Source organism: Oncorhynchus keta, chromosome 4 (assembly GCF_023373465.1).
Source record: "Oncorhynchus keta strain PuntledgeMale-10-30-2019 chromosome 4, Oket_V2, whole genome shotgun sequence".
NCBI lineage: Eukaryota > Metazoa > Chordata > Actinopteri > Salmoniformes > Salmonidae > Oncorhynchus > Oncorhynchus keta.
In genome coordinates this window covers 87487413-87631591 of record NC_068424.1, presented here as the reverse complement: position 1 = coordinate 87631591, position 144179 = coordinate 87487413, and the positions used below count along the sequence as shown (strand labels likewise).

The window sequence follows — 144179 nt, the reverse complement described above, 5'->3', positions numbered from 1 at the left end:
GGAGCGGAGCCGGAAGCAGGCCTCCTTGCCCATGTCAAGCATGGCGACGAATGTGAGGCCCCGCCAGAGCAGGGAGTGTCGGAGCTGTGTGAGTGTGAAGAGATGGGACAGGACCACTACCTCCACGCTTATCTTCCCCGTGCTTGGTGGAGGGGTCCAGCCCCTCGTCTGCCCCCTCGTGTAGGTCCGGTGGTGTGATGGTAATGATGGCCTCCCTGTTGTTGAGGCCGAAGGAGAGGATGACCTTGGCCACCTTGGGACAGCCCTCGGGTCGGTGGTAGTCGAGGATATGGATGGCGTGGCAAACGCGGTTACCAGGGTAGGGTTCCACTTGTACCCACTCAGAAGGGATCCGTGGGAGCCTGGCGATGTTGGAGTCGACCACTGTCATGATTGGTTGGTGGGGTTGTACCCGCCACTGGGGCTTGTAGTGAGCCCCAGGGTGACAACTGAAGCTGCTTGTGTCAGGTGACGACGATTTTGTTTGCTACTGCTGTTGGTGGTGTTGAAGTGGTGGCTGCGGCAGAGGAGGAGGCGGAGGAGTGGTGGAAGGGGGAGGTAACGGCGGCAGTGGTGTTGTCGACTGGCTGATGAGGCAGGTGGTTCTGTCCTTGAGTGACAGAGGTGAGACAATGGTGGCCCTGAGATTGCTGGGGGGAGGACGGCACCTGTGTCGGGGTATGAAGGGTTCATCTGGTCTGCATTTTGGCGAGGGTGTGGGCCTCCGTCTCCTCCCGTCCCTCGCTAATGTCCATGTAGTATTCCACCGCCTCATCCTGGACCACACTGGTCGGGGTATGGGCGAGGTCCGTCCCATTTTCTCCTTTGGACTCTCTGCCGGTGCTACAATGGTTTAGGTTTGAATGGGTCCGGGGTGCTCGGGAGACATCGTCACTTCCGTGGGCCTCTCGTGTTCAGTTTCCTTGGTCGGGGCATGATCTGAGCCGAGGTTGGACCAGTTCGTGTTCCGTATCCGAAGCACTCCATGTGCAACCCGGGTTTGGATTTGTCTGGTGTCTGGTATTCCAGGAATGGTGGTGTCTGCCTGTTGGTCTTCCCGGTTCCCTTTCCTCCTCCTCGTCGTGTTGTCTGAGGGCCTTCGTGCCACATCTCTGGGTCTGTTCCAGTGGTGTTGTAGTCTCTCCCGCCTCCTCCTTGTGAACCCTGTCTTTCTCCACTCGGTCCAGCCGAGTGTCGTTCCGATCCGACGTCGGTTGTGTCTAGAGCACGGTGACGCATCCTTGTCTTCATCCTTCACTCTGGTGATGCCGTAGCCCTGTGTATATCCTCCACTCTGTCCGGTTCTCCTCCCTCCACCTTGTTGCCTGTCATCGCCCGAGTGAGGAGCGGGATGAAGCTGCTCATGTCCCTCTTGGGCCATCCTCCACAGAGGCTTGGGAACGTGCTGCGGAAGCTGTCGAGGGAGGGGCTCTCGTAGTGGTCCGCTGAGCAGCTTCTGTGCCCATTGGCTGCACAGGTACCAAGTCTCCCTCCAGTCGGTGCACTCTGTGTAACCGTGTTCAGCCGTTGCTCCTCCAACCTGTAGTACCTCTCGACTGCTTCATGGCTGTGCCACAGCCAATCCGACAAAGCAACCGACAGCTTGTCGATTGTCTCCTCTGTTGGCCCCGATGGGGTGAAGAGGGCGATCAGCTCCCTTGCCTTTCGTTGATAGCCGGGCGGCAAGGGCCTGCCGGAGAGGTGTTTATTGATCTCCTCCAGGTGGTGTCGGGCTCTGATGAGCTTGGCCAGCATCTTTGACATGAACTTGATGGCCAAGACGCTGCCCTAGAGTACTTCGGGTCATTGGTCGGCCCTCAGTCGTCTCCTGCTGGTACCATGTTGCGTCTGATGTTGCGTGCGGTGCCATGTGCCATCCGCTCCGTACCTGTCAACCGTAAGGTGCCTGTTGGGAGGGGAGGGAGGAGGAAGAGGGTGGGTAACCCCGTAGAGTTGGTAGAGCGCTTTCAAGGGCATTGGGTATGTGTAGGAGGCTGTCGCCTCTCCACTGTCCCTGGTCGCCCCAGCGTGGCAACGGGGGAAAGGTAGGGGAAGGGGAAGGCGCTGGCAGCTGCACCTTGTAGGGCAACAGGTGTTTTCCTGGGTTTGTAGCAGTGGTGCTGTCCCTCTTTGGCCTGGTGCTAGGAAAAGGAGGGGTGGGGTAGGAGGAAGAGACGGGGAAGCGAGAGGAGTAGTCAGAGGAGACCCCCCCCGCTGTGTAGTAATGCTGCTCCAAAGGTTGCTTTGTGCCGTGCTGTGTGACGAAGAGCCCCTAGAGGCATCGTTGTAGCTGTACTGGATCGGTGAACAATCCACCCGTCGCTGTGTCTGAGGCTCCTTCGACCCAGCTACCCAAAAGCCCTGTCGCCGTCGATGGTTAGGGTTAGGGTTAGGGTTGTGTCTGAGGCTCCCTCGACGGAGTCCACCCAGCTACCCAAAAGCCCTGTCGCCGTCGATGGCGTACTGGTGTCCCATGTACAGCGGGGAGAAGTATTTGATAACCTGCAAAATCGGCAGTGTTTCCTACTTACAAAGCATGTAGAGGTCTGTCATTTTTTTAATCATAGGTACACTTCAACTGTGAGAGACGGAATCTAAAACAAAAATCCAGAAAATGACATTGTATGATTTTTAAGTAATTCATTTGCATTTTATTGCATGACATAATAATTTGAAACATCAGAAAAGAAGACCTTAATATTTGGTACAGAAACCTTTGTTTGCAATTACAGAGATCATACGTTTCCTGTAGTTCTTGACCAGGTTTGCACACACTGCAGCAGGGTCAGCAGGGTTGGAGAAGGTCTGTATGGCCCACTCCTCCATACAGACCTTCTCCAGATCCTTCAGGTTTTGGGGCTGTCGCTGGGCAATACGGACTTTCAGCTCCCTCCAAAGATTTTCTATTTGGTTCAGGTCTGGAGACTGGATAGGCCACTCCAGGACCTTGAGATGCTTCTTGCGGAGCCACTCCTTAGTTGCCCTGGCTGTGTGTTTTGGGTCGCTGTCATGCTGGAAGACCCAGCCACGACCCATCTTCAATGCTCGTAGGAGGTTGTTGGTCAAGATCTCGCAATACATGGCCCCATCCATCCTCCCCTCAGTACGGTGCAGTCATCCTGTCCTCTTTGCAGAAAAGCATCCCCAAAGAATGATGTTTCCACCTCCATGCTTCACGGTTGGGATGGTGTTCTTGAGGTTGTACTCATCCTTCTTCTTCCTCCAAACACGGCGAGTGGAGTTTAGACCAAAAAGCTCTATATATGTCTCATCAGACCACATGACCTTCTCCCATTCCTCCTCTGGATCATCCTGCGCTGCAGGATTTTAATCCATGATGGCGTAGTATGTTACCTATGGTTTTCTTTGAGACTGTGGTCCCAGTTCTCTTCAGGTCATTGAGCAGGTCCTGCCGTGTAGTTCCTGGCTGATCCCTCACCTTCCTCATGATCATTGATGCCCCACGAGGTGAGATCTTGCATGGAGCCCCAGACCGAGGGTGATTGACCGTCATCTTGAACTTCTTCCATTTTCTAATAATTGTGCCAACAGTTGTTGCCTTCTCACCAAGCTGCTTGCCTATTGTCCTGTAGCCCATTCCAGCCTTGTCTCAGCAAATACTGCCTCATTACCTGCATCCGTAATGCGTCCGTGGTCAAACGACCACCCTTCATCACTGTCAAACGCTTCATAAAACATTTCAGCGAGCAGGCCTTTCTAATCGACCTGGACCTAATCGACCTGGTTGTTCTTTAAAAGTGCTTTCCTCACCATCTTAAATAAGATTGCCCCATTCAAAAATGTAGAACTAAGAAGAGATATAGCCCTTGGTTCACTCCAGACTTGACTACCCTTGACCAGCGCAAAAATATCCTGTGGCGTATTGCATTAGCATCGAATAAACCCCGCAATATGCAATTTTTCAGGGAAGTCAGGAACCAATATACACAGTCTGTTAGGAAAGCAAAGGCTAGCCTTTTCAAACAGAAATTTGCATCCTGTAGCATTAATTCCAAAAAGTTTTGGGACACTGTAAAGTCCATGGAGAATAAGAGCACCTCCTCCCAACTGCCCACTGCACTGAGGCTAGGAAACACCGTCACCACCGATAAATCTATGATAATTGAGAATTTCAACAAGCATTTTTCTACAGCTGGCCATGCTTTCCACCTGGCTACCCATACCCCGACCAACAGCTCTGCACCCCCCGCAGCAACTTGCCCAAGCCCCCCCTGCTTCTTTTTTTTTTTTTTTTTTTACCCAAATCCAGATAGCTGATGTTCTGAAAGAGCTGCAGAATCTGGACCCCACAAATGTTTTTATTTTTATTTATTTTTATTTCACCTTTATTTAACCACTTGTTCTCAAATCAGCTGGGCTAGACAATCTGGACCCTCTCTTTCTAAAATTATCAGCCTAAATTGTTGCAACACCTTTAACTAGCCTCCTTAACCTTTATTTCGTATCGTCTGAGATCCCTAAAGATTGGAAAGCTGCTGCAGTCATCCCCCTCTTCAAAGGGGAGACACTCAAGACCCAAACTGTTACAGATCTATATCCATCCTGCCCTGCCTTTCTAAAGTCTTCGAAAGCCAAGTTAACAAATAGATTTTGAATCCCACCGTACCTTCTCCACTCAGCCATGCTCAAGGTCCTAAACGATATCATAACTGCCATCGATAAGTGTCACGGCTTTGGCATCATTAAAAGTGAAGACTTATTTTATCAAATCAATTCAAATCAAATCAAATGTATTTATATAGCCCTTCGTACATCAGCTGATATCTCAAAGTGCTGTACAGAAACCCAGCCTAAAATAATAATTCTCTGTAATTATTATTGTACGTGATTAAACTAATCATGTAAATGTAATTAACTAGGAAGTCGGGGCACCAAGGAAAATCTTTAGATTACAAAGTTATAATTTTCATAATATAACTCTTCAGATATTTTAATATCTGATCAATTAGTCTTCTAATTAAATTAATTATTCTTTACCTCACGTTAGTCTCATTCGTTGTAAATGGTTAGTTATCTGCACGAACCCAGCCTTTAATAATATCAATCATCCATACACCAATCGACTTAAACCTGATATGGCTGCAATCCCGATATCGGGATCGATATGACAACTACCAGTGAAAATAGAGGGCGACAAATTCAAACCACAGAAATCTCATAATTACAATTCCTAAAACATACATGTGTCTGATATCATTTTAAAGCTATTCTCGTTGTTAATCCCACCAAAGTGTCTGATTTCAAATAGGCTTTTCAGCGAAAGCACTACAAACGATTATGTTAGATCTCCACCAAACCACAATAAGCACAGCATTTTCCAGCAAAATGTAGCATTCACAAAAAACAGAAATAAAGATAAATTAATCACTAACCTTGAATTATCTTCATTAGATGACACTCATAGGACTTCATGTTACACAATGTTTTGTTTGATAAAGTTCATATTTATATAAAACAATCTGAGTTTACAATGGCGCGTTAGATTCACTAGTTCCAAAAACATCAAGTGATTTTGCATAGGCACATAATTCAACAGAAATATTCATCATAAATGTAGATGATAATACAAGTTATACACATGGATTTATAGATATACCTCTCCTTAATGCAACCGCTGTGTCAGATTTTAAAAAAACTTTACGGAAAAAGAAACGCATGCAATAATCTGAGACGGCGCTCAAAATTAAAAACACCACAGCCGCAAAGATGGCGTCAACATAAACAAGAAATTACATGATAGATATTCCCTTACCTTTGATGATCTACATCAGAAAGCACTCCAGGAATCCCAGGTCCACAATAAATGTTTGTTTTGTTCGAAAATGTCCGTTATTTATGTCCAAATACCTTCTTTTGTTAGCGCGTTTGGTATACATATCTAAACGCTAATTCTGGTCAGCGTTATATCGGACAAAAACATCAAAAAGTGATATTACCAGTCGAAGAAACATTTCAAACTAAGTAAAGAATCAATGATTAGGATGTTTTTAACATATAGCTTCAATAAAGTTCCAACCGGAGTATTCCTTCTTGTCTTCGTGAGCAATGGAACGCAAGTGACTACCATGAGGAAAAAGCGCGATCACAAAATGGCTGCTTGATGGACATCTGATGTATTCTGCTCTCATTCACTCCCACAACAACATAGAAGCCTCATTATAATTTATATTGATGGTTGACATCTAGTGGAACCCCGAGGCAGTGCAACATCATTCATATCTCAAGGGGATTTCATTGGGGACTCATTGGTGAATACATACAAGCTCAGATTTCTGACTTCCTGTTTTGATTTCAACTCAGGATTTTGCCTGCCAATATGAGTTCTGTTATACTCACAGACATCATTCAAACAGTTTTAGAAACTTCAGAGTGTTTTCTATCCAATACTAATAATAAAATGCATATATTAGAAACTGAGACTGAGGAGCAGGCCGTTTACTTTAGGCACCTTATCCATCCAAGCTACTCAATACTGCCCCCCAGCCATAAAAAGTTAGTAATTTATTTAATAACTAACTAAATAATTACAGAAATGCATAAACAACACAGTAGATATGGTTACAAGGAAATGATAGGGGAGGTTCCCTAGTGGACTAAGCCGATATGACAGCTTGGTGGACAAAGGGAAGTGGGTGTGGACAAAGGGAAGTGGGTGTGGACAAAGGGAAGTGGGTATGGACTGAGAACATGCGGGAAAGACAAAAGGAATCACTACACAGTTGATAATTATATTAATTGAAATACTAATCCTTTGCACATGAAGGCTCACTCATTCGAGAATATTTGCAATTAATATATATTTACGCCCAGTGTGTCGTCGTGATCTCTGTTGGAATCCGGACCATCTGCGGAGAGTCAGTTCATCAGCGTCTCTCTCTCGTCTTCCCTGAAGATCAAAGTCCTTTGTGGTTAGAATGGATACTTTAGAGTACCATTCAAAAATCTTCTCATAGAGTAGATGTTTATTTTTTTATTTTTTACTTGCTATATTGTATTTACTTTGCCACCATGGCCTTTTTTTGCCTTTACCACCTTATCTCACCTCACTTGCTCACATTGTATATAGACTTGTTTTCCTGTATTATTGACTGTATGTTTGTTTTACTCCATGTGTAACTCTGTGTCGCTGTATCTGTCGAACTGCTTTGCTTTATCTTGGCCAGGTCGCAATTGTAAATGAGAACTTGTTCTCAACTTGCCTATCCTGGTTAAATAAAGGTGAAATAAAGGTGAAATAAAAAGTTAAAATGTTTCGGCGGTTGTCGGTATTTACAATCCCAGGTTTACATCATTTCTAGATGACTTGTAACTAGTATCTAAGATTTGCTCTTATTCTGTCGGGATTGATAGTCTCAGAGTTGAACCATTTCCACCCGTATAGTAAATGCTCCACGTGGTATGGTTAGGAATTCAACAACCATTGCAACCTTAGCACTTACACTGAGGTTTTTGTGGTCTGAATACCTCAGGAGTTTTTTCTCATTCGTAAACAAAAGAAGAGGCGGTTCTATGATGCCGGATCATGTCTGTGCTCACAGGGGCCAATGACTTAGTTAAACTTTAAAGGGAATACAATTCTCTCACATTAACGGTTTAACATCACATTACATAATTTCACAAATAGTTTCATCTTTATTTATTAATTTTTTCCAAGAATTAGATGCAAACCCCATAATTGAGAAATGTACACATTCAGAGATATAGTTATTTGTGTTTCCTTTCCTCTCTGAGGTCTAATGAAGCACACTCGTCATACCCTTAAGTGTTCATGGACCATTCCCACATTTTGTTTCATATTCTCATTTTGGGGATTTAGGAGTTTGCCATGTGAAATCCTTTGTTCTCTCTGTGTCTCTCTTCTGCATGGCCAGGGGGAGAGTCGCCGCCAGGAATTTACGACCTGAGATAACAGAAACTGGGTGTAGGAGAAAGAGAGAGAGAGGGGGAAGCCACCATCTATGCCCAGAAAGGGCCACGTCATGACAAAAGACAGTACTATGCAGCCATCTTCATAAACCTGGCCAAGGCTTTCGACTCTGTCAATCACTGCATTCTTATCGGGAGACTCATTAGCCTTGGTTTCTCAAATGACTTCCTTGCCTGGTTCACCAACTACTTCTCAGATAAATTTCAGTGTGTCCGGACCTCTGGCAGTCTCTATGGGGGTGCCACAGGGTTCAATTCTCGGGCCGACTCTTTTCTCTGTATATATCAATGATGTCGCTCTTGCTGCTGGTGGTTCTCTGATCCACCTCTACGCAGACGACACCATTCTGTATACATCTTGCCCTTCTTTGGACACTGTGTTAATGATAATGCAGAAGATTTTGTTGGTTGCTGTTGACGCATATCTCACTGCAGTTATTGGGGTCAAATTTGTCTCCACTTTTTTGGATTGTCGTGATCAGTCCTTGGTTCCAAATATTGGGGAAGATGCCAGAGCTAAGGATGATGTTAGAGTTTCTCTGTTCTCTCTCTCTCTTTTTATTGTGAAGACACCTGCTGGTCATCAACAGGTATCTGAAAATAGTGAAGGCCAGGTGATCAACAGGTGTACAGGCATCAACAGGTGTACAGGCTCAGAGCAGAGGAACCTGGAATCCTCCTGTGCAGAGGAACCATCACTGTACCACAACAGTCTAGACTCAACTCACATGAGCATACTAGACATAACTGGGGCAGGGGGGGAGAGAGAGATTCAGATACAATACCCAGAGCATGAGGAAGACATGCTGCAGGACAACAACAGCAGCCATTGTTAATGTGGATGTTCGTTGATATGACAGAGCATAGCAGCTTATTAAATAATTATGGAGGGTAGGAGGGGGGGGCAACAGGAAGGGTGAAGGGGGACATAAGGTTGTTGGGAGGGAGAGATAGAAGAGGAAATGATCTAATGGACACAGAAAGACGTCGTTGTTCTGCTTGTTAGCTGTGGAATCTTTCAGCCAATCAACCAGCAACAACATCACAGACTGTCTACTGCAAATACAGCACTCTATATACTAACCCTAACCCCAACAAGCAGCACTCTACATACTAACCCTAACCCTAACAAGCAGCACTCTACATACTAATCCTAACCCCAAAAAGCAGCACTCTACATACTAACCCTAACCCTAACCTTATCAAGCAGCACTCTACATACTAACCCTAACCCTAACCTTATCAAGCAGCACTCTACATACTAACCCTAACCCTATCAAGCAGCACTCTACATACTAACCCTAACCATATCAAGCAGCACTCTACATACTAACCCTAACCCTATCAAGCAGCACTCTACATACTAACCCTAACCCTATCAAGCAGCACTCTACATACTAACCCTAACCATATCAAGCAGCACTCTACATACTAACCCTAACCCTATCAAGCAGCACTCTACATACTAACCCTAACCTTATCAAGCAGCACTCTATATACTAACCCTAACCTTATCAAGCAGCACTCTACATACTAACCCTAACCCCAAAAAGCAGCACTCTACATACTAACCCTAACCCTAACCCCATCAAGCAGCACTCTACATACTAACGCTAACCCTATCAAGCAGCACTCTACATACTAACGCTAACCCTATCAAGCAGCACTCTACAGGGGCGGCAGGGTAGCCTAGTGGTTAGAGCGTTGCACTAGTAACCGGAAGGTTGGAAGTTCAAACCCCCGAGCTGACAAGGTACAAATCTGTCGTTCTGCCCCTGAACAGGCAGTTAACCCACTGTTCCTAGGCCGTCATGTAAATAAGAATTTGTTCTTAACTGACTTGCCTAGTTAAATAAAGGTAAAATAAATAAATTAAAAATTAAATTAAAAAATAAACATACTAACCCTAACCCCAACAAGCAGCACTCTATATGCTAACCCTAACCCCATCAAGCAGCACTCTACATACTAACCCTAACCCCAACAAGCAGCACTCTATATACTAACCCTAACAAGCAGCACTCTACATACTAACCCTAACCCCATCAAGCAGCACTCTACATACTAACCCTAACCCCAACAAGCAGCACTCTACATACTAACCCTAACCATATCAAGCAGCACTCTACATACTAACCCCAACAAGCAGCACTCTATATACTAACCCTAACCCTATCAAGCAGCACTCTACATACTAACCCTAACCCTATCAAGCAGCACTCTACATACTAACCCCAACAAGCAGCACTCTATATACTAACCCTAACCCTATCAAGCAGCACTCTACATACTAACCCTAACCCTATCAAGCAGCACTCTACATACTAACCCTAACCCTATCAAGCAGCACTCTACATACTAACCCTAACCCCAACAAGCAGCACTCTACATACTAACCCTAACCCCAACAAGCAGCACTCTACATACTAACCCTAACCATATCAAGCAGCACTCTATATACTAACCCTAACCCTATCAAGCAGCACTCTACATACTAACCCTAACCCTATCAAGCAGCACTCTACATACTAACCCTAACCCCATCAAGCAGCACTCTACATACTAACTCTATTTTATTTGTTTATTTTATTTCACCTTTATTTAACCAGGTACGCTAGTTGAGAACAAATTCTCATTTACAACTGGCCAAGATAAAGCAAAGCAGTGCAACAAACAACACAGAGTTACACATGGAGTAAACAAACATACAGTCAATAACACAATAGAAAAATCTATGTTGAAACTGCTGCTCCAGTTTCAACTGTTCTGCCTTACTATTATTCAACCATGCTGGTCATTTATGAACATTTGAACATCTTGGCCATGTTCTGTTATAATCTCCACCCGGCACAGCCAGAAGAGGACTGGCCACCCATAATGATGTTCCAAAAAAGGTTCAGTCGCCAGTAATACAAATTCCATCTAGACACTGCTGCCCTGGAGCACACACAAAACTGTACATACTTTGGCCTAAACATAAGCAAGAAGTACCTTTATGTCATCAAAAGGAACAGAAAATTTGACATACCAATTAGGATTTGGCTAAAAATACTTGAATCAGTTATAGAACCCATTGACCTTTATGGTTGTGAGGTCAGGGGTCCGCTCACCATCAATAACTCACTAAATGGGACAAACACCAAATTATGCATGCAGAGCAGAATTGGGCTGATACCCGCTAATGATCAAAATCCAGAAAAGAGACGTTAAATTCTACAACATCTAAAAGAACGCGATTTCCAAACCTTCCATAACAAAAGCCATCACCTACAGAGAGATGAACCTGGAGAAGAGTCCCCTAAGCAAGCTGGTTCTGAGGCTCTGTTCACAAACACACCCCACAGAGCCCCAAGACAGCAACACAATTTGACCCAAACAAATCATGAGAAAACAAAAAGATGATTACTTGACACCTTGGAAAGAATTAACAAAAAAACTGAGCAAACTGGAATGCTATTTGGCCCTAAACAGAGAGCACACAGTGGCTGAATACCTGACCACTGTGACTGACCCAAACTTAAGGAAAGCTTTGACTATGTACAGACTCAGTGAGCATAGCCATTGAGAAAGGCCGCCGTAGGCAGACCTGGCTCTCAAGAGAAGACAGGCTATGTGCACACTGCCCACAAAATGAGGTGGAAACTGAGCTGCACTTCCTAACCTCCTGCCCAATGTATGACCATATTAAAGACACATACTGTATTTTCTGGAGATGTCGCAGACCCACAACTAATTCAAAAACAAATTACATTTTGATAAACTCCCATATCTATTTGGTGAAATACCACAGTGTGCCATAACAGCAGCACAATTTGTGACCTGTTGCCACAAGAAAAGGGCAACCAGTGAAGAACAAACACCATTGTAAATACAACCCATATTTATGTTTATTTATTTTCCCTTTTGTACTTTAACTATTTGTACATGACATTTGAAATGCCTTTATTCTTTTGGAACTGAGTGTAATGTTTACTGTTATAAATATGTTGTCCTTCTTTTTTGTTTATGATCTATTTGCTTTGTTAACGTGCCAATAAACCCCTTACATTTAAAGGGGAGAAAGGCAGAGAGGCAGAGAGCTATGACAACAGTGCCCAAATACTGCAACACAAAATATTTGAGCCGATTTAATAGTGTTTTTACAAAGAATGGGTTCAATGCCAAACCAAAGAGAAAATCTTATGTTTGTGATATACTTTTTTTTGTTTTCTAGAAGAACTAGAAGACTATAGACAGATTAGTGCTTTGATGGTGACTACTGGTTAGTGAGGACAGCTATAAAGCATATATTGCAGTGTGTGTGTGTGTGTGTGTGTGTGTGTGTGTGTGTGTGTGTGTGTGTGTGTGTGTGTGTGTGTGTGTGTGTGTGTGTGTGTGTGTGTGTGTGTGTGTGTGTGTGTGTGTGTGTGATGGGGTTGCAGCCTGAGGTTAACTTATTTTGGATTTGTGTTTCCCATCACATGATGAGGAACATGGTGGTCACAGTCCTCTCATCAGGGCTACCCTCATCACATGATACCTGTTCAGTCTTCTCATCAGGGCTACCCTCATCACATGATACCTGTTCAGTCTTCTCATCAGGGCTACCCTCATCACATGATACCTGTTCAGTCTTCTCATCACGGCTACCCTCATCACATGATACCTGTTCAGTCTTCTCATCAGGGCTACCCTCATCACATGATACCTGTTCAGTCTTCTCATCAGGGCTAACCTCAACATGAAAGCAGGCACACACACAACAATGAGCCTCTCATCTCATACTATAAGAAGAAACCTTCCAACTGATGACAGGTTTTCAGGGAAATATTCTAAAATCTGCATAAAAACAATATGTACTTTTTCCCAAAAGAGGAGTGTTTCTATTAAATCATATCAAAATTGTTTTGTTACATGTGCCGGTGTAGACCATATAGTGAAATGCTTACTAACAAGCACTTAACCCCTTAACAAGCCCCTAAATGAAGTAAAAAATTAAATAAAAAGTAACATAATAAAATAACAATAAGGAGTCAGGGGTCAATGTGCGGGAGGTCAGTCCAGGTCATCTGTAGGTAGGGGAATACATAGACGAGACATAGATAATAAACAGAGAGTAGCAGCAGTGTAAAAACAAAGGGGGTCAATGTAATTGGTCCAGTGGCCATTTTACATTACATTTAAGTCATTTAGCAGACGCTCTTATCCAGAGCGACTTACAAATTGGTGCATTCACCTATGACATCCAGTGGAACAGCCACTTTACAATAGTGCATCTAAATCTTTTAGGGGGGGGGGGGTGAGAAGGACTACTTATCCTATCCTAGGTATTCCTTAAAGAGGTGGGGTTTCAGGTGTCTCCGGAAGGTGGTGATTGACTCCGCTGTCCTGGCGTCGTGAGGGAGTTTGTTCCACCATTGGGGGGGCCAGAGCAGCGAACAGTTTTGACTGGGCTGAGCGGGAACTGTACTTCCTCAGTGGTAGGGAGGCCAGCAGGCCAGAGGTGGATGAACGCAGTGCCCTTGTTTGGGTGTAGGGCCTGATCAGAGCCTGGAGGTACTGAGGTGCCGTTCCCCTCACAGCTCCGTAGGCAAGCACCATGGTCTTGTAGCGGATGCGAGCTTCAACTGGAAGCCAGTGGAGAGAGCGGAGGAGCGGGGTGACGTGAGAGAACTTGGGAAGGTTGAACACCAGACGGGCTGCGGCGTTCTGGATGAGTTGTAGGGGTTTAATGGCACAGGCAGGGAGCCCAGCCAACAGCGAGTTGCAGTAATCCAGACGGGAGATGACAAGTGCCTGGATTAGGACCTGCGCCGCTTCCTGTGTGAGGCAGGGTCGTACTCTGCGGATGTTGTAGAGCATGAACCTACAGGAACGGGCCACCGCCTTGATGTTAGTTGAGAACGACAGGGTGTTGTCCAGGATCACGCCAAGGTTCTTAGCGCTCTGGGAGGAGGACACAATGGAGTTGTCAACCGTGATGGCGAGATCATGGAACGGGCAGTCCTTCCCCGGGAGGAAGAGCAGCTCTGTCTTGCCGAGGTTCAGCTTGAGGTGGTGATCCGTCATCCACACTGATATGTCTGCCAGACATGCAGAGATGCGATTCGCCACCTGGTCATCAGAAGGGGGAAAGGAGAAGATTAATTGTGTGTCGTCTGCATAGCAATGATAGGAGAGACCATGTGAGGTTATGACAGAGCCAAGTGACTTGGTGTATAGCGAGAATAGGAGAGGGCCTAGAACAGAGCCCTGGGGACACCAGTGGTGAGAGCGCGTGGTGAGGAGACAGATTCTCGCCACGCCACCTGGTAGGAGCGACCTGTCAGGTAGGACGCAATCAAGCGTGGGCCGCGCCGAGAGATGCCCAACTCGGAGAGGGTGGAGAGGAGGATCTGATGGTTCACAGTATCGAAGGCAGCCGATAGGTCTAGAAGGATGAGAGCAGAGGAGAGAGAGTTAGCTTTAGCAGTGCGGAGCGCCTCCGTGATGCAGAGAAGAGCAGTCTCAGTTGAATGACTAGTCTTGAAACCTGACTGATTTGGATCAAGAAGGTCATTCTGAGAGAGATAGCGGTAGAGCTGGCCAAGGACGGCACGTTCAAGAGTTTTGGAGACAGTGGCCATTTGATTAATTGTTCAGCAGTCTTATGGCTTGGGGGTAGAAGCTGTTAAGAAGCCTTTTGGACCTAGACTTGGTGCTCCGGTACAGATTGCCATGCGGTAGCAGAGAAAACAGTCCATGACAAGCGTGGCTGGAGTCTTTGACCATTTTTAGGGCCTTCCTTCTAGTGGTGTGGAGGCTGTGCTTTGGCAAAGTGGGTGGGGTTATATCCTGCCTGTTTGGCCCTGTCCGGGGGTGTCCTCAGATGGGGCCACAGTGTCTCCTGACCCCTCCTGTCTCAGCCTCCAGTATTTATGCTGCAGTAGTTTGTGTCGGGGGGCTAGGGTCAGTCTGTTATATCTGGAGTACTTCTCCTGTCTTATCCAGTGTCCTGTGTGAATTTAAGTATGCTTTCTCTAATTCTCTCTTTCTCTCTCGGAGGAGGACCTGAGCCCTAGGACCATGCCTCAGGACTACCTGGCATGATGACTCCTTGCTGTCCCCAGTCCACCTGGCTGTGCTGCTGCTCCAGTTTCAACTGTTCTGCCTGCGGCTATGGAATCCCGACCTGTTCACCGGACGTGCTACCTGTCCCAGACCTGCTGTTTTCAACTCTATAGAGACAGCAGGAGTGGTAGAGATACTCTGAATGATCGGCTATGAAAAGCCAACTGACATTTACTCCTGAGGTGCTGACTTGCTGCACCCTCGACAACTACTGTGATTATTATTATTTGACCATGCTGGTCATTTATGAACATTTGAACATCTTCGCCATGTTCTGTTATAATCTCCACCCGCCACAGCCAGAAGAGGACTGGCCACCCCTCATACCCTGGTTCCTCTCTAGGTTTCTTCCTAGGTTCTGGCCTTTCTAGGGAATTTTCCTAGCCACCGTGCTTCTACACCTGCATTGCTTGCTGTTTGGGTTTTTAGGCTGGGTTTCTGTACAGCACTTTGAGATATCAGCTGATGTATGAAGAGCTATATAAATACATTTGATTTGATCACTTGGTATACAGGTCCTGAGTGGCAGGAAGCTTGGCCCCAGGCTGTACACACTATCCTCTGTAGTGCCTTGCGGTCGGAGGCCGAGCAGTTGCAATACCAAATCAAATCAAATTTTATTTGTCACGTACACATGGTTAGCAGATGTTAATGCGAGTGTAGCGAAATGCTTGTGCTTCTAGTTCCGACAATGCATTAATAACCAACAAGTAATCTAGCTAACAATTCCAAAACTACTACCTTACAGACACAAGCGTAAGGGGATAAGAATATGTACATAAAGATATATGAGTGAGTGATGGTACAGAGCGGCATAGGCAAGATACAGTAGATGGTATCGAGTACAGTATATACATATGAGATGAGTATGTAAACAAAGTGTCATAGATAAAGTGGCTAGTGATACATGTATTACATAACGATGCAGTAGATGATATAGAGTATAGTATATACATATACATATGAGATGAATAATGTAGGGTATGTAAACATTATATTAGGTAGCATTGTTTAAAGTGGCTAGTGATATATTTTACATAATTTCCTATCAATTCCCATTATTAAAGTGGCTGGAGTTGAGTCAGTGTGTTGGCAGCAGCCACTCAATGTTAGTGGTGGCTGTTTAACAGTCTGATGGCCTTGAGATAGAAGCTGTTTTTCAGTCTCTCGGTCCCAGCTTTGATGCACCTGTACTGACCTCGCCTTCTGGATGATAGCGGGGTGAACAGGCAGTGGCTCGGGTGGTTGATGTCCTTGATGATCTTTATGGCCTTCCTGTGACATCGGGTGATGTAGGTGTCCAGGAGGGCAGGTAGTTTGCCCCCCCGGTGATGCGTTGTACAGACCTCACTAGCCTCTGGAGAGCCTTACGGTTGTGGGCAGAGCAGTTGCCGTACCAGGCGGTGATACAGCCCGACAGGATGCTCTCGATTGTGCATCTGTAGAAGTTTGTGAGTGCTTTTGGTGACAAGCCAAATTTCTTCAGCCTCCTGAGGTTGAAGAGGCGCTGCTGCGCCTTCTTCACGATGCTGTCTGTGTGGGTGGACCAATTCAGTTTGTCTGTGATGTGTACGCCGAGGAACTTAAAACGTACTACCCTCTCCACTACTGTCCCATCAATGTGGATAGGGGGTGTTCCCTCTACTGTTTCCTGAAGTCCACAATCATCACCTTAGTTTTGTTGACGTTGAGTGTGAGGTTATTTTCCTGACACCACACTCCGAGGGCCCTCACCTCCTCCCTGTAGGCCGTCTCGTCGTTGTTGGTAATCAAGCCTACCACTGTTGTGTCGTCCGTAAACTTGATGATTGAGTTGGAGGCGTGCGTGGCCACGCAGTCGTGGGTGAACAGGGAGTACAGGAGAGGGCTCAGAACGCACCCTTGTGGGGCCCCAGTGTTGAGGATCAGCGGGGTGGAAATGTTGTTGCCTATCCTCACCACCTGGGGGCGGCCCGTCAGGAAGTCCAGTACCCAGTTGCACAGGGCGGGGTCGAGACCCAGGGTCTCGAGTTTGATGACGAGCTTGGAGGGCACTATGGTGTTACATGCCGAGCTGTAGTCGATGAACAGCATTCTCACATAGGTATTCCTCTTGTCCAGATGGGTTAGGGCAGTGTGCAGTGTGGTTGAGATTGCATCGTCTGTGGACCTATTGGGGCGGTAAGCAAATTGGAGTGGGTCTAGGGTGTCAGGTAGGGTGGAGGTGATATGGTCCTTGACTAGTCTCTCAAAGCACTTCATGATGACGGAAGTGAGTGCTACGGGGCGGTAGTCGTTTAGCTCAGTTACCTTAGCTTTCTTGTGAACAGGAACAATGGTGGCCCTCTTGAAGCATGTGGGAACAACAGACTGGGATAGGGATTGATTGAATATGTCCGTAAAACACACCAGCCAGCTGGTCTGCGCATGCTCTGAGGCGCGGCTGGGGATGCCGTCTGGGCCTGCAGCCTTGCGAGGGTTGACACGTTTAAATGTTTTCCTCACGTCGGCTGCAGTGAAGGAGAGTCCACATGTTTTAGTTGCGGGCCGTGTCAGTGGCACTGTATTGTCCTCAAAGCGGGCAAAAAAGTTATTTAGTCTGCCTGGGAGCAAGACATCCTGGTCCGTGACTGGGCTGGTTTTCTTTTTGTAATCCGTGATTGACTGTAGACCCTGCCACATACCTCTTGTGTCTGAGCCGTTAAATTGAGATTCTACTTTGTCTCTATACTGACGCTTAGCTTGTTTGATTGCCTTGCGGAGGGAATAGTTACACTGTTTGTATTCGGTCATGTTTCCGGTCACCTTGCCCTGATTAAAAGCAGTGGTTCGGGCTTTCAGTTTCACGCGAATGCTGCCATCAATCCACGGTTTCTGGTTTGGGAATGTTTTAACCTCTTGATCCTACCTGGCATGCAGGCGTCCCATCTAGAGCTCTGGAAATGCAAATGCGCTATGCTAAATGCTAATAGTATTAGTTAAAACTCAAACGTTCATTAAAATACACATGCAGGGTATTGAATTAAAGCTACACTCGTTGTGAATCCAGGCAACAAGTCAGATTTTTAAAATGCTTTTCGGCGAAAGCATGAGAAGCTATTATCTGATAGCATGTAACACCCCAGATATTCCTGCACTTTTCGATGAAACGCACGTTGTGTTATAGTCACAGCCGTGATTTATCCAGTTTTATAAACGTCTGAGTGTTTTCTATCCACACATACTAATCATATGCATATACTATATTCCTGGCCTGAGTAGCAGGGCGCTGAAATGTTGCGCGATTTTTAACAGAATGTTTGAAAAAGTAGAGGGTCGACTTAACAGGTTAATCGTTGCTATGGGAACGACATCTTCAACGCACGTTCTAATGAACTCGCTCACCGAATCAGCGTATTCGTCAATGTTGTTGTCTGACGCAATACAAAACATATCCCAGTCCACGTGATGGAAGCAGTCTTGGAGTGTGGAATCAGATTGGTCGGACCAGTGTTGAACAGACCTCAGCGCGGGGGCAACCAGTCAGAATAGCATTCTCACATAGGTGTTCCTTTTGTCCAGGTGTGAAAGGGCAGTGTGCAGTGCAATAGAGATAGCATCATCTGTGGATCTGTTTGGGCGGTATGCAATTTGGAGTGGGTCTAGGATTTCTGGGATAATGGTGTTGATGTGAGCCATTACCAACCTTTCAAAGCTTTTCATGGCTACAGATGTAAGTGCTACAGGTCTGTAGTCATTTAGGCAGGTTACCTTAGTGTTCTTGGGCACAGGGACACACACACTATCCTCTGTAGTGCCTTGCGGTCGGAGGCCGTAGCTAGCTACGATCAAGCTATGGTGGTCTGCTTGAAACGTGTTGGTATTATAGACTCTGTCAGGGACAGGTTGAAAATGTCAGATTTAAGACATTTGTCAGTTGGTCAGCGCATGCTCGGAGTACACGTCCTGGTAATTTGTCTGGCCCTGCGGCCTTGTGAATGTTGACCTGTTTGAAGGTCTTACTCACATGAGCTACGGAGTGCGTGATCACACATTCTTCTGCTCTCATGCATGCCTCAGTGTTGCTTGCCTTGAAGCGAGCATAGAAGTAATTTAGCTTGTCTGGTAGGCTCGTGTCACTGGCCAGCTCGCGGCTGTGCTTCCCTTTGTAGTCTGTAATAGTTTACAAGCCCTGCCACATCCGACTAGTGTAGGAGCCGGTGTAGTAGGATTCGATCTTAGTCCTGTATTGACACTTTGCCTGTTTGATGGTTCATCGGAGGGTGTCGCGGGATTTCTTATAAGCCTCCGCTTCTTGAAAGCGGCAGCTCTACCCTTTAGCTCAAAGCGGATGTTGCCTGTAGTCCATTGGCTTCTCCTTGAGGTAAGTACGCACAGTCACTGTGGGGACAATGTCATCAATGCACTTACTGCTGAAGCCAGTGACTGATGTGGTGTACTCCTCAGTACAATCTGTATCCCGGAACATTTTCCAGTCTGTGCAAAACAGTCCTGTAGTTTAGCATCTGCTTCATCTGACCACTTTCTTATTGATCTAGTCACTGGTGCCTCTTGCTGTAGTTTTTGCTTGTAAGCATGAATCAGGAGGATATAATTATGGTCAGATTTGCCAAATGGAGGGCGAGGGAGAGCTTTGTACACGTCTCCGTATGTGGAGTAAAGCTGGTCTAGAGTTGTTTTCCCTCTGGTTGCATATGTGACATGCTGGTAGAAATGAGGTCAAACGGATGAGTTTCCCTGCATTAAAGTCCCCGTTCACTAGGAGAGCCACCTCTGGATGAGCATTTTCCTGTTTTCTTATGGCCTATACAGCCAATTGAGTGCGGCATCGGATGTGGTGGTATAAGATATGGATAACAGTGGGCAGGGTTATATGATGAGATATGGATAACAGTGGGCAGGGTTATATGATGAGATATGGATAACAGTGGACAGGGTTATATGATGAGATATGGATAGCAGTGGACAGGGTTATGTGATGAGATATGGATAACAGTGGACAGGGTTATATGATGAGATATGGATAACAGTGGACAGGGTTATATGATGAGATATGGATAACAGTGGACAGGGTTATATGATGAGATATGGATAACAGTGGACAGGGTTATATGATGAGATATGGATAGCAGTGGACAGGGTTATATGATGAGATATGGATAACAGTGGACAGGCAGGGTTATATGATGAGATATGGATAACAGTGGACAGGGTTATATGATGAGATATGGATAACAGTGGACAGGCAGGGTTATATGATGAGATATGGATAGCAGTGGACAGGCAGGGTTATATGATGAGATATGGATAACAGTGGACAGGCAGGGTTATATGATGAGATATGGATAACAGTGGACAGGGTTATATGATGAGATATGGATAGCAGTGGACAGGGTTATATGATGAGATATGGATAACAGTGGACAGGGTTATATGATGAGATATGAATAACAGTGGACAGGGTTATATGATGAGATATGGATAGCAGTGGGCAGGGTTATATGATGAGATATGGATAGCAGTGGACAGGGTTATATGATGAGATATGGATAACAGTGGGCAGGGTTATATGATGAGATATGGATAACAGTGGACAGGGTTATATGATGAGATATGGATAACAGTGGACAGGGTTATATGATGAGATATGGATAACAGTGGACAGGGTTATATGATGAGATATGGATAACAGTGGACAGGGTTATATGATGAGATATGGATAACAGTGGACAGGGTTATATGATGAGATATGGATAACAGTGGACAGGGTTATATGATGAGATATGAATAGCAGTGGACAGGGTTATATGATGAGATATGGATAACAGTGGACAGGGTTATATGATGAGATATGGATAACAGTGGACAGGCAGGGTTATATGATGAGATATGGATAACAGTGGACAGGCAGGGTTATATGATGAGATATGGATAACAGTGGACAGGGTTATATGATGAGATATGAATAGCAGTTGACAGGGTTATATGATGAGATATGGATAACAGTGGACAGGGTTATATGATGAGATATGGATAACAGTGGACAGGGTTATATGATGAGATATGGATAACAGTGGACAGGGTTATATGATGAGATATGGATAGCAGTGGACAGGGTTATATGATGAGATATGGATAACAGTGGACAGGCAGGGTTATATGATGAGATATGGATAACAGTGGACAGGGTTATATGATGAGATATGGATAACAGTGGACAGGCAGGGTTATATGATGAGATATGGATAGCAGTGGACAGTGGCAGGGTTATATGATGAGATATGGATAACAGTGGACAGGCAGGGTTATATGATGAGATATGGATAACAGTGGACAGGGTTATATGATGAGATATGGATAGCAGTGGACAGGGTTATATGATGAGATATGGATAACAGTGGACAGGGTTATATGATGAGATATGAATAACAGTGGACAGGGTTATATGATGAGATATGGATAGCAGTGGGCAGGGTTATATGATGAGATATGGATAGCAGTGGACAGGGTTATATGATGAGATATGGATAACAGTGGACAGGGTTATATGATGAGATATGGATAACAGTGGGCAGGGTTATATGATGAGATATGGATAACAGTGGACAGGGTTATATGATGAGATATGGATAACAGTGGACAGGGTTATATGATGAGATATGGATAACAGTGGGCAGGGTTATATGATGAGATATGGATAACAGTGGACAGGGTTATATGATGAGTTATATATGAATAGCAGTGGACAGGGTTATATGATGAGATATGGATAACAGTGAACAGGGTTATATGATGAGATATGGATAACAGTGGACAGGCAGGGTTATATGATGAGATATGGATAACAGTGGACAGATATGGCAGGGTTATATGATGAGATATGGATAACAGTGGACAGGGTTATATGATGAGATATGGATAACAGTGGACAGGCAGGGTTATATGATGAGATATGGATAGCAGTGGACAGGGTTATATGATGAGATATGGATAACAGGGTTATATGATGAGTGGACAGGCAGGGTTATATGATGAGATATAGATAACAGTGGACAGGGTTATATGATGAGATATGGATAACAGTGGACAGGGTTATATGATGAGATATGGATAGCAGTGGACAGGGTTATATGATGAGATATGGATAACAGTGGACAGGGTTATATGATGAGATCAGGATGGAAGGCAGGGTTATATGATGAGATATGGATAACAGTGGACAGGGTTATATGATGAGATATGGATAACAGTGGACAGGGTTATATGATGAGATATGGATAACAGTGGACAGGGTTATATGATGAGATATGGATAGCAGTGGACAGGGTTATATGATGAGATATGGATAACAGTGGACAGGCAGGGTTATATGATGAGATATGGATAACAGTGGACAGGGTTATATGATGAGATATGGATAACAGTGGACAGGCAGGGTTATATGATGAGATATGGATAGCAGTGGACAGGCAGGGTTATATGATGAGATATGGATAACAGTGGACAGGGTTATATGATGAGATATGGATAACAGTGGACAGGGTTATATGATGAGATATGGATAGCAGTGGACAGGGTTATATGATGAGATATGGATAACAGTGGACAGGGTTATATGATGAGATATGGATAACAGTGGACAGGGTTATATGATGAGATATGGATAACAGTGGACAGGGTTATATGATGAGATATGGATAACAGTGGACAGGGTTATATGATGAGATATGGATAACAGTGGACAGGGTTATATGATGAGATATGGATAACAGTGACAGGGTTATATGATGAGAGATATGGATAACAGTGGACAGGGTTATAGATGGACAGGGTTATATGATGAGATATGGATAACAGTGGACAGGGTTATATGATGAGATATGGATAACAGTGGACAGGGTTATATGATGAGATATGGATAACAGTGGACAGGGTTATATGATGAGATATGGATAACAGTGGACAGGGTTATATGATGAGATATGGATAACAGTGGACAGGGTTATATGATGAGATATGGATAACAGTGGACAGGGTTATATGATGAGATATGGATAACAGTGGACAGGGTTATATGATGAGATATGGATAACAACATGGTTATATGATGAGATATGGACAGTGGACAGGGTTATATGATGAGATATGGATAGTGGACAGGGTTATATGATGAGATATGGATAACAGTGGACAGGGTTATATGAGATATGGATAACAGTGGACAGGGTTATATGATGAGATATGGATAACAGTGGACAGGGTTATATGATGAGATATGGATAACAGTGGACAGGGGGTTATATGATGAGATATGGATATGGCAGTGGACAGGGTTATATGATGAGATATGGATAACAGTGGACAGGGTTATATGATGAGATATGGATAACAGTGGACAGGGTTATATGATGAGATATGGATAACAGTGGACAGGGTTATATGATGAGATATGGATAACAGTGGACAGGGTTATATGATGAGATATGGATAACAGTGGACAGGGTTATATGATGAGATATGGATAACAGTGGACAGGGTTATATGATGAGATATGGATAACAGTGGACAGGGGGTTATATGATGAGATATGGATAACAGTGGACAGGGTTATATGATGAGATATGGATAACAGTGGACAGGGTTATATGATGAGATATGGATAACAGTGGACAGGGTTATATGATGAGATATGGATAACAGTGGACAGGGTTATATGGGTTATATGATGAGATATGGATAACAGTGGACAGGGTTATATGATGAGATATGGATAACAGTGGACAGGGTTATATGATGAGATATGGATAACAGTGGACAGGGTTATATGATGAGATATGGATAACAGTGGACAGGGTTATATGATGGACAGGGAGATATGGATAACAGTGGACAGGGTTATATGATGAGATATGGATAACAGTGGACAGGGTTATATGATGAGATATGGATAACAGTGGACAGGGTTATATGATGAGATATGGATAACAGTGGACAGGGTTATATGATGAGATATGGATAACAGTGGACAGGGTTATATGATGAGATATGGATAACAGTGGACAGGGTTATATGATGAGATATGGATAACAGTGGACAGGGTTATATGATGAGATATGGATAACAGTGGACAGGGTTATATGATGAGATATGGATAACAGTGAGGGTTATATGATGAGATATGGATAACAGTGGACAGGGTTATATGATGAGATATGGATAACAGTGGACAGGGTTATATGATGAGATATGGATAACAGTGGACAGGGTTATATGATGAGATATGGATAACAGTGGACAGGGTTATATGATGAGATATGGATAACAGTGGACAGGGTTATATGATGAGATATGGATAACAGTGGACAGGGTTATATGATGATATGGATAACAGTGGACAGGGTTATATGATGAGATAAGTGGACAGGGTTATATGATGAGATATGGATAACAGTGGACAGGGTTATATGAGTGGACAGATATGAGATATGGATAAAGTGGACAATATGCATTTGATAATTGGCAACCAAGCTTCAGTCATCACATCACAAGCATCATTCAAATGATAGCCTCCCTTCCTGGATATTTAGTGAACATTTGCATGAATCTCAACCCCATGCTTTTAGCCACCTCTGCATGCTTTCCCACATCGTGTTGGTTGTACAACGGGGAAAAATCATGTGACTCCAAGTTTACGGCCATGTGATGCTTTTCATAGCAGTTTTCGTGCTTAAATCACCGCAATTGTGGAATTGTCTATTTCACAGACAACAAAAAAAAGATCCCACATTGTATTTTGTTTAGTCAACATTGTGAAATTTTACAGTCAAATTGTGTTGTTTCCATATGTGTTATTACCATAAGGCCTGTTGAGAGTTTTCAATGTGGCAGACAATATGGTTGGCTGGAAGGAGACGTTATAGAACATACTATCATAGAAGTAGACGTTATAGAACATACTATCATAGAAGTAGACGTTATAGAACATACTATCATAGAAGGAGACGTTATAGAGCATACTATCATAGAAGGAGACGTTATAGAACATAATATCATAGAAGGAGACGTTATAGAACATACTATCATAGAAGTAGACGTTATAGAACATACTATCATAGAAGGAGACGTTATAGAACATACTATCATAGAAGGAGACGTTATAGAGCATACTATCATAGAAGGAGACGTTATAGAGCATACTATCATAGAAGGAGACGTTATAGAACATACTATCATAGAAGGAGACGTTATAGAGCATACTATCATAGAAGGAGACGTTATAGAGCATACTATCATAGAAGGAGACGTTATAGAACATACTATCATAGAAGTAGACGTTATAGAACATACTATCATAGAAGGAGACGTTATAGAACATACTATCATAGAAGGAGACGTTATAGAACATACTATCATAGAAGTAGACGTTATAGAACATACTATCATAGAAGGAGACGTTATAGAACATACTATCATAGAAGTAGACGTTATAGAGCATACTATCATAGAAGGAGACGTTATAGAGCATACTATCATAGAAGGAGACGTTATAGAACATACTATCATAGAAGTAGACGTTATAGAACATACTATCATAGAAGGAGACGTTATAGAACATACTATCATAGAAGGAGACGTTATAGAGCATACTATCATAGAAGTAGACGTTATAGAGCATACTATCATAGAAGTAGACGTTATAGAGCATACTATCATAGAAGTCGACGTTATAGAACATACTATCATAGAAGTAGACGTTATAGAACATACTATCATAGAAGGAGACGTTATAGAACATACTATCATAGAAGGAGACGTTATAGAACATACTATCATAGAAGTAGACGTTATAGAACATACTATCATAGAAGTAGACGTTATAGAACATACTATCATAGAAGTAGACGTTATAGAACATACTATCATAGAAGTAGACGTTATAGAACATACTATCATAGAAGGAGACGTTATAGAACATACTATCATAGAAGGAGACGTTATAGAACATACTATCATAGAAGGAGACGTTATAGAGCATACTATCATAGAAGGAGACGTTATAGAACATACTATCATAGAAGTAGACGTTATAGAGCATACTATCATAGAAGGAGACGTTATAGAACATACTATCATAGAAGGAGACGTTATAGAACATACTATCATAGAAGTAGACGTTATAGAACATACTATCATAGAAGGAGACGTTATAGAACATACTATCATAGAAGGAGACGTTATAGAACATACTATCATAGAAGTAGACGTTATAGAACATACTATAGTAGAAGTAGACGTTATAGAACATACTATCATAGAAGTAGACGTTATAGAACATACTATCATAGAAGTAGACGTTATAGAACATACTATCATAGAAGGAGACGTTATAGAACATACTATCATAGAAGGAGATGTTATAGAACATACTATCATAGAAGGAGACGTTATAGAGCATACTATCATAGAAGTAGACGTTATAGAGCATACTATCATAGAAGGAGACGTTATAGAACATACTATCATAGAAGGAGACGTTATAGAGCATACTATCATAGAAGGAGACGTTATAGAGCATACTATCATAGAAGTAGACGTTATAGAGCATACTATCATAGAAGGAGACGTTATAGAGCATACTATCATAGAAGGAGACGTTATAGAACATACTATCATAGAAGTAGACGTTATAGAACATACTATCATAGAAGTAGACGTTATAGAACATACTATCATAGAAGTAGACGTTATAGAACATACTATCATAGAAGGAGACGTTATAGAACATACTATCATAGAAGGAGACGTTATAGAACATACTATCATAGAAGGAGACGTTATAGAACATACTATCATAGAAGGAGACGTTATAGAACATACTATCATAGAAGGAGACGTTATAGAACATACTATCATAGAAGGAGACGTTATAGAACATACTATCATAGAAGGAGACGTTATAGAACATACTATCATAGAAGGAGACGTTATAGAACATACTATCATAGAAGGAGACGTTATAGAACATACTATCATAGAAGGAGACGTTATAGAACATACTATCATAGAAGGAGACGTTATAGAACATACTATCATAGAAGTAGACGTTATAGAACATACTATCATAGAAGACGTTATAGACGTTATAGAACATACTATCATAGAAGTAGACGTTATAGAACATACTATCATAGAAGGAGACGTTATAGAACATACTATCATAGAAGGAGACGTTATAGAACATACTATCATAGAAGGAGACGTTATAGAGCATACTATCATAGAAGGAGACGTTATAGAACATACTATCATAGAAGTAGACGTTATAGAGCATACTATCATAGAAGGAGACGTTATAGAACATACTATAATAGAAGGAGACGTTATAGAACATACTATCATAGAAGGAGACGTTATAGAACATACTATCATAGAAGGAGACGTTATAGAACATACTATCATAGAAGTAGACGTTATAGAGCATACTATCATAGAAGGAGACGTTATAGAGCATACTATCATAGAAGGAGACGTTATAGAGCATACTATCATAGAAGTAGACGTTATAGAGCATACTATCATAGAAGTAGACGTTATAGAGCATACTATCATAGAAGGAGACGTTATAGAGCATACTATCATAGAAGGAGACGTTATAGAACATACTATCATAGAAGGAGACGTTATAGAACATACTATCATAGAAGGAGACGTTATAGAACATACTATCATAGAAGGAGACGTTATAGAACATACTATCATAGAAGGAGACGTTATAGAACATACTATCATAGAAGTAGACGTTATAGAACATAATATCATAGAAGTAGACGTTATAGAACATACTATCATAGAAGTAGACGTTATAGAACATACTATCATAGAAGGAGACGTTATAGAACATACTATCATAGAAGGAGACGTTATAGAACATACTATCATAGAAGGAGACGTTATAGAACATACTACTATAGAAGGAGACGTTATAGAACATACTATCATAGAAGGAGACGTTATAGAACATACTATCATAGAAGGAGACGTTATAGAACATACTATCATAGAAGGAGACGTTATAGAACATACTATCATAGAAGGAGACGTTATAGAACATACTATCATAGAAGGAGACGTTATAGAACATACTATCATAGAAGAACGTTATAGAACATACTATCATAGAAGGAGACGTTATAGAACATACTATCATAGAAGGAGACGTTATAGAACATACTATCATAGAAGGAGACGTTATAGAACATACTATCATAGAAGGAGACGTTATAGAACATACTATCATAGAAGTAGACGTTATAGAACATACTATCATAGAAGGAGACGTTATAGAACATACTATCATAGAAGGAGACGTTATAGAACATACTATCATAGAAGGAGACGTTATAGAACATACTATCATAGAAGGAGACGTTATAGAACATACTATCATAGAAGGAGACGTTATAGAACATACTATCATAGAAGGAGACGTTATAGAACATACTATCATAGAAGGAGACGTTATAGAACATACTATCATAGAAGGAGACGTTATAGAACATACTATCATAGAAGGAGACGTTATAGAGCATACTATCATAGAAGGAGACGTTATAGAACATACTATCATAGAAGTAGACGTTATAGAACATAATATCATAGAAGTAGACGTTATAGAACATACTATCATAGAAGTAGACGTTATAGAACATACTATCATAGAAGTAGACGTTATAGAACATACTATCATAGAAGGAGACGTTATAGAACATACTATCATAGAAGGAGACGTTATAGAACATACTATCATAGAAGGAGACGTTATAGAACATACTATCATAGAAGGAGACGTTATAGAACATACTATCATAGAAGGAGACGTTATAGAACATACTATCATAGAAGGAGACGTTATAGAACATACTATCATAGAAGGAGACGTTATAGAACATACTATCATAGAAGGAGACGTTATAGAACATACTATCATAGAAGGAGACGTTATAGAACATACTATCATAGAAGGAGACGTTATAGAACATACTATCATAGAAGGAGACGTTATAGAACATACTATCATAGAAGGAGACGTTATAGAACATACTATCATAGAAGGAGACGTTATAGAACATACTATCATAGAAGGAGACGTTATAGAGCATACTATCATAGAAGGAGACGTTATAGAACATACTATCATAGAAGGAGACGTTATAGAACATACTATCATAGAAGGAGACGTTATAGAACATACTATCATAGAAGTAGACGTTATAGAACATACTATCATAGAAGGAGACGTTATAGAACATACTATCATAGAAGGAGACGTTATAGAACATACTATCATAGAAGGAGACGTTATAGAACATACTATCATAGAAGGAGACGTTATAGAGCATACTATCATAGAAGGAGACGTTATAGAGCATACTATCATAGAAGGAGACGTTATAGAACATACTATCATAGAAGGAGACGTTATAGAACATACTATCATAGAAGTAGACGTTATAGAGCATACTATCATAGAAGGAGACGTTATAGAACATACTATCATAGAAGTAGACGTTATAGAACATACTATCATAGAAGTAGACGTTATAGAACATACTATCATAGAAGTAGACGTTATAGAGCATACTATCATAGAAGGAGACGTTATAGAGCATACTATCATAGAAGGAGACATTATAGAACATACTATCATAGAAGTAGACGTTATAGAGCATACTATCATAGAAGGAGACGTTATAGAACATACTATCATAGAAGGAGACGTTATAGAGCATACTATCATAGAAGTAGACGTTATAGAGCATACCATCATAGAAGGAGACGTTATAGAGCATACTATCATAGAAGTAGACATTATAGAGCATACTATATTAGAAGGAGACGTTATAGAGCATACTTTCATAGAAGAAGACGTTACAGAGCATACTATCATAGAAGTAGACGTTTTAGAGCATACTTTCATAGAAGGAGACGTTATAGAGCATACGATCATAGGAGACATTATAGAACATACTATCATAGAAGTAGACATTATAGAGCATACTATCATAGAAGGAGACGTTATAGAACATACTATCATAGAAGTAGACGTTATACAACATACTATCATAGAAGGAGACGTTATAGAACATACTATCATAGAAGGAGACGTTATAGAGCATACTATCATAGAAGGAGACGTTATAGAACATACTATCATAGAAGGAGACGTTATAGAGCATACTATCATAGAAGGAGACGTTATAGAGCATACTATCATAGAAGGAGACGTTATAGAACATACTATCATAGAAGGAGACGTTATAGAACATACTATCATAGAAGGAGACGTTATAGAACATACTATCATAGAAGGAGACGTTATAGAACATAATATCATAGAATTTTAAGAATTTTAATTTTTCACATTCAATTAACCTTCCCTGGTGTTTGTACTGGCAACAATATTTGGTGTGTTATTTGGTTGGGATTGGGGATGATTAGCTTCAACACGTATGGCTTTCCAGTGACTGAGCTTGTCCGATATAGTTAGAACCCTGCTTAACTCATGCTTCATCGTCATGGTGCCATTGTTGCAAAGTCCTGTTAAATGCTGGACAAGCACAGGAATCTTTCTGACATAAAATTCAAATTCCATTCTAAACCCATGACTGCAATACTCCCCCCCCCTCCATCTGACCAGAACTCTGCATATGAAATCCATTATGGTTGTGAAAGAGAGTTATTGGAGATGTATTATACTTCCTGTGTTAGTAAATCTCACAGACAAACAGGAGACAGACAGTCTGTAACATCACCAGCACTGACTACTACTCTGCTATGACTTCTCCACATTGTCCTGCTGGGAGCGTGCGTGTGTGTGTGTGTGTGTGTGTGTGTGTGTGTGTGTGTGTGTGTGTGTGTGTGTGTGTGTGTGTGTGTGTGTGTGTGTGTGTGTGTGTGTGTGTGTGTGTGTGTGTGTGTGTGTGTGTGTGTGTGTGTGTGTGTGTGTGTGTGTGTGCGTGCGTGCGTGCGTGCGTGCGTGCGTGCGTGCGTGCGTGCGTGCGTGCGTGCGTGCGTGCGTGCGTGCGTGTGTGTGTTTTAGTCATGCAATTCTGGCCTGCTCCTTCCAGCTCAGCACCTGTACTCTCTCTGCTCTTCCCGTTGCCAGAACTGTTGTCCACACGCTGTGAGGAGGGTTATTGATTTCATTGGAAACACAGAAACACACACAGTATAGTGTGTGTACTGAGTATCCTCCAGTCTGACTCGCAGAAAAAGGGAAATCTGAAGCAGATGTCCAGCTGTGTGTTGTAGTAGTAGTGGTGGTGGTAGTGATAGTTGTGGTGGTAGTAGTGGTTGTAGTGGTAGTAGTGGTGGTAGTGGTAGTAGTGGTAGTGGTTGTAGTGGTACTGGTAGTATTGGTAGTAGTAGTGGTGGTAGTGGTAGTAGTGGTATTAGTAGTGGTGGTAGTGGTAGTGGTTTTAGTGGTAGTAGAAGTTGTAGTAGTAGTGAGTCTGGTCTGAGTCGCAAATGTGTCCTATTCACTATTGGTCCTGGTCAAAAGTACAGGAGTTCACTATGGGTCCTGGTCAAAAGTACAGGAGATCATTATGGGTCCTGGTCAAAAGTACAGGAGATCACTATGGGTCCTGGTCAAAAGTACAGGAGATTACTATGGGTCCTGGTCAAAAGTACAGGAGATCACTATGGGTCCTGGTCAAAAGTACAGGAGATCACTATGGGTCCTGGTCAAAAGTACAGGAGATCACTATGGGTCCTGGTCAAAGTACAGGAGATCACTATGGGTCCTGGTCAAAAGTACAGGAGATCACTATGGGTCCTGGTCAAAAGTACAGGAGATCACTATGGGTCCTGGTCAAAAGTACAGGAGATCACTATGGGTCCTGGTCAAAAGTACAGGAGATCACTATGGGTCCTGGTCAAAAGTACAGGAGATCACTATGGGTCCTGGTCAAAAGTACAGGAGATCACTATGGGTCCTGGTCAAAAATAGGAAAGAAGGTACCATTTGGGATCCAGTCATAGGCAGAACATAGCTGTTATGGTTAGTTAAGAGCTGTTATCTTGGCAACACCACCAGGGCGCAGTCTGTCCATTCCCCAGTTTAATGATCTAACACTAATCTATACTGACATTTACAATTTTTTCAATCTCCTTTACAATTCCCTCACTCTCTCTTTTGTCTCTCTCCCCTGTCTCTCTCTTTGTAGCATGGAACCATGCACACACACACACACACACACACACACACACACACACACACACACACACACACACACACACACACACACACACACACACACACACACACACACACACACACACACACACACACACACACACACACACAGGAGATTAAGTTGAGAGATTGACCCCAGGAAACTATACTGACGACCCTTGACTTTTCACAGGGTTAGGGTCAGGGGTAGGACGATGGGGTTGTTGTTATCTTTGGTTTCCATTGTGTTGTGACCACCAACCCCATACAATATAATACTACACACAATAACATACAGGCATTGCTGGAAACATGATTCTTAGAATATACAACTAAACTAGATGGTAGGTAGCCTCTGGAACTGCCGATCTGCGGCCAACAAGGCAGAGTTCATCTCAGCCTATGCCTCCCTCCAGTCCCTCGACTTCTTGGCACTGACGGAAACATGGATCACCACAGACAACACTGCTACTCCTACTGCTCTCTCTTCGTCCGCCCACGTGTTCTCGCACACACCGAGAGCTTCTGGTCAGCGGGGTGGTGGCACCGGGATCCTCATCTCTCCCAAGTGGTCATTCTCTCTTTCTCCCCTTACCCATCTGTCTATCGCCTCCTTTGAATTCCATGCTGTCACAGTTACCAGCCCTTTCAAGCTTAACATCCTTATCATCTATCGCCCTCCAGGTTCCCTCGGAGAGTTCATCAATGAGCTTGACACCTTGATAAGCTCCTTTCCTGAGGACGGCTCACCTCTCACAGTGCTGGGCGACTTTAACCTCCCCACGTCTACCTTTGACTCATTCCTCTCTGCCTCCTTCTTTCCCTCCTCTCCTCTTTTGACCTCACCCTCTCACCTTCCCCCTACTCACAAGGCAGGCAATACGCTCGACCTCATCTTTACTAGATGCTGTTCTTCCACTAACCTCACTGCAACTCCCCTCCAAGTCTCCGACCACTACCTTGTATCCTTTTCCCTCTCGCTCTCATCTAACACCTCCCACACTGCCCCTACTCGGATGGTATCGCGCCGTCCCAACCTTCGCTCTCTCTCCCCGCTACTCTCTCCTCTTCCATCCTATCATCTCTTCCCTCTGCTCAAACCTTCTCCAACCTATCTCCTGATTCTGCCTCCTCAACCCTCCTCTCCTCCCTTTCTGCATCCTTTGACTCTCTATGTCCCCTATCCTCCAGGCCGGCTCGGTCCTCCCCTCCCGCCCCGTGGCTCGACGACTCATTGCGAGCTCACAGAACAGGGCTCCGGGCAGCCGAGCGGAAATGGAGGAAAACTCGCCTTCCTGCGGACCTGGCATCCTTTCACTCCCTCCTCTCTACATTTTCCTCCTCTGTCTCTGCTGCTAAAGCCATTTTCTACCACTCTAAATTCCAAGCATCTGCCTCTAACCCTAGGAAGCTCTTTGCCACCTTCTCCTCCCTCCTGAATCCTCCTCCCCCTCCCCCTCCTCCCTCTCTGCAGATTACTTCATCAACCATTTTGAAAAGAAGGTCGACGACATCCGATCCTCGTTTGCTAAGTCAAACGGCACCGCTGGTTCTGCTCACACTGCCCTACCCTATGCTACCCCTGTCTATCTGACCTCTTTCTCCCCTCTCTCCAGATGAAATCTCGCGTCTTGTGACGGCCGGCCGCCCAACAACCTGCCCGCTTGACCCTATCCCCTCCTCTCTTCTCCAGACCATTTCCGGAGACCTTCTCCCTTACCTCACCTCGCTCATCAACTCATCCCTGACCGCTGGCTACGTCCCTTCCGTCTTCAAGAGAGCGAGAGTTGCACCCCTTCTGAAAAAACCTACCCTCGATCCCTCCGATGTTAACAACTACAGACCAGTATCCCTTCTTTTTTTTCTCTCCAAAACTCTTGAACGTGCCGTCCTTGGCCAGCTCTCCCGCTATCTCTCTCTGAATGACCTTCTTGATCCTAATCAGTCAGGTTTCAAGACTAGTCATTCAACTGAGACTGCTCTTCTCTGTATCACGGAGGCGCTCCGCACCGCTAAAGCTAACTCTCCTCTGCTCTCATCCTTCTAGACCTATCGGCTGCCTTCGATGCTGTGAACCATCAGATCCTCCTCTCCACCCTCTCCGAGTTGGGCATCTCACGCGGCCCACGCTTGGATTGCGTCCTACCTGACAGGTCGCTCCTACCAGGTGGCGTGGCGAGAATCTGTCTCCTCACCACACGCTCTCACCACTGGTGTCCCCCAGGGCTCTGTTCTAGGCCCTCTCCTATTCTCGCTATACACCAAGTCACTTGGCTCTGTCATAACCTCACATGGTCTCTCCTATCATTGCTATGCAGACGACACACAATTAATCTTCTCCTTTCCCCCTTCTGATGACCAGGTGGCGAATCGCATCTCTGCATGTCTGGCAGACATATCAGTGTGGATGACGGATCACCACCTCAAGCTGAACCTCGGCAAGACGGAGCTGCTCTTCCTCCCGGGAAGGACTGCCCGTTCCATGATCTCGCCATCACGGTTGACAACTCCATTGTGTCCTCCTCCCAGAGCGCTAAGAACCTTGGCGTGATCCTGGACAACACCCTGTCGTTCTCAACTAACATCAAGGCGGTGGCCCGTTCCTGTAGGTTCATGCTCTACAACATCCGCAGAGTACGACCCTGCCTCACACAGGAAGCGGCGCAGGTCCTAATCCAGGCACTTGTCATCTCCCGTCTGAATTACTGCAACTCACTGTTGGCTGGACTCCCTGCCTGTGCCATTAAACCCCTACAACTCATCCAGAACGCCGCAGCCCGTCTGGTGTTCAACCTTCCCAAGTTCTCTCACGTCACCCCGCTCCTCTGCTCTCTCCACTGGCTTCCAGTTGAAGCTCGCATCCGCTACAAGACCATGGTGCTTGCCTACGGAGCTGTGAGGGGAACGGCACCTCAGTACCTCCAGGCTCTGATCAGGCCCTACACCCAAACAAGGGCACTGCGTTCATCCACCTCTGGCCTGCTCGCCTCCCTACCACTGAGGAAGTACAGTTCCCGCTCAGCCCAGTCAAAACTGTTCGCTGCTCTGGCCCCCAATGGTGGAACAAACTCCCTCACGACGCCAGGACAGCGGAGTCAATCACCACCTTCCGGAGACACCTGAAACCCCACCTCTTTAAGGAATACCTAGGATAGGGTAAGTAATCCTTCTCACCCCCCTTTAAGATTTAGATGCACTATTGTAAAGTGACTGTTCTACTGGATGTCATAAGGTGAACGCACCAATTTGTAAGTCGCTCTGGATAAGAGCGTCTGCTAAATGACTTAAATGTAAATGTAAATGTAGGTATTTACAGAGAACAGTTGTTCCTGAGAGGAGAGAGGGGGATGGAGAGAGAAAGAGAACAAGAGAGAGAAAGAGAGCGAGAAAGAGAGAGAGCGAGAAAGAGAGAAGGAGAGAGGGTTGGAGAGAGAGGGAAAGAGGGATGGAGAGAGAGCTAGAGAGAGAGAGAGAAAGGGATAGAGGGGTGGAGAGAGAGAGAGAGAGAAAGAGAGAGAGAGAGAGATGCTAAATGAAATTATAAAATATACAGCCCACAAATTCCAATTGGCAATACTTAAACTCTTCAACATCACCCTCAGCTCTGGCATCTTCCCAAATATTTGGAAACAATGACTCATCACCCTAATCCACATAAGTGGAGACAAATTTGACCCCAATAACTACCGGGGGATATGTGTAAAAAACACATCCTCTGCATTATCATTACAGAAGACTGGTCCTGGCCTTCCTCTATTTCTGATGTCCATCCAGGTTGACTTCTATTTGCCATATATTTGTAACTGTGTTATTTCACAAAAGTTCTGCACCTATATACATTTTACAGACCCCGTATGTTTTACATTTGTTATGTTGTTGTTTTTAGTCCCACCCTTCAGCTCCATTTAACCCCTCCCATACATTCTCTTAACTCATAGCAGAGCTTTAAGATGGCGCCAGAGAACAAGGCTGACGTTTTACGTGTTCCTATACAATTGTGTATTTTTGTTTGTTTCTATGCATTGTTTGTAACTTATTTTTTTACTTATTTTGTACATAATGTTGCTGCTACCTTCTCTTATGACCGAAAATAACCTCTGGACATCAGAACGGCGATTACTCACCACAGACTGGCAGAATCCTTTTTTTACTCTAACAAGTGTCACGACTTCGGTTCCTCTCCTTGTTTGGGCGGTGTTCAATGGTCGACGTCACCGGTCTTCTAGCCATCGCCGATCCATTTTTCATTTTCCATTTGTTTTGTCTTGTTTTCCCACACACCTGGTTTTCATTCCTTCATTACGTGTTGTGTATTTAACCCTCTGTTCCCCCCATGTCTTTGTGTGGTATTGTTTGCTGTAAAGTGCTTGTGCACATTTTTGTCTAGTGCGCGATTTTGTACCCATCCTTTATTATTCTGGATGCCGGTGGTTTTATATATATATATATATTAAACTGCTCTGGTTATTACCCAGTTCTGCTCTCCTGACTTCGCTTACACCAGTTACGCACCCCTTACAGAATACCCAAATATGGAGTCAGCAGGAGCAGGTGCCCCTGGTATGGGGGTAGAGGAGCGCGTTCAGGAACACACAGCGATGCTCCACCATCCCGCCATGGACCGCTATGGAACGCGGGGAGATGGAGAGTTCCTCCAGCACCTCCACCAGCACAACAGGGGGCTCCACTACTCGCTCCCCCTGAACCATGTCACACTGCCGGTCGGTGTCGGGTTGATTCCTCTGGGGGTCGAGGCAGCAGGCAGGGCACTCTGGTGTCACCCCAGGTGAGAAGGCACCATTCTTCAGCCCTCTGTTGCACACATGTTTTTGTTTGTTACTTCCTGAGTTTCCCCCACATTCCCAGCAAAAGGTGATTCAGGCGCGGCTAGAAATTTTATTGACAGATCATTTGCCTATAGTTTAGGGATCCCCATCTTTCTTGTGGCTATGCCCTTCCCAGTTCACGCCTTAGATAGTCGACCATTAGGGTCAGAGTTGATTAGGGAGGCCTCCGCTCCTCTGGGCATGGTGACGCAGGGGGGTGACAAGGAGAGAATCAGTCTCTTCCTCATTGACTCTCCTGCATTTTTCATGGTGCTAGGCCTAGCCTTGTAAGCTTGTCATGACCCCACTATTTCATGGCAACTGAGAGCTCTCACGGGGTAGTCGCGAGAGTGCTCGGGAGGTGTTTAGGGGTTTCTGTAGGTGCTCTATGGTGGAAAGTCCAGACCAGGTCTCCACCGTGTTCATTCCCCCCGAATATGCCGATTTGGCTCTCGCCTTCTCCAAAAAGAAGGCGACTCAATTACCACACCATTGACGGGGGGATTGTGCGATAAATCTCCTGGTAGACGCCGCACTTCCCAGGAGTCACGTGTATCCCCTGTCACAGGCAGAGACGGTGGCTATGGAAACATATATCTCTGAATCGGTCCTCCACTTCCACCGCCTCCTCGAGTTTCTTTTTTGTGAAGAAGAAGGAGGGAGGTCTGCGCCCGTGTATTGACTATCGAGGCCTAAATCAGATAACTGTGAGGTACAGTTACCCGCTACCTCATGTTAAATGTGCAACCAGAGGGAGAAAAACTCTGGACCACCTTTACTCTACACACAGAGACGCATACAAAGCTCTCCCTTGCCCTCCATCTGGAAATTCTGACCATAATTATATCCTCCTGATTCAAGCTAATATTAAAGCAGGAAGCTCAGTGACCCGATCAATAAAAAAGTGATCAGATGAAGCAGATGCTAAGCTAAAGGACTGTTTTGCTAGCACAGACTGGAATATGTTTTGGGATTCTTCCGATGGCATTGAGGAGTACACCACATCATTCATTGGCTTCATCAATAAGTGTATCGATGACGTCGTCCCCACAGTGACCGTACATACCCCAACCAGAAGCCATGGATTACAGGCAACATCCTCACTGAGCAAAAGGCTAGAGCTGCCGCTTTCAAGGAGCGGGACTCTAACCTGGAAGCTTACTCCTCCTCAGACGAAGAGGAGGAAATCCGTTACAGAAACACCCACCACAGAAGGACCAAGCAGCGTGGTAAAGGGCAGCAGCAGTGATCGCAGGACTCATGGACTCGGGAGGAGATTCTGGACGGCAAGGGACCATGGGCACAGGCTGGAAAATATCGCCACCCCAAGGCTGAGCTGGAGGCAGCGAAAGCCGAGAGGCGGTGGTATGAGGAGGCAGCACGGCAGCGCGGCTGGAAGCCCGAGAGGCAACCCCAAACATTTCTTGGGGAGGGCACACGGTGAGTGAGGCTAAGTCAGATAGGAGACCTGAGCCAACTCCCCGTGCTTACCGGAGAGCGAGAGGGACTGGGCAGGCACCATGTTATGCTGAGGAGCGCACAGTGTCCCAGGTGCGTGTGCATAGCCCGGTGCGGTACATTCCAGCTCCTCTTATCGGCCGGGATAGAGTGGGCATCGAGCCAGGTGCCATGAAGCCGGCTCTACGCATTTGGTCCCCAGTGCGTCTCCTCGGGCCGGCGTACATGGCACCAGCCTTACGCATCGTGTCCCTGGATCGTCAGCCCAGTCCGGGCTATTCCACCTTGCCGTACTGGCCTGGCAATGGGGAGCATTCAACCAGGTAAGGTTGGGCAGGCTCGTGCTCAAGAGCTCCAATGCACCTGCACGGTCCGGTCTATCCGGTGCCACCTCCGTGCACCAGCCCTCCGGTGTCAGCCCCCCGCACCAGGCTGTCTCTCTGTCTTCTCCCTACGGGTGCTCCCGCCTGTCCAGCACTGCCAGAACCTTCCTCCTGCCCAGCACTGCCAGAGTCTCCCGTCTGTCCTGAGCCACCAGAGTCTCCCGTCTGTCCTGAGCCGCCAGAGTCTCCCGTCTGTCCTGAGCCGCCAGAGTCTCCCGTCTGTCCTGAGTCGCCAGAGTCTCCCGTCTGTCCTGAGCCGCCAGAGCCGCGAGTCAGCCAGGAGCCGCCAGTCAGCCAGTAGCCGCCAGAGCCGCCAGCCAGCCAGGAGCCTCCAGAGCCGCCAGCCAGCCAGGAGCCGCCAGAGCCGCCAGCCAGCCAGGAGCCTCCAGAGCCGCCAGCCAGGAGCCGCCAGAGCCGCCACCGAGCCAGGAGCCGCCAGAGCCGCCAGCCAGCCAGGAGCCGCCAGAGCCGCCAGCCAGCCAGGAGTTGCCCGAGCCGTCAGCCAGCCAGGAGTCGCCAGACCCATTAGTCAGCCAGGAGCCGCCAGAGCCGTCAATCAGCCAGGAGCCGCCGGAGTCTCCCTACTGTCCGGCGCTGCCGGAGTCTCCCGCCTGTCCGGCGCTGCCGGAGTCTCCCGCCTGTCCGGGAGACTCTCGTGGCGAGAGTCCCCAGTCCGAGGTCGGTGGCGAGGGTCGCCGCTCATAAGAGGCCACGGGGGCGGTTGATGAGGCAGACAAAAACTATGGTTAAGTGGGGTCCACGTCCCGCGCCAGAGCTGCCACCGTGGACAGATGCCCACCCAGACCCTCCCCTCACCAGACGAAGAGGAGGAAATCCCTTACAAATAAGTGGATCTGCTGTACCTATTTTATGTCGGAAAAAGTTGGTTATAAATTCTTCCGTACCTATTTGTAAACAAGTTATCATCCAGTAGGCTTTGATTAAATTTCCAAAATCCTCGCCCACGTGGAATTTCTGTAAAAGTAATATATATGCCAATTATGTGATGATCTGACTACATTCTGTCCCCTATCAACACTTTTTAAACTTCTGGTGCCAGAGAGAATGACATAAGAAAGTAGTCAGACAACTAGCTTGATTAAGCCGCCGCCATGTATGTCTCACTAGGTCAGGGTATTTAAGCCTCCATATATCGACTAATTCCAATACATCCAAGACATTCATGATTTCCTTAAAACCTCTTAGAGCTACCCCCCTACTTTTTTCAATTTCCGCCTGAAGACATACCCAAATCTAACTGACTGTAGCTCAGGCACAGAACCAAGGATATGCATATTCTTAGTACCGTTTGAAAGAATACACTCTGAAGTTTGTGTAAATGTGAATTGAATGTAGGAGAATATAACACAATAGAACTGGTTTAGATAATACAATGAAAAAAAACATATGTTTTTTATTTTATTGTTGTGTCATCATCTTTAAAATGAACAAGATAAAACAAACATTCAGATAGGATGATGGGGACAAATTCAGTGAAGAACATAAGAGGGCAACAGTACTTGTGTAAAGTTTCAGAATGATGACTTCCAAAATGAGTGTGCTACATGACATTTATCATGAAGTCACCCAGGTGTCCCACACAAGTAGTTTTCTAACACACCCCCACAAAAAATGGACAAAAAAATATGAAGAAAAAAATATAGACATTTACAAAATAACATGGGTAACTATTTACACACTTTCAATATTTGGATGACCCTCAGTCCTCTATCAAATCAAATTTATTTATATAGCCCTTCCATCAGCATAATCCAAGATGGCGTAGCAGTAAGTCGTCCTGTCGTATCGTGTCTCTGTAAATATCGTCTCTTTTTCGTTTTAGATATTTTTTCTTCACATATCATTAAAAACATTTTGCTAAACCTAAGCTTCCAAATACTCTTCTGCAACCCACCAATGTAGCTACTTTTCCTAAAGTATTTATATTTACTTCGGAACCGGAACCCCTCAACTGAAGCTAGCCAGCTAACCACCAGCTATGCTAGCGGTCTTAAGCTAACCGGTCATCAGCTAACCTTTAGCTCGGAAAGCTCTCGCCAGTTCGAACAACGCGACGCTAACCAGAGCATAACGGACCTATTTAATTTTTTACCCCCGGATTCCCACCACAAACGGAACATTCTTCAGCTGGATCTTCACAACTAGCTATCGAGCTAAACAGCAACCCTGGTTGATTACTCCTGGCTAGCGTTTCCACCCACGTAGCTTGAAGCTAGCCCGGCCAGAGCTCCGAGCATACTCCTGGGCTACAATACCTGGACCTACGACCGGTCTATCGATATCACTGCATGAAGAGGAATAAACAGACTCACCCCATCGCGACGTCCTCCAAAGGCTAACTCTCTAGCCCTCGCTATCTCCTTGCTTGCTAATTCGGCATGCTAACTGCTAGCTTGTTTAGCCCAGGTCCGCTAACTACTACCTTGTTTACCCCGGCCTGCTAATCTGTTAGCTTGTTAGCACAGGCCTGCTAACCATCTGCATCGCCGCGTCCCAAAAACGCAGTGGCCCATATATACTTTCTATCTCTTCACGATTTTTAAAAAATGTGTTTATACCTTCCGGAAACCTGCCTCACCCAATGTGATACGGAATCGCTATTATCTTTATTTTTAGAACACACTCAAGAACTTCCAGAAGCTAACCAGCTAGCTAGCTACAAGCTATTTAGTCATTGCTAGTTTTTTAACCTGGATAACACTCGCCAGCCCAGCCCCCCTGCCCCATCCACCGCTGCCCCCTGGACTATGATCACTTGGCTACATAGCTGATGCACGATGGACTGTCCATTAATCACGGTACTCCATTCTGCTTGTTTGTTTTATCTGTCGGCCCGTTGCCTAGTCAATGCCATTTTACCTGCTGTTGTTATGCTAGCTGATTAGCTGTTGTCTCACCCACTGTTTTAGCTAGCTTTCCCAATTCAACACCTGTGATTACTGTATGCCTCGCTGTATGTCTCTCTCAAATGTCAATATGCCTTGTATACTGTTGCTCAGGTTAGTTATCATTGTTTTAGTTCACTATGGAGCCCACAATGGAGCCCCTAGTCCCACTCCTCATACCTCCTTTGTCCCACCTCCCACATATGCGGTGACCTCACCCATTACAACCAGCATGTCCAGAGATAAAACCTCTCTCATCATCACCCAGTGCCTGGGCTTACCTCCGCCGTACCCGCACCCCACCATACCCCTGTCTGCGCATTATGCCCTGAATATATTCTACCATGCCCAGAAACCTGCTCCTCTTATTCTCTGTCCCCATTGCTCTAGGCGACCAGTTTTGATAGCCCTTAGCCGCACCCTCATACTACTCCTTCTCTGTTCCGCTGGTGATGTGGAGGTAAACCCAGGCCCTGCATGTCCCCAGGCACCCTCATTTGTTGACTTCTGTGATCGATAAAGCCTTGGTTTCATGCATGTCAACATCAGAAGCCTCCTCCCTAAGTTTGTTTTACTCACTGCTTTAGCACACTCTGCTAACCCTGATGTCCTTGCCGTGTCTGAATCCTGGCTCAGGAAGGCCACCAAAAATTCAGAGATTTCCATACCCAACTATAACATCTTCCGTCAAGATAGAACTGCCAAAGGGGAGGAGTCGCAGTCTACTGCAGAGATAGCCTGCAAAGTAATGTCATACTTTCCAGGTCCATACCCAAACAGTTCGAACTACTAATTCTGAAAATTACTCTCTCCAGAAATAAGTCTCTCACTGTTGCCGCCTGCTACCGACCCCCTCAGCTCCCAGCTGTGCCCTGGACACCATTTGTGAATTGATTGCCCCCATCTAGCTTCAGAGTTTGTTCTGTTAGGTGACCTAAACTGGGATATGCTTAACACCCCGGCAGTCCTACAATCTAAGCTAGATGCCCTCAATCTCACACAAATCATCAAGGAACCCACCAGGTACAACCCTAACTCTGTAAGCAAGGGCACCCTCATAGACGTCATCCTGACCAACTGGCCCTCCAAATACACCTCCGCTGTCTTCAACCAGGATCTCAGCGACCACTGCCTCATTGCCTGTATCCGCTACGGTGCCGCAGTCAAACGCCCACCCTCATCACTGTCAAACGCTCCCTAAAACACTTCTGTGAGCAGGCCTTTCTAATCGACCTGGCCCGGGTATCCTGGAAGGACATTGACCTCATCCCGTCAGTTGAGGATGCCTGGTCATTCTTTAAGAGTAACTTCCTCACCATTTTAGATAAGCATGCTCCGTTCAAAAAATGCAGAACTAAGAACAGATACAGCCCTTGGTTCACTCCAGACCTGACTCCCTCGACCAGCACAAAAACATCCTGTGGCGGACTGCAATAGCATCGAACACTCCCCGATATCCAACTGTTCAGAGAAGTCAGGAACCAATACACGCAGTCAGTCAGGAAAGCTAAGGCCAGCTTCTTCAGGCAGAAGTTTGCATCCTGTAGCTCCAACTCCAAAAAGTTCTGGGACACTGTGAATTCCATGGAGAACAAGAGCACCTCCTCCCAGCTGCCCACTGCACTGAGGCTAGGGAACACGGTCACCACCGACAAATCCATGATTATCGAAAACTTCAACAAGCATTTCTCAACGGCTGGCCATGCCTTCCGCCTGGCTACTCCTACCTCGGCCAACAGCTCCAAACTGTTACAGACCTATATCCATTCTGCCCTGCCTATCTAAGGTCTTCGAAAGCCAAGTCAACAAACAGGTCACTGACCATCTCGAATCCCACCGTACCTTCTCCGCTATGCAATCTGGTTTCCGAGCTGGTCACGGGTGTTCATCGACCTTGCCAAGGCCTTCGACTCTGTCAATCACCATATTCTTATCGGCAGACTCAGTAGCCTCGGTTTTTCTGATGACTGCCTTGCCTGGTTCACCAATTACTTTGCAGGCAGAGTTCAGTGTGTCAAATCGGAGGGCATGTTGTCCGGTCCTCTGGCAGTCTCTATGGGGATGCCACAGGGTTCAATTCTCGGGCCGACTCTTTTCTCTGTGTATATCAATGATGTTGCTCTTGCTGCGGGCGATTCCCTGATCCACCTCTACGCAGACGACACCATTCTATACACTTTCGGCCCGTCATTGGACACTGTGATATCTAACCTCCAATCGAGCTTCAATGCCATACAACACTCCTTCCGTGGCCTCCAACTGCTCTTAAATGCTAGTAAAACCAAATGCATGCTTTTCAACCGATCGCTGCCTGCACCCGCATGCCCGACTAGCATCACCACACTGGATGGTTCCGACCTTGAATATGTGGACACCTATAAGTACCTAGATGTCTGGCTAGACTGCAAACTCTCCTTCCAGACCCATATCAAACATCTCCAATCGTAAATCAAATCAAGAGTCGGCTTTCTATTCCGCAACAAAGCCTCCTTCACTCACGCTGCCAAGCTTACCCTAGTAAAACTGACTATCCTACCGATCCTCGACTTCGGCATCTACAAAATTGCTTCCAACACTCTTCTCAGCAAACTGGATGCAGTTTATCACAGTGCCATCCGTTTTGTCACTAAAGCACCTTATACCACCCACCACTGCGACTTGTATGCTCTAGTCGGCTGGCCCTCGCTACATATTCGTCGCCAGACCCACTGGCTCCAGGTCATCTACAAGGCCATGTTAGGCAAAGCTCCGCCTTATCTCAGCTCACTGGTCACGATGGCAACACCCATCCGTAGCACGCGCTCCAGCAGGTGTATCTCATTGATCATCCCTAAAGCCAACACCTCATTCCGCCGCCTTTCGTTCCAGTACTCTGCTGCCTGTGACTGGAACGAATTGCAAAAATCGCTGAAGTTGGAGACTTTTATCTCCCTCACCAACTTCAAACATCAGCTATCTGAGCAGCTAACCGATCGCTGCAGCTGTACATAATCTATTGGTAAATAGCCCACCCATTTTCACCTACCTCATCCCCACAGTTTTTATTTATTTACTTTTCTGCTCTTTTGCACACCAATATCTCTACCTGTACATGATCATCTGATCATTTATCACTCCAGTGTTAATCTGCAATATTGTAATTATTCGCCTACCTCCTCATGCCTTTTGCACACATTGTATATAGACTCCCCTTTTTTTCTCTACTGTGTTATTGACTTGTTAATTGTTTACTCCATGTGTAACTCCGTGTTGTCTGTTCACACTGCTATGCTTTATCTTGGCCAGGTCGCAGTTGCAAATGAGAACCTGTTCTCAACTAGCCTACCTGGTTAAATAAAGGTGAAATAAAAAAAAATTAAAAAAAAATATCTCAAAGTGCTGTACAGCAACCCAGCCTAAAACCCCAAAGAAGCAAGCAATGCAGGTGTAGAAGCACGATGGCTAGGAAAAACTCCCTAGAAAGGCCAAAACCCATCAAGAAACCTAAAGAGGAACCAGGCTATGAGGGGTGGCCAGTCCTCTTCTGGCTGTGCCGGGTGGAGATTATAACAGAACATGGCCGAGATTTTCAAACGTTCATAGATGACCATCAGGGTCAAATAATAATAATCACAGTAGTTGTGGAGGGTGCAACAGGACAGCACCTCAAGAGTAAATATGAACAGTTTAGGGTTCCATAGCCGCAGGCAGAACAGTTGAAACTGGAACAGCAGCAAGGCCAGGTGGACTGGGGACAGCAACAAATCATCATGCCAGGTAGTCCTGACACATGTTCCTAGGGCTCAGGTCCTCCTAGAGAGAGAAAGAGAGAATTAGAGAGAGCATACTTAAATTCATACAGGACACCGGATAAGACAGAAGAAGTACTCCAGATATAACAAACTGACCCTAGCCCCCCGACACATTAACTACTGCAGCATAAATACTGGAGGCTGAGACAGGAGGGATCAGGAGACACTGTGGCCCCATCTGATGAGACCCCCGGATAGCATGGACCCCCGGACAGCATGGAGAACCTAGCTCTTACAAGTGCTCCCTTTGCTTTAACCTGGAAAAAACTGCACAGGGCCCTACGTAATTCAGCTAAATTAGCCTGGAGGCCTACATTGCCTTGCCCCACCATCTCTACCTCCATCTCACTAATACTACACTCGAGTTCCCCCAATACTCTCAAAGCCTCTGAGGATGTTAGAGCTGTATACTGTTGACAGAAAAGCCGAATTTGGACTTTTTCCACATCCCACTGCTGACTCAGACTCACTCCTCTCTTCACTGCCCCCACCTTTCCCAAAAGGACTGGAAACCTGAGCAAAAAGTGGCATCTTATAAGAGCTTTACAATAAACTTCCACTTGGATGCCTGCCAGGGCCCTGGTTAAATAGACAGCCGAGCGATGATCCAAAAATCCCACTGGGAGAATGGTAGCGCCCAACAGCTAATTGCTCTGATTCCTGGACATGTAAAATCAAGTCGGGCTGCAGTCGGGCTGCACTCACCCTAGACCCAAAGACCTTCACCTAGACGAAGCGATCTTCTGGTCAGGCTCTGTAGACAGGCACATCGCCCACCGCTTCCGAGTATACTATTCTCCAATGTCCAGTCTCTTGACAACAAGGTAGATGAAACAGGAAACACCCATGCTCAGATCTGTTCAACGCTGGTCCGACCAATGTGATTCCATACTTCAAGATTGCTTCAATCACGTGGACTGGGATAGTGTTGAACAACAACATTGATGTATACGCTGATTTGGTGAGCGAGTTTATTAGTAGGTGCATCAGTGATGTTGTACCCATGGCAACTATTTAAACCTTCCCCAACCAGAAACCGTGGATTAATGGCAGCATTCACGTAAAATTGAAAACATGAAACACTGCTTTTAATCAGGGCAAGGCGACCGGAAACATGAACAAATACAAACCGTGTAGCTATTCCCTCCGCAAGGCAATCAAACAAGCTAAGCGTCAGTGTAGAGACAAAGTAGAGTCGCAATTCAACGGCTCAGACACGAGACGTATGTGGCAGGATCTACAGTCAATCACGGACTACAAAAAGAAAATCAGCCCCGTTGCTGACCCCGATGTCTTGCTCCCAGACAAACAAAACAACTTCTTAGCTCGCTTTGAGGACTATACAGTGCCACCGACACTACCAAAACCTGCTCGCTACCAAAACCTGTCGGCTCTCCTTCACCAAAGCGTGAGTAAAACATTCATCAAGATCGCAAGGCTGCCGGCCCAGACCCTCCCTAGCCGCAAACTCAGAGCATGTGCAGACCAGCTGGCTGGTGTGTTTACGGACATATTCAATCAATCCCTATCACAGTCTGCTATTCCCAAATGCTTCAAGAGGGCCACCATTGTTCCTGTTCCCAAGAAAGCTAAAGTAACTAAGCTAAACGACTATTGCCCCATAGCACTCACCTCCGTCATCAAGTGCTTTGAGAGACTAGTCAAGGATCATATCACCTCCTCCCTACCTGACACCCTAGACCCCCTCCAATTTCCTTACTGCCCCAATAGGTCCACAGACGACGCAATTGTAATCACACTGCACACTGCCGTAACCCATCTGAACAAGAGAAATACCTATGTAAGAATTCTGTTCATCGACTACAGCTCAGAATTTAACACCATAGTACCCTCCAAACTCATCATTAAGCTCGAGACCCTGGGTCTCGACCCCGCCCTGTGCAACTGGGTCCTGGACTTCCTGACGGGCTGCCCCCAGGTGGTGAGGGTAGGAAACACATTCCCGCTCAGCCCAGTCAAAACTGTTCGCTGCTCTGGCCCCCCAATGGTGGAACAAACTCCCTCACGACGCCAGGACAGCGGAGTCAATCACCACCTTCCGGAGACACCTGAAACCCCACCTCTTTAAGGAATACCTAGGATAGGATAAGTAATCCTTCTCACCCCCCCCCCCCTTTTAAGATTTAGATGCACTATTGTAAAGTGACTGTTCCACTGGATGTCATAAGGTGTATGCACCAATTTGTAAGTCGCTCTGGATAAGAGCGTCTGCTAAATGACTTAAATGTAAATGTAAACAACATATCCACCCCGCTGATCCTCAACACTGGGGCCCCACAAGGGTGCGTTCTCAGCCCTCACCTGTACTCCCTGTTCTCCAATGACTGTATGGCCATGCACGCCCCCAACTCAATCATCAAGATTGCAGACAAAACTCAAACTTTTTCAGATGCACAATCGAGAGCATCCTGTCGGGCTGTTTCGTCGCCTGGCATAGCAACTGCTCCCCACACAACTGTAAAGCTCACCAAAGGGTAGGTGTGCACACCGCATCTAGATGTTGAGAGCCTGCAGAACCAGGAGACCGAACAGAGTAGGGAGATGTCCATTTTCTGTGTTCACGGTGACACAAAGCGGTATCCAACCGTATGGACCAACATCATGACGCCACGAGGGAGCTGCCAGATGATGGTGGATGCAGTACCAGAGTTGCAGGTACCTCTCCTAGTGGGACGGGATTGTCTGCTGTTTGCGGCCCTATGTTGGCATGAGCTGTAGAAAAAGGTACGAGCCGGCTGAAGAAGAGAGCGGCCCGGGAGCAAATCGGTTGACCAACCTGTATCTACGGGTACGGTGTCGGAGGGGGCGCCGGAACCCGACCCCCCTGGGGAAGCACTGGAGAATTACCTAAACTACCCTGTACTGGCTCGTTACCGGTACCCCCTGTATATAGCCTCCACATTGACTCAGTACCAATACCCCCCGTATATAGCCTCCACATTGACTAAGTACCAGTACCCCCTGTATATAGCCTCCACATTGACTCAGTACCGGTACCCCCTGTATACAGCCTCCACATTGACTCAGTACAGCTACCCCCTGTATACAGCCTCCACATTGACTCAGTACCGGTACACCCTGTGTATAACCTCCACATTGACTCAGTACCCCCTGTATATAACCTCCATATTGACTCAGTACCGGAACCCCCTGTATATAACCTCCACATTGACTAAGTACCAGTACCCCCTGTATATAACCTCCACATTGACTCAGTACCGGTACCCCCTGTATACAGCCTTCACATTGACTCAGTACCGGTACACCCTGTATATAACCTCCATATTGACTCAGTACCGGTACCCCCTATATATAACCTCCACATTGACTCAGTACCAGTACCCCCTGTATAAAGCATCCACATTGACTCAGTACCCCCTGTATATAGCCTCCACATTGACTCTGTACCGGTACCCCCTCTATATAACCTCCACATTGACTCTGTACTGGTACCCCCTGTATATAACCTCCACATTGACTCTGTACCGTTACCCCATGTATATAGCCTCCACATTGACTCTGTACCGTAGCACCCTGTATATAGCCTCCACATTGACTAAGTACCAGTACCCCCTGTATAAAGCCTTCACATTGACTCAGTACAGCTACCCCGTGTATATAACATCCACATTGACTCAGTACCGGTACTCCCTGTATACAGCCTCCACATTGACTCTGTACCAGTACCCCCTGTATATAGCCTCCACATAGACTCTGTACCGTAGCACCCTGTATATAGCCTCCACATTGACTCTGTACCGTAATACCCTGTATATAGCCTACACATTGACTCTGTACCGGTACCCCCTGTATATAGCCTCCACATTGACTCAGTACCGGTACCCCCTGTATATAACCTCCACATTGACTCTGTACCGGTACCCCCTGTATATAGCCTCCACATTGACTCTGTACCAGTACCCCCTGTATATAGCCTCCACATTGACTCTGTACCGGTACCACCTGTATATAGCCTCCACATTGACTCTGTACCAGTACCCCCTGTATATAGCCTCCACATTGACTCTGTACCGGTTCCCCCTGTATATAGCCTCCACATTGACTCTGTACCAGTACCCCTGTATATAGCCTCCACATTGACTCTGTACCGGTACCCCCTGTATATAGCCTCCACATTGACTCTGTACCGGTACCCCCTGTATATAACCTCCACATTGACTCTGTACCGGTACCTCCTGTATATAGCCTCCACATTGACTCTGTACCAGTACCCCCTGTATATAGCCTCCACATTGACTCTGTACCGGTACCACCTGTATATAGCCTCCACATTGACTCTGTACCGGTACCTCCTGTATATAGCCTCCACATTGACTCTGTACCGGTACCCCCTGTATATACCCTCCACATTGACTCTGTACCAGTACCCCCTGTATATAGCCTCCACATTGACTCTGTACCGGTACCTCCTGTATATAGCCTCCACATTGACTCTGTACCGGTACCCCCTGTATATACCCTACACATTGACTCTGTACCGGTACCCCCTGTATATAACCTCCACATTGACTCTGTACCGGTACCTCCTGTATATAGCCTCCACATTGACTCTGTACCGGTACCCCCTGTATATAGCCTCCACATTGACTCTGTACCGGTACCCCCTGTATATAGCCTCCACATTGACTCAGTACCGGTACCCCCTGTATATAGCCTCCACATTGACTCTGTACCGGTACCCCCTGTATATAGCCTCCACATTGACTCAGTACCGGTACCCCCTGTATATACCCTACACATTGACTCTGTACCGGTACCCCCTGTATATAGCCTCCACATTGACTCTGTACCGGTACCCCCTGTATATAGCCTCCACATTGACTCTGTACCGGTACCCCCTGTATATAGCCTCCACATTGACTCTGTACTGGTACCCCCTGTATATAGTCTCCACATTGACTCTGTACCGGTACCCCCTGTATATAGCCTCCACATTGACTCTGTACCGGTACCACCTGTATATAGCCTCTTATTGTTATTTTATTGTGTTACTTTTTATTATTTTTTACTTTAGTTTATTTGGTAAATATTTCCTTAACTCTTCTTGAACTGCACTGTTGGTTAAGGGCGTGTAGGTAAGCATTTCACGGTAAGGTCTACACATGTTGTATTTGGTGCATTTGACAAATAAAGTCTGATTTGTTTTGAGATCTAGACACAGAGAGAGAGAGAGGGAAAGGGAGAGAGAGAGAGTTACAGTTAGAGGAGAGGAAAGTAGAGGGGAGGGAACGGGAGAGGGGAGAGGAGAGGGGAGAGGAGGGGAGGGGAGGGGAGGGGAGGGGAGTGAGGGAAGGAAGGAGAGAGAGAGGAGAGGGGAGGAGAGGGGAGGGGAGGGGAGTGAGGGAAGGAAGGAAGGAGAGAGAGAGGAGAGGGGAGAGGAGAGGGAAGTAGAGGGGAGGGAACGGGAGAGGGAAGAGGAGAGGAGAGGAGAGGAGAGGAGAGGAGAGGAGAGGAGAGGGAAGGAAGGAAGGAAGGAAGGAAGGAAGGAAGGAAGGAAGGAAGGAAGGAAGGAAGGAAGGAAGGAAGGAAGGAAGGAAGGAAGGAAGGAGAGAGGAGAGGGGAGGGAAGTAGAGGGGAGGGAACGGGAGAGGGAAGGAGAGGGGAGGGAAGGGAAGGGGAGAGGAGGAAAGGGGATAGCAGGGGATAGGAGAGGGAAGGAGTGGAAAGGGGAGGAGAGGTTATTAGGGGAGAGGAGAGGACAGGGACGGAGGGGAGGGGGGAGGAGAGTGTGTGCCTGTGTGTGTGTGTGATATAACTATGTGTAGCTCACAGTGAGAGTTCTGGTAGCGTGAGAAGAGTCTCTGAATGATCCCATGTTACGGTGTTAGAATTGTTAGAGGTTACAGTCTGATTCAGATTACTGAATAATAATAAAGACTAAATGTCTCTCTGTCTCTCTGTCTCTCTGTCTCTCTGTGTCTCTGTCTCTCCGTCTCTCTGTGTCTCTGTGTCTCTGTGTCTCTGTGTCTCTGTGTCTCTGTCTCTCTCCATCTCTCTCTCTCTCTCTCTCTCTCTCTCTCTCTCTCTCTCCTCTCTCTCTCTCTCTCTCTCTCTCTCTCTCTCTCTCTCTCTCTCTCTCTCTCTCTCTCTCTCTCTCTCTCTCTCTATTCAATTCAATGGCTTTATTGGCATGGGAAACATGTGTTAACATTGCCAAAGCAAGTGAATATATAAAGTGAAATAAACAATAAAATTAACAATAAACATTACACATACAGAAGTTTCAAAACAATAAAGACATTACAAATGTCATATTATATATACAGTGTTTTAACAATGTACAAATGGTAAAGGACACAAGATAAAATAAACAAGCATAAATATGGGTTGTATTTACAGTGGTGTGTGTTCTTCACTGGTTGCCCTTTTCTCGTGGCAACAGGTCACAAATCTTGCTGCTGTGATGGCACACTATGGTATTTCACCCAGTGGAATTTCACCCAGTATTCTTTGTGGATCTGTGTAATCTGAGGGAAATATGTCTCTCTAATATGGTCATACATTGGGCAGGAGGTTAGGAAGTGCAGCTCAGTTTCCACCTCATTTTGTGGGCAGTGAGCACATAGCCTGTCTTCTCTTGAGAGCCATGTCTGCCTACGGCAGCCTTTCTCAATAGCAAGGCTATGCTCACTGAGTCTGTACATAGTCAAAGCTTTCCTTAATTTTGGGTCAGTCACAGTGGTCAGGTATTCTGCCGCTGTGTACTCTCTGTGTAGGGCCAAATAGCATTCTAGTTTGCTCTGTTTTTTTGTTAATTCTTTCCAATGTGTCAAGTAATTATCTTTTTGTTTTCTCATGATTTGGTTGGGTCTAATTGTGCTGCTGTCCTGGGGATCTGTGGGATGTGTTTGTGTTTGTGAACAGAGCCCCAGGACCAGCTTGCTTAGGGGACTCTTCTCCAGGTTCATCTCTCTGTAGGTGATGGTTTTGTTGTGGAAGGTTTGGGAATCGCTTCCTTTTAGGTGGTTGTAGAATTTAACGGCTCTTTTCTGGATTTTGATAATTACTGGGTATCGGCCTAATTCTGCTCTGCATGCATTATTTGGTGTTCTACGTTGTACACGGAGGATATTTTTGCAGAATTCTGCATGCAGAATCTCAATTTGGTGTTTGTCCCATTTTGTGAAGTCTTGGTTGGTGAGCGGACCCCAGACCTCACAACCATAAAGGGCAATGGGCTCTGTGACTGATTCAAGTATTTTTAGCCAAATCCTAATTGGTATGTTGAAATGTATGTTCCTTTTGATGGCATAGAATGCCCTTCTTGCCTAGAATGCCCTTCGTTCACAGCTTTGTGGAAGTTACCTCTCTCTCTCTCTCTCTCTCTCTCTCTCTCTCTCTCTCTCTCTCTCTCTCTCTCTCTCTCTCTCTCTCTCTCTCTCTCTCTCTCTCTCTCTCTCTCTCTCTCTCTCTCTCTCTCTCTCTCTCTCTCTCTCTCTCTCTCTCTCTCTCTCTCCTCTCCTCTCCTCTCCTCTCCTCTCCTCTCCTCTCCTCTCCTCTCCTCTCCTCTCCTCTCTGGTACTGGGTGTCATCAGAAGAAGAAGCACCAGGCAGCTGCAGGGTTGCAACAATATCCATCTAGAGTGTGTGAGTGTGTGTGCATCTGTATGTGTTCACTCATGTCTGTGTATTCGTGTGTGTGTGTTCATGTGTGCAGCCCAGGGAAACTTGGCCTGACCTCACCCTTCAATTTGTTCTCTTTCTCAATACCTGTTCTCAGAATGTCTGACTGTTATTATAAAATCTATTACTGAGGGTTGTGAAACAACAGCAGTCAGCCAGAGAGACAGGCTAACTATCAGACCTGGTCTGAGGTTTTACTTTCTCTCTCTTCCAGGGTCTAGTTCAGAGATAAAGAGAGAGAGTGTTAGATAGAGAGAGAGTTGGAGAGATATAGAGAGTCAGAGAGCGTTAGATAGAGAGAGAGATAGAGAGTGAGTGTGTTAGAGAGAGAGCATTAGAGAGATAGAGGGAGAGAGACTTAGAGAGTTAGAGTTAAAAAGATAGTTAGGGAGAAAGAGTTAGGGAGAGTTAGAGAGAGAGAGAGAGAGAGAGAGTTAGATAGAGAGAGAGTTCACAGTCAGCCCACTTACACCCCTATCAGACCACAGCATGATCACAGTCTACTTGAATAGAGCAATACTCAATCATTAGGCATCAAAGCCAGAGGAACTGAGTAATATTAAGAAATGTGATAGATGGAAGGAATGTAGTTTGCAAACCTATCAACAACAAAATACAATTAGGCAACAACAGATTCACTTTTAGACAACTTCCTGGACAAAACGTTCCACTGTAATAGCGAAGGTGTAAACTTGGCAGTAGAAAATCTTAACAGTATATTTGACCTCTCAGCTTCCCTATCAAATCTAAAAATCTCAAATAGAAAGCCAAAGAAAATGAACAGCAATGACAAATGGTTTGATGAGGAATGCAAAAATCTACGAAAGAATTGAGAAACCTGTCCAACCAAAAACAAGTAGGCCCAGAAAACCTGAGTCTACGCCTTCACTATGGTGAATCACTAAAACAATACAGAAATACACTACGGAAAAAGAAGGAACAGCACATCAGAAATCAGCTCAATGTAATTGAAGAATCCATAGACTCTAACCACTTCTGGGAAAATTGGAAAACACTAAACAAACAACAACACAAAGAATGATCTATCCAAAATGGAGATGTCTGCATAAACCACTTCTCCAATCCTTTTGGCTCTATAACAAAGAACAAAGAACAAACAGCAAACATGTACACGATCAAATACAAATCTTAGAATCAACTATTAAAGACCAGAACCCACTGGATTCCAGAACAAACTGGATTCCAGAACCCACTGGATTCCAGAACAAACTGGATTCCAGAACCCACTGGATTCTCCAATTACATTGAATGAAATACAGGACAAAATACAAACCTTCCGACCCCAAAAGGCCTGTGGTGTTGATGGTATCCTCAATGATATGATAAAATATACAGGAAAAAAAGCATTTGATATGAGGGTCTGCTATAGAAATAGGTGGAAAGTGGTGTTGGGGGAAAAACATACGACATTATAAAATCCATGTACCCAAACAACAAGTGTGCGGTTAAAATTGGCAAAAAACACAAACATTTCTTCCCACAGCGCAGTGGGGTGAGACAGGGATGCAGCTTAAGCCCCACCCTCTTCAACAAATATATCAATGAATTGGCGCGGGCACAATAAAAGTCTGCAGCACCCGGCCTCACCCTGCTAGAATCTGAAGTCAAATGTCTACTGTTTGCTGATGATCTGGTGCTTCTGTCCCCAACCAAGGAGGGCCTACAGCAGCACCTAGATCTTATGCACAGATTCTGCCAGACCTGGGCCCTGACAGACCTGGGGCCCTGACAGACCTGGGCCCTGACAGACCTGGGCCCTGTCAGACCTGGGCCCTGTCAGACCTGGGCCCTGACAGACCTGGGCCCTGACAGACCTGGGCCCTGTCAGACCTGGGCCCTGTCAGACCTGGGCCCTGACAGACCTGGGCCCTGCCAGACCTGGGCCCTGACAGACCTGGGCCCTGACAGACCTGGGGCCCTGACAGACCTGGGTCCTGACAGACCTGGGCCCTGACAGACCTGGGCCCTGTCAGACCTGGGCCCTGTCAGACCTGGGCCCTGACAGACCTGGGCCCTGACAGACCTGGGCCCTGCCAGACCTGGGCCCTGACAGACCTGGGCCCTGACAGACCTGGGCCCTGACAGACCTGGGCCCTGACAGACCTGGGCCCTGACAGACCTGGGCCCTGACAGACCTGGGCCCTGACAGACCTGGGCCCTGCCAGACCTGGGCCCTGACAGACCTGGGCCCTGACAGACCTGGGCCCTGACAGACCTGGGCCCTGACAGACCTGGGCCCTGACAGACCTGGGCCCTGACAGACCTGGGCCCTGACAGACCTGGGCCCTGACAGACCTGGGCCCTGACAGACCTGGGCCCTGACAGTAAATCTCAGTAAGACCAAAATAATGATGTTCCAAAAAAGGTCCAGTCGCCAGGACAACGCATACAAGACCACAAATACAAATTCCATCTTAAACATCAGCGCCACAGGTCACTACCACAAAGCTGTGAACGATCTGAGAGAAGAAGGATATTCTTATGCCATCAAAAGGAACATAAAATTTGACATACCAATTAGGATCTGGCTAAAAATACTTAAATTAGTTCTAGAACCCTTTATGGTTGTGAGGTCTGGGGTCCGCTCATCAACCAAGAATTCACAAAATTGGACAAACACCAAATTGAGACTCTGCATGCAGAATTATACAAAAATATCCTCTGTGTACAGTGTAAAACACCAAATAATGCATGCAGAGCAGAATTAGGCCGATACCCTCTAATCATTAAAATCTAGAAAAGAGACGTTAAATTCTACAACCACCTAAAAGAAAGCGTTTCCCAAACCTTCCAAAACAAAGCCATCACCTACAGAGAGATGAACCTGGAGAAGAGTCCCCTAAGCAAGCTGGTCCTGGGGCTCTGTTCACAAACACAAACACACCCCACAGAGCCCCAGGACAGCAACACAATTAGACCCAACCAAATCACGAGATAAAAAAAAACAAAGAGATAATTGCTTGACACATTGGAAAGAATGAACAAAAAAACAGAGCAAACTAAGTTTGCCAGTTGAGGACTTGTTATTTTAATGGACACATTTTATTATTTTCTTTCAATAACAAGGAAATGTCGAAGTGACACCAAACTTTTGAATGGTAGTGTTTGTTTCCCATGCCAATAAAGCCCCTTGAATTTAATTGAATCGAATTGAGAGAGAGGGAAAGTTAGAGAGAGAGAGAGAGAGAGAGACTTACAGAGAGAAAGAGTTAGAGAGAGAGTGTTAGACAGTTAGAGAGACAGTTAAAACACTGTATATATATAATATGACATTTGTAATGTCTTTATTGTTTTGAAACTTCTGTATGTGTAATGTTTATTGTTAATTTTTATTGTTTATTTCACTTTATATATTCACTTTATATATTCACTTTATATATTCACTTTATATATTATCTACCTCACTTGCTTTGGCAATGTTAACACGTTTCCCATACCAATAAATAAAGAGCAAGAGTTAGAGAGAATGTTGGAGAGAGAGAGAGACTTACAGAGAGAGAAAGAGTTAGAGAGAGAGAGAGATTTACAGAGAGAGAAAGAGTTAGAGAGAGAGAGAGACTTAGAGAGAGAAAGAGTTAGAGAGAGAGAGAGATTTACAGAGAGAGAAAGAGTTAGAGAGAGAGAGAGACTTACAGAGAGAGAAAGAGTTAGAGAGAGAGAGAGACTTACAGAGAGAGGCAAGAGTTAGAGAGAGAGAGAGAGACAGAAAGAGTTAGAGAGAGACTTACAGAGAGAGAGAGTTAGAGAGAGAGAGACTTACAGAGAGAGAGAGAGACTTACAGAGAGAGAAAGAGTTAGAGAGAGAGAGAGAGAGAGAGAGAGAGACTTACAGAGAGAGAAAGAGTTAGAGAGAGAGAGAGACTTACAGAGAGAGGCAAGAGTTAGAGAGAGAGAGACTTACAGAGAGAGAAAGAGTTAGAGAGAGAGAGAGAGACTTACAGAGAGAGAAAGAGTTAGAGAGAGAGAGAGACAGAAAGAGAGAGAGAGTTAGAGAGAGAGAGACTTACAGAGAGAGAAAGAGTTAGAGGGAGAGAGAGACTTACAGAGAGAGAGAGAGAGAGACTTACAGAGAGAGAGAGTTAGAGAGAGAGAGAGAGACTTACAGAGAGAGAAAGAGTTAGAGAGAGAGAGACTTACAGAGAGAGAACGAGTTAGAGAGAGAGAGAGACTTACAGAGAGAGAAAGAGTTAGAGAGAGAGAGACTTACAGAGAGAGAAAGAGTTAGAGAGAGAGAGAGAGACTTACAGAGAGAGGCAAGAGTTAGAGAGAGAGAGAGAGACTTACAGAGAGAGAAAGAGTTAGAGAGAGACTTACACAGAGAGAAAGAGTTAGAGAGAGAGAGAGACTTACAGAGAGAGAAAGAGTTAGAGAGAGAGAGAGACTTACAGAAAGAGTTAGAGAGAGAGGGAGAGAGACTTACAGAGAGAGAAAGAGTTAGAGAGACAGAAAGAGTTAGAGAGAGACTTGCAGAGAGAGAGAGTTAGAGAAAGAGAGAGACTTACAGAGAGAGAAAGAGTTAGAGAGAGAGAGAGAGATTTACAGAGAGAGAGAGTTAGAGAGAGAGACTTACAGAGAGAGAGTTAGAGAGAGAGACTGACAGAGAGAGAAAGAGTTAGAGAGAGAGAGAGACTTACAGAGAGAGAAGGAGTTAGAGAGAGAGAGACTTACAGAGAGAGAAAGAGTTAGAGAGAGAGAGACTTACAGAGAGAGAAAGAGTTAGAGAGAGACTTACACAGAGAGAAAGAGTTAGAGAGAGAGAGACTTACAGAGAGAAAAAGAGTTAGAGAGAGAGAGAGACTTACAGAGAGAGAAAGAGTTAGAGAGAGAGAGAGAGAGAGAGAGACAGAAAGAGTTAGAGAGAGACTTACAGAGAGAGAGAGTTAGAGAGAGAGAGACTTACAGAGAGAGAAAGAGTTAGAGGGAGAGAGAGACTTACAGAGAGAGAGAGAGAGAGACTTACAGAGAGAGAAAGAGTTAGAGAGAGAGAGAGAGAGAGAGAGAGAGAGAGAGAGAGAGAGAGAGAGAGAGAGAGAGCGACTTACAGAGAGAGAAAGAGTTAGAGAGAGCGAGACTTACAGAGAGAGAAAGAGTTAGAGAGAGAGAGACTTACAGAGAGAGAAAGAGTTAGAGAGAGAGAGAGAGACTTACAGAGAGAGAAAGAGTTAGAGAGAGAGAGAGACTTACAGAGAGAGGCAAGAGTTAGAGAGAGAGAGAGAGACTTACAGAGAGAGAAAGAGTTAGAGAGAGACTTACACAGAGAGAAAGAGTTAGAGAGAGAGAGAGACTTACAGAGAGAGAAAGAGTTAGAGAGAGAGAGAGACTTACAGAGAGAGAAAGAGTTAGAGAGAGAGAGAGACAGAAAGAGTTAGAGAGAGACTTACAGAGAGAGAGAGAGTTAGAGAGAGAGAGAGACTTACGCAGAGAGAAAGTTAGAGCGAGAGAGAGACTTACAGAGAGAGAAAGAGTTAGAGAGAGAGAGAGAGAGAGAGAGACTTACAGAGAGAGAAAGAGTTAGAGAGAGAGAGAGAGTTAGAGAGACACTTACAGAGACAGAAAGTTAGAGAGAGAGGGAGAGAGACTTACAGAGAGAAAGAGTTAGAGAGACAGAAAGAGTAAGAGAGAGACTTGCAGAGAGAGAGAGTTAGAGAAAGAGAGAGACTTACAGAGACAGAAAGTTAGAGAGAGAGGGAGTGAGACTTACAGAGAGAGAAAGAGTTAGAGAGAGAGAGAGAGACTTACAGAGAGAGAAAGAGTTAGAGAGAGAGAGACTTACACAGAGAGAGAGAGTTAGAGAGAGAGAGAGAGAGAGAGAGAGAGAGAGAGAGACTTACAGAGAGAGAAAGAGTTAGAGAGAGAGAGAGAGACTTACAGAGAGAGAAAGAGTTAGAGAGAGCGAGACTTACAGAGAGAGAAAGAGTTAGAGAGAGACTTACAGAGAGAGAGAGAGTTAGAGAGAGAGACTTACAGAGAGAGAGAGTTAGAGAGAGAGACTGACAGAGAGAGAAAGAGTTAGAGAGAGAGAGAGACTTACAGAGAGAGAAGGAGTTAGAGAGAGAGAGAGACTTACAGAGAGAGAAAGAGTTAGAGAGAGAGAGATTTACAGAGAGAGAAAGAGTTAGAGAGAGAGAGACTTACAGAGAGAGAAAGAGTTAGAGAGAGAGAGAGAGACTTACACAGAGAGAAAGAGTTAGAGAGAGAGAGACTTACAGAGAGCTGCCCCTCAGTCCAGTGGGGTCCTTGGTGAGGGTTATTAGGCCAAGGTCGGCGGCGAGGGTCGCCAATCATAGGACGCGTTACAGGGGGACTAAGACTTGGTTGGAGTGGGGTCCACGTCCCGAGCCGGAGCCGCCACTGTGGACAGACGCCCACCCGGACCCCCCTATGGGTTTAGGTGTGCGGCCGGGAGTCCGCACCTGGCTGAGCCTTCTCTGGTCTCTCCTCCACCCGTAACGGGGTCTGAGCCTCCGAAGCCTCCCACCATTAGCTCTGACAAATTGAAAACTCTAGTCATTGGCGACTCCATTACCCATAGTATTAGACTAAAACGAATCATCCAGCGATCATACACTGTTTACCAGGGGGCAGGGCTACCGACGTTAAGGCTAATCTGAAGAGGGTGCTGGTTAAGGCTAAAACTGGCGAGTGTAGAGAGTATAGAGATATTGTTATCCACGTCGGCACCAACAATGTTAGGATGAAACAGAGGTCACCGAACGCAACATTGCTTCAACGTGTAAATTAGTTAGAAAGATGTTGTCGTGTCTCTGACTATGATTAAATTATATGGCATGCCATTTTACCAAATTGATTACCTAACGTTTAATTGATTATGTGATTGACATATCGTGGGACACCACGAAAGCATTAATTTACATAGAGGGGTTATCTCCCGAATCCACTCTCTTAAAGATATTTTATATCAATAGCAGTCAATTATTAGGGAACACTTAAACAACACAATGTAACTCCAAGTCAATCACACTTCTGTGAAATCAAACTGTCCACTTAGGAAGCAACACTGATTGACAATACATTTCACATGCTGTTGTGCAAATGGAATAGACAACAGGTGGAAATTATAGGCAATTAGCAAGACACCCCCAATAAAGGAGTGGTTCTGCAGGTGGTGACCACAAACCACTTCTCAGTTCCTATGCTTCCTGGCTGATGTTTTGGTCACTTTTGAATGCTGGCGGTGCTTTCACTCTAGTGGTAGCATGAGACGGAGTCTACAACCCACACAAGTGGCTCAGGTAGTGCAGCTCATCCAGGATGGCACATCAATGCGAGCTGTGGCCAGAAGGTTTGCTGTGTCTGTCAGCGTAGTGTCCAGAGCATGGAGGCGCTACCAGGAGACAGGCCAGTACATCAGAAGATGTGGAGGAGGCCGTAGGAGGGCAACAACCCGCCTTTGTGCAAGGAGGAGCAGGAGGAGCACTGCCAGAGCCCTGCAAAATGACCTCCAGCAGGCCACAAATGTGCATGTGTCTGCTCAAACGCTCAGAAACAGACTCCATGAGGGTGGTATGAGGGCCCGACGTCCACAGGTGGGGGTTGTGCTTACAGCCCAACACCGTGCAGGACGTTTGGCATTTGCCAGAGAACACCAAGATTGGCAAATCCGCCACAGGCGCCCTGTGCTCTTCACAGATGAAAGCAGGTTCACACTGAGCACATGTGACAGACGTGACAGAGTCTGGAGACGCCGTGGAGAACGTTCTGCTGCCTGCAGCATCCTCCAGCATGACCGGTTTGGCAGTGGGTCAGTCATGGTGTGGGGTGGCATTTCTTTGGGGGGCCGCACAGCCCTCCATGTGCTCGCCAGAGGTAGCCTGACTGCCATTAGGTACCGAGATGAGATCCTCAGACCCCTTGTGAGACCATATGCTGGTGCGGTTGGCCCTGGGTTCCTCCTAATGCAAGACAATGCAAGACCTCATGTGGCTGGAGTGTGTCAGCAGTTCCTGCAAGAGGAAGGCATTGATGCTATGGACTGGCCCGCCCGTTCCCCAGACCTGAATCCAATTGAGCACATCTGGGACATCATGTCTCGCTCCATCCACCAATGCTACGTTGCACCACAGACTGTCCAGGAGTTGGTGGATGCTTTAGTCCAGGTCTGGGAGGAGATACCTCAGGAGACCATCCGCCACCTCATCAGGAGCATGCCCAGGCATTGTAGGGAGGTCATACAGGCACGTGGAGGCCACACACACTACTGAGCCTCATTTTGACTTGTTTTAAGGACATTACATCAAAGTTGGATCAGCCTGTAGTGTGGTTTTCCACTTTAATTTTGGGTGTGACTCAAAATCCAGACCTCCATGGGTTGATAAATTTGATTTCCATTGATCATTTTTGTGTGATTTTGTTGTCAGCACATTCAACTATGTAAAGAAAAAAGTATTGAATAAGAATATTTCATTCATTCAGATCTAGGATGTGTTATTTTAGTGTTCCCTTTATTTTTTTGAACAGTGTGTATATATATATACAGGATAGATCATACATCGATTACTAATCATGTCATGAAAAGCCCCTAGAGGGCTAACCCGATATGACGGCTGGTTACACAAAGGAAGGGGGTTGGGTTTGAATGAAAGAGCGGAAAGACTGAGGGACAAAGGGTTGGGGTCTCTATCGGACCTTGAGAAGCTATTCTACAGTAAATGCAGAATCTTATGCCATTCGGAAAAGTTAAACGGAAGATATATTTACTCTGAGCTGCACTTCAATTAGATGGGTCGAAGATGGAAGACTTGTTTTTGCCAAGCAGAGATCGCCATTGTCCTTTGAATAATCTTTTTAGTGTTGTAGAGCAGATACGTTAAAGTACCGTGTCTACAATTTGTCATCCTATCATCAGATATAATGTCCCAGACAACAACTGATCTGACATCATATTCTTTAAGTACCAACCAAATATTGTTCCATTCCCCAACCTTGTGATGATACCATACTTTCTCTGTGGTAACACAGGGCTTTCCAAGAGTCCATTCTGTAGAGTGGAGAGAAAAGGGGAAAGGTATTTATGGGGGTCACAATGTGTCGGCATTGAGTAATTGTCTCTGGCCCCCTCCCAGTTAGGGGGAGTGATGAGCTCTACAGCAAAGTCTCACAACTCAATCGCTGGTTGAAAACTGTTTTCTGCCCCTCCCAAAATATAGAATTTGTAGATAAGTCCCCTTTCTGGGACATCCACAAACAGGACCAAGCATGGCCTGCTGAGGAGTGACGGACTCCATCCTAGCTAGAGGGGTGCTCCAAACTTATCTATAAACATAGACAGGGCACTACCTCCTCTTTCTCCACAATGAGACAGGATGCAGGCCAGGCAGCAGGCTGTCAGCCAGGTTGCTAGCCAGCCTGCAAGTTTATTGGAAGCTTAGTGGAGTCTGCCACTAGCACTGGCACAGGAACTGAAATGGCGCTCCACCAAACTGGAAGTCTTCCGACTAGCTTGGAAAGACAGTACTGTGCAGTATCGAAGAGCCCTCACTGCTGCTCGATCATCCTATTTTTCAAACTTAATTGAGGAAAATAAGAAAAATCCCAAATGTATTTTGGATGCTGTCGCAAAGCTAACTAAAAATCAGCATTCCCCAAGAGAGGATGGCTTTCACTTCAGCAGAAATAAATTAATGAACTTCTTTGAGGGAAAGGATCATGATTATTAGAAAGCCAATTACAGACTCCTCTTTAAATCTGCGTATTCCTCCAAAGCTCAGTTATCCTGAGTCTGCACAACTCTGCCAGGACCTAGGATCAAGAGAGACACTCAAGTGTTTTAATACTATATCTTTTGACACAATGATGAAAATAATCATGGCCTCTAAACCTTCAAGCTGCATATTGGACCCTATTCCAACTAAACTACTGAAAGAGCTGCTTCCTGTGCTTGGCCCTCCTATGTTGAACATAATAAACGTCTCTCTATCCACCGGATGTGTACCAAACTCACTAAAAGTGGCAGTAATAAAGCCTCTCTTGAAAAAGCCAAACCTTCCCCCCCAAAAAATATAAAAAAACAATCGGCCTATATCGAATCTTCCATTCCTCTCAAAAACAAATGAAAAGGCTGTTGCGAAGCAAATCACTGCCTTCTTGAAGACAAAGAATATATACGAAACACTTACATAGAAACATACAAAGCAAACTATGGTCAGGGTGTGACAAGTCTGTTGAGAGATGTTGGGATCTAGTATTGACGCTGCAGTGATATACAGTACTAGTCTGTTGAGAGATGTTGGGATCTAGTATTGACGCTGCAGTGATATACAGTACTAGTCTGTTGAGAGATGTTGGGATCTAGTATTGACGCTGCAGTGATATACAGTACTAGTCTGTTGAGAGATGTTGGGATCTAGTATTGACACTGCAGTGATATACAGTACTAGTCTGTTGAGAGATGTTGGGATCTAGTATTGACACTGCAGTGATATACAGTACTAGTCTGTTGCGAGATGTTGGGATCTAGTATTGACGCTGCAGTGATATACAGTACTAGTCTGTTGAGAGATGTTGGGATCTAGTATTGACGCTGCAGTGATATACAGTACTAGTCTGTTGAGAGATGTTGGGATCTAGTATTGACACTGCAGTGATATACAGTACTAGTCTGTTGAGAGATGTTGGGATCTAGTATTGACGCTGCAGTGATATACAGTACTAGTCTGTTGAGAGATGTTGGGATCTAGTATTGACGCTGCAGTGATATACAGTACTAGTCTGTTGAGAGATGTTGGGATCTAGTATTGACGCTGCAGTGATATACAGTACTAGTCTGTTGAGAGATGTTGGGATCTAGTATTGACGCTGCAGTGATATACAGTACTAGTCTGTTGAGAGATGTTGGGATCTAGTATTGACGCTGCAGTGATATACAGTACTAGTCTGTTGAGAGATGTTGGGATCTAGTATTGACACTGCAGTGATATACAGTACTAGTCTGTTGAGAGATGTTGGGATCTAGTATTGACGCTGCAGTGATATACAGTACTAGTCTGTTGAGAGATGTTGGGATCTAGTATTGACGCTGCAGTGATATACAGTACTAGTCTGTTGAGAGATGTTGGGCTCTAGTATTGACACTGCAGTGATATACAGTACTAGTCTGTTGAGAGATGTTGGGCTCTAGTATTGACGCTGCAGTGATATACAGTACTAGTCTGTTGAGAGATGTTGGGCTCTAGTATTGACACTGCAGTGATATACAGTACTAGTCTGTTGAGAGATGTTGGGCTCTAGTATTGACGCTGCAGTGATATACAGTACTAGTCTGTTGAGAGATGTTGGGATCTAGTATTGACGCTGCAGTGATATACAGTACTAGTCTGTTGAGAGATGTTGGGATCTAGTATTGACACTGCAGTGATATACAGTACTAGTCTGTTGAGAGATGTTGGGATCTAGTATTGACGCTGCAGTGATATACAGTACTAGTCTGTTGAGAGATGTTGGGATCTAGTATTGACGCTGCAGTGATATACAGTACTAGTCTGTTGAGAGATGTTGGGATCTAGTATTGACGCTGCAGTGATATACAGTACTAGTCTGTTGAGAGATGTTGGGCTCTAGTATTGACGCTGCAGTGATATACAGTACTAGTCTGTTGAGAGATGTTGGGATCTAGTATTGACGCTGCAGTGATATACAGTACTAGTCTGTTGAGAGATGTTGGGATCTAGTATTGACGCTGCAGTGATATACAGTACTAGTCTGTTGAGAGATGTTGGGATCTAGTATTGACGCTGCAGTGATATACAGTACTAGTCTGTTGAGAGATGTTGGGATCTAGTATTGACGCTGCAGTGATATACAGTACTAGTCTGTTGAGAGATGTTGGGATCTAGTATTGACGCTGCAGTGATATACAGTACTAGTCTGTTGAGAGATGTTGGGATCTAGTATTGACGCTGCAGTGATATACAGTACTAGTCTGTTGAGAGATGTTGGGATCTAGTATTGACGCTGCAGTGATATACAGTACTAGTCTGTTGAGAGATGTTGGGATCTAGTATTGACGCTGCAGTGATATACAGTACTAGTCTGTTGAGAGATGTTGGGATCTAGTATTGACACTGCAGTGATATACAGTACTAGTCTGTTGAGAGATGTTGGGATCTAGTATTGACGCTGCAGTGATATACAGTACTAGTCTGTTGAGAGATGTTGGGATCTAGTATTGACACTGCAGTGATATACAGTCTGTTACTGGTGCTGCTCTTTTCTCCAGTATTATAATAGCTTGTTGCAGCTCATTATCAAATTCATGGGTTTTGAACGGTTTTAGGACTGATGCCCCACTGAGCATTCTACTAAATGCATTGTCATTGAGCGCTCATGAAGACTTGATCCAAAGTGCATTACAGTGGCTTGGAAATGCAATTACATTTCAATCTGAGGCAAATAATTACTAGTTACCTTTTGTCATAATTTTGATGTTGGCAAATTGACTTTACATGCAGTATAACAAAAGCTAACTAGCTAAGATTGAGGGGAGACCACCGGATTTTAGCTAGCTAACATTAGCATTGCTAGCTATTTTTTTCAAAACTGATGACAACTTTGCCATCTGTCTAATGTAAATCTGACCACATGATAATGATGGCAAAGCAATTTACTACCAATGATTTACCTACTTTAGCAATGTCATCATTTTTCCAGGTCACTAAAGTGTAATTTAGACTAAACAGTCGTTAGCCTCCATTCAGAATGACTGATGACTGATGTAAGAAATAACATCCTAGGAACGGAAATCCCTACGGATTCAGAATGACTGGGCTCATCACAACTTTTGGGCATCAATATGGTGGAGGGCGGGTTTTATATCAAAGGCATGACGCCACCAAGTGACGGAGGTGCAACCTATGAATATGAATTAAATGCTTCATCCCGTCATCATTAACAGCCTTTAGATCCAGAACATAGTGCTGTTAGAGCAGTGGAAACTGTGGAGGGAACATTCCCACTCATCATGTCTGTAATGGGGACAATGTGAATTAGGTAATCCAGAAGATAAGATACCTCTCCAGGATGGATCCTAAAATACTCTCGTCTTCTCCCCCAGGGGTGGGCTATATGTAGCCTGTCATAGAACTAGTAATGTAGGAATGCTCTGTGCCACTGTGTGTGTGTGTGTCATGGGACGCAGTTCGGTGGTTCCAGTGTTTATGGTTCTTTTGGTGGAGCGTTATACTACAGAGGGGGTTCAATACTAAACACATGTAGTCATTACAGTGTCTGTTTAACCCTGCAGAGGAGACTCAATACTAAACCCATGTAGTCATTACAGTGTCTGTTTAACCCTGCAGAGGAGACTCAATACTAAACCCATGTAGTCATTACAGTGTCTGTTTAACCCTGCAGAGGAGACTCAATACGAAACACATGTAGTCATTACAGTGTCTGTTTAACCCTGCAGAGGAGACTCAATACTAAACACATGTAGTCATTACAGTGTCTGTTTAACCCTGCAGAGGGGACTCAATACTAAACACATGTAGTCATTACAGTGTCTGTTTAACCCTGCAGAGGAGACTCAATACTAAACCCATGTAGTCATTACAGTGTCTGTTTAACCCTGCAGAGGAGACTCAATACTAAACACATGTAGTCATTACAGTGTCTGTTTAACCCTGCAGAGGAGACTCAATACTAAACACATGTAGTCATTACAGTGTCTGTTTAACCCTGCAGAGGAGACTCAATACTAAACACATGTAGTCATTACAGTGTCTGTTTAACCCTGCAGAGGAGACTCAATACTAAACACATGTAGTCATTACAGTGTCTGTTTAACCCTGCAGAGGAGACTCAGTACTAAACACATGTAGTCATTACAGTGTCTGTTTTTGAGTATATTTTTAGGCTTTTTGTGCTATACCTTCCACCTTGTGGATTTACCTTTTGAGGTTGTGGAGTTACATGTTTTCCTGAAGAACTTCACTTTTTACTTCATTAAATACACCGTCTCAAGTACTGCTGTGTCTGCCTCATCTTCTGGGTTCTGCCAACTATTCGTGGCTCAGTTGGTTAAGTGACTGTTTCTCACTCCGGAGACCCGGGTTCGTAACCGGGTCCTGACAGAAACACAGAGCCAGAAATGAACCCAGAGGCAGCCAGTTCCCAGGACCTTGTTGCCATGCTGTCCCACCACCAGGAGACTGTCCAACGCCACGAAGCCGCCCTGGTTCAGCAAGAGGCCTTAATGGCTAGACATTCTCATCTTCTGTCGGAGATGCTGACTTCCATAAAGCAGATATCTGATCGACTTACCCCGGCAACAGTTCCCGTCCCAGTACCTCAGATTCATGTACCCATGGCAGTTAACCCTCTGGCTGAACCTCGTCTTCCACCTCCCCAACGGTTCTCAGGTGATCCAAGTGCTTGTAAAGGGTTTCTCACCCAATGTTCTCTCTCCTTCGAGCTGCAACCCTCGTCGTTCCCCACCGACCGGTCTAAGATCGCATATATCATCACCCTGCTGTCGGGATGCCCATAGTTGCCCTGTTCCTGTGCCAGCTACTCTGCCTTTGCTGAGGAATTCAAACGAGTGTTTCAAGGCCCAAGCAGTGGTCCTGACTCAGCCAAACAGCTCCTGACTCTCCACCAAGGTCGGCGCAGCGTGACGGACTATGCCATCCAGTTCCGCACGGTGGCAGCAGCGAGTGGCTGGAACAACGAGGCGCTCACGGTGTGCTTTCTGAAAGGCCTTTCCGACACTATCCAAGATGAACTGGCCACTCGGGAACCACCGGACAATCTCGAGTCCCTGATCAAGTTGGCCTCACGCATTGACCAGCGTCTGAGAGAGAGAGAACTCAACCGTAGACCTCTAGTCCCTATCAGTCCCAGCTCCGAGTCCCCATCTTTATCCTCGCTGGCTCCACCGGAACCCATGCAGATTGGACGCATCTCCCAGGCTGAGAGAGACCGCCGGATGAGGGAGCGACGCTGTCTATATTGCGGCAAACCGGGCCATTTCCGTTCCACGTGTCCCGGGCTCCAGGGAAACGCTCTGTCCCGTACAGACCGGGGGGAACTGTAACGGGAAACATAACCTCCTCCCATCCGTCCAACTCCCGTCTGCTCATTCCAGTCACCCTTTCCTGGGACAACCACAAGCTTCACCTTCAAGCCTTGGTAGACTCTGGAGCCGCAGGTAACTTCATGGATGGTGTCTGGGCAAAGGAGAATGGCGTTCCCTCTGAACCTCTAAGTGACCCCATGAGGGTTACTACATTGGATGGAAGCCCTTTGGGATCTGGACTTGTCACTCATGTCACTACCTCCTTGCGACTTTCAGTTTCACAACACCAGGAATTGATGAACTTTCATTTGATCTCCTGTTCCGAGTTCCCTCTCGTCCTTGGATACCCCTGGCTTCACAGCCATAACCCTCACATCGACTGGTCTGTGGGCACTATCAAGCAGTAGGGTCCTACGTGCCAAGCTACTTGTATTTTCCCGAATTCCCGAGTTCTACTCCCGAGTCTTTAGAATCCATCGACCTGACCCGAGTTCCCGAGTGTTACCATGACCTCAAACTGGTATTTAGCAAACAGAGGGCCACCATGCTACCACCCCATAGACCTTATGATTGCCCCATCGAACTGTTTCCGGGCACTTGCCCCCAGGGGTCGGATCTTTTCCCTATCTCCACCCGAACGAGCTGCTATGGATACCTACATCAAGGACGCTCTGGAAGCAGGTCTCATGCGTCCATCCACCTCCCCGGCGGGAGCAGGGTTTTTCTTTGTGGCCAAGAAAGACGGTGGATTACGTCCTTGCATCGACTACCGGGGACTCAATGCCATAACCGTCCGTAACCGTTACCCGCTACCCCTTATGGCCACAGCCTTCGAGCTGCTCCAGGAAGCAGTTGTTTTCACTAAGCTTGACCTGCGGAACGCATACCATCTTGTGCGGATCAGACCTGGTGACGAGTGGAAGACCGCTTTCAACACGCCTACTGGTCACTATGAATACTTGGTGATGCCCTTCGGCCTGACCAACGCCCCAGCGGTGTTCCAAGCGCTCATAAACGATGTGCTTAGGGATATGCTTAACATATTTGTGTTCGTTTACTTGGATGACATCCTCATCTTTTCGAGCTCTCTTCAAGAACACACAAAGCATGTCAGACAAGTACTCAAACGCCTCCTAGACAGCCATCTGTACGTTAAGCCGGAAAAATGTGAATTCCATTCATCCCGAGTACAATTCCTGGGATTTGTAGTGGAACCCGGTCGAGTCCAAATGGACCCCAGGAAGGTAGGGGCGGTAGCGGATTGGCCCACCCCCAAATCCGTTAAGGAAGTTCAGCGTTTCCTGGGCTTCACTAACTTTTACCGCAAGTTCATCAAGAACTTCAGCTTGGTGGCAGCCCCTCTCTCAGCTGTAACCAAGGGTGGCAGTGCAAGGTTTTTGTGGGGAAGAGAAGCTGAGACGGCCTTCCAAGGACTCAAGCAGCGCGTCCTCTCTGCTCCCATCCTGATACTACCAACTACGGATGAACCGTTTGTGGTGGAGGTAGACGCCTCAGAGGTTGGTGTTGGAGCTGTCCTGTCTCAGAGGGGTGAAGACAAGAAGCTTCATCCGTGCGCTTTCTTCTCACACCGGCTTACCCCGGCTGAGAGGAACTACGATGTGGGGGATCGTGAACTCCTAGCGGTTAAGATGGCATTGAAGGAATGGAGACACTGGCTCGAGGGGGCTTCTCACCCGTTTCAAGTGCTTACGGACCACAAAAATCTGGAGTATATCCAGCAGGCGAAGCGGTTGAACTCTAGACAAGCTAGATGGTCTCTTTTCTTCAATCGATTCCAGTTTATCCTCACCTATCGGCCCGGGTTGAAGAATCTCAAACCGGATGCCCTGTCCCGAGTCTACGCTCCTGCCATTCGAGATTACACGGACATGCCTGTCCTTCCTGCTGCTAAGATCGTGGCTCCAATCTCGTGGCAAGTTGAGGATACCGTGAGACGAGCTCAAGCTATTGAACCGGACCCGAAAGGAGGTCCTGCCAATCGGTTGTTTGTCCCCAAGACAGTGAGGACTCAGGTCCTTCTGTGGGGGCACTCCTCTCGCCTCACCTGTCACCCGGGTGTAGGTCGCACCTTGGAGTTCATCCAGCGTAAGTTCTGGTGGCCTACCATAAGAGAAGACGTTGCCACTTTCGTCAATGCCTGCCCCGTGTGCTGCCAAGGCAAATCTTCTCACCTCCGCCCGCAAGGACTCCTTCACCCTTTACCTGTTCCCCACAGACCCTGGTCCCATATCTCGTTGGACTTTATTACTAGCCTTCCTCCATCCCATGGCAATACTACTATCCTAGTCATAATCGACAGGTTTTCAAAGGCGGCCAGGTTCGTCCCTCTGACTAAGTTACCTTCTGCCAAGGAAACGGCTGAGTTGGTAATTAATCATGTGTTCCGAGTCTTCGGCATTCCTCAAGATATGGTTTCTGACAGAGGTCCCCAATTCGCCTCTAGGTTTTGGAAGGCCTTCTGCCAACTCATGGGGGCTTCTGCCAGTCTATCTTCAGGGTACCATCCGGAGTCCAACGGCCAAACTGAGAGGATGAATCAAGAGCTGGAAACCACCCTCCGATGTATGACTCGTAACAACCCGTCCACATGGTCGTCCTTCATTGTTTGGGCCGAATACGCGCACAACACCTTGCGCTCCTCCTCCACTGGTATGTCCCCGCACGAGTGTCAGTTTGGCTATGCCCCTCCATTGTTCCCGGACCAGGAGGCAGAAGTCAGAGTGCCTTCAGCCTTGAAGTTCGTCAGACGCTGTCGGCTTATGTGGAGGAAGACCCGTCTTAATCTTATGCGTTCCTCACAGAGGTACCAACAACAAGCCAACAGACGTCGCCGTCCCGGGCCTACCCTGCGCCCGGCCAGAGAGTCTGGCTCTCCACAAGAGACTTACCACTACGGGTGGAGTCTCGCAAGCTGTCCCAAAAATACATCGGTCCCTTTAAGGTTGCCAGGAGAGTTAACCCAGTTTCTTATCGCCTACACTTACCCAGATCCCTTAAGATTAATCCCACATTTCACATTTCCTTATTAAAACCTGTTGTTTTTTCTCCCCTTGTCCCGGCAGACAGACCTCCCCTCCGCCTCGTGTCATTGGAGGCCAGCCGGCTTATACCGTCCATCGGATACTGGATTCCCGCCGGGTACAGCGGTCCTGGCAGTATCTGGTGGACTGGGAAGGCTACGGTCCCGAGGAGCGCTCCTGGGTTCCTGCCAAAGACATACTGGACCCTGACCTCATTCGTCAGTTCAGGGCCCTGCACCCTGAGAGAGCTGGTAGGAACGTCAGGAGCCATTCCTAGGGGGGATTCTGTCAGGATTTGGCCAGGGTTGTTCCGGTTTTTGGTCATTAGATGCCCCCATTGTGCCTTTTGACCTTTTGTTTTCCCTTGATCCCCATTATTATTTGCACCTGTGCCTCGTTTCCCCTGATTGTATTTAACCCTTTGTTTTCCTCAGTCCTTTGCTCTGTGTTTGTATGTTAGCACCCAGCCCTAGTACTCTGTGAACTCTTGTTGATCCCGATGGATTCTCTTGTGGAATTCTGTTTTTTGTTCTTGTTTGTTTGTTTATTTTTGAGTATTTTTTGAGGCTTTTTGTGCTATACCTTCCACCTTGTGGATTTACCTTTTGAGGTTGTGGAGTTACATGTTTTCCTGAAGAACTTCACTTTTTACTTCATTAAATACACCGTCTCAAGTACTGCTGTGTCTGCCTCATCTTCTGGGTTCTGCCAACTATTCGTGGCTCAGTTGGTTAAGTGACTGTTTCTCACTCCGGAGACCCGGGTTCGTAACCGGGTCCTGACAGTATTCTATTTTATTGTATTTTAGTCAATGCCACTCCAACATTGCTGGTCCTAATATTTATATATTTCTTAATTCCATTATTTTACTTTTAAATGTGTTTGTATTGCTGTGAATGGTTAGATATTACTAAACTGTTGGAGCTCGGAACACAAGCATTTCACTACACCTGCAATTACATCTGCTAAATATGTGTATGGACCAATAACATTTGCTGATCACATGTATGTGACTAATGTGTTGTTTATAATTTGAATGTTAATCTATTTAGAAAGCATTTGAATAATTTCAAGCCTCGATTCCCCCACTTTTGTTGAATATGAAGAAAAAAACATTAATTTTCATATTTGTACCATATTTGTACAGTGTACTTGAGCAATTTATAATTATTTTTGCCAGAAATCTGAGATTGAAATGTTTCTGACAGTATAAACATTCCTAGGTTTTGTTTTTTGCCCTCATAATAAATCATCCATGTTGGTTATGTCTATTTGGGTTACATTTAACAGGCTAATGAGGAGCTGCATCTTCTGGAAAAAGAAAGACGCATTGTGGTACACACCTTCCAATTCGTGCATTCATTTCCATAAAACGCCCCTTGTTGATTGTCCTCACATACAGTGAGCTCAAAAAGTATTGGGACAATAACATTTTGAAATGATACACTGACTATGGGGTTAAAGTTCAGCCTGTCCTGTTTAATTTTAGTGTATTTTCATCCATATCAGGTGAACCATTTAGAAATTACAGCACTTTTGGTACATAGTCCCCACATTTTATGGGTAAATAATGTATTGTCATTTTGGAGTCACTTTTATTGTAAATTAGAATAGAATATGTTTCTAAACACTTACCATTATTATTGTCACGCCTTGGTCATAGTGTTTTGTGTTTTCGTTATATATTTGGTCAGGCCAGGGTGTGACATGGGTTTATGTTGTGTTTCGTATTGGGGGTTTTGTAGGTATTGGGATTGCGGCTGAGTAGGGGTGTAGCATAGGTTGGCTGCCTGAGGCGGTTCTCAATCAGAGTCAAGTGATTCTCGTTGTCTCTGATTGGGAACCGTATTTAGGTAGCCTGGGTTTCGCTGTGTATTTCGTGGGTGATTGTTCCTGTCTCTGTGTAGTGTCACCAGATAGGCTGTAATTAGTTTTCACGTTCCGTTTGTTGTTTTGTATTTGTAGAAGTTATTTCATGTATCGCGATTGTTTCATTAAAGACATGAGTAACCACCACGCTGCATTTCGGTCCGACTCTCTTTCTACAAACGAAGAACGCTGTTACAATTATAGATAATACTGAATGAATCATGAATAACGAGTGAGAAAGTTACAGAGGCATAAATATCATACCCCCTCAAAATGCTACCCTCCCCTGTTATTGTAATGGTGAGAGGTTAGCATGTATTGGGGGTATGATATAAAATGCTAACTTCCCCTGTTATTGTAATGGTGAGAGGTTAGCATGTCTTGGGGGTATGATATAAAATGCTAACTTCCCCTGTTATTGTAATGGTGAGAGGTTAGCATGTCTTGGGGTATGATATAAAATGCTAACCTCCCCTGTTATTGTAATGGTGAGAGGTTAGCATGTCTTGGGGTATGATATAAAATGCTAACTTCCCCTGTTATTGTAATGGTGAGAGGTTAGCATGTCTTGGGGTATGATATAAAATGCTAACTTCCCCTGTTATTGTAATGGTGAGAGGTTAGCATGTCTTGGGGTATGATATAAAATGCTAACTTCGAAGATACATCATGCAGTAGTGTAACTCTACACTTGAGACAGACCAAGTGGCACAAAAGTAAACCTTGCATTTTGAGGTTTAAAATACACCTCTGGTGGCCAAGTTGACATATTCTTTAGAATTTTTTTAGAAATGCCGATATAACGTCTAAGATCTTTGATAGGCTGATTTGTTTCAGGAAATAATCTCTGCCACCTGCTCAGGTTAGCATATGGCTAAATGTGGCAGGTTATTTAAAGGAAACAGCTAACATGAGCATTTTATCACATGCAATTACGTCAATGATTTGAATTGGCTGATGCGCATTTTGAGACAGAGAAAAAGTTCAAACTTAAATGTAAACTTTTTCTAATGTTCGCAAGTATGAACTCTATAGGTTTAGAAATACATTTAATGACCATTCTTTAGTAGTCCTCTGCAGTGATGCTGTGGGTCTGTATTGTGCCAACAAACACTACGGCTGCATCACAAATGATAATCAATTCCCTTTACGGTGCACTACTTTAGACCAGGACCTGTGGGGAAAAGGGTGAGGTTTGGGATGTTACTACTACTACTGGTGGTGCTGAGTCTGAGACAAAGGGCGGTTGTCCATCCATCAGTTAGATTTCATTATGAAGACAGATGGCTGGAACCCTATGGAGAGGGAGCCAGCCTTTTGTGTACAGTAGGGATAGAGGTAGGGTTGGTTAGGGTTCTACACAGCAGCATTTCTCCATCACCTCCTTGACAACAGGGTTACTATTTACAGGAGGTGCTGCTGGTATTATTGACCAAATTAACGGCCATGTACAGATTATTATCATTGGGCTATAACCTGTGCTCCTCTGTCCTGATTTTGTTTTAATTAATTTATACGGAATTGTTTAGGCTATTTCACTACCACGAGAAGATAAAGCTATAAAATTAAAGTTGGACGCAGAGATCTGTCGGATCTGTCCTAGCCTCTGATTGGTTGTCCCAGTAGAGTTCCCAGTCCGTGAACACGACTATAAAACCCTGCGCTGTCCCCCCTCTGCGCCAGAGCGCATCAGACCGTTGTGAAATAGAGAGTGAGACTATAGAGATGTTGTGCATCAGTTAAGCACGAGGTCAGTTAATTGAAACAGCTAAACCCAAACCCACACAGTTTTGTTAATTTGACTGAAGACTGACAGATCTAACGGACATATTTAATGGTTATTATATTCTCTCCCTACTGGACTATTTTATTGGACTAATAACACTAAAATACTCCACCACAACTCGGTATCATCCCACGGCAAGGCAGTATCATCCCAGCGGCAAGGGGGTATCATCCCACGGCAAGGCGGTATATTCCCAGCGGCAAGGTGAGATTCTAACGGGACTCTGCATCTTTATAGTGGACCCATCAACTTCTGGAATCAGAGTTTGATTTGATAGGATTAGATTATTTAATTAGAATTGGAAGTGAGCTTCCGTTGTATGGAGAGATGATGACGCACGGCTTTCCTGTTGCGCGCTGTGGAATATGGAATATATCAGGAATCACACGACATTTATCAACGCCGTCGCTTCTTCTAAAAAACACATCTTACTTTTTCTTTGAATTGATAAATACCTCAATGCCATTAATGATAAAGAGTGGAACGAGTATTTGTTTATCCATCTCTTTTACCGATAAAAACATCTAAACGTTTGAGAATAACAGAATAGGCTCTGACTTGAGTGAACAATCGTTGGTGCACTTTGGAAGGTAATCAAATGTTTTTATATGTTGACTGATTAGTAAAGAAGAAAATAAATATATTTCCAAAAAGTTAGCATGGAGTTGGAAACACAATATTATATTTGGACACTTACAGTAGAGTTTTTACAGTATGCCTATACAGTAGCCTACAGGGCAGGAGGATAACTTACTATTGACTGGATGGCCTGAGTTTGAGGGACATGTGACTGATGACAGAAGGATGGATGGAAAGACATCAGAATGCTGCATGCAGAGAAACATGGAATATAATTACTATTGCAGTATTTACAGTAAGCATAGTTTATATAGTATATTAACACACAAAGCCTGACGCAACAGATTATTACAGTATAATGTCATGGTTGCTTTTTTTTACAGCCGATTCAATAATTATAATAATAGTATTTCATTTGTAAAGCGCATTTCCTATGCTCAATGGCATACCATGTATAGGGATATTCTAAGTCCTATTCATTGGTTAACTCTGTGTGTATTTAGGAGGGGGATTCAAATAGAAGTTTGTTTTTACACTTCCAGGAGATGATGCTTTATGCTGCTGTTGACCGACGGGTCTGATAGAAGTCTTATAACGGGATTGGAGTGTTTCTAATTGCATTTATATAAGATAAACTACATGGAAATGTTTAAACCGTTTTCAACAACTTTGACAACATTTTAGTACATATGGAGCACGAAAAAGCACCCTGCTGAAAAATCTGATTAGCATAATTTACTGTCTTTCCCATACACTAGTTAATTGATTAGCATAATTTACGGTCTTTCCCATACACTAGTTAATTGATTAGCATAATTTACGGTCCTTCCCATACACTAGTTAATTGATTAGCATAATTTACGGTCCTTCCCATACACTAGTTAATTGATTAGCATAATTTACGGTCCTTCCCATACACTAGTTAATTGATTAGCATAATTTACGGTCCTTCCCACACACGAGTTAATTGATTAGCATAATTTACAGTCCTTCCCACACACTAGTTAATTGATTAGCATAATTTACGGTCTTTCCCATACACTAGTTAATTCATTAGCATAATTTACGGTCCTTCCCATACACTAGTTAATTGATTAGCATAATTTACGGTCCTTCCCACACACTAGTTAATTGATTAGCATAATTTCCTGTCCTTCCCATACACTAGTTAATTGATTAGCATAATTTACGGTCCTTCCCACACACTAGTTAATTGATTAGCATAATTTACGGTCCTTCCCACACACTAGTTAATTGATTAGCATAATTTACTGTCCTTCCCATACACTAGTTAATTGATTAGCATAATTTACGGTCCTTCCCACACACTAGTTAATTGATTAGCATAATTTACGGTCCTTCCCACACACTAGTTAATTGATTAGCATAATTTACGGTCCTTCCCATACACTAGTTAATTGATTAGCATAATTTACGGTCCTTCCCACACACTAGTTAATTGATTAGCATAATTTACGGTCCTTCCCACACACTAGTTAATTGATTAGCATAATTTACGGTCCTTCCCACACACTACTTAATTGATTAGCATAATTTACAGTCCTTCCCACACACTAGTTAATTGATTAGCATAATTTACGGTCCTTCCCATACACTAGTTAATTGATTAGCATAATTTACAGTCCTTCCCATACACAAGTTAATTGATTAGCATAATTTACGGTCCTTCCCACACACTAGTTAATTGATTAGCATAATTTACGGTCCTTCCCATACACTAGTTAATTGATTAGCATAATTTACTGTCCTTCCCATACACTAGTTAATTGATTAGCATAATTTACGGTCCTTCCCACACACTAGTTAATTGATTAGCATAATTTACGGTCCTTCCCACACACTAGTTAATTGATTAGCATAATTTACGGTCCTTCCCACACACTAGTTAATTGATTAGCATAATTTACGGTCCTTCCCACACACTAGTTAATTGATTAGCATAATTTACGGTCCTTCCCACACACTAGTTAATTGATTAGCATAATTTACGGTCCTTCCCACACACTAGTTAATTGATTAGCATAATTTACGGTCCTTCCCACACACTAGTTAATTGATTAGCATAATTTACGGTCCTTCCCACACACTAGTTAATTGCCAAATGCGTGCACAAGAGATGACACACATAGACACATGCCATATTTTTAAATAGTTAGTTACCTTGGAACCTTGCACACAGACACATGCCATATTTTTAAATAGTTTGTTGACTGGTATACCTCATGTGGTTAAATTGTGGTGATGTCGAGGGAATCAGGGTTAAGGTAGGGTTAGTTAGGGTTGTGGCTTAGTTAGGGTTATGGTTATGGGTTTGGGTTAGCAAGGGTATTGGTTAATGGTTAGAGGTAGTGAGGATCTTGGTTATGGGTCAGAGATAGTTAGCATATTGGATATGGGTTAGATGTAGTTAGGGTCTTGGTTATGGGTTAGATGTAGTTAGGGTCTTGGTTATGGGTTAGAGGTAGTTAGGGTTATGTTTAGAGGTGGTTAGGGTCTTGGTTATGGTTAGAGGTAGTTAGGTTCTTGGTTATGTCTTCGAGGTAGTTAGGGTCTTGGTTATGGTTAGAGGTAGTTCGGGTCTTGGTTATGGGAAAGAGGTAGTTAGGGTCTTGGTGATGGGTTAGAGGTAGTTAGGGTCTTGGTTGTGGGTAAGAGATAGTTAGGGACTTATAGGTTAGACTTAGTTAGGGTTATGGGTTAGAAGTAGTTAGACCTTGTTTATGTGTGTCAGGTAATTAGGATTTTGGCTATGGGTAAGAGGTAGTTAGGATATTGGTTATGGGTTAGAGTTAGTTGGAGTCTTGGTTACAGTTTAGAAGGAGTTAAGGTCATGGTTATGGGTTAGAGGTAGTTAAGGTCTTGGTTACGGGTTATAGGGAGTTAGGGTATTGGTTACGGGTTAGAAGGAGTTAAGGTCATGGTTATGGGTTAGAGGTAGTTAAGGTCTTGATTACGGGTTATAGGTAGTTAGGGTTTTGGTTATGGGTTACAGGTAGCTTGGGTCTTGGTTATGGGTTAGATGTAATTAGGATCTTGGTTATAGGTTATAGGTAGTTAGGATCTTGGTTATGGGTTATAGGTAGTCAGACCTTGGTTATGTGTTTCAGGTAATTACGAAATTGGCTATTTGTAAGAGGTAGTTAGGTTATTGGTTATGGGTTACAGGTAGTTAGGGTCTTGGTTATGGGTTAGAAGTTGTTAGGGTTTTGGTTATGGGTTAGAAGTTGCTAGGGTTTTGGTTATGGGATATAGGTAGTTAGGATCTTGGTTATGGGTTAGAGGTAGTTAGGGTCATGATTATGGGTTAGAGATAGTTAGGGTCTTGGTTATGGGTTAGAGGTAGTTAGGGTCTTGGTTATGGGTTAGAGGTAGTTAGGGTCTTGGTTATGGGTTAGATGTAATTAGGATCTTGGTTATGGGTTAGAGGTTGTTTGGGTCTTGGTTATGGGTTACAGGTAGTTAGGGTCTTGGTTATGGGTTAGAAGTTGTTAGGGTTTTGGTTATGGGTTAGAAGTTGTTAGGGTTTTGGTTATGGGTTATAGGTAGTTAGGATCTTGGTTATGGGTTAGAGGTAGTTAGGGTCATGATTATGGGTTAGAGATAGTTAGGATATTGGTTATGGCTTACAGGTAGTTAGGGTCTTGGTTATGGGTGAGAAGTTGTTAGGGTTTTGGTTATGGGTTAGAACATTTACATTTAAGTCATTTAGCAGACGCTCTTATCCAGAGCGACTTACAAATTGGTGCATTCACCTTATGACATCCAGTAGAATAGTCACTTTACAATAGTGCATCTAAATCTTAAAGGGGGGTGAGAAGGATTACTTATCCTATCCTAGGTATTCCTTAAAGAGGTGGGGTTTCAGGTGTCTCCGGAAGGTGGTGATTGACTCCGCTGTCCTGGCGTCGTGAGGGAGTTTGTTCCACCATTGGGGGCCAGAGCAGCGAACAGTTTTGACTGGGCTGAGCGGGAACTGTACTTCCTCAGTGGTAGGGAGGCGAGCAGGCCAGAGGTGGATGAACGCAGTGCCCTTGTTTGGGTGTAGGGCCTGATCAGAGCCTGGAGGTACTGAGGTGCCGTTCCCCTCACAGCTCCGTAGGCAAGCACCATGGTCTTGTAGCGGATGCGAGCTTCAACTGGAAGCCAGTGGAGAGAGCGGAGGAGCGGGGTGACGTGAGAGAACTTGGGAAGGTTGAACACCAGACGGGCTGCGGCGTTCTGGATGAGTTGTAGGGGTTTAATGGCACAGGCAGGGAGCCCAGCCAACAGCGAGTTGCAGTAATCCAGACGGGAGATGACAAGTGCCTGGATTAGGACCTGCGCCGCTTCCTGTGTGAGGCAGGGTCGTACTCTGCGGATGTTGTAGAGCATGAACCTACAGGAACGGGCCACCGCCTTGATGTTAGTTGAGAACGACAGGGTGTTTTCCAGGATCACGCCAAGGTTCTTAGCGCTCTGGGAGGAGGACACAATGGAGTTGTCAACCGTGATGGCGAGATCATGGAACGGGCAGTCCTTCCCCGGGAGGAAGAGCAGCTCCGTCTTGCCGAGGTTCAGCTTGAGGTGGTGATCCGTCATCCACACTGATATGTCTGCCAGACATGCAGAGATGCGATTCGCTACCTGGTCATCAGAAGGGGGAAAGGAGAAGATTAATTGTGTGTCGTCTGCATAGCAATGAAGTTGTTAGTGTTTTGGTTATGGGTTATAGGTAGTTAGGATCTTGGTTATGGGTTAGAGGTAGTTAGGGTCTTGGTTATGGGTTAGAGGTTGTTAGGGTCTTGGTTATGGGTTAGAGGTAGTTAGACCTTGTTTATGTGTTTCAGGTAATTACGATCTTGGCTATGGGTAAGAAGTTGTTAGGATATTGGTTATGGTTTACAGGTAGTTAGGGTCTTGGTTATGGGTTAGAGGTAGTTAGGGTCTTGGTTATGGGTTAGAGGTAGTTAGGGTCTTGGTTGTAGGTTAGAGGTAGTTAGGGTCTTGGTTATGGGTTAGAGGTAGTTAGGGTCTTGGTAATGGGTAAGAGATAGTTAGGGGCTTGCTTATAGGTTAGACTTAGTTAGGGTTATGGGTTAGAAGTAGTTAGACCTTGTTTAGGGTCTTGGTTATGGGTTATAGGTAGTTAGGGTCTTGGTTATGGGTTAGATGTAATCAGGATCTTGGTTATGGGTTAGAGGTTGTTTGGGTCTTGGTTATGGGTTATAGGTAGTTAGGGTTTTGGTTACAGGTTATCTGTAGTTAGGGTCTTGGTTATGGGTTAGAGGTCGTTAGGGTCTTGGTGATAGTTTATAGGTAGTTCGGATCTTGGTTATGGGTTAGAGGCAGTTAGACCTTGTTTATGTGTTTCAGGTAATTACGATCTTGGCAATGGGTAAGAGGTAGTTAGGATATTGGTTATGGTTTACAGGTAGTTAGGGTCTTGGTTATGGGTTACAGGTAGTTATAGTCTTGGTTATGGGTTAGAGGTAGTTTGGGACTTGGTTATAGGTTAGAGGTAGTTAGGGTCTTGGTTATGGGTTATAGGTAGTTAGGATGTTGGTTATGGGTTAGATGTAATTAGTCCGTTCCGCTCTGACATCGCTCATCCATATGTATATAGTCTTAATTCATTCCTACTTAGATTTTTGGGTATATGTTGTGTAATTTGTTATATATTACTTGTTAGATATTACTGCACTGTCAGATATAGAAGCACAAGCATTTCGCTACACCTGCAATAACATCTGCTATCCATGTGTACAGTGGGGCAAAAAAGTATTTAGTCAGCCACCAATTGTGAAAGTTCTCCCACTTAAAAATATGAGAGAGGCCTGTAATTTTCATCATTGGTACACTTCAACTATGACAGACAAAATGAGAAGAAATAAAATCCAGAAAATCACATTGTAGGATTTTCTATGAATATAGTTAGGATATTATTTGCAAATTCGATCATGTTCGAAGAGGAGGAAAACCCTTACAGAATCACCCACCAACCAAGGACGCACTCCCCACATCTGCCGGGCTAGGATGAAGATCCAGCCAGGGCGGATGGTGCCAGCCCTGCTCTCAAGATCTCCAGTACGCCTTCACTGTCCGGTCCATCCAGTGCCACCTCCACGCACCAGCCCTCCGGTGGCAGCCCCCCACACGGGGCTGTCTCTTCGTCCTTTGTCTACAGGTGCTCCCGCCTGTCCAGCGCTGGTAGAGCCTTCCTCCTCTCCAGCGCCGCCAGATTCTCCCGTCTCTCCAGAGCTGCTGGAGTCTCTCGTCTGTCCAGAGCTGCTAGAGTGTCCCGCCTGTCCAGAGCCGCTAAAGTCTCCCGTCTCTCCAGAGCTGCTAGAGTCTCCTGTCTCTCCAGAGCTGCTAGAGTCTCCTGTTTCTCCAGAGCTGCTAGAGTGTCCCGCCTGTCAAGAGCTGCTAGAGTCTCCCGCCTGTCCAGAGCTGCTAGAGTCTCCCGCCTGTCCAGAGCTGCTAGAGTGTCCCGCCTGTCAAGAGCTGCTAGAGTCTCCCGCCTGTCCAGAGCTGCTAGAGTCTCCCGCCTGTCCAGAGCTTCTAGTCTCCCGCCTGTCCAGAGCTGCTAGTCTCCCACCTGTCCAGAGCTGCTAGTCTCCCGCCTGTCCAGAGCTGCTAGAGTCTCCCGTCTCTCCAGAGCTGCTAGGGTCTCCTGTCTCTCCAGAGCTGCTAGGGTCTCCTGTCTCTCCAGAGCTGCTAGAGTCTCCTGTCTCTCCAGAGCTGCTAGTCTCCCGCCTGTCCAGAGCTGCTAGAGTCTCCCGTCTCTCCAGAGCTGCTAGGGTCTCCTGTCTCTCCAGAGCTGCTAGAGTCTCCTGTCTCTCCAGAGCTGCTAGAGTCTCCTGTCTCTCCAGAGCTGCTAGAATCTCCCGTATGTCATGAGCCGCCAGAGCCGCAAGTCTGTCATGAGCCTCCAGAGCCGCCAGTCAGCTTGGAGCCCCCAGAGCCACCAGTCAGCCAGGAGCTGCCAGAGCCATCAACCAGCCTGAGCTACCCCTCAGTCCTGAGCTACCCCTCAGTCCTGAGCTACCCCTCAGTCCTGAGCTACCCCTCAGTCCTGAGCTACCCCTCAGTCCTGAGCTACCCCTCAGTCCTGAGCTACCTCTCAGTCCTGAGCTACCTCTCAGTCCTGAGCTACCTCTCAGTCCTGAGCTACCTCTCAGTCCTGAGCTACCTCTCAGTCCTGAGCTACCCCTCAGTCCTGAGCTACCTCTCAGTCCTGAGCTACCTCTCAGTCCTGAGCTACCTCTCAGTCCTGAGCTACCTCTCAGTCCTGAGCTACCCCTCAGTCCTGAGCTACCTCTCAGTCCTGAGCTACCTCTCAGTCCTGAGCTACCCCTCAGTCCTGAGCTACCTCTCAGTCCTGAGCTACCTCTCAGTCCTGAGCTACCCCTCAGTCCTGAGCTACCTCTCAGTCCTGAGCTACCTCTCAGTCCTGAGCTACCTCTCAGTCCTGAGCTACCCCTCAGTCCTGAGCTACCCCTCAGTCCTGAGCTACCCCTCAGTCCTGAGCTACCTCTCAGTCCTGAGCTACCTCTCAGTCCTGAGCTACCTCTCAGTCCTGAGCTACCCCTCAGTCCTGAGCTACCTCTCAGTCCTGAGCTACCCCTCAGTCCTGAGCTACCCCTCAGTCCTGAGCTACCTCTCAGTCCTGAGCTACCCCTCAGTCCTGAGCTACCCCTCAGTCCTGAGCTACCTCTCAGTCCTGAGCTACCTCTCAGTCCTGAGCTACCTCTCAGTCCTGAGCTACCTCTCAGTCCTGAGCTACCTCTCAGTCCTGAGCTACCTCTCAGTCCTGAGCTACCTCTCAGTCCTGAGCTACCTCTCAGTCCTGAGCTACCTCTCAGTCCTGAGCTACCTCTCAGTCCTGAGCTCCCTCTCAGTCCTGAGCTACCTCTCAGTCCTGAGCTACCTCTCAGTCCTGAGCTACCTCTCAGTCCTGAGCTACCCCTCAGTCCTGATCTACCCCTCAGTCCTGAGCTACCCCTCAGTCCTGAGCTACCCCTCAGTCCTGAGCTACCCCTCAGTCCTGAGCTACCTCTCAGTCCTGAGCTACCTCTCAGTCCTGAGCTACCCCTCAGTCCTGAGCTACCTCTCAGTCCTGAGCTACCCCTCAGTCCTGAGCTACCTCTCAGTCCTGAGCTACCTCTCAGTCCTGAGTTACCTCTCAGTCCTGAGCTACCTCTCAGTCCTGAGCTACCTCTCAGTCCTGAGCTACCTCTACCTCTCAGTCCTGAACTACCTCTCAGTCCTGAGCTACCTCTCAGTTCTGAGCTACCTCTCAGTCCTGTGGGCCTATTTATTAGTGTTCCCAGGTCAGGGTCGGTGTTCCTAGGAGGTCACAGAGGCGGACTAAGACTATGGTGGAGTGGGGTCCACGTCCAGCGACAGAGCCGCCACCGTGGACAGATGCCCACCCAGACCCTCCCCTATAGGTTCAGGTTTTGCGGCCGGATTGGGGGTACTGTCACGTTCTGTTCTTGTGTTATTTGTTTGTTTTAGTTGGTCAGGACGTGAGTTGGGTGGACATTCTATGTTCTGTGTTTCTAGGTTGGTTTTCTGTGTTCGGCCTAGTATGGTTCTCAATCAAGTGGCAAGTGTCGTTAGTTGTCTCTGATTGAGAATCATACTGAGGTAGCCTGGGTTTCACTGTTGTTTTGTGGGTGATTGTTTCTGTGTCTGTGTTTGTTCGCCACACGGTACTGTTTCAGTTTTGTTCACGTTTATTGTTTTGTATTCATTGAGTGTTCAGTTTATGTTTTTAAATAAACTTCCATGGACACTTACCACGCCGCATCTTGGTCCGAACCTTGCTACACCTCCTCTTCGCTCTTCACCGTTTGTTTTCAGGAAGGCAGTGAATTGCTGCGCATCAACTTTTTCTAAAACATTTGAGAGGAATGGAAGATTCGATATTGGCCGATTGTTTATATTTTCTGGGTCAAGGTTTGGCTTTTTCAAGAGAGGCTTTATTACTGCCACTTTTAGTGAGTTTGGTACACATCCGGTGGATAGAGAGCCGTTTATTATGTTCAACATAGGAGGGCCAAGCACAGGAAGCAGCTCTTTCAGTAGTTTAGTTGGAATAGGGTCCAATATGCAGCTTGAAGGTTTAGAGGCCATGATTATTTTCATCATTGTGTCAAGAGATATAGTACTAAAACACTTGAGCGTCTCTCTTGATCCTAGGTTCTGGCAGAGTTGTGCAGACTCAGCACAACTGAGCTTTGAAGGAATACGCAGATTTAAAGAGGAGCCCGTAATTTGCTTTCTAATAATCATGATCTTTTCCTCAAAGATGTTCATGAATTTATTACTGCTGAAGTGAAATCCATCCTCACTTGGGGAATGCTGCTTTTTAGTTCGCTTTGCGACAGTATCAAAAATACATTTTGGATTGTTCTTATGTTCCTCAATTAAGTTAAAAATAGGATGATGGAGCAGCAGTAATGGCTCTTCGATACGGCACGGTACTGTCTTTCCAAGCTAGTCGGAAGACTTCCAGTTTGGTGTAGCAGCAGTAAGGGCTCTTCGATACGGCACGGTACTGTCTTTCCAAGCTAGTCGGAAGACTTCCAGTTTGGTGTAGCAGCAGTAAGGGCTCTTCGATACGGCACGGTACTGTCTTTCCAAGCTAGTCGGAAGACTTCCAGTTTGGTGTAGCAGCAGTAAGGGCTCTTCGATACTGCACGGTACTGTCTTTCCAAGCTAGTCGGAAGACTTCCAGTTTGGTGTAGCAGCAGTAAGGGCTCTTCGATACGGCACGGTACTGTCTTTCCAAGCTAGTCGGAAGACTTCCAGTTTGGTGGAGCAGCAGTCAGGGCTCTTCGATACTGCACGGTACTGTCTTTCCAAGCTAGTCGGAAGACTTCCAGTTTGGTGTGGCACCATTTCCGTTCCAAGTTTCTGGAAACTCAATGAGGAACGCCGTATATGGGCCAGGAGGCCTGTAAACAGTAGCTATAAAAAGTGATTGAGTAGGCTGCATAGATTTCATGACTAGAAGCTGAAAAGACGAAAACGTTTTAAAAAAAATTGTAAATTGAAATTTGCTATTGTAAATGTTAGCAACACCTCCGCCTTTGCGGGATGCACGGGGGGATATGGTCACTAGTGTAGCCAGGAGGTGAGGCCTCATTTAACACAGTAAATTCATCAGGCTTAAGCCATGTTTCAGTCAGGCCAATCACATCAAGATTATGATCAGTGATTAGTTCATTGACTCTAACATTAAGTAGCCCTATTTTGAGATGTGAGGTATCATGATCTCTTTCAATAATGACAGGAATGGAGGAGGTCTTTATCCTAGTGAGATTGCTAAGGCGAACACCGCCATGTTTAGTTTTGCCCAACCCAGGTCGAGGCACAGACACGGTCTCAATGGGGATAGCTGAGCTGACTACACTGACTGTGCTAGTGGCAGACTCCACTAAGCTTGCAGGCTGTGCTTGTGAAGCATGCGTAGCAGGAATACATTGCCAAGGACTAGGTGTACACAATTGGTTGCTCTTGATGAACACTGCTCTGTCCCACAGACCCGTTGCTAAGTTGGAGTCTACTGTTGATGCAACACTAAGGCTACAGACGAAGATGAACAACAGTGTTTCTCCCAAGTGGTTAGGGGTTAGAGGATGGTTGGGTTAGTGTTAGGGTTAGGTTAGGGGTTAGAGGAGGGTTGGGTTAGTGTTAGGGTTAGGTTAGGGGTTAGAGGAGGGTTGGGTTAGTGTTAGGGTTAGGTTAGGGGTTAGAGGAGGGTTGGGTTAGTGTTAGGGTTAGGTTAGGGGTTAGAGGAGGGTTGGGTTAGTGTTAGGGTTAGGTTAGGGGTTAGAGGAGGGTTGGGTTAGTGTTAGGGTTAGGTTAGGGGTAGAAGAGGAGGGTTGGGTTAGTGTTAGGGTTAGGAGGTTAGGGGTTAGAGGAGGGTTGGGTTAGTGTTAGGGTTAGGTTAGGGGTTAGAGGAGGGTTGGGTTAGTGTTAGGGTTAGGTTAGGGGTTAGAGGAGGGTTGGGTTAGTGTTAGGGTTAGGTTAGGGGTTAGAGGAGGGTTGGGTTAGTGTTAAGTTAGGGGCTAGAGGAGGGTTGGGTTAGTGTTAGGGTTAGGTTAGGGGTTAGAGGAGGGTTGGGTTAGTGTTAGGGTTAGGTTAGGGGTTAGAGGAGGGTTGGGTTAGTGTTAGGGTTAGGTTAGGGGTTAGAGGAGGGTTGGGTTAGTGTTAGGGTTAGGTTAGGGGTTAGAGGAGGGTTGGGTTAGTGTTAGGGTTAGGTTAGGGGTTAGAGGAGGGTTGGGTTAGTGTTAGGGTTAGGTTAGGGGTTAGAGGAGGGTTGGGTTAGTGTTAGGTTAGTGTTGGGAGGGGGGTTAGAGGAGGGTTGGGTTAGTGTTAGGTTAGGTTAGGGGTTAGAGGAGGGTTGGGTTAGTGTTAGGGTTAGGTTAGGGGTTAGAGGAGGGTTGGGTTAGTGTTAGGGTTAGGTTAGGGGTTAGAGGAGGGTTGGGTTAGTGTTAGGGTTAGGTTAGGGGTTAGAGGAGGGTTGGGTTAGTGTTAGGGTTAGGTTAGGGGTTAGAGGAGGGTTGGGTTAGTGTTAGGGTTAGGTTAGGGGTTAGAGGAGGGTTGGGTTAGTGTTAGGGTTAGTGTTAGGGTTCGGTTAGGGTTAGAGGAGGGTTGGGTTAGTGTTAGGGTTAGGTTAGGGGTTAGAGGAGGGTTGGGTTAGTGTTAGGGTTAGGTTAGGGGTTAGAGGAGGGTTGGGTTAGTGTTAGGGTTAGGTTAGGGGTTAGAGGAGGGTTGGGTTAGTGTTAGGGTTAGGGGTTAGAGGAGGGTTGGGTTAGTGTTAGGGTTAGGTTAGGGGTTAGAGGAAGGTTGGGTTAGTGTTAGGGTTAGGTTAGGGGTTAGAGGAGGGTTGGGTTAGTGTTAGGGTTAGGTTAGGGGTTAGAGGAGGGTTGGGTTAGTGTTAGGGTTAGGTTAGGGGTTAGAGGAAGGTTGGGTTAGTGTTAGGGTTAGGTTAGGGGTTAGAGGAGGGTTGGGTTAGTGTTAGGGTTAGGTTAGGGGTTAGAGGAGGGTTGGGTTAGTGTTAGGGTTAGGTTAGGGGTTAGAGGAGGGTTGGGTTAGTGTTAGGGTTAGGGGGAGAGGAGGGTTGGGTTAGGGTTAGGTTAGGGGTTAGAGGAGGGTTGGGTTAGTGTTAGGGTTAGGTTAGGGGTTAGAGGAGGGTTGGGTTAGTGTTAGGGTTAGGTTAGGGGTTAGAGGAGGGTTGGGTTAGTGTTAGGGTTAGGTTAGGGGTTAGAGGAGGGTTGGGTTAGTGTTAGGGTTAGGTTAGGGGTTAGAGGAGGGTTGGGTTAGTGTTAGGGTTAGGTTAGGGGTTAGAGGAGGGTTGGGTTAGTGTTAGGGTTAGGTTAGGGGTTAGAGGAGGGTTGGGTTAGTGTTAGGGTTAGGTTAGGGGTTAGAGGAGGGTTGGGTTAGTGTTAGGTTAGGGGCTAGAGGAGGGTTGGGTTAGTGTTAGGGTTAGGTTAGGGGTTAGAGGAGGGTTGGGTTAGTGTTAGGGTTAGGTTAGGGGTTAGAGGAGGGTTGGGTTAGTGTTAGGGTTAGGTTAGGGGTTAGAGGAGGGTTGGGTTAGTGTTAGGGTTAGGTTTAGGTTAGGGGTTAGAGGAGGGGTTGTGGTTAGTGTTAGGGTTAGGTTAGGGGGTTAGAGGAGGGTTGGGTTAGTGTTAGGGTTAGGTTAGGGGTTAGAGGAGGGTTGGGTTAGTGTTAGGGTTAGGTTAGGGGTTAGAGGAGGGTTGGGTTAGTGTTAGGGTTAGGTTAGGGGTTAGAGGAGGGTTGGGTTAGTGTTAGGGTTAGGTTAGGGGTTAGAGGAGGGTTGGGTTAGTGTTAGGGTTAGGTTAGGGGGTTAGAGGAGGGTTGGGTTAGTGTTAGGGTTAGGTTAGGGGTTAGAGGAGGGTTGGGTTAGTGTTAGGGTTAGGTTAGGGGTTAGAGGAGGGTTGGGTTAGTGTTAGGGTTAGGTTAGGGGTTAGAGGAGGGTTGGTTTAGTGTTAGGGTTAGGTTAGGGGTTAGAGGAGGGTTGGGTTAGTGTTAGGGTTAGGTTAGGGGTTAGAGGAGGGTTGGGTTAGTGTTAGGGTTAGGTTAGGGGTTAGAGGAGGGTTGGGTTAGTGTTGTTAGGTTAGGGGCTAGAGGAGGGTTGGGTTAGTGTTAGGGTTAGGTTAGGGGTTAGAGGAGGGTTGGTTTAGTGTTAGGGTTAGGTTAGGGGTTAGAGGAGGGTTGGGTTAGTGTTAGGGTTAGGTTAGGGGTTAGAGGAGGGTTGGGTTAGTGTTAGGGTTAGGTTAGGGGTTAGAGGAGGGTTGGGTTAGTGTTAGGGTTAGGTTAGGGGTTAGAGGAGGGTTGGGTTAGTGTTGTTAGGTTAGGGGTTAGAGGAGGGTTGGGTTAGTGTTAGGGTTAGGTTAGGGGTTAGAGGAGGGTTGGGTTAGTGTTAGGGTTAGGTTAGGGGTTAGAGGAGGGTTGGGTTAGTGTTAGGGTTAGGTTAGGGGTTAGAGGAGGGTTGGGTTAGGTGTTAGAGGAGGGTTGGGTTAGGTTAGGGGTTAGAGGAGGGTTGGGTTAGTGTTAGGGTTAGGTTAGGGGTTAGAGGAGGGTTGGGTTAGTGTTAGGGTTAGGTTAGGGGTTAGAGGAGGGTTGGGTTAGTGTTATGGTTAGGTTAGGGGTTAGAGGAGGGTTGGGTTAGTGTGTTAGGTTAGGGGTTAGAGGAGGGTTGGGTTAGTGTTAGGGTTAGGTTAGGGGTTAGAGGAGGGTTGGGTTAGTGTTAGGGTTAGGTTAGGGGTTAGAGGAGGGTTGGGTTAGTGTTAGGGTTAGGTTAGGGGTTAGAGGAGGGTTGGGTTAGTGTTAGGGTTAGGTTAGGGGTTAGGAGGAGGGTTGGGTTAGTGTTAGGGTTAGGTTAGGGGTTAGAGGAGGGTTGGGTTAGTGTTAGGGTTAGGTTAGGGGTTAGAGGAGGGTTGGGTTAGTGTTAGGGTTAGGTTAGGGGTTAGAGGAGGGTTGGGTTAGTGTTAGGGTTAGGTTAGGGGTTAGAGGAGGGTTGGGTTAGTGTTAGGGTTAGGTTAGGGGTTAGAGGAGGGTTGGGTTAGTGTTAGGGTTAGGTTAGGGGTTAGAGGAGGGTTGGGTTAGTGTTAGGGTTAGGTTAGGGGTTAGAGGAGGGTTGGGTTAGTGTTAGGGTTAGGTTAGGGGTTAGAGGAGGGTTGGGTTAGTGTTAGGGTTAGGTTAGGGGTTAGAGGAGGGTTGGGTTAGTGTTAGGGTTAGGTTAGGGGTTAGAGGAGGGTTGGGTTAGTGTTAGGGTTAGGTTAGGGGTTAGAGGAGGGTTGGGTTAGTGTTAGGGTTAGGTTAGGGGTTAGAGGAGGGTTGGGTTAGTGTTAGGGTTAGGTTAGGGGTTAGAGGAGGGTTGGGTTAGTGTTAGGGTTAGGTTAGGGGTTAGAGGAGGGTTGGGTTAGTGTTAGGGTTAGGTTAGGGGTTAGAGGAGGGTTGGGTTAGTGTTAGGGTTAGGTTAGGGGTTAGAGGAGGGTTGGGTTAGTGTTAGGGTTAGGTTAGGGGTTAGAGGAGGGTTGGGTTAGTGTTAGGGTTAGGTTAGGGGTTAGAGGAGGGTTGGGTTAGTGTTAGGGTTAGGTTAGGGGTTAGAGGAGGGGTTGGGTTAGTGTTAGAGGAGGGTTAGGTTAGGGTTAGAGGAGGGTTGGGTTAGTGTTAGGGTTAGGTTAGGGGTTAGAGGAGGGTTGGGTTAGTGTTAGGGTTAGGTTAGGGGTTAGAGGAGGGTTGGGTTAGTGTTAGGGTTAGGTTAGGGGTTAGAGGAGGGTTGGGTTAGTGTTAGGGTTAGGTTAGGGGTTAGAGGAGGGTTGGGTTAGTGTTAGGGGGGTTAGGTTAGGGGTTAGAGGAGGGTTGGGTTAGTGTTAGGGTTAGGTTAGGGGTTAGAGGAGGGTTGGGTTAGTGTTAGGGTTAGGTTAGGGGTTAGAGGAGGGTTGGGTTAGTGTTAGGGTTAGGTTAGGGGTTAGAGGAGGGTTGGGTTAGTGTTAGGGTTAGGTTAGGGGTTAGAGGAGGGTTGGGTTAGTGTTAGGGTTAGGTTAGGGGTTAGAGGAGGGTTGGGTTAGTGTTAGGGTTAGGTTAGGGGTTAGAGGAGGGTTGGGTTAGTGTTAGGGTTAGGTTAGGGGTTAGAGGAGGGTTGGGTTAGTGTTAGGGTTAGGTTAGGGGGTTAGAGGAGGGTTGGGTTAGTGTTAGGTTAGGGGTTAGAGGAGGGTTGGGTTGGTGTTAGTGTTAGGGTTAGGGGTTAGAGGAGGGTTGGGTTAGGGGTTGTTGGGTTAGGTTAGGGGTTAGAGGAAGGGTTGGGTTAGTGTTAGGGTTAGGTTAGGGGTTAGAGGAGGGTTGGGTTAGTGTTAGGGTTAGGTTAGGGGTTAGAGGAGGGTTGGGTTAGTGTTAGGGTTAGGTTAGGGGTTAGAGGAAGGTTGGGTTAGTGTTAGGGTTAGGTTAGGGGTTAGAGGAGGGTTGGGTTAGTGTTAGGGTTAGGTTAGGGGTTAGAGGAGGGTTGGGTTAGTGTTAGGTTAGGTTAGGGGTTAGAGGAGGGTTGGGTTAGTGTTAGGGTTAGGGGTTAGAGGAGGGTTGGGTTAGTGTTAGGGTTAGGTTAGGGGTTAGAGGAGGTTGGGTTAGTGTTAGGGTTAGGTTAGGGGTTAGAGGAGGGTTGGGTTAGTGTTAGGGTTAGGTTAGGGGTTAGAGGAGGGTTGGGTTAGTGTTAGGGTTAGGTTAGGGGTTAGAGGAGGGTTGGGTTAGTGTTAGGGTTAGGTTAGGGGGTTAGAGGAGGGTTGGGTTAGTGTTAGGGTTAGGTTAGGGGTTAGAGGGGTTGGGTTAGTGTTAGGGTTAGGTTAGGGGTTAGAGGAGGAGGGTTGGGTTGGTGTTAGTGTTAGGGTTAGGTTAGGGGTTAGAGGAGGGTTGGGTTAGTGTTAGGGTTAGGTTAGGGGTTAGAGGAGGGTTGGGTTAGTGTTAGGGTTAGGTTAGGGGTTAGAGGAGGGTTGGGTTAGTGTTAGGGTTAGGTTAGGGGTTAGAGGAGGGTTGGGTTAGTGTTAGGGTTAGGTTAGGGGTTAGAGGAGGGTTGGGTTAGTGTTAGGGTTAGGTTAGGGGTTAGAGGTTGGGTTGGGTTAGAGGAGGGTGTTAGGTTAGGTTAGGGGTTAGAGGAGGGTTGGGTTAGTGTTAGGGTTAGGTTAGGGGTTAGAGGAGGGTTGGGTTAGTGTTAGGGTTAGGTTAGGGGTTAGAGGAGGGTTGGGTTAGTGTTAGGGTTAGGTTAGGGGTTAGAGGAGGGTTGGGTTAGTGTTAGGGTTAGGTTAGGGGTTAGAGGAGGGTTGGGTTAGTGTTAGGGTTAGGTTAGGGGTTAGAGGAGGGTTGGGTTAGTGTTAGGGTTAGGTTAGGGGTTAGAGGAGGGTTGGGTTAGTGTTAAGTTAGGGGCTAGAGGAGGGTTGGGTTAGTGTTAGGGTTAGGTTAGTTAGGTTAGGGGTTAGAGGAGGGTTGGGTTAGTGTTAGGGTTAGGTTAGGGGTTAGAGGAGGGTTGGGTTAGTGTTAGGGTTAGGTTAGGGGTTAGAGGAGGGTTGGGTTAGTGTTAGGGTTAGGTTAGGGGTTAGAGGAGGGTTGGGTTAGTGTTAGGGTTAGGTTAGGGGTTAGAGGAGGGTTGGGTTAGTGTTAGGTTGGGTTAGGGGTTAGAGGAGGGTTGGGTTAGTGTTAGGGGTTCGGTTAGGGGTTAGAGGAGGGTTGGGTTAGTGTTAGGGTTAGGTTAGGGGTTAGAGGAGGGTTGGGTTAGTGTTAGGGTTAGGTTAGGGGTTAGAGGAGGGTTGGGTTAGTGTTAGGGTTAGGTTAGGGGTTAGAGGAGGGTTGGGTTAGTGTTAGGGTTAGGTTAGGGGTTAGAGGAGGGTTGGGTTAGTGTTAGGGTTAGGTTAGGGGTTAGAGGAGGGTTGGGTTAGTGTTAGGGTTAGGTTAGGGGTTAGAGGAGGGTTGGGTTAGTGTTAGGTTAGGTTAGGGGTTAGAGGAGGGTTGGGTTAGTGTTAGGGTTAGGTTAGGGGTTAGAGGAGGGTTGGGTTAGTGTTAGGGTTAGGTTAGGGGTTAGAGGAGGGTTGGGTTAGTGTTAGGGTTAGGTTAGGGGTTAGAGGAGGGTTGGGTTAGTGTTAGGGTTAGGTTAGGGGTTAGAGGAGGGTTGGGTTAGTGTTAGGGTTAGGTTAGGGGTTAGAGGAGGGTTGGGTTAGTGTTAGGGTTAGGTTAGGGGTTAGAGGAGGGTTGGGTTAGTGTTAGGGTTAGGTTAGGGGGTTAGGGGTTAGAGGAGGGTTGGGTTAGGGTGTTAGGTTAGGTTAGGGGTTAGAGGAGGGTTGGGTTAGTGTTAGGGTTAGGTTAGGGGTTAGAGGAGGGTTGGGTTAGTGTTAGGGTTAGGTTAGGGGCTAGAGGAGGGTTGGGTTAGTGTTAGGGTTAGGTTAGGGGTTAGAGGAGGGTTGGGTTAGTGTTAGGGTTAGGTTAGGGGCTAGAGGAGGGTTGGGTTAGTGTTAGGGTTAGGTTAGGGGTTAGAGGAGGGTTGGGTTAGTGTTAGAGTTAGGTTAGGGGGTTAGAGGAGGGTTGGGTTAGTGTTGGGGTTAGGTTAGGGGTTAGAGGAGGGTTGGGTTAGTGTTAGGGTTAGGTTAGGGGTTAGAGGAGGGTTGGGTTAGTGTTAGGGTTAGGTTAGGGGTTAGAGGAGGGTTGGGTTAGTGTTAGGGTTAGGTTAGGGGTTAGAGGAGGGTTGGGTTAGTGTTAGGGTTAGGTTAGGGGTTAGAGGAGGGTTGGGTTAGTGTTAGGGTTAGGTTAGGGGTTAGAGGAGGGTTGGGTTAGTGTTAGGGTTAGGTTAGGGGTTAGAGGAGGGTTGGGTTAGTGTTAGGGTTAGGTTAGGGGTTAGAGGAGGGTTGGGTTAGTGTTAGGGTTAGGTTAGGGGTTAGAGGAGGGTTGGGTTAGTGTTAGGGTTAGGGGTTAGGGGAGGAGGGTTGGGTTAGTGTTAGGGTTAGGTTAGGGGTTAGAGGAGGGTTGGTTTAGTGTTAGGGTTAGGTTAGGGGTTAGAGGAGGGTTGGGTTAGTGTTAGGGTTAGGTTAGGGGTTAGAGGAGGGTTGGGTTAGGTGTTAGGGTTGGGTTAGTGGTTAGGGGTTAGAGGAGGGTTGGGTTAGTGTTAGGGTTAGGTTAGGGGTTAGAGGAGGGTTGGGTTAGTGTTAGGGTTAGGTTAGGGGTTAGAGGAGGGTTGGGTTAGTGTTAAGTTAGGGGTTAGAGGAGGGTTGGGTTAGTGTTAGGGTTAGGTTAGGGGTTAGAGGAGGGTTGGGTTAGTGTTAGGGTTAGGTTAGGGGTTAGAGAAGGGTTGGGTTAGTGTTAGGGTTAGGTTAGGGGTTAGAGGAGGGTTGGGTTAGTGTTAGGGTTAGGGGTTAGGGGTTAGAGGAGGGTTGGGTTAGTGTTATGGTTAGGTTAGGGGTTAGAGGAGGGTTGGGTTAGTGTTAGGTTAGGGGTTAGAGGAGGGTTGGGTTAGTGTTAGGGTTAGGTTAGGGGTTAGAGGAGGGTTGGGTTAGTGTTAGGGTTAGGTTAGGGGTTAGAGGAGGGTTGGGTTAGTGTTAAGTTAGGGGTTAGAGGAGGGTTGGGTTAGTGTTAGGGTTAGGTTAGGGGTTAGAGGAGGGTTGGGTTAGTGTTAGGGTTAGGTTAGGGGTTAGAGGAGGGTTGGGTTAGTGTTAGGGTTAGGTTAGGGGATAGAAGAGGGTTGAGTTAGTGTTAGGGTTAGGTTAGGGGTTAGAGGAGGGTTGGGTTAGTGTTAGGGTTAGGTTAGGGGTTAGAGGAGGGTTGGGTTAGTGTTAGGGTTAGGTTAGGGGTTAGAGGAGGGTTGGGTTAGTGTTAGGGTTAGGTTAGGGGTTAGAGGACGGTTGGGTTAGTGTTAGGGTTAGGTTAGGGGTTAGAGGAGGGTTGGGTTAGTGTTAAGTTAGGGGCTATAGAAGGGTTGGGTTAGTGTTAGGGTTAGGTTAGGGGTTAGAGGAGGGTTGGGTTAGTGTTAGGGTTAGGTTAGGGGTTAGAGGAGGGTTGGGTTAGTGTTAGGGTTAGGTTAGGGGTTAGAGGAGGGTTGGGTTAGTGTTAAGTTAGGGGCTAGAGGAGGGTTGGGTTAGTGTTAGGGTTAGGTTAGGGGTTAGAGGAGGGTTGGGTTAGTGTTAGGGTTAGGTTAGGGGATAGAAGAGGGTTGAGTTAGTGTTAGGGTTAGGTTAGGGGTTATAGGAGGGTTGGGTTAGTGTTAAGTTAGGGAGTAGAGAAGGGTTGGGTTAGTGTTAGGGTTAGGTTAGGGGTTAGAGGAGGGTTGGGTTAGTGTTAGGGTTAGGTTAGGGGATAGAAGAGGGTTGAGTTAGTGTTAGGGTTAGGTTAGGGGTTATAGGAGGGTTGGGTTAGTGTTAAGTTAGGGAGTAGAGAAGGGTTGGGTTAGTGTTAGGGTTAGGTTAGGGGTTAGAGGAGGGTTGGGTTAGTGTTAGGGTTAGGTTAGGGGATAGAAGAGGGTTGAGTTAGTGTTAGGGTTAGGTTAGGGGTTATAGGAGGGTTGGGTTAGTGTTAGGGTTAGGTTATTCGTTAGAGGAGGGTTTGGGTTAGCTGTAGGGAGGGTTTAGTTAAGGGTTAGAGGAGGGTTGGGTTAGTGTTAGGGTTAGGATTAGGGGTAGAGGAGGGTCGGGTTAGTGTCAGGGTTAGATTAGGGGTTAGAGGAGGGTTGGGTTAGTGTTATAGGGTTAGGGGTAAATGAGGGTCTGATTAATGTTAGGGTTAGGTTAGGGGGTAGAGGAGGGTTGGGTTAGTGTTAGGGTTAGGTTATTGGTTAGAGGAGGTTTTGGGTTAGCTGTAGGGAGGGTATGGTTAGGCGTTAGAGGAGGGTTGGGTTAGTGTTAGGGTTAGGTTTAGGGGTAGAGGAGGGTTGGGTTAGGGTTAGGGGAGGGTCGGGTTAGTGCTAGGGTTAGGTTTAGGCGTTAGAGGAGGGTTGGGTTAGTGTTAGGGTTAGGGTTAGGTTTATGGGTAGAGCAGGGTTGGGTTATTGTTAGGGTTAGGGTTGGGGTAGAGGAGGGTTGGGTTAATGTTAGGCTTAGGTGTTTGAGGAGGGTTGGGTTAGTGGCAGGGTTAAGTTAAGGGTAGAGGAGGGTTGTGTTAATGTTAGGCTTAGGGGTTTGAGGAGGGTTGGGTTAGTAATATATAATAATAAAATAATAGTGTCAGGGTTAGGGGTTTGAGGAGGGTTGGGTTAGTGTCAGGGTTAGGTTAAGGGTAGAGGAGGGTTGGGTTAGTGTCAGGGTTAGGTTAAGGGTAGAGAAGGGTTGTGTTAATGTTAGGGTTATTTTAGGGGTTAGAGGAGGGTTGGGTTAGTGTTAGGGTTAGAATGTAGAGAAGGGTTGTGTTAGTGTTAGGGTTATTTTAGGGGTTAGAGGACAGGACAGATAGGAGGGTTGGGTTAGTGTATAGAGGATAGATAGGAGGGTTGGGTTAGTGTATAGAGGACAGATAGGAGGGTTAGGTTAGTGTATAGAGGACAGATAGGAGGGTTAGGTTAGTGTATAGAGGACAGATAGGAGGGTTGGGTTAGTGTATAGAGGACTGATAGGAGGGTTAGGTTAGTGTATAGAGGACTGATAGGAGGGTTGGGTTAGTGTATAGAGGACTGATAGGAGGGTTAGGTTAGTGTATAGAGGACTGATAGGAGGGTTGGGTTAGTGTATAGAGGACTGATAGGAGGGTTAGGTTAGTGTATAGAGGACTGATAGGAGGGTTGGGTTAGGTTAGTGTATAGAGGACTGATAGTAGGGTTAGGTTAGTGTATAGAGGACAGATAGGAGGGTTAGGTTAGTGTATAGAGGACAGATAGGAGGGTTTTTATAGATGACAGATAGAACATCTGGAGGGACACAACCCTCCTATCAAACAGCTCTTTCATACTGACCATCGCCAAGATGCCCTCGGCATTATGGGCCACATGACTGGCGAACCCGGCGAAACAAAGTCCCTCTGTGTCCTGCTATATATATAAATATATATATATAAATATATATATATATATAAATATATATATATATATATATATATATATATATATATATATATATACACACACACACACACACACACACACACACACACACACACACACACACACACACACCACACACACATTCTCAGAGAGCAGAACAGTGACCACTTAAGAATCTCCCAGTAGTGAAAGGGGGTTGTTCAACAATGTATTTAACTGAAATGTGAATGGTAGAGGTACGGGCCTTAATCGACAGGCCTGGGAACAGTGGGTTAACTGGTCTAGGAACAGTGGGTTAACTGCCTTGTTCAGGGGAACAGTGGGTTAACTGGTCTAGGAACAGTGGGTTAACTGCCTTGTTCAGGGGAACAGTGGGTTAACTGGTCTCGGAACAGTGGGTTAACTGCCTTGTTCAGGGGAACAGTGGGTTAACTGGTCTCGGAACAGTGGGTTAACTGGTCTAGGAACAGTGGGTTAACTGCCTTGTTCAGGGAACAGTGGGTTAACTGGTCTCGGAACAGTGGGTTAACTGGTCTCGGAACAGTGGGTTAACTGCCTTGTTCAGGGAACAGTGGGTTAACTGGTCTAGGAACAGTGGGTTAACTGGTCTCGGAACAGTGGGTTAACTGGTTAGGGGAACAGTGGGTTAACTGCCTTGTTCAGGGGAACAGTGGGTTAACTGGTCTCGGAACAGTGGGTTAACTGGTCTCGGAACAGTGGGTTAACTGCCTTGTTCAGGGGAACAGTGGGTTAACTGGTCTCGGAACAGTGGGTTAACTGGTCTCGGAACAGTGGGTTAACTGGTCTAGGAACAGTGGGTTAACTGCCTTGTTCAGGGGAACAGTGGGTTAACTGGTCTCGGAACAGTGGGTTAACTGCCTTGTTCAGGGGAACAGTGGGTTAACTGCCTTGCTCATCAGGGGAACAGTGGGTTAACTGCCTTGCTCATCAGGGGAACAGTGGGTTAACTGCCTTGCTCATCAGGGGAACAGTGGGTTAACTGCCTTGTTCAGGGGAACAGTGGGTTAACTGCCTTGCTCATCAGGGAACAGTGGGTTAACTGCCTTGTTCAGGGAACAGTGGTTTAACTGCCTTGCTCATCAGGGGAACAGTGGGTTAACTGGTCTCGGAACAGTGGGTTAACTGCCTTGTTCAGGGGAACAGTGGGTTAACTGCCTTGCTCATCAGGGGAACAGTGGGTTAACTGCCTTGCTCATCAGGGGAACAGTGGGTTAACTGCCTTGCTCATCAGGGGAACAGTGGGTTAACTGCCTTGCTCATCAGGGGAACAGTGGGTTAACTGCCTTGCTCATCAGGGGAACAGTGGGTTAACTGCCTTGCTCATCAGGGGAACAGTGGGTTAACTGCCTTGCTCATCAGGGGAACAGTGGGTTAACTGCCTTGCTCATCAGGGGAACGGTGGGTTAACTGCCTTGCTCATCAGGGGAACAGTGGGTTAACTGCCTTGCTCATCAGGGGAACAGTGGGTTAACTGCCTTGCTCATCAGGGGAACGGTGGGTTAACTGCCTTGCTCATCAGGGGAACGGTGGGTTAACTGCCTTGCTCATCAGGGGAACAGTGGGTTAACTGCCTTGCTCAGGGGAACAGTGGGTTAACTTCCTTGCTCAGCGGCAGAATGACACATTTGTACTTTGTCCTCTCTGGGATTCGATCCAGCAACCTTCCACTTACTGGCCCAACACTTTAACCACTTGGCTACCTGCCATAGTGACACAGTTTGTGACGTTTCTGTCTCCGTTCTTCCTCCAGGTCGCTGAGAAGAGGGAACACAGTGATCCAGGACCTGAGAGTCTATCTGTCTGTGTGTGTGTGTGTGTGTGTGTGTGTGTGTGTGTGTGTGTGTGTGTGTGTGTGTGTGTGTGTGTGTGTGTGTGTGTGTGTGTGTGTGTGTGTGTGTGTGTGTGTGTGTGTGTGTGTGTGTGTGTGTGTGTGTGTCTGAGTCTCTGAGAGTCTCTCTGTCTGTTTGTGTCTGAGTCTCTGAGAGTCTGTCTGCCTGTTTGTGTCTGAGTCTCTGAGAGAGTGTCTGTCTGTTTGTGTCTGAGTCTCTGAGAGTCTGTCTGCCTGTGTGTGTCTGAGTCTCTGAGAGAGTGTGTGTCTGTTTGTGTGTGTGTCTTTGAGTGCGTCTCTGTTTGTGTGTGTGTCTTTGAGTGTGTGTCTGTTTGTGTGTGTTTCTTTGAGTGTGTGTCTGTTTGTGTGTGTGTCTTTGAGTGTGTGTCTGTTTGTGTGTGTGTGTCTTTGAGTGTGTGTCTTGTTGTTGCTGCATCTGTGTGATTGAGGATGAGGTCATCAGGACTACTGCTGTGTGTACTGGCTGTAGCAACGGTGTCCTCCTCCCGGTTCCCCCGTGACACGTCATCTCAGAGCCCCAGGGTCATTACGGAGGAGACCAACCCCACAGACCTTCTCCTGGACACTCTGAACCCCAACAGCTCCCTCCCTGTCCCCCCTCTCCCTCCCGCCTTCCGACCACGCCCACCAGGCCCCTACCCCCCCATGTGTATCAAGCCCACAGAGATTAGACAAGCCTTTAAGTATGTGAACACGGTGGTGAGCTGTGTGATCTTAGTGGTGGGGATGATCGGTAACTCCACCTTATTAAGGATCATCTATAAGAACAAGTGTATGAGAAACGGACCCAACGTTCTGATTGGCTCTCTGGCCTTGGGGGATCTTCTCTACATCCTCATCGCTATCCCCATCAACGTCTTCAAGGTAGGGAGGGGTCACACTAACACTAACCCCATAAAAAAATGGAACAAACACATGCCATCAATAGTTATAGTAGTCATCAGTTATAGTAGTCAACAGTTCTAGTAGTCAACAGTTCTAGTAGTCTACAGTTATAGTAGTCAACAGTTATAGTAGTCAACAGTTACAGTAGTCAACAGTTATAGTAGTCAACAGTTATAGTAGTCAACAGTTATAGTAGTCAACAGTTATAGTAGTCAACAGTTATAGTAGTCTACAGTTATAGTAGTCAACAGTTATAGTAGTCAACAGTTATAGTAGTCAACAGTTATAGTAGTCAACAGTTATAGTAGTCAACAGTTATAGTAGTCAACAGTTATAGTAGTCAACAGTTATAGTAGTCAACAGTTATAGTAGTCAACAGTTATAGTAGTCAACAGTTATAGTAGTCAACAGTTATAGTAGTCAACAGTTATAGTAGTCAACAGTTATAGTAGTCAACAGTTATAGTAGTCAACAGTTATAGTAGTCAACAGTTATAGTAGTCAACAGTTATAGTAGTCAACAGTTATAGTAGTCAACAGTTATAGTAGTCAACAGTTATAGTAGTCAACAGTTATAGTAGTCAACAGTTATAGTAGTCAACAGTTATAGTAGTCAACAGTTATAGTAGTCAACAGTTATAGTAGTCAACAGTTATAGTAGTCAACAGTTATAGTAGTCAACAGTTATAGTAGTCAACAGTTATAGTAGTCAACAGTTATAGTAGTCAACAGTTATAGTAGTCAACAGTTATAGTAGTCAACAGTTATAGTAGTCAACAGTTATAGTAGTCAACAGTTATAGTAGTCAACAGTTATAGTAGTCAACAGTTATAGTAGTCAACAGTTATAGTAGTCAACAGTTATAGTAGTCAACAGTTATAGTAGTCAACAGTTATAGTAGTCAACAGTTATAGTAGTCAACAGTTTATAGTAGTCAGTCATCAGTTATAGTAGTCAGTTACAGTTATAGTAGTCAACAGTTATAGTAGTAGTCAACAGTTATAGTAGTCAACAGTTATAGTAGTCAACAGTTATAGTAGTCAACAGTTCAGTTAGTAGTCAACAGTTATAGTAGTCAACAGTTCTAGTAGTCAACAGTTATAGTAGTCATCAGTTCTAGTAGTCAACAGTTATAGTAGTCAACAGTTATAGTAGTCAACAGTTATAGTAGTCAACAGTTATAGTAGTCATCAGTTATAGTAGTCATCAGTTCTAGTAGTCAACAGTTATAGTAGTCAACAGTTATAGTAGTCAACAGTTATAGTAGTCAACAGTTATAGTAGTCAACAGTTCTAGTAGTCAACAGTTATAGTAGTCATCAGTTCTAGTAGTCAACAGGTATAGTAGTCAACAGGTATAGTAGTCAACAGTTATAGTAGTCAACAGTTACAGTAGTCAACAGTTATAGTAGTCATCAGTTATAGTAGTCAACAGTTATAGTAGTCATCAGTTACAGTAGTCAACAGTTACAGTAGTCAACAGTTATAGTAGTCAACAGTTATAGTAGTCACAGTTATAGTAGTCAACAGTTATAGTAGTCAACAGTTATAGTAGTCAACAGTTATAGTAGTCAACAGTTATAGTACAGTTATAGTAGTCAACAGTTATAGTAGTCAACAGTTATAGTAGTCAACAGTTATAGTAGTCAACAGTTATAGTAGTCAACAGTTATAGTAGTCAACAGTTATAGTAGTCAACAGTTATAGTAGTCAACAGGTATAGTAGTCAACAGTTATAGTAGTCAACAGTTATAGTAGTCAACAGTTATAGTAGTCAACAGTTATAGTAGTCAACAGTTATAGTAGTCAACAGTTATAGTAGTCAACAGTTATAGTAGTCAACAGTTATAGTAGTCAACAGTTATAGTAGTCAACAGTTATAGTAGTCAACAGTTATAGTAGTCAACAGTTATAGTAGTCAACAGTTATAGTAGTCAGTCAACAGTTTATAGTAGTCAACAGTTATAGTAGTCAACAGTTATAGTAGTCAACAGTTATAGTAGTCAACAGTTATAGTAGTCAACAGTTATAGTAGTCAACAGTTATAGTAGTCAACAGTTATAGTAGTCAACAGTTATAGTAGTCAACAGTTATAGTAGTCAACAGTTATAGTAGTCAACAGTTATAGTAGTCAACAGTTATAGTAGTCAACAGTTATAGTAGTCAACAGTTATAGTAGTCAACAGTTATAGTAGTCAACAGTTATAGTAGTCAACAGTTATAGTAGTCAACAGTTATAGTAGTCAACAGTTATAGTAGTCAACAGTTATAGTAGTCACAGTTATAGTAGTCAACAGTTATAGTATAGTAGTCAGCAGTTATAGTAGTCAACAGTTATAGTAGTCAACAGTTATAGTAGTCAACAGTTATAGTAGTCAACAGTTATAGTAGTCAACAGTTATAGTAGTCAACAGTTATAGTAGTCAACAGTTATAGTAGTCAACAGTTATAGTAGTCAACAGTTATAGTAGTCAACAGTTATAGTAGTCAACAGTTATAGTAGTCAACAGTTATAGTAGTCAACAGTTATAGTAGTCAACAGTTATAGTAGTCAACAGTTATAGTCAACAGTAGTCAACAGTTATAGTAGTCAACAGTTATAGTAGTCAACAGTTATAGTAGTCAACAGTTATAGTAGTCAACAGTTATAGTAGTCAACAGTTACAGTAGTCATCAGTTATAGTAGTCAACAGTTATAGTAGTCAACAGTTACAGTAGTCAACAGTTATAGTAGTCAACAGTTATAGTAGTCAACAGTTATAGTAGTCAACAGTTATAGTAGTCAACAGTTATAGTAGTCAACAGTTATAGTAGTCAACAGTTACAGTAGTCAACAGTTATAGTAGTCAACAGTTAGTTAGTAGTCAACAGTTAGTTACAGTTATAGTAGTCAACAGTTATAGTAGTCAACAGTTATAGTAGTTCAGTAGTCAACAGTTACAGTTAGTAGTCAACAGTTATAGTAGTCAACAGTTATAGTAGTCAACAGTTATAGTAGTCAACAGTTATAGTAGTCAACAGTTATAGTAGTCAACAGTTATAGTAGTCAACAGTTACAGTAGTCAACAGTTATAGTAGTCAACAGTTATAGTAGTCAACAGTTATAGTAGTCAACAGTTATAGTAGTCAACAGTTATAGTAGTCAACAGTTATTAGTCAACAGTTATAGTAGTCAACAGTTATAGTAGTCAACAGTTACAGTAGTCAACAGTTATAGTAGTCATCAGTTATAGTAGTCAACAGGTATAGTAGTCAACAGTTATAGTAGTCAACAGTTCTAGTAGTCAACAGTTATAGTAGTCATCAGTTCTAGTAGTCAACAGGTATAGTAGTTATAGTAGTCAACAGTTATAGTAGTCATCAGTTCTAGTAGTCAACAGTTATAGTAGTCAACAGTTATAGTAGTCAACAGTTATAATAGTCAACAGTTACAGTAGTCAACAGTTATAGTAGTCAACAGTTATAGTAGTCAACAGTTATAGTAGTCAACAGTTATAGTAGTAGTTACAGTAGTCAACAGTTATAGTAGTCAACAGTTATAGTAGTCAACAGTTATAGTAGTCATCAGTTCTAGTAGTCAACAGTTATAGTAGTCAACAGTTATAGTAGTCAACAGTTCTAGTAGTCAACAGTTACAGTAGTCAACAGTTATAGTAGTCATCAGTTATAGTAGTCAACAGTTATAGTAGTCAACAGTTAGTAGTCAACAGTTCTAGTAGTCAACAGGTATAGTAGTCAACAGTTATAGTAGTCAACAGTTACAGTAGTCAACAGTTATAGTAGTCATCAGTTATAGTAGTCAACAGTTATAGTAGTCAACAGTTACAGTAGTCAACAGTTATAGTAGTCAACAGGTATAGTAGTCAACAGTTATAGTAGTCATCAGTTATAGTAGTCATCAGTTATAGTAGTCATCAGTTATAGTAGTCATCAGTTATAGTAGTCAACAGTTATAGTAGTCAACAGTTATAGTAGTCATCAGTTATAGTAGTCATCAGTTATAGTAGTCAACAGTTATAGTAGTCATCAGTTATAGTAGTCATCAGTTATAGTAGTCAACAGTTATAGTAGTCAACAGTTATAGTAGTCAACAGTTATAGTAGTCATCAGTTATAGTAGTCATCAGTTATAGTAGTCAACAGTTACAGTAGTCAACAGTTATAGTAGTCAACAGTTATAGTAGTCATCAGTTATAGTAGTCATCAGTTATAGTAGTCAACAGTTATAGTAGTCATCAGTTATAGTAGTCAACAGTTATAATAGTCATCAGTTATAGTAGTCAACAGTTATAATAGTCAACAGTTACAGTAGTCAACAGTTATAGTAGTCAACAGTTACAGTAGTCATCAGTTATAGTAGTCAACAGTTATAGTAGTCAACAGTTACAGTAGTCAACAGTTATAGTAGTCATCAGTTATAGTAGTCAACAGTTACAGTAGTCATCAGTTATAATAGTCAACAGTTACAGTAGTCATCAGTTATAGTAGTCAACAGTTATAGTAGTCAACAGTTATAGTAGTCAACAGTTATAGTAGTCAACAGTTATAGTAGTCATCAGTTATAGTAGTCATCAGTTATAGTAGTCAACAGTTATAGTAGTCAACAGTTATAGTAGTCAACAGTTATAATAGTCAACAGTTATAATAGTCAACAGGTACAGTAGTCAACAGTTATAGTAGTCAACAGTTATAGTAGTCAACAGTTATTGTAGTCCAGTTATAGTAGTCAACAGTTATAGTAGTCAACAGTTCAGTAGTCAACAGGTATAGTAGTCAACAGTTATAGTAGTCAACAGTTACAGTAGTCAACAGTTATAGTAGTCATCAGTTATAGTAGTCAACAGTTATAGTAGTCATCAGTTACAGTAGTCAACAGTTACAGTAGTCAACAGTTATAGTAGTCAACAGTTATAATAGTCATCAGTTACAGTAGGCAACAGTTATAGTAGTCAACAACAGTTACAGTAGTCAACAGTTATAGTAGTCAACAACAGTTACAGTAGTCATCAGTTATAGTAGTCAACAGTTATAGTAGTCAACAGTTATAGTAGTCATCAGTTATAGTAGTCAACAGTTACAGTAGTCAACAGTTACAGTAGTCAACAGTTATAGTTGTCAACAGTTATAGTAGTCTACAGTTATAGTAGTCAACAGTTACAGTAGTCAACAGTTATAGTAGTCAACAGTTATAGTAGTCAACAGTTATAGTAGTCAACAGTTATAGTAGTCAACAGTTATAGTAGTCAACAGTTATAGTAGTCAACAGTTATAGTAGTCAACAGTTATAGTAGTCATCAGTTATAGTAGTCAACAGTTATAGTAGTCAACAGTTATAGTAGTCAACAGTTACAGTAGTCAACAGTTATAGTAGTCAACAGTTATAGTAGTCAACAGTTACAGTAGTCAACAGTTATAGTAGTCAACAACAGTTACAGTAGTCATCAGTTATAGTAGTCAACAGTTATAGTAGTCAACAACAGTTACAGTAGTCAACAGTTATAGTAGTCTACAGTTATAGTAGTCAACAGTTATAGTAGTCATCAGTTCTAGTAGTCATCAGTTATAGTAGTCAACAGTTATAGTAGTCATCAGTTACAGTAGTCAACAGTTATAGTAGTCAACAACAGTTACAGTAGTCAACAGTTATAGTAGTCTACAGTTATAGTAGTCAACAGTTATAGTAGTCATCAGTTACAGTAGTCATCAGTTATAGTAGTCAACAGTTATAGTAGTCAACAGTTATAGTAGTCATCAGTTATAGTAGTCAACAGTTACAGTAGTCAACAGTTACAGTAGTCAACAGTTATAGTTGTCAACAGTTATAGTAGTCTACAGTTATAGTAGTCAACAGTTACAGTAGTCAACAGTTATAGTAGTCAACAGTTATAGTAGTCAACAGTTATAGTAGTCAACAGTTATAGTAGTCAACAGTTACAGTAGTCAACAGTTATAGTAGTCAACAGTTACAGTAGTCGACAGTTATAGTAGTCAACAGTTATAGTAGTCAACAGTTATAGTAGTCAACAGTTACAGTAGTCAACAGTTATAGTAGTCAACAGTTACAGTAGTCAACAGTTATAGTAGTCAACAGTTATAGTAGTCAACAGTTATAGTAGTCAACAGTTATAGTAGTCAACAGTTACAGTAGTCAACAGTTATAGTAGTCAACAGTTACAGTAGTCAACAGTTACAGTAGTCAACAGTTACAGTAGTCAACAGTTATAGTAGTCAACAGTTATAGTAGTCAACAGTTATAGTAGTCAACAGTTATAGTAGTCATCAGTTCTAGTAGTCAACAGTTATAGTAGTCAACAGTTATAGTAGTCAACAGTTATAGTAGTCAACAGTTATAGTAGTCAACAACAGTTACAGTAGTCAACAGTTATAGTAGTCAACAGTTACAGTAGTCAACAGTTATAGTAGTCAACAGTTATAGTAGTCAACAGTTATAGTAGTCAACAGTTACAGTAGTCAACAGTTATAGTAGTCAACAGTTATAGTAGTCAACAGTTACAGTAGTCAACAGTTATAGTAGTCAACAGTTACAGTAGTCAACAGTTATAGTAGTCAACAGTTATAGTAGTCAACAGTTATAGTAGTCAACAGTTATAGTAGTCAACAGTTACAGTAGTCAACAGTTATAGTAGTCAACAGTTATAGTAGTCAACAGTTACAGTAGTCAACAGTTACAGTAGTCAACAGTTATAGTAGTCAACAGTTACAGTAGTCAACAGTTATAGTAGTCAACAGTTATAGTAGTCAACAGTTACAGTAGTCAACAGTTATAGTAGTCAACAGTTATAGTAGTCAACAGTTACAGTAGTCAACAGTTATAGTAGTCAACAGTTATAGTAGTCAACAGTTATAGTAGTCAACAGTTATAGTAGTCATCAGTTACAGTAGTCAACAGTTATAGTAGTCAACAGTTACAGTAGTCAACAGTTATAGTAGTCAACAGTTATAATAGTCAACAACAGTTACAGTAGTCAACAGTTATAGTAGTCAACAGTTACAGTAGTCAACAGTTATAGTAGTCAACAGTTACAGTGGTCAACAGTTACAGTAGTCAACAGTTATAGTAGTCAACAGTTATAGTAGTCAACAACAGTTACAGTAGTCATCAGTTATAGTAGTCAACAGTTATAGTAGTCAACAGTTACAGTAGTCAACAACAGTTATTGTAGTCAACAGGTATAGTAGTCAACAGTTATAATAGTCAACAACAGTTACAGTAGTCAACAGTTATAGTAGTCAACAGTTACAGTAGTCAACAGTTATAGTAGTCAACAGTTATAGTAGTCAACAGTTACAGTAGTAAACAACAGTTATTGTAGTCAACAGTTATAGTAGTCAACAGTTATAGTAGTCAACAGTTACAGTAGTAAACAACAGTTATTTTAGTCAACAGTTATAGTAGTCAACAACAGTTATTTTAGTCAACAGTTATAGTAGTCAACAACAGTTATTGTAGTCAACAGTTACAGTAGGCAACAGCTGTAGCTGTGTTTATTTAGGCATGCTGTAGAATAAATTCAGCCACATGTAATGAACCAAATCACATTTACAACTTCAAACCATTTTTCCTAACCACCCCATGTTAGTCTGTCCCTGTAAACCTCAGATTCATCCCTCTGTCAGTCTCTGTCCCTGTAAACCTCAGATTCCTCCCTCTTTCAGTCTCTGTCCCTATAAACCTCAGATTCCTCCCTCTGTCAGTCTCTGTCCCTGTAAACCTCAGATTCCTCCCTCTGCCAGTCTCTGTCCCTATAAACCTCAGATTCCTCCCCATGTTAGTCTCTGTCCCTGTAAACCTCAGATTCCTCCCTCTGCCAGTCTCTGTCCCTATAAACCTCAGATTCCTCCCTCTGTCAGTCTCTGTCCCTGTAAACCTCAGATTCCTCCCTCTGTCGGTCTCTGTCCCTGTAAACCTCAGATTCCTCCCTCTGTCCGTCTCTGTCCCTGTAAACCTCAGATTCATCCCCATGTTAGTCTCTGTCCCTGTAAACCCCAGATTCCTCCCTCTGTCAGTCTCTGTCCCTGTAAACCTCAGATTCCTCCCTCTGTCAGTCTCTGTCCCTGTAAACCTCAGATTCCTCCCTCTGTCAGTCTCTGTCCCTATAAACCTCAGATTCCTCCCTCTGTCAGTCTCTGTCCCTGTAAACCTCAGATTCCTCCCTCTGCCAGTCTCTGTCCCTATAAACCTCAGATTCCTCCCTCTGTCAGTCTCTGTCCCTATAAACCTCAGATTCCTCCCTCTGTCAGTCTCTGTCCCTGTAAACCTCAGATTCCTCCCTCTGTCAGTCTCTGTCCCTGTAAACCTCAGATTCCTCCCTCTGTCAGTCTCTGTCCCTGTAAACCTCAGATTCCTCCCTCTGTTAGTCTCTGTCCCTATAAACCTCAGATTCCTCCCTCTGTCGGTCTCTGTCCCTGTAAACCTCAGATTCCTCCCTCTGTTAGTCTCTGTCCCTATAAACCTCAGATTCCTCCCTCTGTCAGTCTCTGTCCCTGTAAACCTCAGATTCCTCCCTCTGTTAGTCTCTGTCCCTATAAACCTCAGATTCCTCCCTCTGTCGGTCTCTGTCCCTGTAAACCTCAGATTCCTCCCTCTGTCGGTCTCTGTCCCTGTAAACCTCAGATTCCTCCCTCTGTTAGTCTCTGTCCCTATAAACCTCAGATTCCTCCCTCTGTCAGTCTCTGTCCCTGTAAACCTCAGATTCCTCCCTCTGTCAGTCTCTGTCCCTATAAACCTCAGATTCCTCCCTCTGTCAGTCTCTGTCCCTGTAAACCTCAGATTCCTCCCTCTGTCAGTCTCTGTCCCTGTAAACCTCAGATTCCTCCCTCTGTCAGTCTCTGTCCCTATAAACCTCAGATTCCTCCCTCTGTCAGTCTCTGTCCCTGTAAACCTCAGATTCCTCCCTCTGTCAGTCTCTATCCCTATAAACCTCAGATTCCTCCCTCTGTCAGTCTCTGTCCCTGTAAACCTCAGATTCCTCCCTCTGTTAGTCTCTGTCCCTGTAAACCTCAGATTCAATGAGAGAAATACGAGGAGTGACTGTAATCATCTCCGTGGAGGATTGTACGAGGAAAAGTTCAGAGTCAACACCGTAAACCATTGATAACACAACAAACCATTGATAACTCTAATGCCTTTAGGGACACGTTCATAAAGATGCTCTGACACACAGTGGACTGTAAATGGAGTCAAAACCAGGGCATCTATATGACACTAATGACCTGTCAGAGTTCATCAGTCCTGTTAGTCTTAATAACAGCTGACTGCAGTCCCAGTTCCCTTTACAGATGACCTGGAGGACAGGGAGGATCCTCTGAATAACAGAGATATGATGATGTTGGCTAGATCCCCTGTCATAACAGGAGAGGAATGAGAGAGGAGACTTGGGCTGACCCTCAAATAGAGACAGAGTCCTGGACTGGCCCTCATATAGAGACAGAGACCTGGACTGACCCTCATATAGAGACAGAGTCCTGGACTGACCCTCATATAGAGACAGAGTCCTGGACTGACCCTCATATAGAGACAGATACAGAGTCCTGGACTGACCCTCATATAGAGACAGATACAGAGTCCTGGACTGACCCTCATATAGAGACAGATACAGAGTCCTGGACTGACCCTCAAATAGAGACAGAGTCCTGGACTGAGCCTCATATAGAGACAGAGTCCTGGACTGACCCTCATATAGAGACAGAGTCCTGGACTGACCCTCATATAGAGACAGAGTCCTGGACTGACCCTCATATAGAGACAGAGACAGAGTCCTGGACTGACCCTCATATAGAGACAGAGACAGAGTCCTGGACTGACCCTCAAATAGAGACAGAGTCCTGGACTGACCCTCATGTAGAGACAGAGTCCTGGACTGACCCTCATATAGAGACAGAGACAGAGTCCTGGACTGACCCTCATATAGAGACAGAGTCCTGGACTGACCCTCATATAGAGACAGAGTCCTGGACTGACCCTCATATAGAGACAGAGTCCTGGACTGACCCTCATATAGAGACAGAGTCCTGGACTGACCCTCATATAGAGACAGAGTCCTGGACTGACCCTCAAATAGAGACAGAGTCCTGGACTGACCCTCATATAGAGACAGAGACAGAGTCCTGGACTGACCCTCATATAGAGACAGAGTCCTGGACTGACCCTCATATAGAGACAGAGTCCTGGACTGACCCTCATATAGAGACAGAGACAGAGTCCTGGACTGACCCTCATATAGAGACAGAGACAGAGTCCTGGACTGACCCTCATATAGAGACAGAGTCCTGGACTGACCCTCATATAGAGACAGAGTCCTGGACTGACCCTCATATAGAGACAGAGACCTGGACTGACCCTCATATAGAGACAGAGTCCTGTACTGACCCTCATATAGAGACAGAGACAGAGTCCTGGACTGACCCTCATATAGAGACAGAGACAGAGTCCTGGACTGACCCTCATGTAGAGACAGAGTCCTGGACTGACCCTCATATAGAGACAGAGTCCTGGACTGACCCTCATATAGAGACAGAGACCTGGACTGACCCTCATATAGAGACAGAGTCCTGGACTGACCCTCATATAGAGACAGAGACCTGGACTGACCCTCATATAGAGACAGAGACCTGGACTGACCCTCATATAGAGACAGAGACCTGGACTGACCCTCATATAGAGACAGAGTCCTGGACTGACCCTCATGTAGAGACAGAGACCTGGACTGACCCTCATATAGAGACAGAGTCCTGGACTGACCCTCATGTAGAGACAGAGTCCTGGACTGGCCCTCATATAGAGACAGAGTCCTGGACTGACCCTCATATAGAGACAGAGACCTGGACTGACCCTCATATAGAGACAGAGTCCTGGACTGACCCTCATATAGAGACAGAGACAGAGTCCTGGACTGACCCTCATATAGAGACAGAGTCCTGGACTGACCCTCATATAGAGACAGAGTCCTGGACTGACCCTCATATAGAGACAGAGACCTGGACTGACCCTCATATAGAGACAGAGTCCTGGACTGACCCTCATATAGAGACAGAGTCCTGGACTGACCCTCATATAGAGACAGAGACAGAGTCCTGGACTGACCCTCATATAGAGACAGAGACCTGGACTGACCCTCATATAGAGACAGAGTCCTGGACTGGCCCTCATATAGAGACAGAGACAGAGTCCTGGACTGACCCTCATATAGAGACAGAGACAGAGTCCTGGACTGACCCTCATATAGAGACAGAGTCCTGGACTGACCCTCATATAGAGACAGAGACCTGTCTCTAAGCTGCTAACTGATCTCTTCCCATCTTTCTCCTCATCTCCTCTGCTCTTTCTCCTCTCTTTCACCTCCTCTTCTCTCGCATGCTCTCTGCTCCTTTTCTCTCCATTTCCTCTCCTCCCCTCCTTCTCCTTCTCTCTCTCCTCTCCTCTCTCTCTTGCTCTTCTCTCCTCTCTAGCTGATAGCAGAGGATTGGCCGTTTGGGGTTCATGTATGCAAGTTGATGCCATTTATCCAGAAGGCTTCAGTAGGAATCACTGTCCTCAGCCTGTGTGCCCTGAGCATCGACAGGTCAGTAACAAACACACACACACAAACGGATGACCTCACATTCACACACATATGGATCGTAAGTGGAGAAAATGTCTCTGTGTGTGTGTGTCTAGGTACCATGCGGTGACATCATGGAGTAGGGTGAAGAGGATAGGGATCCCGCTGTGGAAGGCTATGCAGGTCACATTCATATGGCTGGTTGCTGTCCTGCTGGCTGTTCCTGAGGCTGTGGCCTTTGACATGATGGAGATGCCTTATAGAGGCAGCAAGCTACGAGTCTGTCTGTTACACCCCCAACAGAACACTGCTTTTATGAAGGTACACACAAACACATTGTATCTTGACTGCCCCCCCTATATATATGTTCTACCATGACATTACCCCAATACATCACTCTGTTCTACCATGACATTACCCCAATATATCACTCTGTTCTACCATGACATTACCCCAATATATCACTCTGTTCTACCATGACATTACCCCAATATATCACTCTGTTCTACCATGACATTACCCCAATATATCACTCTGTTCTACCATGACATTACCCCAATATATCACCCTCTGTTCTACCATGACATTACCCCAATATATCACCCTCTGTTCTACCATGACATTACCCCAATATATCACTCTGTTCTACCATGACATTACCCCAATATATCACCCTCTGTTCTACCATGACATTACCCCAATACATGACCCTGTTCTACCATGACATTACCCCAATATATCACTCTGTTCTACCATGACATTACCCCAATATATCACCCTCTGTTCTACCATGACATTACCCCAATATATCACCCTCTGTTCTACCATGACATTACCCCAATATATCACTCTGTTCTACCATGACATTACCCCAATATATCACTCTGTTCTACCATGACATTACCCCAATATATCACTCTGTTCTACCATGACATTACCCCAATATATCACTCTGTTCTACCATGACATTACCCCAATATATCACCCTCTGTTCTACCATGACATTACCCCAATATATCACTCTGTTCTACCATGACATTACCCCAATATATCACCCTCTGTTCTACCATGACATTACCCCAATATATCACCCTGTACTACCATGACATTACCCCAATATATCACCCTGTTCTACCATGACATTACCCCAATATATCACCCTCTGTTCTACCATGACATTACCCCAATATGTCACCCTCTGTTCTACCATGACATTACCCCAATATATCACCCTCTGTTCTACCATGACATTACCCCAATATATCACCCTGTACTACCATGACATTACCCCAATATATCACCCTCTGTTCTACCATGACATTACCCCAATATATCACCCTCTGTTCTACCATGACATTACCCCAATATATCACCCTCTGTTCTACCATGACATTACCCCAATATATCACCCTGTTCTACCATGACATTACCCCAATATATCACCCTGTTCTACCATGACATTACCCCAATATATCACACTGTTATACCATGACATTACCCCAATATATCACCCTGTTCTACCATGACATTACCCCAATATATCACTCTGTTCTACCATGACATTACCCCAATATATCACCCTCTGTTCTACCATGACATTACCCCAATATAACACCCTCTGTTCTACCATGACATTACCCCAATACATGACCCTGTTCTACCATGACATTACCCCAATATGTCACCCTCTGTTCTACCATAACATTACCCCAATATATCACCCTGTTCTACCATGACATTACCCCAATATATCACCCTCTGTTCTACCATGACATTACCCCAATACATGACCCTGTTCTACCATGACATTACCCCAATATATCACCCTGTTCTACCATGACATTACCCCAATATATCACCCTCTGTTCTACCATGACATTACCCCAATATATCACCCTCTGTTCTACCATGACATTACCCCAATATATCACCCTCTGTTCTACCATGACATTACCCCAATATGTCACCCTCTGTTCTACCATAACATTACCCCAATATATCACCCTCTGTTCTACCATGACATTACCCCAATATGTCACCCTGTACTACCATGACATTACCCCAATATATCACCCTCTGTTCTACCATGACATTACCCCAATATATCACCCTCTGTTCTACCATGACATTACCCCAATATATCACCCTCTGTTCTACCATGACATTACCCCAATATATCACCCTGTACTACCATGACATTACCCCAATATATCACCCTGTTCTACCATGACATTACCCCAATATATCACCCTCTGTTCTACCATGACATTACCCCAATATGTCACCCTCTGTTCTACCATGACATTACCCCAATATATCACCCTCTGTTCTACCATGACATTACCCCAATATATCACCCTGTACTACCATGACATTACCCCAATATATCACCCTGTACTACCATGACATTACCCCAATATATCACCCTGTTCTACCATGACATTACCCCAATATATCACCCTGTACTACCATGACATTACCCCAATATATCACCCTCTGTTCTACCATGACATTACCCCAATATATCACCCTCTGTTCTACCATGACATTACCCCAATATATCACCCTCTGTTCTACCATGACATTACCCCAATATGTCACCCTCTGTTCTACCATAACATTACCCCAATATATCACCCTCTGTTCTACCATGACATTACCCCAATATGTCACCCTGTACTACCATGACATTACCCCAATATATCACCCTCTGTTCTACCATGACATTACCCCAATATATCACCTCTGTTCTACCATGACATTACCCCAATATATCACCCTGTACTACCATGACATTACCCCAATATATCACCCTGTTCTACCATGACATTACCCCAATATATCACCCTCTGTTCTACCATGACATTACCCCAATATGTCACCCTCTGTTCTACCATGACATTACACCAATATATCACCCTCTGTTCTACCATGACATTACCCCAATATATCACCCTGTACTACCATGACATTACCCCAATATATCACCCTGTACTACCATGACATTACCCCAATATATCACCCTGTTCTACCATGACATTACCCCAATATATCACCCTGTACTACCATGACATTACCCCAATATATCACCCTCTGTTCTACCATGACATTACCCCAATATATCACCCTCTGTTCTACCATGACATTACCCCAATATATCACCCTCTGTTCTACCATGACATTACCCCAATATATCACCCTGTACTACCATGACATTACCCCAATATATCACCCTGTTCTACCATGACATTACCCCAATATATCACCCTCTGTTCTACCATGACATTACCCCAATATATCACCCTCTGTTCTACCATGACATTACCCCAATATATCACCCTCTGTTCTACCATGACATTACCCCAATATATCACCCTGTTCTACCATGACATTACCCCAATATATCACCCTGTTCTACCATGACATTACCCCAATATATCACACTGTTATACCATGACATTACCCCAATATATCACCCTGTTCTACCATGACATTACCCCAATATATCACTCTGTTCTACCATAACATTACCCCAATATATCACCCTCTGTTCTACCATGACATTACCCCAATATATCACCCTCTGTTCTACCATGACATTACCCCAATACATGACCCTGTTCTACCATGACATTACCCCAATATGTCACCCTCTGTTCTACCATAACATTACCCCAATATATCACCCTGTTCTACCATGACATTACCCCAATATATCACCCTCTGTTCTACCATGACATTACCCCAATACATGACCCTGTTCTACCATGACATTACCCCAATATATCACCCTGTTCTACCATGACATTACCCCAATATATCACCCTCTGTTCTACCATGACATTACCCCAATATATCACCCTCTGTTCTACCATGACATTACCCCAATATATCACCCTCTGTTCTACCATGACATTACCCCAATATGTCACCCTCTGTTCTACCATAACATTACCCCAATATATCACTGTTCTACTCATGACATTTCTAATATGTCACCCTGTACTACATGACATTACCCCAATATATCACCCTCTGTTCTACCATGACATTACCCCAATATATCACCCTCTGTTCTACCATGACATTACCCCAATATATCACCCTCTGTTCTACCATGACATTACCCCAATATATCACCCTCTGTTCTACCATGACATTACCCCAATATGTCACCCTGTACTACCATGACATTACCCCAATATATCACCCTCTGTTCTACCATGACATTACCCCAATATATCACCCTCTGTTCTACCATGACATTACCCCAATATGTCACCCTGTACTACCATGACATTGCCCCAATATATCACCCTCTGTTCTACCATGACAGTACCCCAATATATCACATGACATTACCCCAACATATCACCCTGTTCTACCATGACATTGCCCCAATATATGACTGCTGAAAGCAGCAGACTTGTGGCAGTGTTGTAACCATGATATGTGTGTTCTCAGTTCTACCAGGATGTGAAGGACTGGTGGTTGCTAGGGTTTTATTTCTGTCTTCCTCTGGCCTGCACCGGCGTCTTCTACACCCTGATGTCCTGGGAGATGTTGAGCAGGAAGAAAGGCATGAGGATCGCTCTTAACGACCACATGAAACAGGTCTGTCTGTCTGTCTGTCTGTCTGTCTGTCTGTCTGTCTGTCTGTCTGTGTTTAACCTGTCTGTGTGTGTGTTCAACCTGTCTGTGTGTGTGTTTAACCTGTCTGTGTGTGTGTTTAACCTGTCTGTGTGTGTGTTTAACCTGTCTGTGTGTGTGTTTAACCTCAGTCTGTGTGTGTGTTTAACCTGTCTGTGTGTGTGTTTAACCTGTCTCTGTGTGTGTTTAACCTGTCTCTGTGTGTAAGTCGCTCTGGATAAGAGCGTCTGCTAAATGACTTAAATGTAAATGTAAATGTGTGTGTTTAACCTGTCTGTGTGTGTGTTTAACCTGTCTGTGTGTGTGTTTAACCTGTCTGTGTGTGTGTTTAACCTCAGTCTGTGTGTGTGTTTAACCTGTCTGTATTCCAACGAGCATCAGATTCCTTAACACAGATGGACTATTAAACACAACCCCAGCCCTACAGTATTCATCTATATGTCCTGTCAAACAGATAACATATCTAAAAGTATGTGGACACCCCTTCAAATGAGTGGATTTGGCTATTTCAGCCATAGCCGTTGATGACTGATGTATAAAATGGAGCACACAGCCATGCAATCTCCATAGACAAACACTGACAATGTTGACTTTCAACGTGGCACCATCATAGGAAGCCACTTTTCTGACAAGTCAGTTTGTCAAATGTCTGCCCTGCTAGAGCTGCCCCGGTCAACTGTTAGTGCTGTTATTGTGAAGTGGAAACCTCTAGGAGCAACAACAGCTCAGCCACGTATCTCATATGTATATACTGTATTCTATTCTACTGTAGTCAATGCCACTCCCACATTGCTCGCCCTAATATTTATATATTTCTTAATTCCATTGTACTACATTTAGATTTATGTGTATTGTTGTGAATTATTAGATATTACTGCACTGTTGGAGCTCGGAACACAAGCATTTCACTACACCCGCAATAACATCTGCTAAATATGTGACCAATAAAATGTGATTTGAAGTGGTGGGCCACATGCTCAGAGAACGGGGTTACTGAAGTGTGCAGCTTGTAAAAATCATCTGTCCTTTGTTGCATCACTACCGAGTTCCAAACTGCCTCTGGAAGCAACGTCAGCACTATAACTGTTAGTCGGGAGCGTCATGAAATGGTTTTCCATGGCCGAGCAGCTGCACACAAGCCTAAGATCACCAGATTGCATAGCGGAGAAGGTACGGTGGGATTCGAAATGGTCGGTAATCAGTTTTTTAAACTTGGCTTTCGAAGACCTTAGAAAGGCAGGGTAGGATAGATATAGGTCTGGGTCTAGAGTGTCTCTCTTTAAATAGGGGGATGACCACGGCAGCTTTCCAATCTTTGGGAATCTCAGGTGATACGAAAGAGAGGTTGAACAGGCTAGTAATATATATAATAATAATAATAATAATATATGCCATTTAGCAGACGCTTTTATCCAAAGCGACTTACAGTCATGTGTGCATACATTCTACGTATGGGTGGTCCCGGGAATCGAACCCACTACCCTGGCGTTACAAGCACCATGCTCTACCAACTGAGCTACAGGACTACTAATATGGGTTGCAACATTTTCGGCAGGTAAAAAGAGAGGGTCCAGATTGTCTAGCCCGGCTGATGTGTAGGGGTCCAGATTTTGAATCTCTTTAAGAGCGTCAGCTATGTGGATTTGGGTGAAGGAGAAATGGGGAGGCTTGGGCAAGTCTTCCTGAGCCGTGATTCAGACACGGCGAGGACATCCGGGTTGGCAGAGTGTGCTAAAGCAGTGAATAAAACAAACTTAGGGAGGAGGCTTCTAATGTTAACGTGCAAGAAACCAAGGTTTTAACGGTTACAGAAGTAAACAAATGATAGCGCCTGGGGAATGGGAGTGGAGCTGCAGGGCCTGGGGAATGGGAGTGGAGCTGCAGGGCCTGGGGAATGGGAGTGGAGCTGCAGGGCCTGGGGAATGGGAGTGGAGCTGCAGGGCCTGGGGAATGGGAGTGGAGCTGCAGGGCCTGGGGAATGGGAGTGGAGCTGCAGGGCCTGGGGAATGGGAGTGGAGCTGCAGGGCCTGGGGAATGGGAGTGGAGCTGCAGGGCCTGGGGAATGGGAGTGGAGCTGCAGGGCCTGGGGAATGGGAGTGGAGCTGCAGGGCCTGGGGAATGGGAGTGGAGCTGCAGGGCCTGGGGAATGGGAGTGGAGCTGCAGGGCCTGGGGAATGGGAGTGGAGCTGCAGGGCCTGGGGAATGGGAGTGGAGCTGCAGGGCCTGGGGAGTGGGAGTGGAGCTAGGTACTGCAGGGCCTGGGGAGTGGGAGTGGAGCTAGGTACTGCAGGGCCTGGGGAGTGGGAGTGGAGCTAGGTACTGCAGGGCCTGGGGAATGGGAGTGGAGCTGCAGGGCCTGGGGAGTGGGAGTGGAGCTAGGTACTGCAGGGCCTGGGGAATGGGAGTGGAGCTGCAGGGCCTGGGGAGTGGGGTGGAGCTAGGTACTGCAGGGCCTGGGGAGTGGGAGTGGAGCTAGGTACTGCAGGGCCTGGGGAGTGGGAGTGGAGCTAGGTACTGCAGGGCCTGGGGAATGGGAGTGGAGCTGCAGGGCCTGGGGAGTGGGAGTGGAGCTAGGTACTGCAGGGCCTGGGGAATGGGAGTGGAGCTGCAGGGCCTGGGGAGTGGGAGTGGAGCTAGGTACTGCAGGGCCTGGGGAGTGGGAGTGGAGCTAGGTACTGCAGGGCCTGGGGAATGGGAGTGGAGCTGCAGGGCCTGGGGAGTGGGAGTGGAGCTAGGTACTGCAGGGCCTGGGGAGTGGGAGTGGAGCTAGGTACTGCAGGGCCTGGGGAGTGGGAGTGGAGCTAGGTACTGCAGGGCCTGGGGAATGGGAGTGGAGCTGCAGGGCCTGGGGAGTGGGAGTGGAGCTAGGTACTGCAGGGCCTGGGGAATGGGAGTGGAGCTGCAGGGCCTGGGGAGTGGGAGTGGAGCTAGGTACTGCAGGGCCTGGGGAGTGGGAGTGGAGCTAGGTACTGCAGGGCCTGGGGAGTGGGAGTGGAGCTAGGTACTGCAGGGCCTGGGGAATGGGAGTGGAGCTGCAGGGCCTGGGGAGTGGGAGTGGAGCTAGGTACTGCAGGGCCTGGGGAATGGGAGTGGAGCTGCAGGGCCTGGGGAGTGGGGTGGAGCTAGGTACTGCAGGGCCTGGGGAGTGGGAGTGGAGCTAGGTACTGCAGGGCCTGGGGAATGGGAGTGGAGCTGCAGGGCCTGGGGAGTGGGAGTGGAGCTAGGTACTGCAGGGCCTGGGGAGTGGGAGTGGAGCTAGGTACTGCAGGGCCTGGGGAGTGGGAGTGGAGCTAGGTACTGCAGGGCCTGGGGAATGGGAGTGGAGCTGCAGGGCCTGGGGAGTGGGAGTGGAGCTAGGTACTGCAGGGCCTGGGGAATGGGAGTGGAGCTGCAGGGCCTGGGGAGTGGGAGTGGAGCTAGGTACTGCAGGGCCTGGGGAGTGGGAGTGGAGCTAGGTACTGCAGGGCCTGGGGAGTGGGAGTGGAGCTAGGTACTGCAGGGCCTGGGGAATGGGAGTGGAGCTGCAGGGCCTGGGGAGTGGGAGTGGAGCTAGGTACTGCAGGGCCTGGGGAATGGGAGTGGAGCTGCAGGGCCTGGGGAGTGGGAGTGGAGCTAGGTACTGCAGGGCCTGGGGAGTGGGAGTGGAGCTAGGTACTGCAGGGCCTGGGGAATGGGAGTGGAGCTGCAGGGCCTGGGGAGTGGGAGTGGAGCTAGGTACTGCAGGGCCTGGGGAGTGGGAGTGGAGCTAGGTACTGCAGGGCCTGGGGAGTGGGAGTGGAGCTAGGTACTGCAGGGCCTGGGGAATGGGAGTGGAGCTGCAGGGCCTGGGGAGTGGGAGTGGAGCTAGGTACTGCAGGGCCTGGGGAATGGGAGTGGAGCTGCAGGGCCTGGGGAGTGGGAGTGGAGCTAGGTACTGCAGGGCCTGGGGAGTGGGAGTGGAGCTAGGTACTGCAGGGCCTGGGGAGTGGGAGTGGAGCTAGGTACTGCAGGGCCTGGGGAATGGGAGTGGAGCTGCAGGGCCTGGGGAGTGGGAGTGGAGCTAGGTACTGCAGGGCCTGGGGAATGGGAGTGGAGCTGCAGGGCCTGGGGAGTGGGAGTGGAGCTAGGTACTGCAGGGCCTGGGGAGTGGGAGTGGAGCTAGGTACTGCAGGGCCTGGATTAACCTGTGTATGTGTTGTATCTCCTGTGATATGTGTTGTCTATAAGTGTTGTATGTGGATGGGTTGGGGTGTAGGGTTGGAGCATAGTCTGAAGGTAGGGAGGGGCAGCTGTTCCATAGGGAAACACCATCTTGTAGTGGATGGGAGTTTCAACTGGAAGCGAGTGGAGTGTGCAGAGGAGCGGGTGACTTGGAAAGATTGAAAACCAGGCGGGCTGCAACGTTCTGATTAAGTTGCGGAAAAACGCATGTCAACAATGTTATAAATTGTCTGACCTCTGTAATTGCCGACAAGGGTTTTGCCACCAAGTACTAAGTCATGTTTTGCAGAGGGGTCAAATACTTATTTCCCTCATTAAAATGCAAATCAATTTATAACATTTTTGACCTGCGTTTTCTGGATATTTTTGTTGTTTTTCTGTCTCTCACTGCTCAAATAAACCATTAAAATTATAGATTGATCATTTCTTTGTCAGTGGGCAAACGTACAATATCAGCAAGGGATCAAATACATTTTTCCCTCACTGTAGATTTTTAGTCGGGCCTTTTTGGTAGGTTTCCTCGAGCTCAGAGATTTCAGATTCAAAGACATTCAGTTCCGCACCGTATTTCTCTTCAACCCTTTCGTTTAGGAAATGATCTGTCCCCTAGGCTTTCAATGCAATCCAAAGAATGAAACTGTCAGGAGCGGAGGATTTGTTTGTCAAAGTAAAACATATTAATTTGCTCTTTGATGAATGCACAAAATTCAGGTTGCTTCAGGAGTGTAGAATTTAGTCTCCATCTATATGCTCCATTTACCTTGGTAGGAATGGAGATTGATAATACCAGAGGAGAATGGTCACTAAGCAATTTGGGAAGATAATCGGTATCTAACACTCTATGAAACAGTTGTGTCGAAAGTAAAAAGTGAACTACGCGTGTATGTGTTGTGTGGGTGTGAATAAAAAGAGTAGTCCCTATCCTGTGGGTGCAACTGTCTCCAGATGTCTAGTAAATTGAGATCTTTCATGAATGACATGGTGAGCTTGCCGGCTTTGGTAAGAAGTGAGGGTTTATCAGAAGACCTATCAAGAACTGTATCTAAACAAAAATTGAAATCTCCTCCAGCCAGTAGCCATCCTGGTGGTGCTTGAGCAGCCTGAAGGAAGACATTCTGAATAAACATATGGTCATCGAAGTTAGGAGCATAAATATTCAATAGGGTCCAAGACTGTGAAAACATATGCCCCTGCACCAAAACAAACCTGCCAGAGGGATCAGAGATGGTGTTGTTGACTCTGAAAACATATTCCCCTGCACAAACAAACCTGCCAGAGGGATCAGAGATGGTGTTGTTGACTCTGAAAACATATTCCCCTGCACCAAAACAAACCTGCCAGAGGGATCAGAGATGGTGTTGTTGACTCTGAAAACATATTCCCCTGCACCAAAACAAACCTGCCAGAGGGATCAGAGATGGTGTTGTTGACTCTGAAAACATATGTCCCTGCACCAAAACAAACCTGCCAGAGGGATCAGAGATGGTGTTGTTGACTCTGAAAACATATTCCCCTGCACCAAAACAAACCTGCCAGAGGGATCAGAGATGGTGTTGTTGACTCTGAAAACATATTCCCCTGCACCAAAACAAACCTGCCAGAGGGATCAGAGATGGTGTTGTTGACTCTGAAAACATATGCCCCTGCACCAAAACAAACCTGCCAGAGGGATCAGAGATGGTGTTGTTGATTCCCCGCACCAAAACAAACCTGCCAGAAGGGGATGTGTCTACTTATCAAAATTGCAGTTCCTCTTCCTTTGGAGTTAAGAGGATGCATGCAAAAACTAGTCCTACACATTCCCTCTTTAGTTTATTGTGTTCACTGGATTTAAGATGTGTTGTTCTGTTGGCGCGTTCGATTTCCAACGGCTTGGTGAAGTTGGTTATACCTCATCCTAGGACCTCCTCCTAGGACCTCATCCTAGGACCTCCTAGGACCTCATCCTAGGACCTCCTCCTAGGACCTCATCCTAGGACCTCCTCCTAGGACCTCATCCTAGGACCTCCTCCTAGGACCTCCTCCTAGGACCCTCCTAGGACCTCATCCTAGGACCTCCTCCTAGGACCTCCTCCTAGGACCTCATCCTAGGGCCTCCTCCTAGGACCTCATCCTAGGACCTCCTCCTAGGACATCATGGATCCATTGAGTGAAGAAACGGACCGGGTCACAGCCCTTGCTGTCCTCTTTCAATCTGATAACACAGGGATATTACTACGTCTGCTCTGGTTCTCCATCTGGTCTACCTTGTTTTTGAGATAGACATTGTCCTTCTACAGCTCTATCAGAACCTGGTCATGTCTAGTGACGTTATCTTCAACTGTGCTAATGCGCAACTCAGCCTCAGTCGTTCTCAAAAGGAGATCATTCAGGGAGGATTTCAGGTCGTCAATGGAAGAATGTTCAGAGTTAATCTTGCTAATCTTGCTATGCTAATCTTGCTAGCTGTAGCGTTATCGTTTTCTTGGCAATCAACAACGTTTTGGTCATCCTTTTTGCGTCTCGGCTTTTTGGGAAAGTAAATACTTGACAATTTATCTGGCGATGTTAGAATATTGTTTCAACGTTGTTATTTAGGTAATAATAGGATAACTATTATCCTATCCTATAACTATTGAAGAGCTCGGTTTGTCAACGCTCAGCTCTGAGGCATCACGTGCTCCCCAAGCTGCAGGGGTTTCAGGGCGGGGAGCCCAGCCAACAATGAGTTGCAGTATACAGGAGATGACCTGTGCCTGGATTAGGACCTGCGCCGCTTCCTGTGTGAGGTCGTACTCTACTGATGCTGTAGCTCTTGGAGCGGGCCTTTGATGTTATCAGAAAACGACAGGGTGTTGTCCAGGGTCACGCCAAGGTTCTTTGCATTCTATGAGAGCGGCATACCTTCCCGGGAGGAAGAGCAGCTCCACCTTGTTGTGGTTGAGCTTGAGGTGGTGGGCAGAAATCCAAGATGAGATATCTGCCAGGCACGGAAAGATGCGTGTCGCCACCTGGGTGTCAGAAGGGGGAAGGAGAAAAGTAGTTGAGTGTCATCCTCATAGCAATGATAGGAGAGACCCTGTGAGGATATGACCGAGCCAAGTGACTTGGTGTATGGAGAGAAGAGGAGAGGGCCTAAAACCGAATCCTGGGGGACACCAGTAGTGAGAGTACGTGATGCAGACACAGATCCTCTCCGTGTATTTGTATTTATTATGGATCCTCATTAGTTCTGCCAAGGAAGCAGCTACTCTTCCTGGAGTACAGCAAAATTAAGGCAGTTATACATTTAAAAACATATTTTCGTGGCACCTGACCACACGACTGAACAATAGTTCAGGTGCGACAAAACTAGGGCCTGTAGGACCTGCCTTGTTGATGTTAAAAAGGTAGAGCAGCGCTTTATTATGGACAGACTTCTCCCCATCTTAGCTACTGTTGTATCAATATGCTTTTTACCATGACAGTTTACAATCCAGGGTTACTCCGAGCAGTTTAGTCACCTCAACTTGCTCAATTTCCACATTATTTATTACAAGATTTAGTTGAGGTTTAGGTTTTTAGTGAATGATTTGTCACAAATACAATGCTTTTAGTTTTAGAAATATTTAGGACTAACTTATTCCTTGCCACCCACTTTGAAACTAACAAACTATTTGTTAACCTCTCTATGGTAGGGATCGCGTCCCACCTGGCCAACATCCAGTGATTGCAGAGCGCCAAATTCAAATCCAGAAATACTCATTATAACGATTCAGAAAAGATACAACTATTTTACATAGGTTTAAATGTTAACTTCTTGTGAATCCAACCACGGTGTCAGATTTTAAAAATGCTTTACGGCGAAAGCATACCTTACAATTATTTGAGAACATAGCCCAGCAGACAAATCATTACAAACAGTAACCAGCCAAGTAGAAGAGTTACACAAGTCAGAAATAGAGAGAAAATGAATCACTTACCTTTGATGATCTTCATATGTTTGCACTCTGAAGACATTCATTTATTCAATAAATGTTCCTTTTGTTCGATAAAGTCTCTCTTTATATCCAAAAACCTCAGTTTTGTTCACACGTTTTCTTCAGTAATCCACAGGCTCAAACGCAGTCACAACAGGCAGACAAAAAATCCAAATTGTATCCGTAAAGTTCATATAAAGATGTCAAACTATGTTTATATTCAATCCTCAGTTTGTTTTTAGCCTAAATAATCAATAATATTTCAACCGGACAATAACGTCGTCAATATAAAAGGTAAACAAGAAAGGCACTCTCTCGGTCGCGAGCATGAAAAAGCTCTGTGACACGGTAGGGTCCACTCATCCAGACTGCTCTTACTCCCTCATTTTTCAGAAAAGAAGCCTGAAACAATTTCTAAAGACTGTTGACATCTAGTGGAAGGCATAGAAACTGCCATTTGAGTTCTAAGTCAATGGATACTGTAATGGCAAAAAACTACAAAAAAAATCTAATCCTACTTCCTAAATGGATTTTTCTCCTGCCAAATCAGTTCTGTTATACTCACAGACATTATTTGAAAAGTTTTGGAAACTTTAGAGTGTTTTTTACTAATTATATGCATATCCTATATTCTGGGCCTTCTGGGTAGAAGGCAGTTTAATTTGGGCATGCTTTTCATCCAAAATTCCAAATGCTGCCCCCCACCCTAGAGAAGTTAAGTGTTGCAGTCATTTCAGTCGCTGTAGTAGCTGCCATGTATAGTGGGGAGTCATCCTTATACATAGACATACTGGCTTTACTCAAAGCCAATGACATGTCGTTAGTAAAGATTGGGAAAAGAAATGGACCTAGACAGCTGCCCTGGGGAATTCCTGATTCTACAGTAATGAGCCTAGACAGCTGCCCTGGGGAATTCCTGATTCTACCAGTAATGGGCCTAGACAGCTGCCCTGGGGAATTCCTGATTCTACCTGGATTATGTTGGAGGAGGCAGAGCCTGAGACGCCCAGCCCTGAGAGGATGGAGAGGAGGACCTGATGGTTCACGTGTCGAAGGCAGCGGATAGATCTAGGAGGATGAGAACCGAGAGAGAGTCAGCTTGGAAGTGTGGAGAGCCTCCGTGACATAGAGGAGAGCAGTCTGGGTTGAGTGACCCGTCTTGAAGGTTAGGATCTAGAATATTGTTCTGAAAGAGATAGCGAGAGAGTTGGTTAGAGACAGCACGCTCAAGTGTTTTGGAAAGAAAAGAAAGAAGGGATACAGGTCTGTAGTTTTTGACGTCTGATGAGTCGAGTGCTGGTTTCTTGAGGAGGGGAGCGACTCTGCCATTTTGAAGTCAGAGGGGACGTTGCCAGTGGTCAGGGATGAGTTGATGAGGGAAGTGAGGAATGGGAGAAGGTCTCCAGAGATGGTCTGGAGAAGGGAGGAGTGGATGGGGTCAAGTGGGCAGGTTGTCAGGTGGCCAGACCTCACGAGTCACAGATTTTCATCAGGAGAGAGAGGAGAGAAAGAGGTCAAGGGGTAGGGTAGTTCTTTGTCAGTGGGACCAGTGGACTCAATAGGATGAGTGAATGAGGAGCGGATGTCGTCAACCTTCTTTTCAAAGTGTTTGACAAAGTCGTCCGCAAAGAGATAGGAGGAGGGGGTGGAGGATTGAGAAGGGAGGGGAAGGTGGAAAATCATTTCTTAGGATTAGAGGCAGAAGCTTGACATTTAGAGTGTTAGAAAGTGGCTTTAGCAGCAGATACAGAGGAACAGAAGGAAGAGAAGAGGGAGTAAAATAATTATTTAGTTTTCCTCCATTTTCACTCAGCTGCCTGCAGCCCTGTTCTGTAAGCTCGTAATGAGTCATTCAGCTGCCTGCAGCCCTGTTCTGTAAGCTCATAATGAGTCACTCAGCTGCCTGCAGCCCTGTTCCGTAAGCTCACAATGAGTCACTCAGCTGCCTGCAGCCCTGTTCTGTAAACTGAGTCACTCAGCTGCCTGCAGCCCTGTTCTGTAAGCTCGTAATGAGTCATTCAGCTGCCTGCAGCCCTGTTCCGTAAGCTCACAATGAGTCACTCAGCTGCCTGCAGCCCTGTTCTGTAAGCTGAGTCATTCAGCTGCCTGCAGCCCTGTTCCGTAAGCTCACAATGAGTCACTCAGCTGCCTGCAGCCCTGTTCTGTAAGCTGAGTCACTCAGCTGCCTGCAGCCCTGTTCTGTAAGCTCGTAATGAGTCATTCAGCTGCCTGCAGCCCTGTTCTGTAAGCTCGTAATGAGTCATTCAGCTGCCTGCAGCCCTGTTCTGTAGACTCGTTAGGAGTCACTCAGCCACGGAACAGGAGGGAAGGGCAGAGCCGGCCTGGAGTAAAGGGGACAGTGTGTGTCATAGGATGTGGAAAGGGAGGAGTGTGGGGTCGAAGAGACAGAATCAGGAGACAGAAGGGAGAAGGATTTAACAGAAGGGAGAGTTGATAAGATAGAAGAGGAGAAAGTAGTGGGAGAGAGAGAGCGAAGATTGTGATGGACAATGACCATCTGGGTAGGAGCTGAGTGGTTAGGGTTGGAGGAAAGGGAGATTGAAAAGGAAACAAAGTAGTCAAATCAAATCAAATAAAATTATATTTGTCACATACACATGGTTAGCAGATGTTAATGCGAGTGTAGCGAAATGCTTGTGCTTCTAGTTCCGACAATGCAGTGATAACCAACAAGTAATCTAACTAACAATTCCAAAACTACTGTCTTATACACAGTGTAAGGGGATAAGGAATATGTACATAAGGATATATGAATGAGTGATGGTACAGGGCAGCATACAGTAGATGGTATCGAGTACAGTATATGCATATGAGATGAGTATGTAGACAAAGTAAACAAAGTGGCATAGTTAAAGTGGCTAGTGATACATGTATTACATAAGGATGCAGTCGATGATATAGAGTACAGTATATACGTATGCATATGAGATGAATAATGTAGGGTAAGTAACATTATATAAGGTAGCATTGTTTAAAGTGGCTAGTGATATATTTACATCATTTCCCATCAATTCCCATTATTAAAGTGGCTGGAGTTGGGTCAGTGTCAATGTCAGTGTGTTGGCAGCAGCCACACAATGTTAGTGGTGGCTGTTTAACAGTCTGATGGCCTTGAGATAGAAGCTGTTTTTCAGTCTCTCGGTCCCAGCTTTGATGCACCTGTACTGACCTCGCCTTCTGGATGATAGCGGGGTGAACAGGCAGTGGCTCGGGTGGTTGATGTCCTTGATGATCTTTATGGCCTTCCTGTAACATCGGGTGGTGTAGGTGTCCTGGAGGGCAGGTAGTTTGCCCCCGGTGATGCGTTGTGCAGACCTCACTACCCTCTGGAGAGCCTTACGGTTGAGGGCGGAGCAGTTGCCGTACCAGGCGGTGATACAGCCCGCCAGGATGCTCTCGATTGTGCATCTGTAGAAGTTTGTGAGTGCTTTTGGTGACAAACCGAATTTCTTCAGCCTCCTGAGGTTGAAGAGGCACTGCTGCGCCTTCTTCACGACGCTGTCAGTGTGAGTGGACCAATTCAGTTTGTCTGTGATGTGTATGCCGAGGAACTTAAAACTTGCTACCCTCTCCACTACTGTTCCATCGATGTGGATGGGGGGGTGTTCCCTCTGCTGTTTCCTGAAGTCCACAATCATCTCCTTAGTTTTGTTGACATTGAGTGTGAGGTTATTTTCCTGACACCACACTCCGAGGGCCCTCACCTCCTCCCTGTAGGCCGTCTCGTCGTTGTTGGTAATCAAGCCTACCACTGTTGTGTCGTCCGCAAACTTGATGATTGAGTTGGAAGCTTTGCGTGGCCACGCAGTCGTGGGTGAACAGGGAGTACAGGAGAGGGCTCAGAACGCACCCTTGTGGGGCCCCCGTGTTGAGGATCAGCGGGAAGGAGATGTTGTTGCCTACCCTCACCACCTGGGGGCGGCCCGTCAGGAAGTCCAGTACCCAGTTGCACAGGGCGGGGTCGAGACCCAGGGTCTCGAGCTTGATGACGAGCTTGGAGGGTACTATGTTGTTGAATGCCGAGTGATCAGAGACCAAAGGTCAAAAGAGGCAAGGATGGGAAAGAGTTGTGTCTAGCTCATTGAGGAACTCTCCAAGGTGTCTAGCTCATTGAGGAACTCTCCAAGGTGTCAAGCTCATTGAGGAACTCTCCACGGTGTCTAGCTCATTGAGGGACTCTCCAAGGTGTCTAGCTCATTGAGGAACTCTCCAAGGTGTCTAGCTCATTGAGGAACTCTCCAAGGTGTCTAGCTCATTGAGGAACTCTCCAAGGTGTCTAGCTCATTGAGGAACTCTCCAAGGTGTCTAGCTCATTGAGGAACTCTCCAAGGTGTCTAGCTCATTGAGGAACTCTCCAAGGTGTCTAGCTCATTGAGGAACTCTCCAAGGTGTCTAGCTCATTGAGGAACTCTCCAAGGTGTCTAGCTCATTGAGGAACTCTCCAAGGTGTCTAGCTCATTGAGGAACTCTCCAAGGTGTCTAGCTCATTGAGGAACTCTCCAAGGTGTCTAGCTCATTGAGGAACTCTCCAAGGTGTCTAGCTCATTGAGGAACTCTCCAAGGTGTCTAGCTCATTGAGGAACTCTCCAAGGTGTCAAGCTCATTGAGGAACTCTCCAAGGTGTCTAGCTCATTGAGGAACTCTCCACGGTGTCTAGCTCATTGAGGAACTGTCCAAGGTGTCTTGCTCATTGAGGAACTCTCCAAGGTGTCTAGCTCATTGAGGAACTCTCCGAGGTGTCTAGCTCATTGAGGAACTCTCCGAGGTGTCTAGCTCATTGAGGAACTCTCCGAGGTGTCTAGCTCATTGAGGAACTCTCCGAGGTGTCTAGCTCATTGAGGAACTCTCCGAGGTGTCTAGCTCTTTGAGGAACTCTCCGAGGTGTCTAGCTCATTGAGGAACTCTCCGAGGTGTCTAGCTCATTGAGGAACTCTCCAAGGTGTCTAGCTCATTGAGGAACTCTCCAAGGTGTCTAGCTCATTGAGGAACTCTCCAAGGTGTCTAGCTCATTGAGGAACTCTCCAAGGTGTCTAGCTCATTGAGGAACTCTCCAAGGTGTCTAGCTCATTGAGGAACTCTCCAAGGTGTCTAGCTCATTGAGGAACTCTCCGAGGTGTCTAGCTCATTGAGGGACTCTCCAAGGGCACCTGCGGGCGATAGATGACAACAATGTTAAGCTTGAGCTGTCTTTAGTTGTTACTTTCCTGTAGTTTCCCCTGTCTTTAGTTGTTACTTTCCCGTAGTTTCCCCTATCTTTAGTTGTTACTTTCCTGTAGTTTCATTTTGAAATTAGAACTAATGAATTGTTGGAAGCAAAATTATTTATTTTGTAATAATAAGCGATTAAATAAAACACTTTCCTGTAGTTTCCCTATCTTTAGTTGTTACTTTTAGTTTCCCCTGTCTTTAGTTGTTACTTTCCCTGTCTTTAGTTTCCCCTGTAGTTTAGTTTTAGTTTTACTTTCCTGTAGTTTCCCCTGTCTTTATCTTTGGTTGTTACTTTCCTGTAGTTTCCCTATCTTTAGTTGTTACTTTCCTGTAGTTTCCCCTATCTTTAGTTGTTACTTTCCTGTAGTTTCCCTATCTTTAGTTGTTACTTTCCTGTAGTTTTCCCTATCTTTAGTTGTTACTTTCCTGTAGTTTCCCCTGTCTTTAGTTGTTACTTTCCTGTAGTTTCCCCTATCTTTAGTTGTTACATTCCTGTAGTTTCCCTGTTTCCCCTGTATTTCCTGTAGTTTCCCCTATCTTTAGTTGTTACTTTACTGTAGTTTCCCCTGTCTTTAGTTGTTACTTTCCTGTAGTTTCCCCTGTCTTTAGTTGTTACTTTCCTACAGTTTCCCCTATCTTTAGTTGTTACTTTCCTACAGTTTCCCCTGTCTTTAGTTGTTACTTTCCTACAGTTTCCCCTATCTTTAGTTGTTACTTTCCTGTAGTTTCCCCTGTCTTTAGTTGTTACTTTCCTGTAGTTTCCCCTGTCTTTAGTTGTTACTTTCCTGTAGTTTCCCCTGTCTTTAGTTGTTACTTTCCTGTAGTTTCCCCTATCTTTAGTTGTTACTTTACTGTAGTTTCCCCTGTCTTTAGTTGTTACTTTCCTGTAGTTTCCCCTGTCTTTAGTTGTTACTTTCCTACAGTTTCCCCTATCTTTAGTTGTTACTTTCCTGTAGTTTCCCCTGTCTTTAGTTGTTACTTTCCTGTAGTTTCCCCTGTCTTTAGTTGTTACTTTCCTGTAGTTTCCCCTATCTTTAGCTGTTGCTTTCCTGTAGTTTCCCCTGTCTTTAGTTGTTACTTTCCTGTAGTTTCCCCTATCTTTAGTTGTTACTTTCCTGTAGTTTCCCCTGTCTTTAGTTGTTACTTTCCTGTAGTTTCCCCTATCTTTAGTTGTTACTCAGCCTTTGCTTGCTTTTCTCCAGTTGTAAGTTTTGGCTCATTCATTCCAGCAACGTAGCACCTTGCATCTCACTGCTGGTTTGTTTCTGAAGCTAGAGCAGGGTCCTGGTTGGTCCCAGGATGGGAGACCAGATACAGCTGGGTTAGTGGTAAAAAAAATAAACGTGGGGACTCATGTAAAATAATAACAAATATAAATTATTCACATGAAAATTCACAGGATTTTTTCATGTTTTTGTTTTGCAACAGCGGGGCCTCTGAGCTTGAATTCTTTCGAACAGCATGTGGTAGTGTGTGTGTGTACAGTATATAACAGCAGCCCAGAGGGAGCCTTCTTCACATGACCTTTTCACAAAAAGACGTTAAAAATAAACTCAGCAATCTCTGCTGTCATCAAATATATGAACTCTGATAACCTATGTGATATACATGCTGTGTAAAAGCCTAACCCTGTATGTGTCTGTGTAGCGTCGCGAGGTGGCTAAGACAGTCTTCTGCTTGGTGGTGATCTTTGCACTGTGCTGGCTACCGCTCCATCTCAGCCGCATCCTGAAGAAAACGATCTATGATCAGAACGACCCCAACCGCTGTGAACTACTCAGGTACACACACCATGCCTGCCCGGTGGTCCATTGTTCTGTGGTTCCTGACTTCCTGTCGATGTGATGCTGACCCCTGATCTATAACCCCTGTAGTTTCCTGCTAGTGATGGATTATATCGGTATCAACATGGCGTCTCTCAACTCCTGTATCAACCCTGTCGCTCTCTACTTCGTCAGCCAGAAGTTCAAAAACTGTTTCAAGGTGAGAGTATTTTATCATACAGCTGTCTGCAGAAATGGAAAACGAAAACCTCTATTTAATCTGCAGCTGTTATGAATCCTCTACCTCTATTTAATCTGCAGCTGTCATGAACCCTCTACCTCTATTTAATCTGCAGCTGTCATGAACCCTCTACCTCTATTTAATCTGCAGCTGTCATGAACCCTCTACCTCTATTTAATCTGCAGCTGTCATGAACCCTCTACCTCTATTTAATCTGCAGCTGTCATGAACCCTCTACCTCTATTTAATCTGCAGCTGTTATGAACCCTCTACCTCTATTTAATCTGCAGCTGTCATGAACCCTCTACCTCTATTTAATCTGCAGCTGTCATGAACCCTCTACCTCTATTTAATCTGCAGCTGTCATGAACCCTCTACCTCTATTTAATCTGCAGCTGTTATGAACCCTCTACCTCTATTTAATCTGCAGCTGTTATGAATCCTCTACCTCTATTTAATCTGCAGCTGTTATGAATCCTCTACCTCTATTTAATCTGCAGCTGTTATGAACCCTCTACCTCTATTTAATCTGCAGCTGTTATGAACCCTCTACCTCTATTTAATCTGCAGCTGTTATGAATCCTCTACCTCTATTTAATCTGCAGCTGTTATGAACCCTCTACCTCTATTTAATCTGCAGCTGTTATGAATCCTCTACCTCTATTTAATCTGCAGCTGTCATGAACCCTCTACCTCTATTTAATCTGCAGCTGTCATGAACCCTCTACCTCTATTTAATCTGCAGCTGTCATGAACCCTCTACCTCTATTTAATCTGCAGCTGTTATGAACCCTCTACCTCCATTTCATGAAAGAGATAAAGGGATTGCAATGTACCAACATTCAGATAGAAACTAAAGCTGAGGCATTGAATCTAACTCGTATTTATGTGTCTGTAGTCTTGTCTGTGCTGCTGGTGTACAAGGAGCAGGAATGTGATTCCAGAGAGAGGCGGTGTCCGCTGGAAGGGAAGCTGTCATGGCAACGAACTCGACAGAACAAGCTCTCGTTCCAGTCAGAAATACACCTCCACCTACACACACACACACACACACACACACACACACACACACACACACACACACACACACACACACACACACACACACACACACACACACACACACACACACACACACACACACATTCATGCATGAACACACACTAGCCCTTCCCTCCTGTCCAGTCCAGCTAAACCCAACCCAACCCAGCCCCATCCCCCTCCTTCTAAACCCAACCCAACCTAACCCAGTCCCATCCCCTCTCCTTCTAAACCCAACCTAACCCAGTCCCATCCCCTCTCCTTCTAAACCCAACCTAACCCAGCCCCATCCCCTCTCCTTCTAAACCCAACCTAACCCAGTCCCATCCCCTCTCCTTCTAAACCCAACCTAACCCAGTCCCATCCCCTCTCCTTCTAAACCCAACCTAACCCAGCCCCATCCCCTCTCCTTCTAAACCCAACCTAACCCAGCCCCATCCCCTCTCCTTCTAAACCCAACCTAACCCAGCCCCATCCCCTCTCCTTCTAAACCCAACCTAACCCAGTCCCATCCCCTCTCCTTCTAAACCCAACCTAACCCAGCCCCATCCCCTCTCCATCTAAACCCAACCTAACCCAGCCCCATCCCCTCTCCTTCTAAACCCATCCCCTCTCCTTCTAAACCCAACCTAACCCAGCCCCTAACCCAGCCCCATCCTCCTTCTAAACCCAACCTAACCCAGCCCCATCCCCTCTCCTTCTAAACCCAACCTAACCCAGCCCCATCCCCTCTCCTTCTAAACCCAACCTAACCCAGCCCCATCCCCTCTCCTTCTAAACCCATCCTCTCTCCTTCTAAACCCACCTAACCCAGCCCCATCCCCTCTCCTTCTAAACCCAACCTAACCCAGTCCCATCCCCTCCTTCTAAACCCAACCTAACCCAGCCCCATCCCCTCTCCTTCTAAACCCAACCTAACCCAGCCCCATCCCCTCTCCTTCTAAACCCAACCTAACCCAGTCCCATCCCCTCTCCTTCTAAACCCAACCTAACCCAGCCCCATCCCCTCTCCTTCTAAACCCAACCTAACCCAGTCCCATCCCCTCTCCTTCTAAACCCAACCTAACCCAGTCCCATCCCCTCTCCTTCTAAACCCAACCCAGCCCCCCCTCTCCTTCTAAACCCAACCTAACCCCCCATCCCCTCTCCTTCTAAACCCAACCTAACCCAGTCCCATCCCCTCTCCTTCTAAACCCAACCTAACCCAGTCCCATCCCCTCTCCTTCTAAACCCAACCTAACCCAGTCCCATAAACCCAACCTAACCCCCCTAACCCAGCCCCTCCCTTCTAAACCCAACCTAACCCAGCCCCATCCCCTCTCCTTCTAAACCCAACCTAACCCAGCCCCATCCCCCTCCTTCTAAACCCAACCTAACCCAGTCCCATCCCCATCCCCTCTCCTTCTAAACCCAACCTAACCCAGTCCCATCCCCTCTCCTTCTAAACCCAACCTAACCCAGTCCCATCCCCTCTCCTTCTAAAAACCCAAGCCCCATCCCTCTCCCTAAACCCAGTCCCATCCTCTCTCCTTCTAAACCCAACCTAACCCAGTCCCATCCCCTCTCCTTCTAAACCCAACCTAACCCAGTCCCAACCCCTCTCCTTCTAAACCCAACCTAACCCTGCCCCATCCCCCCTCCTTCTAAACCCAACCTAGCCCCATCCCCCCTCCTTCTTAACCCAACCTAACCCAGACCCATCCCCTCTCCTTCCAAACCCAACCTAACCCAGCCCCATCCTCTCTCCCTTGGCCCCATTCCCAGTCACTTGTTCTTACTGGGACTGACGGGTTGACAATGCTGTGACATCACTGTGTAGCAATGAAACAGACAGCCTGCATCAGACGAAAACAAACCAATGACCCAAGCTAGCCCTAATACTTACCATGGATTGAAGCAAAGCAAAGCTATCCCTAATACTTACCATGGAGGGAAGCAAAGTTATCCCTAATACTTACCATGGAGGGAAGCAAAGCTATCCCTAATACTTACCATGGAGGGAAGCAAAGCAAAGCTATCCCTAATACTTACCATGGAGTGAAGCAAAGCAAAGCTATCCCTAATACTTACCATGGAGGGAAGCAAAGCTATCCCTAATACTTACCATGGAGGGAAGCAAAGCTATCCCTAATACTTACCATGGAGGGAAGCAAAGCAAAGCTATCCCTAATACTTACCATGGAGGGAAGCAAAGCTATCCCTAATACTTACCATGGAGGGAAGCAAAGCTATCCCTAATACTTACCATGGAGGGAAGCAAAGCAAAGCTATCCCTAATACTTACCATGGAGGGAAGCAAAGCAAAGCTAGCCCTAATACCTACCATGGAGTGAAGCAAAGCTATCCCTAATACTTACCATGGAGGGAAGCAAAGCAAAGCTATCCCTAATACTTACCATGGAGGGAAGCAAGGCAAAGCTATCCCTAATACTTACCATGGAGGGAAGCAAAGCTATCCCTAATACTTACCATGGAGGGAAGCAAATTAAAGGTATCCCTAAGCAAAGCTATCCCTAATACTTACCATGGAGGGAAGCAAAGCTAGCCCTAATACTTACCATGGCGGGAAGCAAAGCAAAGCTATCCCTAATACTTACCATGGAGTGAAGCAAATTAAAGGTATCCCCAAGCAAAGCTATCCCTAATACTTACCATGGAGTGAAACAAATTAAAGCTATCCCTAATACGTACCATGGAGTGAAGCCAGGCTAGCCTTAATACTTACCATACTGACATCTGAATTAGATGTTGAGTTACACATGATGACCAGACCAGACAAAAGCTAGTGTTTCTCACAGTAGCAGACAAGGTTTATCTCAATACTGGCATCAGACAGAGAGGGGCCAACTTAATGTCTGCAGGGCTGGATCATCATGTGATACACAGCACAGAGCAGAGCCAGGAGAGGACAGAGATGAAATGCCATGGCACATTAGAGTCATGCGGTCGGATTGACTTCACAAAGACCGTTAACAAGCGACAGGTAAATCTCTGTAATACTGTTATGATCATGTTAAGATCTGTGTATGCTGTTGTTTCGTCTTCTTACAGCTAGTGGTCCTCTGTAGAAAGCCTTACCTGAGGTTGCAAAGTTCCCAGAACTTTCTCAAAATTACCAGGTTTTCCCAAAGTCCTGGTTGGTGGATTCTGGATTTCCTGTCTAGGCCTATTCTCTCCTGATTCTGGGAATCTTCCAAACCGGAATGTCTGGAAAACCTGGGGATTTTGGGGAAAGTTAGCGTCATTTTGTAACCCGAATATAGCCTTCCCACCAGTATGTATACAGCTTCCAACTTGGTCTAAAGATTGCCTGAGTGCCTTCAGATGTATTTTTATAAAAAAATATCTTATTGCAAGACATTTTTTCAAACTGTCCAAATTATTACCACTTATCTTTACAAATACTGTATTCTATGTTGTGATTATCATCATATATATTTACTTTACCAATGTTTTTTCCTATTATGTCAAATATAACTATTGCTGGAGTTTTTCATATTAACAAAGCTTTTCTATTGAACCTATACCTGTATCTATTACCTGTATAACTAACCTGCCTGTATCTAATGCAGCAATAAATACTATTTTATCACATTGTGGTTTCAAACTCTCTGGATCCCAATATGGTTAGAGTCAACCCTCAGAATAATATAACTCTGGATCCAATATGGTTACAGTCAACCCTCAGAATAATATAACTCTGGATCCAATATGGTTAGAGTCAACCCTCAGAATAATATAACTCTGGATCCCAATATGGTTAGAGTCAACCCTCAGAATAATATAACTCTGGATCCAATATGGTTACAGTCAACCCTCAGAATAATATAACTCTAGATCCAATATGGTTACAGTCAACCCTCAGAATAATATAACTCTGGATCCAATATGGTTACAGTCAACCCTCAGAATAATATAACTCTGGGGCACAGAGGGGATAGGCCTACCCACTGGGCAGGGGCACAGAGGGGATAGGCCCACCCACTGGGCAGGGGCACAGAGGGGATAGGCCCACCCACTGGGCAGGGGCACAGAGGGGATAGGCCCACCCACTGGGAAGGGGCACAGAGGGGATAGGCCCACCCACTGGGCAGGGGCACAGAGGGGATAGGCCCACCCACTGGGCAGGGGCACCCACTGGGCAGGGGCACAGAGGGGATAGGCCCACCCACTGGGCAGGGGCACAGAGGGGATAGGCCCACCCACTGGGCAGGGGCACAGAGGGGATAGGCCCACCCACTGGGCAGGGGCACAGAGGGGATAGGCCCACCCACTGGGCAGGGGCACAGAGGGGATAGGCCCACCCACTGGGCAGGGGCACAGAGGGGATAGGCCCACCCACTGGGCAGCCAGGCCCAGCCAATCTAAATTATATTTTTTTCCCCACAAAAGGGCTTTATTACAGACATAAATACTTCTCAGCACCTCAGCATGTCAATTGTACGCTCCCTCAAAACTTGAGACATCTGGGCATTGTGTGACAAAACTGCACATTTTAAAGTGGCCTTTTATTGTCCCCAGCACAAGGTGCACCTGTCTAATGGTCATGATGTTTAATCAGCTTCTTGATATGTGACACCTGTTAGGTGGATAGAATATCTTGGCTAAGGATAAATGCTCACTAACATGTTTGTAAACCTATTTTATGCCAAAGAACATTGAGAGAAAAAAGCTTTTTTGTGAGTGTAGAACATTTCAGGGATCTTTTATTTCAGCTCATGAAACACGTTACGCCTTTATATTAGTGTTCAGTATAGAATCCCTTTAATATTATGTAAACTTTGGCTTCATCACTTTACATGTTGCCTTTAAATTAGTGTTCAGTATAGAACCCCTTTAATATTATGTAAACTTTGGCTTCATCACCGGAGGACTACAGTTCTATAAAACTGGACTTCCTAACGGGCCGCCTACCCTTTAATAAATCATAATTTATCATTAATCCAAGGTAGTTAAAGTAGGCAACACCTCCACTACGCTGATCCTCAATACAGGGCCCTCCTGTACTCCCTGTTTACCCATGACTACGTGATCATGTCTCCAACTGTATTATCTAGTTTGCAGACGATACAACAGTGGTAGGCATGATTCCAAACAATGATGAGACAGCCTACAGGGAGGAGGTTAGAGCCCTGGCGTAGTGGGACCAGGAAAATGACTTCTCCCTCAAAATAAAAAGACTTCAGAAGACAGCAGAGAAAGCACCACATCGCCAGGGTGAAAAGCGTTCCTCGGCGTGAACATTACTGATCCAGGGATGGAGGTGGCACCACATCGCCAGGGTGAAAAGCGTTCCTCGGCGTGAACATGGAGGTGGCACCACATCGCCGTGGTGAAAAGCGTTCCTCGGCGTGAACATTACTGATCCAGGGATGGAGGTGGGGCCAAAACATTTCCACTCTTGACAGCAGAAATATTTTTGGGAAGTTTTAGAGTTAGTTTTATGCAATTTCTACTCAGAGAAAATGCTGCAGTTTGTTGCAATTATTTTTCAAAAGGGGGGCTGGCTGTAACTGTAATATGTACAGTTGAAGTCGGAAGTTTACATACACCTTAGCCAAATATCAGTTTTTCACAATTCCTGACATTTAATCCCAGTAAAAAAATCCCTGTCAGGTCAGTTAGGATCACCACTTTATTTTAAGAATGTGAAATGTCAGAATAATAGTAGAGAGAATTATTTATTGCAGCTTTTATTTATTTCATCACAGAAGTTTACATACACTCAATTAGTATTTGGTATCATTGCCTTTAAATTGTTTAGCTTGGGTCAAACGTTTCGGGTAGCCTTCTACAAGCTTCCCACAATAATTTGGGTGAATTTTGGCCCATTCCTCCTGACAGAGCTGGTGTAACTGAGTCAGGTTTGTAGTCCTCCTTGCTCACACACACGCTTTGTCAGTTCTGCTCACAAATGTTCTATAGGATTGAGGTCAGGGCTTTGTAATGGGCACTCCAATACCTTGACTTTGTTGTCCTTAAGCCATTTTGCCACAACTTTGGAAGTATGCTTGGGGTCATTGTCCATTTGGAAGACCCATTTGCGACCAAGCTTTAACTTTCTGACTGATGTCTTGAGATGTTGCTTCAATAAATCCACATAATTTTCCTACCTCATGATGCCATCTATTTTGTGAAGTGCACCAGTCCCTCCTGCAGCAAAGCCCCCCACAACATGATGCTGACACCCCTGTGCTTCACAGTTGGGATGGTGTCTTCAGCTTGCAAGCCTCCCCCTTTTTCCTCCAAACACAGTTATGGCCAAACTGTTCTATTTTTGTTTCATCAGACCAGAGGACATTTCTCCAAAAAGAACTATCTTTGTCCCCATGTTCAGTTGCAAACCGTAGTCTGGCTTTTTTATGGCGGTTTTAGAGCAGTGGCTTCGTCCTTGCAGAGTGGCCTTTCAGGTTATGTCGACATAGGACTCGTTTTACTGTGGATATAGATACTTTTGTACCTGTTTTCTCCAGCATCTTCACAAGGTCCTTTGCTGTTGTTCTGGGATTGATTTGCACTTTTTGCGCCAAAGTACGTTAATCTCTAGGAGACAGAACACGTCTCCTTCCTGAGTGGTATGATGGCTGCGTGATCCCATGGTGTTTATACTTGCGTACTATTGTTTGTACAGATGAACGTGGTACCTTCAGGTGTTTGGAAATTGCTCCCATGGATGGATTTCTTATGGAGAAATTTGTGGAGTGGTTGAAAAACGAGTTTTAATCACTCCAACCTAAGTGTATGTAAACTTAAACTTTATATACTCTATTATAGTCTTTTCAACAGTTTTGCAGGAGTTCCCACATATGCTGAGCACTTGTTGGCTGCTTTTCCTTCACTCTGTTGTCCCAATCATCCCAAACCATCTCAATTGGGTTGAGGTCGGGTGATTGTGGATGCCAGATCATCTGATGCAGCACTCCATCACTCTCCTTCTTGGTCAGGTAGCCCTTACACAGTCTGGAGGTGTGTTGGATCATTGTCCTGTTGAAAAACAAATGATAGTCCCACTAAGCGCGAACCAGATGGGATGGCGTATCACTGCAGAATTATGTTGTAGCCGTGCGGCTTATCTATGCCCATTGAATTCTAAATAGATCACCGACAGTGTCACCAGCAAAGCACCATCACACCTCCTCCTCCATGCTTCACGGTGGGAACCACACATGCAGAGATCATCCATTCTCCTACTCTGCGTCTCACAAAGACACGGCAGTTGGAACCAAACATCTCAAAATTTGGACTCATCAGACCAAAGGACAGATTTCCACCAGTCTAATGTATATTCCTTGTGTTTCTTGGTCCAAGCAAGTCTCAAAATCATATCAAATTGAATTTGTCACATGCGCCGAATACAACAGGTCGAATACAACAGACCTGACAATGAAATACTTACTTACAAGCCCTGAACCAACAATGAATTAATGAAAAATTAGTGTTAGGAAAGGATTTACTAAAATAAACTTGAGTAAAAAATTATGAAAGAAAAAAGAAAAATAACAATTAATTAAAGATCAACAAAAAAATAATAGTAACAAGGCTATATACAAGGAGTACTGGTACAGAGTCAATGTGCAGGGGCACAGGCTCGTCAAGGTAGTTCAGGTAATATAATATGTACATGTAGGTTAAAGTAACTTCTTATTGGTAGTGGTTTCTTTGCAGCAATTAAAATCAAATCAAATTGTATTGATCACATGCACCGAATACAACAGGTGTTGTATTCTTCAGGGAAATGCTTACTTACATGTAAGTAGAGTTATTAAACTGACTATGCATAGATAATAACAGAGTAGCAGCAGTGTAAAAGAGGGGGGTTGTCTGGGTAGCCATTTGACTAGATGATGAGGTGTCTTATGGCTTGGGGGTAGAAGCTGTTTAGAAGCCTTTTGGACCTAGACTTGTTGCTCCGGTACCACTGCCGTGCGGTAGCAGAGGGGAAAGTCTATGACAGTCTTGTCTCATCTGAACAGTTGATGTTGAGATGTGTCTGTTACTTGAACTCTGTGAAACATTTATTTGGGTTGCAATTTCTGAGGCTAGTAACTCTAATGAACTTATCCTATGCAGCAGAGGTAACTCTGGGTCTTCCTTTCCTGTGCCGGCCCTCATGAGAGCCAGTTTCATCATAGCGCTTGATGGTTTTTGCGACCTCACTTGAAGAAACTTTCAAAGTTCTTGAAATTTTCTGGATTGAAGAAGAAAATACTTGCTTGGGTCAAGAAACACGAGCAATGGACATTAGACCGGTGGAAATCTGTCCTTTGGTCCGATGAGTCCAAATTTGAGTGTTTGGTTCCAACCACTGTGTCTTTGTGAGACACAGAGTAGGAACGGTTCCCACCATGAAGCATGGATGAGGAGGTGTGGTGGCGTGGGGGCGCTTTGCATGGATGAGGAGGTGTGGTGGTGTGGGGGCGCTTTGCTTGGATGAGGAGGTGTGTTGGTGGTGTGGGGGGCGCTTTGCATGGATGAGGAGGTGTGGTGGTGTGGGGGCGCTTTGCATGGATGAGGAGGTGTGGTGGTGTGGGGGCGCTTTGCATGGATGAGGAGGTGTGATGGTGTGGGGGAGCTTTGCATGGATGAGGAGGTGTGATGTGTGGGGGCGCTTTGCATGGATGAGGAGGTGTGGTGGTGTGGGGGCGCTTTGCATGGATGAGGAGGTGTGGTGGTGTGGGGGCGCTTTGCATGGATGAGGAGGTGTGGTGGTGTGGGGGCGCTTTGCATGGATGAGGAGGTGTGGTGGTGTGGGGGCGCTTTGCATGGATGAGGAGGTGTGGTGATGTGGGGGCGCTTTGCATGGATGAGGAGGTGTGGTGGTGTGGGGGCGCTTTGCATGGATGAGGAGGTGTGGTGATGTGGGGGCGCTTTGCATGGATGAGGAGGTGTGGTGATGTGGGGGCGCTTTGCATGGATGAGGAGGTGTGGTGGTGTGGGGGCGCTTTGCATGGATGAGGAGGTGTGGTGATGTGGGGGCGCTTTGCATGGATGAGGAGGTGTGGTGGTGTGGGAGCGCTTTGCATGGATGAGGAGGTGTGGTGGTGTGGGGTGCTTTGCTGATGACATTGTCTGTGATTTATTTAGAATTCAAGGCACTCTTAACCAGCATGACTCCCACAGCATTCTGCAGCAATACACTATCCCATCTGGTTTGTGTTTAGTGTGAATATCATTTGTTATTTGACTATCATTCTCTGTATTGCATCGTGTTTAAGAACAGCCATTAGCTGTGGTATATTGACCATATGCCACACCCCTACGGGACTTATTGCTTAATTATACAATGGGTGGGTCTAGTCTTGAATGCTGATTGGTTAAAACTTCATTCCAGCCGGCGTCTATTCCAAAAGTTACCACCGGCTAAATCTATGACGTTAAAATGCTTATTTACTCTGTTCCATCTGACTGCACAATCCACTGTCTCATCAGCCCAGCCAGGTAATTTATAAACTTGATCTCCACTATAAAAATCATCTAGACATTCTCATTTCTTTTAGACTAACATTTAGTTTTCAACAGCAGATATTTGTATAAACCTGCTGTCTGTCTCTCCGACATTTGCAACATTGTTTCAATATTCAGATTCGATCTCCATCTGTCCCATAGTAATGAACGTGTCGGGAGTCAGGATGGGATCTTCATCTGTCCCATAGTAATGAACGTGTCGGGAGTCGGGATGGGATCTCCCATCTGTCCCATAGTAATGAACGTGTCGGGAGTCGGGATGGGATCTCCATCTGTCCCATAGTAATGAACGTGTCGGGAGTCGGGATGGGATCTCCATCTGTCCCATAGTAATGAACGTGTCGGGAGTCGGGATGGGATCTCCATCTGTCCCATAGTAATGAACGTGTCGGGAGTCAGGATGGGATCTCCCATCTGTCCCATAGTAATGAACGTGTCGGGAGTCAGGATGGGATCTCCATCTGTCCCATAGTAATGAACGTGTCGGGATGGGATCTCCATCTGTCCCATAGTAATGAACGTGTCGGGAGTCGGGATGGGATCTCCATCTGTCCCATAGTAATGAACGTGTCGGGAGTCAGGATGGGATCTCCATCTGTCCCATAGTAATGAACGTGTCGGGATGGGATCTCCATCTGTCCCATAGTAATGAACGTGTCGGGAGTCGGGATGGGATCTCCATCTGTCCCATAGTAATGAACGTGTCGGGAGTCGGGATGGGATCTCCATCTGTCCCATAGTAATGAACGTGTCGGGAGTCGGGATGGGATCTCCATCTGTCCCATAGTAATGAACGTGTCGGGAGTCAGGATGGGATCTCCATCTGTCCCATAGTAATGAACGTGTCGGGAGTCAGGATGGGATCTCCATCTGTCCCATAGTAATGAACGTGTCGGGAGTCGGGATGGGATCTCCATCTGTCCCATAGTAATGAACGTGTCGGGATGGGATCTCCATCTGTCCCATAGTAATGAACGTGTCGGGAGTCAGGATGGGATCTCCATCTGTCCCATAGTAATGAACGTGTCGGGAGTCGGGATGGGATCTCCATCTGTCCCATAGTAATGAACGTGTCGGGAGTCGGGATGGGATCTCCATCTGTCCCATAGTAATGAACGTGTCGGGAGTCGGGATGGGATCTCCATCTGTCCCATAGTAATGAACGTGTCGGGAGTCGGGATGGGATCTCCATCTGTCCCATAGTAATGAACGTGTCGGGAGTCGGGATGGGATCTCCATCTGTCCCATAGTAATGAATGTGTCGGGAGTCGGGATGAGAGAGACAGACAGGCAGGCAACGTTTCTCAGCCAGTTGAAATCATGAATTACCTGGCGTCATTATGGATATATACGAAGAAATATGGTAACATGAAACGAAGTGCAGCTAGTTTTCAGTCTTTCCAGCTTCAGTTTGAAGTGATTGTGTTAGCTGTGTTGTTGACTAGCTCCTCTGAACAACAGTGTCCTGACGAGAGAGCACATTTTCTATGCCAGGTGAAATCACACGTCATCAGCTCATTGTTATGGATCTGTCCAAATAAATGTCATTAGAAAACAGGTTAAACAAATGCAAACACTTTGCTGTTATTCACTGCTTGACGTAGGGTTGGGCGATATGACTCAAATATCATATCATGGTATTTTTCTCATTTTTGATGGTACTGTAACGACCCTGCATTTATAAGCGCGGAAATCGACTCTGCCGCACGAGCTGTTACAGCCCAGTCGATAGTGCGCTGGACTTGGGGCTAGGTCGAGGGTTCGAGACTTGCTCCCTGCTTGTTTCAATACCCTATTTTATGTTTTTGATTTCTAAATGTGCTTTTTGAGTAGTGAGTGACCCCAGGATGGCCTTCTCCATTCTGATTGGTTTATACTGTTCATTTCAACTTCAACCTAAAATAATTTCCTGCATTTCCATCCATTTCTGTATTTCCTGCAATCATTTGATGTCATTTCCACACTGCCACGATACGGGCTAAAATACCAGGCCTAATTTTAAACCCAATGTTGCAATTGTGATTTAGAGCATAACACTTGGGTGAACTTTTGGAATCATGGAAATATGTTTACTGTAATTCTATATAAATAAGAGTGGGTACTTTGAATAGTGTTGTTTCACATGACAACGAATGAAAATGCCATGGAGGAATTATTTTGACCGGGTAGGAACCAAAGGGATGTTCAGTGTTTCCTAGGGGACCCTATAATCTTGGGCTACATTCAATCTTTATTCATGTAGCCAACATGTTCATGCTTCGCCTATCCCTCTGATTTAGAAGATACCGTTGCACAAGCAACATGCTGATTTAAGCCTCTACCAGTACTGGTGTCAGGCTGTATGACTCAGTGCTTTTATTAGCGATTAGCGGCTAACACGATTTAGCTTAACTTGCTAAGAAAATACATACTATCTGTTTGCAGATGTAAGAAACACAAACTAATATTGTAATTATTAGTTTGTGGATTTATATTAAGGTCCAAGTGGAAACAACATCGTTGTGTGTGCTGAATTGACCATGCAGACTGAACCCGAGTGTCTTGTGGTCAAACAAATGCGCTGTTTGAGTGACGGGGACCAGGTCTGTGGAAAGCGGCATGGAGAGAGGAGAAGGATGACTCTAGTAGCGGGGTAACCTAATGGCTAACCGAAGGGAGGGGCTGCCTTGATTGGGTAACTGATTCAAATGTGATAAAA

The 144179-nt window shown here is 45.3% G+C and overlaps 1 protein-coding gene and 1 long non-coding RNA gene across 46 annotated transcripts; one reads left to right on the top strand and one right to left on the bottom strand.

The window, feature by feature from the left end:
- Nucleotides 1-74935: 74935 nt before the first annotated feature.
- Nucleotides 74936-132611, top strand: LOC127929794 (endothelin receptor type B-like). 2 transcript variants are annotated; one of them, XM_052518164.1, is made up of 8 exons: nucleotides 74936-75232; nucleotides 98413-99375; nucleotides 110863-110975; nucleotides 111071-111275; nucleotides 115419-115568; nucleotides 130619-130752; nucleotides 130846-130954; nucleotides 131874-132611. In XM_052518164.1, the coding sequence occupies exons 2-8, from the start codon at nucleotides 98941-98943 to the stop codon at nucleotides 132129-132131; spliced, it is 1404 nt and encodes a 467-aa protein (XP_052374124.1). In that variant the 5' UTR covers nucleotides 74936-75232; nucleotides 98413-98940; the 3' UTR covers nucleotides 132132-132611. The 2 variants fall into 2 exon arrangements, with proteins under 2 accessions (XP_052374124.1, XP_052374125.1); XM_052518165.1 differs by lacking the exon at nucleotides 74936-75232 and adding an exon at nucleotides 75412-75618.
- Nucleotides 132163-133816, bottom strand: LOC127929795 (uncharacterized). Of its 44 annotated transcripts, none has more exons than XR_008136340.1 (7): nucleotides 133560-133698; nucleotides 133179-133252; nucleotides 132894-133078; nucleotides 132822-132858; nucleotides 132514-132550; nucleotides 132329-132476; nucleotides 132163-132291 (listed from the first exon to the last, which is right to left on the bottom strand). It is a non-coding gene; the product is annotated as an uncharacterized LOC127929795 (long non-coding RNA). The 44 variants fall into 44 exon arrangements; XR_008136319.1 differs by lacking the exon at nucleotides 132822-132858 and adding an exon at nucleotides 132691-132764 and having other exon boundaries at nucleotides 132514-132587; XR_008136327.1 differs by lacking the exon at nucleotides 132822-132858 and adding an exon at nucleotides 132691-132764 and having other exon boundaries at nucleotides 132329-132439; nucleotides 132514-132587.
- Nucleotides 133817-144179: the final 10363 nt, after the last annotated feature.

Bases quoted from the DNA above. Each gene is read 5' to 3' on its own strand.
- LOC127929794 (XM_052518164.1), top strand. From the start codon at position 98,941: ATGAGGTCATCAGGACTACTGCTGTGTGTACTGGCTGTAGCAACGGTG. The intron at 111,276-115,418 runs GTACACACAAAC...GTGTGTTCTCAG, and splicing joins AGAACACTGCTTTTATGAAG to TTCTACCAGGATGTGAAGGA. The intron at 130,753-130,845 runs GTACACACACCA...TAACCCCTGTAG, and splicing joins AACCGCTGTGAACTACTCAG to TTTCCTGCTAGTGATGGATT.